Source organism: Salvia splendens, chromosome 9, assembly GCF_004379255.2.
Source record: "Salvia splendens isolate huo1 chromosome 9, SspV2, whole genome shotgun sequence".
Taxonomy (NCBI): Eukaryota; Viridiplantae; Streptophyta; class Magnoliopsida; order Lamiales; family Lamiaceae; genus Salvia; species Salvia splendens.
The window spans coordinates 16236352-16359484 of record NC_056040.1 but is presented as its reverse complement, the minus strand read 5'-3'; the positions used below and the strand labels follow the sequence as shown (position 1 = coordinate 16359484).

Here is a 123133-nt window from a genome sequence, read left to right as displayed (position 1 = left end):
GCTAATAACAACTGGAGAAAATACTTCATTAAAATCCACACCTTGCTCTTGTGTGAATCCTCTTGCAACTAGTCGGGCTTTGAATCTGATATTGTCTCCTTGAGCTGCTGATTCAATTTTCTTTTTGTAAATCCACTTACAGCTCACAACCTTCCTTCCTTCCACCCTTTCAACTAGTATCCAAGTCCCATTTTTGAGGAGAGACTCTATTTCCTCCACCATAGCAAGCATCCACTTGTCTGACTCTTTTGACTGGATTGCCTCTCTGTAAGATGCTGGCTCATTATACTCCACCTCCTCAGCAACATAGAGAGCATAAAACAACATTTCACAATCAGAGAACCGTGCAGGAGCCTTCACATTCCTTCTTCTCACTCTATCTCTTGCAAGTTGATAATTGTCAAGTGATTCAGGATCTGCTATTGGATGATCAGAATCAGTTGTGATACCTTGATCTCCACTAGAGCCTTGATCCTTGCCTGAATTATCAATTTCAGACGATACTCCTATTGGCTCCACCTCAAAATCAGCAGTTATACTCATCTGATCAGCCTCAGTCTTGCCCTTAAGGATTCCCAAAATATTATATCTCTGCTGATTATGATCTTTGCATTCCCCGGCTCTATACACCATAGCCTATATCCTTTCACTCCACTTTGGTAACCAAGCATTATACATCCCTGTGCTCTGGCTTCCAACTTTCCAAGTCTGATATGGGCATAGGCCTTGCAGCCAAAACTCTCAATCTGGAGTAATCACCTAGTGTGCCATGCCACCTGTAGTCAGGAATGTCACCACTTATACTTGAAGCTGGGCACATATTCAACAATTTAACAACTGTGGAAGCAGCTTCAGCCCAGAACTTCCTCTCCAAACCAGCAGACAACAGCATGCACCCTACTCTCTCAACTATAGTCCTATTTGCCCTCTCTGCAACACCATTTTGTTGAGGGTTCATAAGAACTGTTATGTGCCGCTTAATGCCCTTACTCTTGCAATACTCATCAAACTCCCTTGACAAATACTCCAAACCATTATCTGTCCTAAGACACTTCAACACATCCTTCTTTTCTAGCTCAACCTCAAAACACCAATGGGAGAAATTCTTGAAGGCCTCTGACTTTTCCTTGAGTATATAGATCCAGATCTTCCTTGTGAAGTCATCAATTATGGTCATGTAGTATCTCCCACCTCCTATGGAGTTGACTTGGGCAGGCCCCCATAGATCACTATGGGCATAATCTAATGGTTGAGTAGATAGATGCTTCCCCTTTGGAAAGGATAGTTTCTTTGACATTCCAAGCACACATTCTTCACACTGAAATGGTTGCTTATCAAGCTGTGTCTGCACAGCTCCCTATCTCACAAGCTCTCTCATACTGCCCTCAGCAGGATGACCTAGCCGCATGTGCCACAATCTTACATCTGATGTCACTGAGTTTACTTGGGCCATAGAAACCTGTACTTCTGCAAGTAGATAGTACAAGCTGCATCTTCTCTCAGCTTCCATGACCTCCTTTTCCCCTTTTCTAACCACCATTCTGCCCTTAGCAGATGAAAACACACACCCCTTTTCTTTCAAGGAGTCCAAGGGAAATCAAATTCCTCTTCACTTGAGGAATATACCTGACATTAGTGAGAGTTCTAACACAGCCATCATTCATCTTTAATTTCACAGAGCCAATTCCTTCAACTTGGCAAACTTGGTTATTTCCTAAAATTACTGACCCAGTGCTCTCACTCAGATCCTGGAACCACATCAAGTTAGAACTCATGTGAAAACTACAGCCCGAGTCCATAATCCAATCTCCACCAATCCCATTCTCCATCACATTCAGGATCTGATCATCCTCATTCTCCATGCTGTCAGTAGCATTTACCAATTTCTCTCCAGACTGTGCTTGCTTCTTTTTCCAAGCAAAACAATCTTTATTTAGATGTCCAGGTTTCTTGCAACAATGGCAAGACCTACTCTCCTTCTGGATATTCTGGGCAAACTTTGGAGCATCATGATCCTTCTTAAAAGGTTTCTTGAACTTATAATTCTTCACATTCAGGCTTTCTGCAACAGATGAACCAGCCTCGGCTCCCATCCCTTCCTTGTGGAGTTCCTTAGCTCTCACAGCAGTTTGAACCTCCACAAATGTAATCGCCTTATCTCTCCCATACAGTATAGCATCACGCAACTGATCAAAAGATTTAGGAAGAGCATTTAATAACAGAATAGCCTTATCCTCATCTCCTATTGCCACATCAATATTCTCCAGATCATCTATCGATTTAGTAAACTCTTCTAGCTGTTCTAACACCCCCTTACTCTCCAAGAACTTATAAGAGTATAACCTATGCTTCATATACAATCGATTGGCCAACGATTTCGTGAGATAAAGATCCTTTAACCTGGATAAAATGCCCGCAGCAGTCGTCTCCTTTGCCACCTCTCGCAATAGTTTATCGGCAAGGCACAATACAATCGTGCTGTAGGCCTTGGCTTCGATTTCGGCTTGCTTCAGCATCGCCTTCTCATCGAGAACTCCTTTTTCCTTCGGATCTATCTGCTTCGTTTCCAAAGCCGATGCAAGCCCTTGTTGCGTCAACATTGCTCGCATTTTCATTCTCCATAGTCCGAAATCGTTGGTGCCGGTGAATTTCTCAGCTTCAAGACGAGCTGTCATCTTCAAGGATCGCGATTGAAAACCTCGCTCCGATTCTCAGCTTGGAATTTTGGGGAAAACAACTATCGATTCCCACAGACGGCGCCAATTGCAATGATCAATATTGATGAACAAGGATTGTGAGCAACTAATCTCAAGAACACAAAATCGTGGAAGGAATTCTTTTATTCAAAATGAAGAAGAGAAACGAGAGATACAACAGTAGTTAGTTTCAAATCTGAGTTTTGCCTCCTTTTAACTAACATTCAATTACTAACTACTCAAACAAATCTAACGGTTGTCATTAAACTATCTAACTAAACAGCATCCGATGGCTCAGATTGCTCCATTCAGTAGTTCCCTAAAACAACCAAGATTGAGCTCGATTAAGCTCAATACCACAGCTACAATCAATCATCTAACAAAGTTATTTATAAAGAGGTTTAATCGATTCAATTTCAATGATCAGCAATTTTATCCCAATCTCTAAAAATTATCGAATTTATTTCCAAGTTATAATAATCGCATCAATTCTTTCTTAACTTATTCAATTTGCTGATTATAACTATATCTCTGCAACTTGTATAATTTTCTATTATTGAAAATTTAATTCCAACGATGGAATCGTGCCTTAATGTGTCAAAAAAATATATACGGTACTTATTTTTCTCCAGAAAATAAATTGTACAAGAATATATTAATATTTTATATTTTAATTTAGAAATAAATATAAGATAACTATTATTTTATTTATTTTGAAATAACTATACGAAAATAATTTATTGATTTGGTACATATTGAAAAGAATGAAATAGAATTCTTGAATTGAAAAATGTAGAATAGAATTAATATATAGAATTTGGTACATACCCCTTGAGTTCTGATATGGACTTAGACTAAAAAATGAGCAGTCTTATGTGGTAAGTCCTTGTGTTAGAACTTATTTGAATTTCTAGTAGGCCCAATGTATGTTAAGGCCCACAAAATACAAATCCTACAAGTGCCTGCGAAGCGGCCCAACTATCAAGATTGATAAAGTAGAAAATAAGTTCTGGAGTACTTTTTTCGTAACTACCCCAACTTATAAATGGGCTTTTAAATAAAATCGGCTTAATACCCAGCTTTTGACCCAACTATAATCACATACTACTACTGAGGTTTAATTGGGCGGGCCTAATTCTGGAAAACCTAAACAGTAGTAGTAATTAATTATATAATATTTTTATATTTTCTCAATTCTAGTGACTGAATATTTCCAGATGGTTATATCGATAAAAATTTAAGAGTTGACTGACTAAGTATATTAAACTATATTGTTTAAGTAGCCAAACATTTTATTCGCATAATATTATTTGTCTACCACTCCATACATTAATTTTATATTATAATCGTCATTAAATTGCAAGATGTTTTCTAGCAAGATTAATAATTGACCATACTTAGTAGTACTAGTTTTTTCTATTTTCACTTGTTTTTTCCAGAGACAGGTCAACATGTAACAATAAAGTAAGATTCATGACAAGAAACACCACTCCATTACAATGTAAAACAAGATCATATACATATACAGTTATGCCAATACAATTTTGATCCTAGCAAGTAGAAAATCCATGGATCAAAAGCATATCAAGCAACATAACAAGTCTGATCATTTCTTCTGTTTATCCTTCAACTTAGCAGCATTAGCCTCGGCGGCTGCAGCCTTGACAAAAGCTGTAGGTTTCAAGGCGCTTTTCGGGTTGAGAGCTTTCCTTAACTTGAACACAGTCCATGCCGTCCCAATGGCGTGGCCTGCAGCGCCCAGCCCATCATGGGTTGCCTCCGCTGCCTGCTCTCCATATCTGCAATCAAATTCAAACCATCAACACCTCTCCTATTGCAATACAAACCAACACAATTTAGACAGTAAAAAATTACTTTTGTGAGACGAGCTTTGTTGTAACGACTGATGTAGTCGACATCACATTCTTCCCAGAAACCTCCACGGCATCAAAAACCTTATCTGTAATCAACACACAAAAGGGTAAATCTAGACATACTAAAAGGGAGTATATAGTATATACATATCACAAGTAAGTTAACCACAACTTCCATTTCTCTGAAATAACACATTACAAATCACAACTATTGCTATCTCTTCATCTCTATCATAGACATACTCAAAGATATAGATATGAAAAGAAAGAGAATGAACATACTGAATCCATCCAAGGAAGCAAGAATGATCTCTCCAGGAAGAAGGCTGAAGAATTTCTTCCCCACTGCAGAATTCACAACTGAACTAGTAAAGAAACCAGAGACCTTCACAACCCCCGAGAGCAGCCCGGTTGCAACCTTCTCCGACATCTTCGTCATCTGCTTCACCCTGCCACAATTTCAACCATGATCAACTTCATCACCAAGCAATACACACTTGTATCAGAACCACAACTCACAGAAGATGAAAGCTCCCACTACACAATCACACAAACCATCCCCAAAATCCCAAATACTTCAACAATAATCAATACAGACAATTGAATGCAAACCATTATACACAAAATCAATCTTGAAAAAATCCATTTTTTTAATCAAATTCAAAGATTAAAGAATTGAAATGGAAGATAGAAACCACCTCTTTAATCTCCTCAAAGCTTGAGGGCTAATCTCAGAGCTTGAGCCTTTCCCCATTCTCTTAGTCAAGAATTCATTCCCCCATTTGAGCCTATCGACAGTGACATCTCCACACCACAAAATCCCCCTCACCAGCTGCCCCGACCCGGCCGCGATCAGCTTCGCCACGCTCCCGCTGTACTCCTCCACATTCGGCGCCAGCGTCGTCCAATACGCGGCGGCGCTCTTCTCCACCTCCTCCTTCTTCTCCCCCTTCATCTCCTCCGGCGACACCTCCCGCGCCACCGCCCCCCACCACCCCTGCTCCACCACCGCCGCCGCTTTCTCCACCTTAAACGCGCTGAATTTCTCCAGCACCCCGTCCAGCTCCCGCACCTTATCCTCCTGCCCCTTCGCCGCAATCGTCAATCCGTAATTCAACAGATCTTCGCCGCCGCCGCCTTCGCCGTCGTTAGCAGCGGCGGGGACTCTGAGGCTGAAGAAGTAATGCGAATCGTCGAGCTTGACCGCGGCCTCGTCCCGCGCGAGGGGCCACTGGATCTGCTCCCCGACGCGGGCGAGCGCGGCAACGGCGTTGCCGCCCTGAAGGAGCTGCACCACCGAGAAATCGCCAGAAGCGAGCTCGACGCTGCGTTCCTTATCGATTAAGTGGACGATTGAACCGGGGATCGTGACGAGGACTTGCTCGAAGGAGTCGAATTCAGCGGGGGCGGCTTTTTCATCGTCGGTATCTGGGAATAGGTTTTCGGCTAATTCGTTCATCTGGATTGTTGGATACATGGATGAGGAAGAGTTTTTGGGGGTGAATTGAGAGTTAGATTCTGGATTGGTTTGATCAACTTGAGGGTAGAGAGAACTGCGCGACGAAGACATGGTTGGGATATTTGAGAATTATGCTTAATTTTGTGGGCTAATTCTTCGATTGAGTTTTGAGTATATATTTGTGGAAATCTTAGGTATTAAGGGAAGTAATGGGAAGTCGGTGAGGAAGAGGGAGACACGAAATGGAGAAAGACACGCAGTCGCCGCGGCGGTGCACTGTAAAATATAGAAACTGCTAACGGTTTACTAATTTGTTTCTATTGAAAGTGAACTAAATAATGGTATTTGCATTTTTTAACCAAATTCAAGAAAAATAAATATTACTCCACCTAGGGCTAGCAATTTTTGATCGACACGATAATCCGACACGAATCCCCACGAAGTTAACCCGACACGAACACGCACGTTTAGGATTTGGGTCCTTATAAGGCCGACCCAATAAGAACCCGAAAACCCAATAAGAACCCGGAAATTTTGGGTTGGATTGGGTAGTCGGATTTGGGTGGGGTTGGATTATCCAAAAATTATTATTTTGATTATTTTACTAATTAAAATAATATATGAAACTTTAATTTTATCAGTAAAAATATGGTTAATACTATTATTAATTATTTTTCATAATAAAAAAATATTACAACATACTTAAATTTTATTAAAAATAATTATTTTAATTATTTTAACTTTATTATTTAGATTTAATTTTTAAAATATTTTAATTTTATTATTTGGATTTAAAAATTATTTAAATTAATTATTTTAATTTTGTAATATCTTATGTTACCGTGTAATATCAAATTTGAATTATATAATATCATGTTTCGGTCGTTATCGTGTAACGTCAAGCTATATTATAAACTCCATCTGTCCCAGTTTAAGAGTCTTGTTTTGTCATTTCCGTCCGTCCCAATTTAAGAGTCTCATTTAGAATTTACCATATTTGGACATAAAATTTAACCTCGTTGATGAAATTTACACTCAAATCCCACCATTTTCATAAAAATGAAACAAAACAAAATCCTAAACATACAAAAAGTTAAACGAGTCTCACTTTCCACTATCTCACTTCAATTATTATACACTCCAACAACCACTATCTCACTTCAATTATTACACACTCCAACAATTTCTTAAAACTCGTGCCCTAACTAAATTGTCCTCCTAATCTAGGACGGAGGGAGTAGTAATTTACTATCATTAAAAGAGGACCGGTATTTTTTTGAATGACAAGAAATTCGCACAAATCTGACACGAATCTGTTGGATTGGGACCCGATAAGAACACGATGATTTCGGGTTGGATCAATATTGGGTTGACCCGATAGCAACCCAATCCACACGATTTGTCAGCCCTATGAAAAAGTGGTCAAGCTATTTGATGACGACCTCGTAAGTGTTGATCACTCTCAAAATTGTCGCATGTTAAGAGCTTATCTTGCTTGTTGACAATAATGATTTATGTTTTCTTTTTGCAGGATTGTTTTGATAAAAAAACAATATGAATAAGGTTTGGAGGTTGCTGAATCCATCTTAAACGAATCCCTTAGCAATACAGGTACATTAAAGTTATATATGGTATTTCGTATATATTTTTTTCGTAAGAGCTATACTTATGATTGTTTGATGTTGTTTCAGCGACCTTATCAATGAAAGGATTGATGTTTTATTGCATGGACAGCAAGTCTTAGGCATTTCAGCTCATCAAGCAAGGATTAAATGTTGACCTCTTTGATTTTAAATTTAATTTTTCATTTATGCAGGCGAACCCCACGCGTTCTTTTTCCTGGCAGATATATAGTCTTTTATATAATTCCGAAAGAGATTACACGAATGCACATACGTGCATGGTTCTGGCAGTAAAAAATGACGATTCTAACTTCCTCTATCTCCGGCAACTCTCTTTTTTGGTTTTATTTTTGGAGATGTGAACAATGTTTATTCCACTATGTTGAAATTATATTATTTTTGGTTTTATTTTTCAGTTTTGAAATTATATTTTTCGGTATACAGGTATTCGAAATGGTATAAATTTTGGTATATCGCACCGAAGTTCTGTACGATATACCGAAATTTCGATACGGTAACGGTATAGATATTATCCATACCGAAATTTTGGTATATCAAAATTTGATATACCGAAACTTTCGATGCGGTAAAAATATGAAATTCTTTCATATTGATATTTTCGATACAATAACGATACAAAATTTTCGATACAATATACCGTATCGACCCAGCCCTAAGTAACGCATCAAAAGGCTAGATAGAGGAGTCACAATCATGGGTCATCAAAACAATTCAAGAATTGATGTCTCAATTCTCTTAATTGCAAATTATTTCGTTTTAATTTTGTAATATCTTATTTTACCGTGTAATATCAAGTTTTAATTATAATATCATGTTTCGGTCGTTATCGTGTAACGTCAAGCTATATTGTATAGTAACTTACTATCATTAAAAGAGGACCGATATTTTTTTTAATGACACGAAATCCGCACGAATCCGACACGAATCTGTTGGATTGAGACCCGATAAGAACACGATGATTTCGGGTTGGATTGAGTTTGACCTTATTGGGTTGGGTCGATATTGGGTTGACCCGATATCGACCAAATCCACAAGATTTGTCAGCCCTAACTCCACCAATGGTATCTGGATTATATTTAATCCATTAAGGTAGTTTTGCACTATTTTAATCATTATTATAGTCATTGTAAATGACTTCTCTTTCCTTTATCTAATCATTTTTAACTAGTATCACGCATATGCTATGCACAGATTAATATATTTTTAAAATATTAATTTTCAATTTTAAATTAATTAAACAAAATTAGAATCAATATTAACAACGAGCAATATGAGTAACAATTTTAGTTATATGAGAATAAAAAATCTATACAAATCAACACTGAAGCATAATAAATTTGAAACAAATAGCATAATATAATGTTTAAACATTAAATCATGGAGTAGGAAGATAAAAATATATCACAATAAATAATTAAACACAATGGTTAATTACTCATCATTTTTAAAACTTCTTTATACACCACATTAACTTTAAAATTAAAATCAATCTCATCATTATAAACTAAAACCTTCAATTCTTCATAATTCGTCACTCTTCAATAGAACTCATAGGTAAAATAACTCGTTTGTCATCTTTAAAGCCGTCTGTCTCACCTAAAACTATAATAAAATAAGGAACAAAATCAATTTGCAATGCACAAAATCAATAATCAATATGTATTAAAACGATCATCCGTAGAGCAAAGCCTAAGATGAGACCCACGAAAGTACACAATCGAACAATTCACACCACATGCATTCGATGAAAGGACAAAAAATATTTTTATTTGGAATTCTAATCAAACGTTTAAACCAAATTTAAATGACATAGTAAAACCTCCCACTCACTCCACTTAATCACACATGACATAGTAAAACCTCCCACTCACTTCACTTAATCACACGTCTAATGGCCTTTAAATTATATATATTTAATGTAATTTTTTATATTAAATTATAATCTTGTAAATTTCTCCAAAACTCCCCTTTTATATATTATATAGATTTAGGTTGATTAACTAAAAAAGTTAGATAGGTCAAATGAATAAGAAGTTAAATTAGTGTACATTTTTTATTCACTTAATTAAATAAGTTGTTTGAATTATCTAACCGAACTCTATTTAGATTAATTTAGTTTATATTGATAAATGATACTATAAGTTTGGGTTGCGTTAAAGATAGAACCATTCTTAAGTGTAGAACCTAGAACTCTACATATTTTATTCATTGGATGAGAAAAAAATGACGGTCAAGATTAAAAATCATACATATTAGACTATGTTTTCACGACATTTTGGACTCAACATGTGAAAAAACTCACATGTTGATGGAAGAATGAATGAAACGAAGAAGAGTCCATGCATGCTTTATTTTTTCACTTCTCAGCATTCACCCATTAATAATAGTTTTGGTTGTAATGGGAAGTTGCTGTGCAAATCAACACCATTGGATTAAAAGATCTAACGACCTCCGTTTGGCATTTGTTCTACGTTTAAGAATGGTTCTACGTTTAAGAATGGTTCTATCTTGATCACAATCCCTATAAGTTTAGTATGTGGAGTATTTAATTATGCTAAGTAAAATATGTAATTTTATAATTGTATATTAATAAGCTGACTATACAGATCATAATTAATTAGGTAAAAAAAATGGTGAAAAGATATATCAAATAAAATTAAGTCTTTCACATAGACTTCTTATAATATTTATTTTTATGAGATTGTGGAAAGCATTTGTTTAAATACTTTTTTTTCTAGTTTCACTTTGGAGTTTAAAAATATAGAGAAATCGGTATCATGAGCAAAAAATATAGAAATTGTTTGTGTTGTTGTTTATTGGTGCTTGTCTTAATATCATGGAATCCGTTGAATCTATTTTGTTTTTCTAACAAGAAAGTTAGAAGCAAAATATATTAGTACTACTATTTACTGAATGTGGAAGTAAGATACCATGTTAAAATATAATGCGGAAAATATAATACAACTGCAGAAGGTAAAAGATGAGGAAAGCTTTATGGACTACATTGTATTAGACTGGAATTGTTTCTATGTGTTTTGTTGTGTGTTGTTGTGTCTACAATGAAAGCAGCCGAGTCCCTTATATAGGGTGGACTCGGCCCCTATGTATGGTAATACAATTAAGGCCATATTTCCCTCTATTACATTTATGATAATTGCTATCAATTCCCTTGATTCTCTGTGTCAATCTTCCTTAATTCTTGATCTGTCAATCTCCTTGATTGTTTCTTGATTGATTGCCCATGATTGCTTGAACTGCTGATCTTCAACACTCCCCCTCAAGTTGAGTATCGAACTTTTCGATATTCAACTTGCACGATATCCAATTTGATAAATAGTTTATACTCATATTTAGGAGTCCTTCAATTTTCCATTGATAGTTTATGCTCGTATCATAGAGCTTCTTCAATTCATCATTGATAGTTTAGACTCATATCAAGGAGTTCTTCAATTTTGGTTGACAGTTTTAACTGTGTCTTAGGAGCCAATTCCGACAGTTTTTGCTCGTGTCTTAGGAGCCAATCTGACATTTTTTACTCATGTCGAGGAGCCTTCTTCAATTTTTCTGACAGTTTTGACTCTTGTCGAGGAGCTAATTCTGACAGTTTTGACTCTTGTCGAGGAGCTTGTTCTGACAATTTTGACTCTTATAAAGGAGCTAATTCTGACAGTTTTGACTCATGCGATCATCATGCACCGCGCCTTCTTTCACAGCTACTCGCTGTTTTCTTCTCCTGTAGATCAGTCAGCTACTTCTTTCTCCTTTCTCGGTTGCTTCTTCTTCGCCGGGCATAGTCACATCGATGAATTATCCGGTTGGGGCTGACCTCTCCCCCTCAAACGGATAATTCTTTAACTATTTGCTCTTGGGTCATTCCTCTATTGATCCTTTTCGTCACATTCTCAATGCTCCATTGGTGAGACAAACTTCTTCTGCAGCCTTCTCGTCCTCTCACCGGCTGTCGTCTTTGGCCTACTCGGCCAACATAGGTTTGGAGAGGAATTGTTCGGTCGGATTCCATCCTCTCCCCCTCGGCCGGACATTCCTTGAATACAGATTTTATCTCCGGATCTAGGGTTACTGTCACCTCCTGATCTGCGCTCCCCATCACGGGCCAATCAACCCCTTTTGTTCTTTCTCAATTGCATGAGCATATAACATAATCTTTGCAAAATTCTTAAGTTTCGGAATGGGTTTCGGGGCTGCCCTGATATTTTCCGAAAGTTGCTGGGGGCTTTGTGTATGATTACTTTGGCTGGGGTCGTGGGGAAATATAGCAGAAGTTGGGGGCTGTGTACTGGAATTAAAAAATGAATGGGGTATTGGCTGTAATTTAACAAGACTTGAGGGATTTATTGTAAATCCCTCTTTACATTACGCTAAGTAGGAATTCCCCCAATCTTCCAAAATAAACCCTAATTCAAGATGAGAACCAGCGCCGCCTCCCGTTTCTTCATGGCAGCTCGACGCCGTCGCCGGCCATCCGGATTGAAGCTTGCCCTTGACTTCCGCTGGAACGAAGCAGGCTCGACTTCCAGCGCGTTCAGCCGTCGCTCCGCCTGTCCTCTACTGCCGCCGTCGGTGGAGCTGCCACGCCTTCGGCCGGCGCGACTAGCCACCGGTCTGCTGCTCGGCGTCCATGCGCCGCTGCCATCTCCTCACGCGACACCGTGCTCCTGTCCATTCGACGTCGTGGAGACATCATCTATCGCGTTCGCATCGGGCTCGTCGAGACCCGTTGCTTCTACTCAGCGATGGTCGTAACGCTTCCGCGTCGGGGTTACACCTTCCCCGTTTGAATCGGTACCGTCGATCTTGGTCGCTGCGTCGGGCAGCGACGCCATCCCTCGCGGAGGCCGCGGTCGTCGCCGCTCAGTGGCTGCTTCGCCATCCAAGGTAGAAGCTTTCGCCGCCGTGCGTTGACCTCGACGTCAGCGGCCCCGATTAAGACTCCGCTGTTGGATAATTTTGTCGCCTGGTAGCCAAAATACCGTGGCAGGCAATGGCAGCCAGGCTCTAGCCACCGCTTCAAACCTGCCAAATTGCTCATTCACAGCAACGGTAGACTGATCTACTTGAATACAACCAAGTATTTGACCCATTTTTGGATATAGACAACTGATCGAGAGAGAGATCAGAACCAGGTAGCTTAGCCGGGGAAATTTGAACTGGGGTTATACAATTTTTCTTGCGCGTAGTGGAGCACTATTATGTGGAGGTTTAGGGTTGGTTTGGATTGCTGCTCGGATTTGTAGTCGAGGGGCTTGGTTTGTGGGGATGACAATATGATAAATCGAAGCATCAAATTTGGTTTGTGTGAATTTTTTTGTTTGTTTTTGGATAGGTATATTAACAATTGGTTTTCAAACAAACTAACGAATTACGGATCGTTAGCTGCTCTGATACCATGTTAAAATATAATGCGGAAAATATAATACAACTGCAGAAGGTAAAAGATGAGGAAAGCTTTATGGACTACATTGTATTAGACTGGAATTGTTTCTATGTGTTTTGTTGTGTGTTGTTGTGTCTACAATGAAAGCAGCCGAGTCCCTTATATAGGGTGGACTCGGCCCCTATGTATGGTAATACAATTAAGGCCATATTTCCCTCTATTACATTTATGATAATTGCTATCAATTCCCTTGATTCTCTGTGTCAATCTTCCTTAATTCTTGATCTGTCAATCTCCTTGATTGTTGCTTGATTGATTGCCCATGATTGCTTGAACTGCTGATCTTCAACACTCCTAATTAAGGAAGAGTGTGTGTGAAAAAAATAAAATACTAGTAGTAGATACAGTCGAAGTAAACAACGTGGTACGTATTGCATTTGCATATGCAGGAATTAAAATATTTGTAAACATTTGACCAGGTGAATCTCAACTCTCAAGATAGACTTGTTTTTAATAAATAAAAAAATATATAAATTGGGGTGTATAATTATTATGGTATTTTATTTGTGATTTTGTAATTATTAATTATGATTATTTACCGTCTGATTACGGTATGTTATTGGTTTTTAATAATTTTTTCAATTACTATAGTTAATAGTATGTCATTTTGGATTAGTGTATACTATGTTAAGCTTCAGTTTTTAAAAATACTGGTCATCGTATATACTCCTATGTGATAAATTCCATTAAAATGATAAATTTTATAATGATTTACAATTACGAGTGAGACTTGAAAATTATTGCGATACAAAATACGAAAAATGAATCCTTAGTCCTGGCTCCAAGAAATTATTAAATCGGTGGTAATATTAATTAATCAAATGCTCCACCATCGAAGTGAAAATTATATGTTTGGTATGATGTTCAAATGCAGGAAATTGTTACGTGACATTAATCCAAGATAATCCATCCACTTCGGCTCGAAATCTTAATGATAGTAAAGTTTTAAGTAATGTTTGTGCTAAATGAAAATAGCCCAATTATAATATAAAATCATTGGCCCATTATAAAAGTTACTACTCCTTTATAATCGAGTTTGTGACCAAGTGATTGATGTTCAACCCAACTGATAGTATGAGGTATAGTTGTGTTTAGGGGTGGGAAATTATACCGAAATACCGTAATACCGGACTTACCGTACCGGAAAAATACCGAAAATACCGATTTTTTGGTATACCGCAGTTTCCGGTACGGTATGATACCGTACCGCAGTGTTTTGGTACGGTAACGGTATCATTTTTTCTATACCGCGGTATACCGCATCCACGGTATTCCGGTATACCGTGGTATACCGATATATATATATAGAGAGAGAAATATATATATATATATATATATATATATATTAATATTAAATATGTTGTAATATATATATTATATTAAAAAAAATTAATGCATCAATTAATACAATAAAATTAAACATTCAAATGATAATTTATTCAAACAAATTCGAAATTAACTTGAATTATTTTTTTATCAACTCATCCTATTAAATATAATAAACACAATAGCACATAACACCGAAAGAAGATTGGAAATACGATATCAGGAATATGTTTCAACAGAGCACATTTGAATAAATTTGTATTAACTCACACCATTTAGTATATGATTCTTTGTGTAATGTCATATTACAAATACACAAAGTAATTAAAAAAATTTGTTTTATTCTTCGTCCCACTTCATAAAATGTCAATTAAAAATATATGCAGCTGAAAATTAATCAAATCGTTTAATTAGTGTTTAATTCATTGTGTGTTATCTTATTTTATATACTACTTAAATTGAAGGATGAATAAATAGGATATTGATCAGTCATTCTTAATTCTTAAAGAGAAATAAATGTTCAATTTAAATTACTAACTAGTGTCACGCCCGTGCGATGGACGGGTCATTTTAATTTCTTCATATTTATTTCATTATGCGAAATAAAAGTTGTGAAATGATAAACAAAAGAATATTCGACATCTTCTTACTTTGGATTATACTTTTTCAATCACATTAACCCCACATAGCCACAAGAGTGCGTTTAAATGCTACCTTTTCTTAAAAATGTCAATACGATCACATTAAAATTTCAACACATATTTGTGTTGACATTTTAATAAACTGTCTTGACATTTAAATATCAGACTTAAAATTAAAAAGCATTTTAAATCTGTGAAAATATGAATTAACCGTTGAGTTATAACTGCAGGAGCAAGTTTACGTGGCAATAATTTAATATTGCACTGGTGAGACACTTTCTAGTCGAGATTCATTTCATCGCAATATAGCGACCCAAAAATAATCAATAAGTACCTTCATTTTGGATTTTAACCACGATTATGGGATAAAATTCTGAATATATGTAATCAAAATAATCCATAAATATATATTAAAAGATACCTAAAGATCAACATCATCGGCAACAACAAATATAATATGATACTTGATAACATGCCAACCAAAATATAAAATTAAATAGAGTGATGGACGAATTACCGATAGCAAAAAATAATAAACAATCGAGAAACCAATTAGTAAATGAACAAATCAAGAAACAAATTATTGTGATTATGCTCGACTATTAATAAAGGTTATCAAATGCAGGGTCATCTTCAACGATTTTTTGTGGAATTTTGAGAAATGAAGACAACGAGGTTGCAAGAAATAAAGATAATGTTGTTGATCATGACTTCATAAATTGTTTTAGATTTGAATGTTGAAGTTTTATTAATTTGAACGCTATGAACAAGATTTGATTGTGATGAAGTTTTATTGTTTTGGGCTTTTTTAAATAGTTGAACACTTGAATTGTTATTTTAAATATTTTGGACACAATAGGTTTTTTTTCTGTATACCGTTACCGTTACCATACCGTGTTTCGGTATACCGTTAAAAACGGTATACCGAAACACGGTACGGTATACCGTAATAACGGTATGGTAACCGGTATCAAAAAATATCATACCGGAATTTCGGTATACCGAAAATTCGGTACAGTATCGGTATTGAATTTTTTCATACCGTACTTTCCGGTACGGTATACGGTATGGCACGGTCGGTACGGTATACCGTACCGACCCACCCCTAGTTGTGTTACGTTAAGGTTGAAGAATCAGTTGCCTTCTGTTGCGTGCGGTTGAGGAGCGGCCAGCTCATGGAGCGGTTATAACAGCAACGGTTGGAAGTGAGAAGAGAAGTTATGATCTCATTCGCTCGTACTTAATCTGTGGAGAGCACGCATACATTCATTAACTTCATACTCAGAAAACAGAGAGCAAGAAGGCGAGAGAGAAAGAGATTGAGTCTTGTGTAGTTTCACTTGTGTTCATAGCTTTATTCTTAGTCTTGATTGTTGTATTTAGCTAGTTGCATTTCTAGCTTGTGTTTGTAATCTCGATACGTTCGGCATCAATAACATAATCGGCTCACCTTCGTCCGTGGATGTAGACTTACGTCGAACCACGCAAACCGCTTGTTCGTGTGTTTTTGTGTCTATTCTTTCAATCCTCACAAGTTGCATGCCCGAAAACACAAAAACATATTACAATACTAACTCTTTCATAGAATCAATCATAGTACTACATCGTATAGCAATTTATTGCTACATATTTTATGTGAGTATCATTCTTATATGATGCACGTTTTTTTATTTTATAAAATTAGATGAAAGTTTGATTTGTTATTTTATTCATTTATATGAAGTTATATAGAAAATAAATAAATTAAGTTTTAATTTTTATGAATTTTATGAAATTAAAAATATCATTAATATTTGTTAATATATGAAAATTAAATTAAAGATTATAAACGTGCATCAAACAATAACTGTGCTCAAATCAGATATGTAACATATAATTTCTGTAACAAAATATACAAAAATTGTATGTTGCCGTTTTGAGATACTCACAAGTTAGTTCAGAGTCGAACTCGAACTCATGCTTTGTTTGATTTTGAATTGATAGAAGTGCATTCCAAGTAGAAGGGCAACATCTTTAGCATGAACGACATATGTGGTTGGTAAAGTCACACTATAAAGATAGTAACGTGGCATGATTATATTAAATTGTCCCTACTAATCACACAGTAGTTTAGTTTAATTTTATTTGGTAAAATGCTTTTCTGATTCAAACTTAGAATCTAAGTGGCTTTAAGTAGGTAAGATCATGTCTGCTGCATTTTAAAGCATATGGTACCAATATAGTTGAATATCGTCTTATTCTGGCCACAAATTACAATCTACAATATCTAGTATCCATTAATTACATATTGGGTACCACAAGTATTAAAAAGGCTTAGTTTAAGAAGGTCCACTTTCGATTTTATGTATGAAAAAATAAAGTGATGCACTACTAAACTTTAACTAATTAATGGAAGTTAAACTCCAAAAATTTATCCATACAGGCCGGAATCAATATTCTGTAATCATTGGAAAATTTATAGAACTAGAAATTTTGTAATATGACCATATCTATTTGATCTTCAATTATGGCTAAAAAGTTGTAAAAATAGATATATACACTTTTTATGACACAAGTTAAAGTTATGTATTTGGAATATTCTAAAAATAGAAAACTAAGTCCCAATAGGAGTGAGTGGATTAACTAGTTTAACAATACACTAATGTAAGTATTTAATTAAGAACTTCACATAATTAAATCTCGAGGAAGGGAATATAATGCATAAATTCATTGGATGCTGACTTCAAACACTTGTGCTTTTTCAATAATGCTTTGCTAAATGCCCTAGTCATTTAACCCCTCTTTGGCCCCCTATAAAGCAAGTGGTAGTAGCTTCCTTAATTATGATGTTGGATCACAACTCACAGGTTCACAAGGCATCTTAATGTGACATATCATACAGAGGGAATAGAAAACTTAAATATGAAAGATGAGTTGGGCGTAGTACTATTAATTTGTTAATTATTAGTACTATTACTATATTTATAAAAGCAAAGAAAAAAAAATTGATCAGAATTTTGAAGTGCAAAATCCCTAGTCAAGTTGGGAAATTTTGAGTCCAATCAATGTATTTTGATGGAATACAGAACTTCCAAATCGAATTTTGTAATATCAAACCAAAGATCTGCAATCCATCAACTGAATCAGGTCACATTATGTTACTCTTAGGTTAGTAATAATTAATGATTCTTGCCATAGATGCATTAGGCCTATCATAGAGTATTTATCCTAGATAAAGCAATTTCAAGATATCTTTATCCTTTAGTATGTGATACTCAAAGCAACATTAAAATAAAGGAAGTGTAAAATTAAAGAATGGAGAGATCCAAAGCTCTTTATGATATTATTAGATGCTATGCTATGTGCTTAAAGGATTGTGTAGTCCCTTTTGTGGTCGAAATCTTCCCATTCACAACATATACTTAGTTGGTAAGAAATTGTAAAATTATCACATTTCAAAGAAAAGAACAAACCACCAAAATCATTGCAGAGTCATAGATATAATCATCCTTGAATGTAAAAACCATCAAAGAGCAAGAACTACTCTATTCTAGGATAACAAGATGATCCCAAAACAAAACATATCATCTATAAGCACATCATCACACATTCTCAACTCAAACAACTTCTTAAGTTAAAAAAAAAACAAAATTTACAGGCAAATATTAAAACATCACACTAAAACCAACCATCTCCCCTTTTCTTACAAGAGTGAAATCCCACCTTCAAAGATCATGCCTATGATCAATATTTCTTACAAGAGTGAAATCCCAACATTTTGATTTCACAAAGGTTCGATTTGAGTGACAACAATGGGGCTTCTCACCACATGCTTCCCATCCATCCAAGAAAGAGCCCCAAACACAGCACCCGAATCATCTAACACCAAATTCTTGCTATCAATAGTTACAGTAACATAGTAACCTAGCTTCTTCACCGTCTCCGAAAACACAAGCTTCCATGGCTTCACGCTAACCCTAACGCCCTTCGGAGGCTCGATTTTAACTCTATACACCGCGTTCGCCTCCTCCCCAACATTCGTCACCATTCTAAAGAACGTCTTGCTCGAAACACCACTCTCCCCACTCGGGAACAGAGCCGCGATTGAGGGGTAGTTCAGATTCCCGGGCGACGGCTTCCTCATCGGACAATTCACCGGCGTCCGGGTGATCACCTGAATCGTCTTCGGCCCATACTCGATCGCACACAAGAAATTGACGTAATCCTCATTTGTCATATCGTACACCAATCCGGGATCCATAGCACGATCAAGATTCATATGGCCAGCACCAAAGTCGTAGGGCGTGGCGTGTTTATTGCTCGATTCATCGAGCATTGGGTTGCCGGAGTTGTCGGTCAAACTCGCCGTTGTCATCATGGCAGACCGGATGGCGGCCGGACTCCAATCAGGGTGGGCCGATTTCAGCAAGGCCGCTGCACCGCTCACATGAGGGCAAGACATGGAGGTCCCTGAGAGGATGTTGAACTCGGACCTCCGGTTGTCGGAGTCCAGCCCGGTTGGGCCGACGGCGTCGGTCCAGGCCGCCAGAATGTTCACTCCTGGGGCGATCAAATCGGGCTTGAGAATCTCCGGGTTCAGCCCATTCGGCCCACGGGATGAAAACGACGCCACAACCGGAGCTGGCTTGATTCCGATGACCGTGCCGCGGAAGCTGATCGTGGCGGTGGCAGCTGGATTCGAAGCTAAGTAAGTCTTAATCTCGTCGCCCTCGGCGGAGCCCACGGCGCAGGCCGGGATTAAATGGGCGTCGCCGACTAAACCCTCGCCGTTGGACACTCCGTTGGTGAGAATCATACCGACGCCGCCGGCCTTCTTAACGACCAATCCCTTGGCCACGCGAGGGTTGCTGCCGCGGTCGCAGATGACGATTTTCCCCCTAACTTCGATTGGATCGAGTGAATTTTCCATGCAAAGTGAAGCAGAGAGCACTCCTGATTTTCCAGGGTAAATTAATGGATGCATTTTGCCGTTGAGCGGCACACCGGAGTAAAGAGAAACACCAGAGAATTTTCTCCCATCGCTGAGGATAACGTCAGCGGGAAAATCACGATCAATTGTACCGGCGCCGACGGTGGTAAGCCAGGGGGCGAGGTTAGTCACCGACATTCCGTTAGGGCCTTCGTTTCCAGCTGAGGAAGAGACGAAAATGCCCCTTGAAACGGCGCCGTATGCTCCAATTGCGATTGGGTCGAGATAATAAGGGGAGGATATCCCCTCGCCGCCGCCGATTGAGATTGAAATTACATCCACGCCGTCGTTCACAGCGGCGTCGAACGCTGCAAGGATATCGGAATCGAAGCATCCCGCTTCCTTCCAGCACACCTTGTAGACAGCGAGGCGCGCCTTCGGCGCGACTCCTTTCGCTATTCCGGCGGCGTAACCCTCCATACTCGCTTTGAAAGCATATCTCCCCGCCGCGGTGGAGGCGGTGTGCGTTCCATGGCCGTCGGCGTCTCTCGGCGACCTGAATTCGATCGTCTCGTTGATTCCACCGACAAATCCCCCAAATCCGGACGCCGCTTGGTGTCCTTTGTCAAAGAACCTAGCTCCGACGATTTTCCGATTGCAATTCCTCAGATTGAACCTCACACCAGCGTCGCACGTGCCTCTCCACCGCTTCGGCACAGGGCCTAGGTTCAGATCGGAGAAACTCCTCCTCTCCGGCCAAATTCCGGTGTCGAAAACCCCAATTATCACATCCGAGCCGTAATCGGACTCCGACCACAGCCCACGCTGGTTCCGGAGGCCGACGAACTGCGGCGAGCGAGTTGTGTGGAGCTGGCGGCGGCGGTCCTCGAATGCGGAGAGGACGGAGGGGTGCTTGAGGACGGATGAGGCCTGGAAGTGAGTTAGCACGGCGGAGAAGCCGTGGAAAACGGTGTCGTATACGTGGAGAATGGCTGCGGGTTCAGTGAACTCCGATGTGTACCAATGGTAGTGAGTTGGGAAAACGGACGGCTTCGATGAGCTGTCGACTCGGATGATGTAAGTTTTAGCCGTCTGATCGGCGTAGATTTGGGTGAAGAGGAGCAAAGAGAGACAGAGAGTGAGATTTATGGCAGTGGAAGCCATTGATTTTAGAGAGAGAGTGAGACAGTGGGATTTGAACGAGTGAAGACCAATAATGCGGGATGTATAAAAGAGAGGGAGAGAGAGAATAATTGTCTTAAATCGAATTAAGTCTTTTAATTTATCTATGTAATTAGCCGTTAATTCGGATATTTTAGGAGATTAATTAATTATTAATTCTACTTTGTGTGGGGAATGTGACATAATTTTGTTGTGGCCATGACTGATTTAGTCAGCAGATATTGCTGCGGACGAGGCGGCATATTTTTTTCCTTTTTTTCATTTTTGGGGAAAATATAAAAGGCCCGAATTTAGGCTAATAATTATTGAAACGACAGAATACAAAAATGATTAATTCCTTTTTAATTATATTTTGTTCGTATTGTAAATTTGTATCGATACTAGCTCAAAAAATAGCAGTAGGAGTATATTTAATTTTTAAAACAGTGGATTTGTGTAAATTTGTTCAAATATTGATGGAGGTATTGATACTGATATGTTGGTAATACTACTTGTATATACATTATTATTATTGCTAATTTTTTTTAAAGTTAATGATTCTATTTACGATTTTTGTATAATATGTGTCACAAAAATAAGATTATTGGTAGTATCAGCATAAATTTAGGGGTGTCGAGACGGATAGCGGGTATTGGGAAACCCTCAACCCGACCCGCGGATATCGGGTACCCGCTACCCGACGACAATGGAAAATGGGGCGGGATCGGGTAGTTTGTTTTAAATTTTTGCGGGTATGGGTATACCTGCTACCCGCGCGGGTATACCCGTTAAACCCGATAATACCCGTTATTTTTAGGGTTATGGTTTTCAAATATTTTATTTTAGTTAATTAGTTTCAAATCTATATATAATCAGTTTATATTAAACTTTTGAATATTGATTTAATTTTATACATGCTTGATATTTCTATCATATTTGCTTATTTGAAATTTGGATTTGCATTATATTTCATACGTAGTCATATTATATGTAAGAGATGAGAAATCACCATATTTGTTTATAGTTAATTGTTGGAAATTATGCAAATACAACAAAGTAAAAAAAATACGTACAAATCTAAAATCATACTGTAGTAACTAGCAACAATCCCAAAATTCATTCTAGAATTAAAAACATATACATAAAATTATTGTATTAGATGACTAGCATTGATGATAAGCGAAAACCAAAAGCATAATACCATTGAATAATATAGTACACAATTTAAATTATGCCTGAGGGTTTGGGTACCCGCAACTGCGGGTTTGGGATACCCGATGCGGGTATCGGGTTATCCGTATAACTATACCGATCGGGATTGGGTAGTATAATATTGAAGTTTTTGGATACGGGTACCTGCAAAATCAGGTTTGGGTACCCGCGGGTACCCGTTTCGATACCCCTAAGCATAATTTTTGTGTTTTTGGTTATGTAATGAGTACTGTAATTAGAGTTTATGTTGCTCGTATGGCATGATGAGCTGACATAATTAGTATTCTCTCTATTCCATTCAAAATTTTCACTTTTTCTTTTTAATTTATCCCACTCAAAAAATTCACTTTTTATATTTATAAATAAATATTTCTCTCCTCTCTCGTCATTAAAATATTCAATTACTTATTTCTTTCTACTTACTTTATCCTAATAATTCCTCTTAAAATTTTATATCACTCAATAATGTGGACATCTTAAGTGCGATAGATAGAATGACTATATTGATTAACAATTTTAATTTGAATCGCATCAGCATCATTTAATTCGAGTGATTAATGTGTGCAGTTTGTTTTTAAAATAGGAACTTCGAGTTGTATCAATCAATCAATCGGTTATTTTACTGTATACTATAGTCAACTAAATATAGAATAGACTGTAATTTTATTAATGATAGCTAGTAATTTTAATTTTAGAATAGCCTATAATTTTATTAATGATAGATAGTCAATTTTAATTTTAATTTAGCGGAATAGAATGTGCATCTCATAGCAATGTGCTAAAATAGCTAAAATTATTAATGGACTGTAGCGTACAAGTACTTGTACGCAACATAAATACTGTAGAAGTAGATGTAGAATATATAATGCAGATTAAAAAATTCAAAGGGGCTGAAGGCTCTGCACGTGATTAAAGTAGAAAAGAAAGTCTTAATAATAGACATGTAAAGCAAAAAAAGAAATTGTCTTGAAAAAGGATAAAAGCACGCACTAATTTATGCCCCTTAAATTTTTGTAAAGTGGACTCGAGTTAGAGTGATGCATGGTTTGAAATTGGAACCACGGATTAGGTGGTCTGATTACTAGAGGCGGAGCTACATGAGCTCAAGGTGCAAGTGCCCAACTTCAAAAATAAAATTAATTTTAAATTGTTTATACATGTTCTTAAAATTTCATCATATATTTTTGTTCCAATTTTTAGCTCAGCTCCTGCTGATTTCCGTTCCGCAAATTTCAAACCACGGATGAGTGATTTTTAAATATAATTAAAACATTCGAGTATAAGCCGAAGATTAAAAATATAAAAAATGAAAGCTTTGATCAATAGTATCAGGAATTATTTTCATGATCAGTTAAAAATTGGAGTAACGCCATCTACTGCGATGTTACTATACCGTCCCTTAAACTACTATTTGAAGGCTCCACTGTCCTTTTTTACTCCATCTCTTAACTAAGGGACGGAACCTGCAACGCTCCGTCCCTTAACCGTCCCTTAAATTACTATTCATTCAATTTTATTTTTTTTTATTTTTTTTCCAACAAATTCAATTAAAAAAACACACTTCATTAAAATTAAAATAACATTACAACTTAAAATTAAAAAAAATAGAAAAAGACATAATTAAAATCCTAAAAAAATTAAAATGACCTAATTTAAAAAAATAGAAAAAGACATAATTAAAATCCCACATCGAAAGTGGAACATAAAACATTCAATGATGTCTCTATAAAAGAGAAACAACCAAGAATGAGTTTGTCCCACATCGAAAGTGGAACATAAAACATTCAAGGATGTCTCTATAAGAGTGTCCACTATAAGGTGGACACGCCCAATAGCCCCGCCCCAGTTTTTTGTCCATAGCCCCAAAATTCTATTTCCGCCACTATAGTGGACAACTCCAATAGCCCCAAAATTTTATAATCAATTTTCATTTTTAATCAAGTGTAATTTAAATAATCGCAGTGTAAATAACTAGAATACGAGGTAATTAGGCCGAATATTCATTGTATTGCATACTGGTAAAATTATACAACGAATAATGAAAATAAAATACAACTACAAAACTCCGGCACCGTCTACTCGGTGTCGGAGTCGGCTTCCTCGTCTTCCTCTTCTTCTCCTCCTCCTCCTCCTCCTCTTCTCTCGCTGCTGCCGGCCGCGGTATCCCCAGGCGCATTATCAACCAACCCCAGTCGACTCTCAAGCCGATTGATGAGCTGAGACTGTGACGGAACCGCATATCCGCCAAATCCCGACGGCTGAGAAGCATATCCGCCAAAACCCGACGGCTGAGATGGATTGCTGTCATATCCCGATTCCTCAGTGTCGGGTGATTCGTCGTCTCCTCGGTGCATTTTGTAGAGAGTGTTTTTGTAGAAAGTGGGTGTATGGATGTTGTGAAAATGGGAGTGGGGGAGGAGGGAGAGTGGTACTTATAGATATGAAAAACGAAAAAAAAAAAATTTCAAACCATGCGGCTATAGCCGCGGCGGATTTCCGCCACTATAATAGCCGCAGCTATAGCCGCGCCTATACCATGCACGCCGCGTCCTCGCCCCACTCGCGGCGAAGCCTCGTCCGCCGCCCTCCACCCCTTCCGCCGCGTCCACCCTCGCGGCGGACACCCCATCCACTATAAGCGCCGCGCCTTCCGCCCCGCCATCGCCCCGCTCGCGGCGACCGCCGCGTCCACCTTATAGTGGACACTCTAAAAGAGAAACAATCAAGAATGAGTTTGTCTCACATCAAAATTGGAACATAAAACATTCAAGAATGTCTCTACAAAAGAGAAACAACCAAGAATTATTTCATAAATTCGCAAGCCCATTAAATATATATGGGCTATTACGAATTTCTTGTGTTCATTTATTTGTAAAAATTGTTTTTAAATATAAAAATCATTTTTTATAAATAAAAAATATTTTTTTAAAAAAAATGAATTATTGCGTTAGCGTGACGAAACCCACTCGCGGGCCGGTGTCACGCATGGACTGGGAGCTTACCACGTCGCCTCCGCGCGTGGCGAGACGTCGCGTCCCGCATCGCGGAGTGACGGGCTAAGGGACGGTACGGGGACGGGCTGGGGACGGAACGTCCTGCTGGAACGCGGGACAGTGACGGGACGGGTAGTCTAAAAAACTTTCTTTTGTGTGGGACCCGTTTTATTATTATTTTCTTAAAAAGAGAAAAGGTGAAGCATTGCGGATGGCTAGGGGTGGCGCCAGCGGGTCCCACGAGGTCCAATCGGCAGCTCCTTCCCAGCTCAATCCCGAGCTCACCCATCTCGCCCGCATGCAGCATCAGCAGAGCCTTCTAGACACCATAGAAAAGTGGCAGACAACGACTGACCCCTTATACAAGTTGATGCTGAAGGATGTCATCGACGATATAAGGCACGATTTGGGGATACCACCCCTGCCCGGGAGTGAGGCCGGGACTGACCACGGGGACGACAAGAAGTGAGACGGGGGCTGCGTTTGTCGAAGCTTTGGGTTGTATTTTTATTTTTTTTAACTATGTAATTTTTTTAAAAATAATTATGTATGTTTTTACTATTTAAATAAAATCGTTGCATTCCTCGTATTCGTGTCGAAATTTTAATTCTGTAAATTGCATATTTATGAATTTGTGAATTTTTTTAATTGTAGATGTCCGTCGGGATGTCCTTGGGGATGTCCGCTATTGTGCAGTGGGATGTTCTTATGACGTGTCAGTGCAGTGGGGGATCCTTATGACGTGACAGGAGGTGTTTTTGGGAAGTCCGCCGAGAAGTCTGTCGGGACATCTGCACCATTGCGGATGCTCTAAGGTCAAATTGTAAAAAAAAAATACGAAGTTTAATCAAATTCTGGTCAATTTTATAATTTTTAATATAATTACTTTATATTATTATAACTTTCATATTTTTCTTAATTCTTAATTATCTCGTCAATTTAGATTTGAAGAAAAATTATGTACGCTGAAATCTATTTTTCTCACAAATTTGTATATTACTCACCAGAGCTAATGACTTTCATATGAAAATTATAAAATATTCTTATAATGGGTAGGCTAAAGTATTTCTGTTTCTAAATCATAGTGCGTAATTTTTCTCTAAATCTAAAATTAAGAGATCATTAAAAAAAATTACAATATAATTTATTGTTTTTAAAAGTTATGCGATTGACTAGAATTTAACAATATATCATTACTTTGATGACAATTCCTCCTTTTCTAAAAAAAAAAAGCAATGTGCAATTATTTAGACTTAATACTTTTATCCTTTTTATTGATGAGAGAAATTTAAAGTATGGATAAATTAAATTTAATTCAAGAATATATTTATACCCTTTCCCTATTCGGCAACTGATTCAATTATTTTGAACATTTAATAAAGGTGTACTGTTGTCACAAAATTAAGCATTAATTCGATTAGTGTAGAGATAGATATAAATTTAATGTATTAATAATGTTGAAATTGGTCAATTTATTATGATATGCTTGGAATATTATTTCAACATCTGGAGTTATTGCTGGCGTTACCGTGTCATCATTCTGGTAATTCTCGCGTCTAACTTTAACTTTAATGTACTTCCTCCGTCCCATAATAGATATCACATTTGGGGATTGATATGGAATTTTAAGAGATATTATTTTATGTTTTAAGTGAAAGAGAAAATAATATATTTATATTAATATAAGGGGAACTTTTTCTAAAAAATGAAATGTGACATCTTTTGTCAGAAAAAATTAAAAAAGAAAGTATAATATCTATTAGGAGAAGGAGGGAGTATTCGAAAACTATCTACACGAAAGAGACCAAATAATTTCATCAATAAATATCTAAAATATCCATGTTAAACCCCAATAATTCAGAATCTAATTGTACCGTCGCCGACAATTCATAATGGTCACTTTATACTGGCAGAGAAGCTAACTTTTGTAACAAAGAAGGCAATATTAAACCATTTGTAAGGGCATCCGCGATGGGGCGGATGATAGGCCGCCTGATTCCTCAGGTGTGCCATCATCCACTGTGGTTGTGCGGATGATGCCGATGCATCTTCCGCCCCCTATAGATAGTCATCGGACGATACGCGGACGATAAGGCATCGTCCGCGCCATCGTCCGCCCACTGTGGGCGACGCGGACGATGCAACGCGTTTTCATTTTTTTTCCTCGAATTTTTGTCTATTTAAACCTCTTTTCTCATTCTATTTTTCATACGAACATTTCTCCCATCTCTCACTTTCCATACGAATATTTCGATCATCTCTCACAAACAAAAATGAATCACGACGACGACTGGAGTACCTCGGAGGGCGTTAGTCGGACCTTGACTCGAGCCTTATTCGATGTCGTTAATGACGCAATGGCGGATTGCTTAGCCGAAATGCAGCGCGAGGAGTAGGCGGCAGCGGCGGAGCAGATCCCCATGCCTATTCGACGTCGGACATTTGTCCGCCGCGACCACGTCGTAGCTCACGCCGGAGAATGTGTATTTTTTTAAAATTTGTATTGTAATGTATTAATTTTAAACATGAAGGTTTTTTTCAATTTTTATAGTTATTTAAATATTCAAATAAAGAGAATGCTTAGGGCGGCTTATAGGGCGCCCCACTACAGGTGGAATGGTAGGAGGATAAAATGATTATGTGGCGGTGCATAGGGCGCCCCATTGCTAATGCCCTAAAAATATTTCCATGCACTATAATTAATTAATTTTAAAAAATGGTGTGATCAATTGCTAACTCATCCTAATTTGCTAAGGCCATCCACTACACCGTCCTCCCACCGTCCCTTAAACTACTATTTGAGGGCCTCACTGTACTTTATTCCTCCATCTCTTAACTAAGGGACGGAACCTGCAACCCTACGTCTCTTATTCCGTCCCTTAAATTACTATTCATTTAATTTAATTTTTTATTTTTTTCCAACCCAATTCAATTAAAACAAACACACTTTATTAAAAAACACACAATATAAAAAAACACACAACATAATTTAAAATACAAATTTAAAGAAAATAAAAAAAACTACTCCGCCGGCTAATCAACCTCCAGAGGCGGTCGAGGTTGAGGGGGAGTCGGAAGGCCTAGTTGTGCTGCTATATGCACAATTCCGTTCCACCAGGCCGCGAATTGGGCATGCGAGAAGCGGGAAGTGTCCGCCATTGTGGCGGTCATGTACGCCACCATAAGTGTGTCCAAGCCTCCCCGCGTGCCCGATCCCGAAGTCGTTTGGCTTGATTCGCCTCAGCCCTTCCTCGCTCTAGCCGCTTTCGCCGCCTTCGTCCCTTGCGGCCGACGGCGTCCACGGCTGGATCCTCCAGCATCGCCGACCGTACCCGCAACCTCCTGCGATTCAACCTCATGTGGGCTGATGCCCTCAGCGGTGTCACCACCAGACGAGTATTGGCCACTCGTCGTATGCTTCGTGGGCTTCGAGTTTGAGCCCGAGCTGGAACGGAAACCGCAGGCCCACCGTTCCTCGTCCTTCACGGCCTGCCAAACACCAACAAATCTGAATTGTTGACGGGTGTCCTGATAGTAGGCGCGCAAAGCGGACGTCAAAATGTCGGTTGCTGTGGCGCCGCTTAGGCCGAGTAGAGGCCGCATAATTTTTTGACCTGTCGGTCGACTCGGTCAAAGTGAGAGCGGAGCATTTTATATTTGCGCTTGCGGGAGCCTTTCGGCTTTATCTGGTGGTAGACCTCGCAGACCGTTTCCCAGAAACACTTCTGGGGTTGTTGATTCCCCGACGATGGGATCGTATGAGACGGTGATCCAGGCGTTGTACACCGCCAGCGTTTCGTGGTTGTTGTACAGATGCCGGCCTAGATCCTCTTCCTCTTCTTCCTCCTCCTCCTCGTCCTCGCCCGACTGGGGTTGTACACAGCCTCGTCCACCTCCACCGCCTCGGCCTACTCCCGGCATTGGATCAACGGGAAAATCCTCCCGGATCTGGTATAATCCCTGCGAATACCGCGGGCGGAGGGACGGGCATATGCATCAACGTCAAAGTTGGGTGGTTGGTACCCTCCCGGCGTCGCCGAACCCTGGGTCCCCGGCGTCGACGCACTGGAACCGCCCAGTGTTAATCATGGTCTCCCAATCGCCGAAGGCGTTGAGATCCCACCCGCCGTAGTTGCCTTCGCCGGACATCTTGTGATGAGAGGAAATTGAGATGATAGAAGAATAGATGTGTAGTTGTGTGTGAAATGAGGATGAGTGTAGGAGTATTTATAGAGTAAAAAAATTAATTTAAAAAAAATAAAAAAAAAACAAAAACGGTATTATTACCGTTAGAAAAAAAATTTAGTTTTAGTTTTATTTTTTATTTTTATTTTTTTAAAAATTCGAATTTTTTTAAAAAATATTTATTGCGTCAGCACGTGATGACGCCCACTCGCGGGCCGGAGAGTGGGCGTCACGCACGACGCCGGGTCGCGCCACGCCGCATAGGCGCGTGGCGAGACGGCCCGTCGCTTGTCTCGTCGACACGGGACGGGACGGATGCTGCAACGCAGTGCGCGACGGACCAGTCTCTCCAGGACGGGTCGCGGGACGCCGGCGCGCCGCGTAGTGGATGCTCTAACTACAACTAATTAGAGATCATAGGATATTTAGAGATCTAGTAGTCTATAATTTGCCATGTGTAAATTTATTTTTTTATTATTTAAATATAAAAGGATAATTAAAACTCTCAAAATTAGGGTTTTAGATCAAAATATCAATGTAGTGTATTAAACATATCAATACGATGTCTTGAATATGTCAATACAATTTCGAATTGACATTTTATACATATTATGTTGACATATTTTGATAACTATATTGACATTAAACTGCTTCAAAAAATCTACAAATTGAAGATCTCGTTTTATAAAATTTGACATCGGAACATATGCAAGTGAGATCTCGTTAGAATCCTTATAAAATTATCTTTAATTTGATATATGTTGTGTGCAAAAATAATTTAAATTGTGATAGTTATATATATTTAAAATTTTGTGATATTTTTTAAAAGTTAGTTATAACTAATTTGTTGATAATTGACCTTATCCTTATCGACAATTTTTTGTACAATATATTGATATTCGGAGTTGAATGATTTTAGCTTTTGATTTGAAGATCTAATGCATATCATTTAGTTATAGTTAGCAATTTAAAGAATAATTAGCAATATAATCCCTCCCTTTTAAAAAGACATACTAACAGCTGCATAGATTTTTAGGAGTACAATATTTGCATGAAAATCACAAGTGATATTAACTTTTTGAATCGGGTTTTATCGCGGGTTAACTTGACAATTCTTATGCAAATTTTATTGAGAGGCTTTTTTTATCCTTTCACCTAATTAACTTAACATTCATATTGCTAAGTATGCACTGTAAAATTTGGTTAGTTTTACCCATTTATATTTAACTATTTCGCGAATACACATAAAAATGTCTCTAAAATAAATAAATGGTAAAACGAACTCGACTTAGAAGGTGTTGATAATAATTAAATAAGGAAAATGAAAAAAGACAAATTTTTACACTTGGCAGGATTCAAACTCAGGCCAACAAGAACTCAAGATTTCTAGCCCAACTACACAACACTTGAACTACTACTACAATTGAGAATTTCACATGTAATATATATACATAATATGAAAAATTGGTGGTGGTAGAATTTAGAATAAAATGCAATCGAATTAAGTTTCTAACTACATTCTCAATTCATGGTGTTCTCATGAAGCCAAAGCAAAACATAGAATTATAGTTTTATAATCTTTAAATAATGTGCATTAAATCAAAGTTTGCAATTTGTAGGCCTGCGTAAACTATCTATGTGATGCCATGCTGTCTCGATTGATTTATAACTAAAAACTAATGTGAGTATCATTATCATTAAACACATTTATTACGCACAACAATTTGGTTGGTGTTGAGATATTTTTCTAATTAATTGCAGCAATCTTGGACCTTGGCTAATAGGCAAGAATTTTTTTAAAAAGTACTACTATGGAATCGATGAAATTCAATCAAGTCCACTTATCATTTCTAAATTTACTCTAATCTTGGATCTTTTAAATCGTACTTGTACCTGATTTAAGTTGGTAATTCATCTCTCTATCTATATGTAGTTAATTTTATAGTACTATTATATTTTTAAAAAGGTAATTCAATATGACTAGTTCTCTTATCTCCTGTTAAGAATGATACCATTTTAAATTTTTAATGATCGGTTGAATTTGGCACATGACTCACACGACATTCCCAACAAATATACCAACTTCATTATTTAAAAAATTCATTTTCATGAAACAATATCCTAAACTTTTGTTTATAAACTGTTAGATACTTAGATTTATTAGAATTCTCACCCACAGGCCACAACAAACTTGCGAGCTCAAACTAAACTAGCAAGTGTTTCACAGACAACATCATTTTCATTCATTAATTGAAAATTGCTACATTAACATTTCTTACCAACGCGTTAATTTTAATTTCGAAAAAAAATTCAAGGTCGGGTATTTAGATTTTTTTTAAAATATTTTTAAAACGACAATACAAAATTTTATATTATATTTACTAGCAGAGTATATTATTGTATAGAAACAACATTGTTTTATATTGCTTAGTCGAATTTGCCGCATGACACTTTTGCAAAATTATAGTTTTGCTTAAGTGCTTTCATATCCTCTTATAAATTATTTATAAATAATTTGTTTGTTCTGATTTTGCAACTGATCAGGATCTTCGTATTGACATTGACATGACTTGATGATGTTCTACTTACATGCAATTATTGGGCGTGAACTAAAAAGGCGTTCAATTGTAGGTAGTGAAACAGTGTCGTATTAGTTCCATCTCAATTTTCATTTTTTGTTTCTTGTTCTCACTTCCATTTTATTTTTACTCAATATAAAGTCTAATTCAAACAAATGAAATTATTTTATTTAGTATAATATGGCGTTGTTTTGTTGCCTAATGTAACATCGTTTTGATTGACGTCCGACAATGCTATGTAAATATATCATCAAACTATCTATGTAGAAATTTTGATTTATTGTAAAATCAGACCAAATTAATATTTTGATTGCAAAATCAGAAGAATCAATAATTTAATAATTTCCATAAAAAATTGAACTTATATGCAAACCTAAAATTTAATTAAAATTTCGGAGTATACACATAAATTATTTGTTTAAAAGGTGTCTTATTGTTACAAATAAAGGGCCACTCACCTGCAAAATTCATGTGGACGACAATAATGGGCCTACTTTAAGCTCACATTTTGAGATGATATTGGGCCCGTCCATTTTTTATAGTATTTTTTTGTCGGTTATGACATGATAATTAATACCTAACTCACATAGTCATAGTTATTTGTCTTCTTATTAAATATATTCCAAAATTAATTATGACTATGGTCTCTTGTCAATGTACTTCAGTTTTTATTTATTTTTTCCTTTGAGGAAAAGGAGAGATTCAATCAATCGTTTTATGTTTTCGAATGTATTCTCATGAATATAATATTTCGTTGTTAATGATGTTGGTTAATTATTCTCATGAATATAATATTTCGTTGTTAATGATGTTGGTTAATTATTCTCATGATTATAATATTTTGTTGTTAATGATGTTGGTTAATTATTATGCATAATAATCAACATATGTGTGGATAAAATTTAAGATTGAGATAGTAATAAACCATCACGGGAGTTGGATCTCAGCCCAAATTCGTAAACCCCAAATAATTTTGGATCTACCAATGCACTTCGGCCTAACCAATCAATTTTGACTCCTTTTACTCTATTTAATCCAAAATTCGACTCAATATCGATCAATAGGGAGTATTAGCATTGATTTAAGGTAAAACCAAAAAAAAAAAGGTTTCATTGTATGTTGAATCACAAAATTTCATCAAATTGTGATATGCTTCGGACCTTTCGAAATTTAAATGAGAAGTCGTGAAGTTTTAAAAATTCACTAGTGTCCCACAATGATTTCTTCAGAGCTTATGTTGAGTTGAGTTGGCGCACACTTATAAACTTTTGGTATTGTGAATGAATATTGTGACAAATATGTATTAATGTGACACGTGGATGACTAAACGACATCGTTTGAGCATAAGAAACTAAATATTGTGATTTGTCCTTCAAATTAAAAGTGCAAGACAAACAAACAAAATGAATTATTCTCGATGATTTTATAGTGCTCCCTTTAGCACCATATATTCGCCTCTGTTTGTAAATTTGTGCGTGTGTGTGTGAGAGAGAGATATATATATATAATCATAACCAACAAGGAATTAACCTGTGAAATGCTGCAGAAACCTTGACAAAATGGGATTAGATCAAATGGATGTTCATCCAACTTGAACAAAATTAACAACGTTAAATGGTAGAACGACGTCATAGACTAAACGAGTATGATCCTTCATTTAATAAATTAGATAAATATCTCAATGAATGGGTAAATTCAAGTGAATAAAATTCACAAAAAAAAGTTATTAATCAAAGATAGATGGTCTCTAATTTTCATTCAACGTGACAATCAAAACGACGTCCTAAAAAAGGAAATTTGGTAAATAAATTTTCAATTACTTTCAAATCCATTAAATCAATAAGTTTAAATGACAATCAAAACAATTTAGAAAAGTTGTACCAATGCATCCTCCACCATCGCCCTTTCAACTTTAACTTAGTGGCTAACCATAAGGAATTAACTGATTATCGTATTTTCAGAAGAAAATAGCATCTAAATCAAAAGACGCAGAACTTTTTTTCCCTTTTTTTATTGTTAAATAAAGCTGAATACAAGGTAGAATCTCAGATATGCACAACTTGCCATTAAACTGGCAAGTATACCTCCACGCAGAATAAAATTACAGATTGTACAACAGAGAGACAGACTAAATCGACCACTTACACCACGTTCGTGGTTCTAGGAACGAACCCGGCCCTATGACTTCTACTGATTGGGAGGTGAACATACACCTCGTGAACGCCTTGTTTATAAACCTCCCCCCGATCCCTGTCTATGGCGTAGCACACATACACGGTGTCAATAACATTATCCAACACGTGAACAAAGAACCCCAGGACCACCATCAGCAAGATCCACGCCATCAAAGCAATGAAGTATGCATCATCGCCAAGATGCACTGCAGCTTTTAGAAGAACACAAACCTGTGTTTGATCAAACAAACGTGTTATTAGCACTTTTTGGGTAACGATACGAAAAACAAGATTGTGAATCATGGCACCATCACAAGTTGAAGGACTAAACCCAATTCTTTAAACCAAAACACACACATAAATACTTATAAGATGAAATGTTTGTGCATTCTATATATATCAATGAACTATCCATGACACATACATATACAATTTGCAATCAATTTATTTCCAGTAAGATGTATAGCCTACTAAGTTTTGTTGTGTTTAACGGGTAGGTCCAAACCCAAAATGAGACACACAGTAAGACTAAATACTAACTCAATATTCCAGTATAGGCATAATTCGCAGAACAAATTTGCGTATAATTGGCTACAAAGCTAATAGTGACGCAAGTGCAGTTTATGGCTGCCGAAAACAAGTACACAAAAATTGTTTCCAACAGCTTATAGCCGTCAAAAACTTTAAAAAATTTACTGAGACACTTGCAAACACAATGAGCTCAAGAACTGAAACAGACATAATTAAATGTTTCATTCACTCATATAGAAAATATGGATTTGATCCATGTGACTTATGGATTCAATGACACTAGTCGCTATGACAATTGACAGGAGATAGAACTTACCAGTATGGCATAAATTGCTGATAACACGAGGACAATTCCAGAGAGTATTCGAGTGGAAACAGTTTCGACAAACACTGCTGAGAGAAGGTTCCGTTTGAGAAGCTCATAAGTCATCCTCGCAGCACTGCAGTATGCTTCACCAGTTATGGCGGCAAAGTTAATGGTGAACTTGTTCAGAAAATCAACTGCCGACAACAGGGCATTCGCACAGCACCGCAGAATAAGATTGACAATCCCAGATGCATCTTCTTGTCTTGCATTATCAACAATGGAACGAACGATTCGGACAATACAGATGAGCAAACCGGAGAAACATATAGTGCCAAAGGAGGGACCAAACGCATTCCTTCAATTTTGAAGAGAGAAGTCAGAAATGCAAATGAAGTCAAAACAAACACTCATAATTTGGTTATATAGGAAGAAAAATATTTCTACAATCACTTCCCAAAGGCTAGTAATGTCTTAGAAGTTACCACTAAAGCACAATATGCACACACAAAAGTAATTACACGAGTGTTAGAAAAAGTAGATCTATGGGGTTTAATCAAATGGTTGAAAGGTCAAAACGAGAACATCCTTTTATTTACTCTTTCTCTAGAAATGCTACCATCAATTAAAAAGAATAACGCTTTAATTAGAAACTAATACCAAAGTTTGCTTACAAATATTATTAATGAATGAGAAAGTACTTTCTGGGTCAGGTAAAGACTTCACTTTTACTGTGCTGTCTCTCAAATTTCGGAGATTCACACACACAAAAGGTCTCTTTGTTGCTAACTAACCTAGCATATAGTATATTATACTTCATTTTTCTTTAGATCTCTAATTTCAGCATTTCACGCATCAAGTAAAACCCAGCCCCACAGAAACAATAAAGACTTTTTTCAACACCTCAAGCAACACACAGGATCCTATTTCAATGGGAACCTGTGAATGGATCCACCTACACACACATCTTGATTTTACAGCTATATCGGGAGTTACTGCACGTAGTGCATCAAAATGCAAGACAACATTTAGCTCAAGATACTATACCCTTAAACATGTACCAATAGAATTACTAATGCATTCCTAGACTATTGCACTATAGTAAGCTCTCTCTCCCTCCTTGTTTCTCTCTCTTGATAACACGAAATAACCGAAACTAAAACAAGCTCCAAACAGTTAGGAATCTATTGCAAGAACATAGCAGGGCAATAAACTAATCATCGGAATGAAACACAATAAGCATGCATCTGATTAAACTAAACACACTGAACAGAAAGTAAACAGACCCACACATTGAGCAGTAAGTAAAGAACTATACACACTGAGAAGAAAGTAAACACCTCAAAGAGCTTCGTATCCCATGCTTTGGCGGAGAGTCATCCTTGGAGAAATACCACTGTGCAATAGTCCCACTGATCACATACACTTGAGCTTCTACCATAATAGTGGCAGACCACAGCATAGTCAAGATTGCCAACGTGTAATAAGCAGGCACCCAGCTATCCTGCTTCCACACGCAAACATACTCACCATGCTCTTCCAGCGGCACAATTTCACCATTCGAGCTGGAAAACACCAAAAACACAACAATCGGCACATAGCACACGACCAACCCCAAAGTCAGAGCCGGAAGAGCCCCAAACAACCCCAAATTCTTCAACAAAGCAGTAGACGCCACGCCAATAACTTTCACAGTCAGCTCAATTCTATGCCAATTCACCACAAATATCCACACAATCACACCGATTATCAAGAACACAAAAATTAGGACAACAATCCGATAAGCCAAAGGGAAGGCCTCACTGCAGGTGGAGCTCACGGTGCAAGCAACAAACCAGTAAACATTCACGAAAATAGGGACAATCACGAAGAAGGGAAGCGAGGCATAAACTATCTGCTTAGTGTAGTGCTTGAGCAGCAAAAGCACCAAGAACAGAAACGGCACACTCACAATTAGAGTCACTACAAGAGTCCAAACCAAGCTCTCCCACACACTCGAATCAGTAGAATTCACAAAATTCACCAAATCAAACCTGCCTAAATGAGATGAAATATAAACAAAATCAGCTACAAGATTCGAATTTGGGGAAATGGAGCTGTCCCCGACCTCGAAAAGATTCGATTCTGATGAATTTGAAGAAAAGGGCGTAGGGCTACGGACATGGACGGAGACGCAGGAAGAGGTGGCTACGTCGTAGGCAAAATAGGAGATGTCGTGGCGGTGGGGGTTTCGGTTAACGGAGGCGAAGATTCCAAGGGCGAAGGTGGAGAGGAGGAGGAGAGAGAAGAGGATGAGAAAGGGGAGATCTTTGAGGGGGCGAGGGCCGTAATTGTAGGAGATCTGAAGGAATTGGGATCGGTCTTCTTCAGCTTCGGAGATGGAAGCTATGGGTGGTTCAAGAGTGGGATATGGTTTAGAGAGGAGGGGCTGCGTGGCGGCGGAGTCGTGGTGGGGGTCCTCCGGGGTGGTGTCCATGGCGGAGAAGGCGGTGGTGGTGGGATTGGATTGGATTGTTTGACTAATAGCTCACCTCTCGTGACATGGGAATTGGGAATCGGCCTCTCATGGTTCATCTAATTGAAAATAATCTTAATTGGAATTTTACTGCCAAAAAAAAGTAAAATGACAGTAGTAAAAAACTTACCGGGGGTCAAACTAAAATGATTTGTTTGTCGTGGCGAAATTGTTGTGTTTATATTATTTATTAAAAATGTAGTAGTATTTTTTTTTTGACGCTGTTATTCTAGTTCATAATTACGTCATTACGATATGATTGAATAAAATAAATGCTAAACCATATGTTTCGCAATTCGCATGATGAAAATGTGAGATTGAATCCCACTTACTGGTCACAACTCGGAATGGTAGATTTCAAATCTCACCTACAACTAAAAAAGTGAAGGTAATCAATTGATAAAAGAAGAAATAAGGGTTCGTTTGGTTTGTTTGTTAGTGTTCTGATAATGGGTAGTCAGATAAGGTAAACGACGCCTTTTTTCTTTTTTTAAAACATTGAGTATGTGTATTTGGTCTGCCTGTTTATAATAAGGCTGTTTATTATCGGGTGTTTGGACTTCCAGATTACACCTTTGTTTAGTCTCTAAAAGGACATTCGTATCCTCACTTTACCATTTAATTACAAAAATGTCAAAATGAATTATTGTTCTTTTACTCAATGTTAAAAACATCATGACTGCCCAAATAAGCAAATGAAACAATTACTTAGCTACAACTTGATTTTGAAGTTGCATCATAATCCTCAACAATTTGTTAACTTATAATTTATTTGAAGAGTAGTAATCCTCAATTGCTCTATATTCATGAGAGACCCAGATGTATGAATGATGAGTGCCTTAGTGGAGAAAGTAAAAGCATATATTTTCTGGAACAAATCAAAAGGAACAATACATCTGGAAAAAATAAAGGAACAATAAATTAAGAATGACTTAAATTTGTATTTACGCCCGATGAAGTAGAAGGGAAGAACAAATGAAAAAACGTCAACTAGATCCAAAATCTGGAAACCCTAGGCAAGAAACCCAAAATAAGACCGAAACACTCAGACAAATACCAAACGGCGTACGACACTGTAATCGTTGTTGTGATAGGAAGTTACCGTCGACAAATGGGTGCTGGATTTCGACTGTCTCACTGCCGTTGTCAGATGAATGCAGACAGAGTGCAACATTTGTGGAATCGTAGAGAAAGGATTTCCTAAAACTGAAACATGTGGAATGAATGTGAAATTTTGGAATTCTGATATGAGGGGAAATAGGTAATTACCGAAATTATTATTTAATTGCTGGATGGCGAAACATACACAATCGGCATCTCCCATCATGATACACTAAACGCGAATAACAACATTCTTTACTTAGGCTCGAGCCCGTTCAACGGACCTGTCGGAATCGCTAAACGACAGACCAAACGCATGATAGGTAAAGATTAAAACGCCTAACTTGACCTATCAGACAAACCAAACAGACCCTAAGCTTATAAGAGATGTTTTATCACATAGCATCAAAATAAACCGCCCATAGGTAAAGACAAAAATAACTAGGAACAAAAAGATTATTTTATTAATGATACAGCATATACTTGGGATATAGTAAAACGGTTTCTTTTCTCCAGAATATTTCAAGAACTTATGTATTTTGCCACGGCAAACTCAAAAGATGTAGAATAAATATTATCTTTAATTTCATATACTTTGCATCCATGTTGTCAACATAAGTTGCACGGAAACACACATGAGATGTCACTTTCTAATTGAAAACACTAAGAAAACAACTAAATTCGAAAATTTAACAGTAGTACTCCCTCCGTCCCGGACTACTCGCACATTTCCTTTTCGGCACGGAGATTAAGGAATGAGTGTATAGCAAAGTCAACAATTGCGGCTGTAGGTGATAATTTTTACTAAAAATGGAAAGAGTGCAAATAACTTGGGATGCCCAGAAAGGAAATAAGTGCAAGTAGTCCGGGACGGAGGGAGTATTAAATAGTGCGAGGTTTTCATATTTCTATTTCATCAACAAATGATCCATCTTGCCTACATAGCATTCGATGATGCAATAAAATAGTATACGAGATTGAGCAATTAGAGTAGCACGACACAATAGCTCAGTGGTATTCCTCACCTTCGTAAGGTCGAGAGACGAGGGTACGAATCTCAAACTTACCAAATAAATAAATAAATAAAAGAGTAGGAGTATAATTTTGAAGATGGTTGGGCCAAGAATTTGGGCCCAATCCAATTTGGTCCCCCGAATACATAAACCATTGGGCCGACCCATATAAAACCACCACCACACTAGACTAGAGATTCTAAGACACAAGATACACAACCAATCCAACCACTCAAAAAATTCAAGGAGTAGAGTTCTCTCTTTGTAATAAACTAATCATATATCCATAGCTCAGTCGTCGCAGAGCAGATTCCGATGCAAGTGCACCATAATATATATGTATAAAAAGGCAGGTTGAATAATACTAATGAAACCAGTCCAAAAACTTGGGAAAAAATTTCTTATGTTACTGAAATTCTACTTTCCTCGTCCCATTTGCTCTTTGGAATTTCCCCAGAATCCGAAATAATTACCTTCTTCCTCGGCTTCCCACTGTAGGTTCCCGCACTGCCCTCGATGGCATACACCGTGTCCATCCCGTCAATCACTTTCCCAAACACAACGTGCTCTCCATCCAACCTTCATAATCCCAGATAAACGTGAACACTTTCCATACTAAATTTTGCATGGTTGTAACAAACTATCAATGAATGGTTACGATGCCTTACCAGTAAGCCTTGACCGTTGTGATGAAAAACTGCGATCCATTAGAATCAGGCCCTGAATTCACCATGGCCACTATGCCTGCATAAAAACGAGACCAAAAAAATGGATGAGTCAGTTTGCACGACAGTGAAGGCGTATGTTTAAGATGTTAAGCTCTACTAAAGAGGTCGTCTTTAGACCTGCGTGAGAATGCTTCAGCTTGAAATTCTCATCACGGAACGTGCCACCATATATAGATTGATTCCCTTTTCCATCCCCAGAGACGATGTCTCCGCCTTGAATCATGAACCCTGGTATGATACGGTGAAATGGAGTTCCTTTATAGTGCAGAACTTTACCGTTTTTAGCTGTGCCAACCTCCCCTGATTCAAGAAAGAATGATGTTTGTGAAGAAGATTGTAAGAGGGAACCTCATAACCAAAAGTAACGATAATCTTTATTACCTGTACACAGTGCCCTGAAATTCTCTGCACAAAAAAATGAACTTCTCAGGAACAAAAATGGTAGAGTAAAAAAAAAACAGGCGGATAAACATGTTGTACTATTTTCACAAAGTAACAAGATCACTCTATTACCTACAGTCTTCGGCACGACATCACCATATAAGCCAATTGTAATTCTCCCTGTGGATATTGAGGAGTGAAATATGAAATAAAGTCAAAATAAAGCTACACTCATAACAGTTCTGCCCTTCGGAAAATAGAAGGGAGGACAGATGCGCAAATGGAGAGTTTTCTGTGTAATATATCTGAACAATGGAAGGATCCTATACATGCTTCCAAATTTCTTGCAATTAAAAGAATTACAATCTCCACAGTCGACTCCTTACTTTTGACTGATTTTGGAAAGAGCGAATTTTGGACAGAGTAATAAGAAACATACCTATGCGCTGCTTATCTATGTCGACATCCATAAACACTCTATGGGTGATTTCATACAACTCTTCCACCTCTTCTACCCCCTGCAAAGAGAATATGTCGAAGAAGTTAAAACCATTGTCAACAAGGAGCAAGTAATGAAGTGTAAATTCAATAGGGTGAAATTCAAGAATCAAGAGCCAACATTATTTGGTTATTCAAGAATCAAGAACCAACATTATTTGGTTGTCAATAAGGTTCAAAACATGAGGCACAACACATTCTCAGCAGGGCCTCCCTTAAACATCAATCCATATCTTAGAAGTCAAAACAATCAGTTAAAGATGAAATGAGACAAATCATAACATAATAAATATATCAACAGAATCTATCATGAAACCACTCACACTATTATTTTTCAAGACTCTGAGACAATCATCTACATGATACAACAACATGAGGCATGCCCCAACATACAATCTCAACATAATCACCCGAAAACATCAATCCATCTATTAGAAGTCTTAAGCATTTCAGTTAAAGGTGCAACAAGACAATGCATAACATAACAACACAAACTATCATGAAAAGCAAAACTCTTTTTTTTTAATCAAGATTTAGGAACGACCAATCCTCTTCAACTTCTCAAGAAGCAATGATGCAATGCACATTATTTCAACCAAATTATCATCAATCTAGTTACAAATCCTACTTAAAACAATCTAAATGTAACTAGAACATAATAAATCGATCAAAACACTGGTACTATAAATAAAATGTTTCCCCACTTACAGTACATATACAAAAACATTAGCCAAGAAAAGTAATCCCTTTACCATTTACTCAATGCATCAAGAATAAAAATTTACAGCTCTTCCCCAAAATTAATCCATGAATTGACATAAACTAAATTACCCAGACGAGATTAGATCGAAGGAACACACAACAAGCTGAATAAATGATAAATCCCCAAAACAAGCAAGAATCTTGAAAACATCCTAAAACCAACGAGAATTAGGCACTAATTAGTGAGCAAAAACGTCACCTCTTTAGAGAAGGAATAGGCGAGAAATATCAGAAGTAACGCCGCGAAGAAAATCAAAACATTCTTGGGCTGAAACAACGCTGAGATCCCTCGCCCCATCTCTCAATCGATCATATTTCAACAAGATTTTTCACCATCCCTTTAGAAAACGCCTACAAATTTTTTGGGATCTTTTTTCTTGAACTGCACGAACACGACTGTAGAGTGGCCGCTGGAGCGATCGACCGGATAGATTGCAGGAAATTGGAGTAGTAGATACAGTAAATTATTCTTGAGTATTCGCGATGATGATTTTCTTTCACCTAATTTGTTTTTAACTGTCGGTGCACATAACCTAAATACAGAAAAGTCAAAAAAAATCTTGTTTCTTTCTGCTATAGCCTACTGTCATTAAATTAGTTTTGAGAGTATTTTTGTCAGGGCATCAGTAACTCCGTCCCCATTTCCGCCCAAAGTCCCCTCCACGTCATCATTCCTCTACAGTTGCGGCCCACGCCCAACTGCTGTAACCCTGCAGGTTGCGGCCCGAGCCGGAACTAATAAATGACACTATTCACAACTCCAACCTATTTTGAAAGTAAAATAAAAAACGCTGAAAATTTATAACACGGAAAATTTAATTTCATCGAATACTGCAAAATTACAACATATAAATTTTCAAACTGAAAATAAAATACATAAAAACATAACGTCAATGCTGGAAAACGTTGTTGCGAGTCCAAATTTCTTCGATTAGATCGGCTTGGAGGCGAGTGTGTTGTTCCTCTTGGCGCATCGCAGCTGAACGAGCCATGACATTGCGGATGTCGTGAGGAAGGCCCTGCACGGGCGGCTCGGTGACAACGTAGTTACTCCCGGTGCTGGCGAGCGGATCGTCGCTCCACAAAGTGACGTTATCTTGTTCGTCCTCAACGATCATGTTATGCATTATGATACATGCATACATTGTGTCGGCGATGTTTGACCGCTGCCAACCACGGGCCGCTCCCTTCACGATAGCCCACCGCGCTTGGAGGACTCCGAATGCACGCTCGACATCTTTCCGAGCCGCCTCTTGCCTTTGGGCAAACATTGCCCTCCGATCGGTTGTCGGAGCTGTGATAGTCTTCACGAACACTGGCCATCGAGGGTAGATCCCGTCTGCCAGATAGTACCCCATACTATACCGACGGTGGTTGGCCGTGAACTCTACGTTCGGTGCTCGCCCAGCACACAAGTCGTTGAACAATGGAGACTCGTTCAACACATTGAGGTCGTTGTTGGACCCCGCGACACCCAAGTAGGCATGCCAGATCCACAATCTGCAATCGGCAACGGCCTCCAACACAATCGTGGGATGTGTGCCCTTGTGCCCGCTAGTGTATTGTCCTCTCCAAGCCGTTGGACAATTCTTCCACTGCCAGTGCATACAGTCGATGCTTCCAAGCATCCCTGGGAAGCCGTGGGCCCGCTCGTGCATGTCGACCAACTTGCTAACGTCGTCGGTCGTTGGCTTTCTCAAGTACGTATCCTTGAATGCTTCGACGACTGCCCGACAGAATCTAGCGAGGGACTCCCGTCCAGTAGGCTCGCTTACATGGAGATACTCATCGAACATATCTGATGTAGTTCCGTAAGCGAGTTGACGAATGGTAGACGTGCATTTCTGCAACGTCGATATACTTTCCCGGCCCACAGCATCGGTAGTTTGGCAGAAATACGGGTCACGAGCTACAACGGCGTTGACAATGCGTATGAACAAAGGCCTCCGCATCCGGAACCGGCGACAGAACATCTGATCACTCCATCGCGGATCTCTAGAGAAATAATCCGTGAAAAACCGCAAGGCAGCTTGTTCACGGTCTCGGTGAATATACATCTGGGTACGTGGTACCCGGGTTCGTTGTTCGTTCCAAGCTTGAATAGCAGCTTGGAAGCGTTCAACTTCGTTGTTCATTTCTTCTTGGATTGCCGGTACCGCCTTTCCTAACACTCGGGTCAATTGATCTTCGAATATTCTTTGACGAGGAGGCATTTTTTCGAATTCTAGGAAGAGATTTGAAGTTGAATGTGAAGTTGAATGTGTATGAACATGGAGTAGTATTTATAGAAAAAATTTTCGAATTAAAAAAAAAAAAAAAATTGGTTGCGGCCCGGCCCGAGGACCGTGTAACGCTGGGCCGGGACTCGCCAGTTGCGGCTCGTCACCGTGCAACGCCGTCCCGGGCCGTGACGCGGGACGCTCCCCAGGCCGGGAACGCGGCCCCGGGACGGGCCTGAGCCGTGCCGGCCTTCCGTGTAATGCATGGGACGGGCCGAGACTCGCGATTTGCGGCCCGGCCCATGGCGTTACGCATGCTCTCAGGTTGAATAAATTTATAACTAAATTTTTTACCTAAAGTTACATTATACTAGTATCAATAATTCGAAACTAAAGTCTAAATTTATATCCTTATATTTTTCTTAAAAAAACTTTAATGTTATATATTATAAGTGTGGTATATTTTATTTGAAATAATATTTATTTTGTTAAATTTAACGGCCTGTGTTTTGATCTAATTAATCTAATTAATTTAATATTAAATTTTATAAAATATTTTTTTACCTATAATAAAAAAAATTAAATTGAAGCGGAGATGTGTGACATTAGAGCATTAGCAATGGGGCGCCCTAAGGGACGCCCTAAAGCTCGCCCTATGCACCGTCACGTTAGCATTTTATCCTCCTACCCTTCCACCTGCAGTGGGACACCCTAAGAATTTTCTTTATTTGAATATTTAAATAACTACAAAAATTGGAAAAAAAAACCTTCATTTCATTTAAAATTAATACATTACAATACGAATTAATACATTACAATGCATTTCGGCTAAGCAATCCCCCATTGTGTCATTGACGACATCGAATAAGGCTCGCGTCAAGGTCCGACTAACGCCCTCCGAGGTACTCTGAGTGTTTGTGAGAGATTATCGAAATATTCGTATGGAATGTAAGACCATCCACTACGCGTCCCGCGCCGGGCTCGCGTCTCGTCCTGGAGGGACGGGTCCTCCGCGGGACGCGTTGCAGCGACCATCCCGTCCCTAGCCCGCGCCCGTCTCGTCCCGTAGCCCGTCTCGTCGAGACACGGGACGCGCTGTCCCGCCACGCGCCAGCGACACGTGTCTCGTCCCCATGCGTGCGTGACGCCCACTCGCTGGCCCACTGATGACGCAATAATTCGTTTTTTTAAAAAAAATTCGACTTTTAATAAAAAAAAATTCAAACGGTAATATTACCGTTAAATTTTTATTTTCGTTTTTTTAATTTTTTTATATATTTTACTATATAAATAATCCTATTTCATACTCATTTCAAACACAAACACACATTTATTCCTCTCAAATCCTCTCTATCACTCCAATTTCCATCTTCAATCAACTCAAACATATGGATCCTTTTGAGCAAATGCGTCAATTAATGGAACAATCACTCGAAGAAGATCAACGACGAGAGGCGGAGGAAGCCGCGCCACCCCACGACGCTCCCGGAAGTACATCAATCGGAACCGGGAGGAAGCCGCCGCACGGTTAGTACGCGACTACTTATGCGATAACACGATTTGGGGAGATACAAGAACGGTTGGCTATTCGGGCAAGGACACGCGACTCTAGCGCCCACACCCAACTCCAAAAGGATCTAATTGAGCACATTTGGGAAAACTTTGGCGGAGTAGATTAAATTATGTCATTTTAATTATTTTTTTAATTTTAATTATGTCTTCGTTTTTTTTTTAAATTTTAAGTTGTAATGTTGTTTTAATTTTAATAAAGTGTGTTTGTTTAAATTGAATTGGGTTGAAAAAAAATATAAATGAAATTGAATGAATAGTAATTAAGGGGCGGTATAGAGACGGTTAAGGGACGTAGCGTTGCAGGTTCCGTCCCTTAGTTAAGGGATGGATGAAAAAAGGACAGTGGGGCCCTCAAATAGTGCTCAAATAGTAGTTAAGGGACGGTTTAAGAGACGGTATAGAGACAGCGTAGTGGATGGCCTAAGAGATGAGAGAAATGTTCGTATGAAAAATAGAATGGCAAACGAGGTTTAAATAGACAAAAATTCGGAAAAAAAAATGAAAACGTGTTGCATCGTCCGCGCCGTCCACAATGGGCGGACGATGCCCTATCGTCCGCGTATCATCCGCGGACGATCTATAGGGCGCGGATGATGCATCGTGCATCGTCCGCGCACCCACAGTGGGCGAACGATGGCGCGCCCAAGGCATCGGCGGCCTATCGTCCGCCACATTGCGGATGCTCTTAGTAGAAGCGTTATGTATAAAATTTTATAAGAAATCTTGTAAACGACACAAGTACTATGGGCCCACAACATCAGGAAGCCACGAGAAGATGATCGTGGAACTCACAAAAGATTTGACTCTCTAGTTATGTTAATTTTTCGACTTTGTTTAAGATTTTAATTATTTAATTTTTAATGAATTTCACAAAAAAAATATGTGAGACTCGTTAAAGAGAAAAGATGATGGATTGTGGGTGTCATTTCTTAAATACTAATGTATGGTAAAAAAATGGCACTATTGCAGCATACCCACGGCCCATCAATCACAAAAAAGCCCATGTTATGATGTCCCAGCCCATATGTCCATTTCTCTACCGAATTTGCTTTGAACATGATGAAAGACTATGCATGGCCAGAGGCCACGGCCTCACATGAAAAACAGTTAATCATTTGATTTTTATAATATTATTTAGTATTTAGGATCTTGATGATCTTGGAAAGTAGCATTATTTTGTATTTTAGCCTTTAACTAATCAGATTAATACCACAAAAAGTCGTCCCGAAATCCCGAGAAGCTCAACCTTCACTCCAATCTATATAATATACCAATATTATAGTAGTAATCTATAAACGACAATTACAAAATTGCAATTTCCTCTATTTTGTTTTTTTCCCCGAGAAACATTGAATAAGTATTACTATTAAATATTGGGAAATCACACTGGGCAAGTTTGATTTTCTCACATTTTATTTTAATTATTTTTCATTGATTTTAATATAATCACACGTATCTAACGTTAAATATTGCTTGATTTGATTCATAAGAGGCAAACATCTATACATATATTAAAATGTTTTGTGTTTTGATCAACTATCCAATCTTTTTTCAGCAAATAATTAATCGGCGATTTCATGTGTCAATATCATATTTTGAGTATGATTTGCAACTCAAATAATATCTTACTAATACACTCTATAATTGCATTAACTCTATTTAAAAACGTAATAAACACTATGGAAGACTAATGTCCAATGAGTATGTTAAATGAAAACAAAGAAACATATATATCCCCTAAGAAACAAAGAAACACATACACGCATAAAAGATGGAATGTTTGAGCCCACGGACAATATATAGTAGATCAATCTACCATAATCAAAATTAATGACACATTTAGAAGCTAATTATTGATACAATGTGGTAATTTGTGACATTTATTATTACTGTAAACGAATTAGGTAGGATTAGGTTTGTAATTTTGTAAACCAAATGCGACCATGTTCTCATCATTAATTGACAAAAAATCTTTCATTTTAATATCTAAAATATATACAAAAGAAAAATAAAGAGAGTAAGATCTAAGCCAAGCCAAAGAAAGAAGAGAAAAGATAAAATTTCATAATTATCCTAAAACATCATCATGTCTAGGAAGCTGTACAAAATAAAACAAATACTACTAACTAAATTGTCAATTTTATCATATTCTTATTTTCAAAAGATTATAATCACCTAGTCAAGTACTACAATAAATGCACACATTATCCTTCATTATTTGCTCCATAATTTGAAAGTTTAAACGGAGTAGTAGTAAAATAAAATAATTAGCGTCATAAAATTCACACTAGGTAGCCCCACTCAATATTTAAACATAGTATTAACAATTAAATTTTCCAGGCGACTGACAATTGTACATAATTTTTGTAACACCTTATAATATTAAATTCAAAATAAAATTCCTAAATAACGATTCTAGTTTAGATGAAACCCGAAAAGGGAGCATTAAATGTGAGCGTGACATCCAGCGGCACCTGCATCCGCTTTAATATTTTTATATTAACATCGACCGTCAGATCATCAATCAGATCAAAATTAGCCGTCCGATTCATATTAAATGCTCTCACCAGCTTTCTCTCTCTCATCACACACACAACACACAGCGAAGCAACTCCAGCCACCTTCACCTCCTCCTCCTCCTCCTCCTCAAAGAATCAAGCTCACAGCTAAACAAAAGGATAGAGGTAGAGAGGGAGAGGGTGAGTTCAAGAAATGTTTTTCATTGATAAAAATGCAATCTTTTTGCTGCTTCTCTCGTGTCTATGCTGCAAAGTTTCGAGCTTGGGATCAATGTCGTCAGTCGCCATATCCTACGGAGAAAATGGGCCAGTTTTCTGCGGCTTAAAATCTGACGGCTCCCATCTCGCCACGTGCTACGGCTCGAATCCTTCAATAATTCATGCAACGCCGGATCACCTACATTTCCTCGGCCTAACCGCCGGAAACGGCTTCGTCTGCGGGCTTTTAATCGATTCAAATCAGCCCTTTTGCTGGGGAAACACGGCCTTCATTCCAATGGGGGTTTCTCTTCAGACTTCAAGAAATGCAGAGTACATAGAAATCAGCGCAGGAGACCACCATTTGTGCGGATTGAGGAAGCCCTTGTTTGGGAAGATGAGGAACACTTCTTTAGTCGATTGTTGGGGCTATAACATGACAAAAAGTCACGATTTTGATGGGCAGATCCAGTCGATTTCAGCTGGCTCAGAGTTCAATTGTGGCCTTTTTGCTCAGAATAGGAGTGTTTTCTGCTGGGGTGATCAGACTAGTAGCAATGTGATAGGATTGGTTCCAAAAGTTTCTAGGTTTAGGACAATTGCAGCTGGAGGGTTTCATGTTTGTGGGATTTTGGAAGGTGCGCATTCCAGTGTTGAATGTTGGGGTACAAGTTTGGATCTTGAAGTGGGGATTTCTGCATCTTCCTCTGTTATGTATGCAGGGCAGCTCAATGTGGATGCGGCACCGGACGATCCTATGCTGTCTGTGGTTGGGGGGAAGTTTCATGCTTGTGGGATTAGGAGTTATGATAGGAGTGTGGTTTGCTGGGGTTATGAGGTGGATAGGAGCACGCCGCCGCCATTGGGGGTGAAATTATATGAGATAGCTGCAGGGGATTACTTCACTTGTGGGATCATAGCTGAGACATCTCTACTGCCCGTTTGTTGGGGTGCTAACTTCCCTTCTGCTCTGCCTCTGGCTGTCTCTCCCGGGGTCTGCAAGGTGGGGGCGTGTGCTCCTGGCTACCACGAGTTCAACAATGCCAGCGCGCCTTGCAGGTCCCAGGACTCCCACATTTGCGTCCCCTGCAGTGGGGAGTGTGATGGTGAGATGTATGAGGTGATTGGGTGTGGCGGGGAGGTGGATAGGCAATGTGGGTATAATTGTTCGACCTGCAGCTCGAGTGAGTGTGTCAAGAATTGCTCAATGGTGGTTGGTGGTGGTGGTGGTGGTGGTGGGATTAGGAGTGAGAATCTTTGGTCTTTGCAGTTGCCTATTATTGTTGCAGAGATTTGCTTTGCTGTGTTCTTGGTGAGTGTTGTGGCTTTGACCTCTGTTATGTATGTTAGGTATAAGCTGAGGAACTGTAGATGCTCCGTTGACTCCACAAAAGGCAGTGGGAGTGGCAGCTCTTTTAGGAAGGAGAGTGGCAAGATTAGGCCAGATTTGGATGAGTTGAAGATCAGGAGAGCTCAGAAGTTCACCTATGAGGAGCTTGAGAAGGCTACGGAAGGGTTCAAGGACGAATCCCTCGTGGGGAGGGGGAGCTTCTCATGCGTGTTCAAAGGCGTGTTGAAGGATGGCACTGTTGTTGCAGTGAAAAGGGCGATCTTGTCCTCTGATATGAAGAAGAACTCGAAGGAGTTCCACACGGAGCTGGACTTGCTGTCACGTCTAAACCACGCACATTTGCTCAATCTGCTGGGCTATTGTGAGGAGGCTGGTGAAAGGCTTCTTGTGTATGAGTTCATGGCTAATGGCTCTTTGCATCAGCACATTCATAGCAAGAATAAGGAGACGAAGGAGCAGTTGGATTGGGTGAGGCGTGTGACGATTGCTGTCCAAGCAGCTCGAGGGATTGAGTATCTGCACGGCTATGCTTGCCCTCCGGTGATTCATCGCGATATAAAGTCTTCAAACATCCTCATAGACGAGGAGCACAATGCTCGTGTCGCTGATTTCGGCCTTTCCTTGCTCGGGCCTGCAAACAGCAGCTCACCACTTGCTGAGCTGCCTGCGGGGACATTAGGATATCTTGATCCCGAGTATTATAGGCTGCATTACCTCACAACGAAGTCGGATGTGTATAGCTTTGGTGTTTTGCTGTTGGAGATTTTGAGTGGGAGGAAGGCCATTGATATGCAGTATGAGGAAGGAAATGTAGTCGAGTGGGCAGTCCCTTTGATCAAGAACAACGATGTCGAGGCCGTTCTTGATCCATCATTGAAACCTCCATCTGATCTTGAAGCCCTGAAACGGATTGCCAACATTGCTAGTAAATGTGTGAGGATGAGAGGGAAGGAGAGGCCGTCTATGGACAAGGTTACAACGGCTTTGGAGCGTGCACTTGCACAGCTGATGGGCAGCCCATGTAGCGAGCAGCCTATACTGCCGACTGAAGTGGTGTTGGGGAGTAGTAGGATGCATAAGAAGTCGTCTCAGAGGTCGGGGAACCGGTCCACCTCAGAGACGGATGGGGCAGACACGGAGGATCAGAGGATCGAGTTCAGGGCTCCATCTTGGATCACCTTCCCTAGCGTGGCTTCCTCGCAGAGAAGGAAGTCATCCGTCTCCGAGTCTGATCTTGAAGCTGCTAAGAACATTGAGGTGAGGAACACAGGGAATGGGACCACGGTTGGGGATGCGTTGAGGAGTCTGGTGGAGGAGATTGGCCCGGCCTCGCCTCAAGAACACTTGTACTTGCAGCACAACTTCTAGTTCGCGTTGGATCAACGCATGTTTAAAATGGCGTCTCGTTGTCAATCAATGACTAACATGGAATGGAAGTGAGTCTTGTAAATTAGCTCTCTCTCAACTAAGCATGTTATGTTTTCTCCAAAGCTTTTTGAGCTAATGTCAAGACTCTTTACTTACAAATGGTAACCTTTTTATGGTAATGTGTATGTATGCATCAAGATTCATTCAATATCTATTGTGTCCACTTATATTCCCTGATTGCACAATACTAGTAGTAAATATCATTAGATGTATGATTAGTCTTAAGGACTAGCTTGTTTCTAGACATGACTTAGTATCGAACCTTTTACATCGTGCAGCAGATGGCTTGCCACGGTGCAGTTGATCGACTAGCTTCAAAGAATAGTTTACACTAGATGTTAGGCAACATGTGAATGAATAATTGCTTCAATCCCTCATTTAAGTTATATATTGTCTGAGTCCTAGACCATCCAAAAACAGCAACAGACAATTTAAGCAAATTTTCAAGTTACAGATCCCTATAAATTCCAAAATACTTGGCAACATCATGTAGCTAATAAATCAATAATGAATTCTTGCCTTTATACTTTTAAGGTTTGTTCTTGATCACAAGAACACTTATTTATCACCTTGTTCGGCACCTCATTTTCTCCATATTTACCATCTTCGATCTCGTGTAAAGGGTTCACCAGATTTTTAAGTTTGTTCATTCGAAACCACTTTGGGGTGCTGTCAATTAAGGTTGAGAGCATGAAAAGTTTATTATTCGTTTTGTTATCGGGTTTCTTTCTCCTTCTTGGAGCTACTGCTACTGCCAAGACTACTAGTTTCTCGGAGGAAGGCCCTGCCTACGATTATTCTGCAAGTATTGAGGTAAGCTCGAATCCACCACTTCACAATACGAAAAAAATTAAGTTTTATGATCTGATCATCGTTAACATGCTGTATATGCTTGTTTTCTTTCATGTATACCAGTGCAAATCAGCACCAGATAGTCCACTCTACAACGGTGGTGTCATGAAGAATCAGACTCTTGGAACGAGAGGGCGCCGCCACTTCAAAATCGCGATGGATTCCCCTGCTTTCACCTTGAGCAATCTCACCGGTGATACGATCTATGCCTTCTCCAGTTGAGTTCACCCTATCTCACCTTCTATATCCATCAAATTATGATTTTCTAAATCATGGTGTGATCAAACAGGTTGGGTTAAGATTTCTGGTGCATATTCGGCCGCGATAAAGGCGACCCTAACGACCGACAACACCACTTTTGCTTGCGTGGGAACTGTGATCGCGAGGGGCGCATGCTGGTCGTTTCTCAAAGGCGGATTCAGCCTCGACTCACCTTCAAACTACGCGTTCATCTACTTTCAGGCACGACACGTTTCAGGGTATTGTATCATTGGAATTTAGACTATGTAAGCTTTAACCTTCTGTTGATGTACAAATTAGCAGAATTCAGATGATTTCCAAATGAATGTATCAGTTTCCAGTGCTTCTCTTCAGCCATTTACTTATCAGCAGTGGAATGCAAACCAGCAACACATGATAAGCACAGTATTTCTCTACATTCTTAGACCTAAAAAACAACGTCGTTTCGAACTTTCTACATGACAATATCTATATGGAAGCAGGAAAGAAAACGTGCTGCCATACTGCACGTATCGGATGTCGATGGAAAGAGGCTGCAGGGTGCCAGTGTCGCTGTAGAGCAAATTTCTCGAGATTTCCCATTTGGATCCGCCATTGCAGAGACCATCCTTGGGAATTTGCCATATCAGGTGAGTGTGTTTATTAACATCACATTTTCTCGTACTTGTGTAAGATGGTCTGAATGATCAAGATTCGTTAGATTGGTCGATACTCGGCGGTGTTTGCTGGTTTTTGAATCGTGATTTTGAGACAGTCGTACATAAGACTCTTTTCTGGTTGCAGAATTGGTTTGTGGAACGATTCAATGCTGCTGTATTCGAAAACGAGCTGAAATGGGCAGCAACGGAGCCTCGACAAGGAGAGGTGAACTACACGATCCCGAACCAAATGCTTGAATTCGCACGCAGAAACCAGATCACGGTGAGAGGGCACAACATCTTCTGGGAGGACCCGAAATACACGCCTCCGTGGGTTCGAAACCTACCAGTACCCGAGTTGAAAACTGCAGTTAGCTCGCGGATACAGAGCCTTGTCTCCCACTACAAGAACGAATTCGTACACTGGGATGTCAACAACGAGATGCTCCACTGGGACTTCTACGAGCAGAGGCTCGGCCCCAACGCAAGCCTAGACTTCTTCCTGACGGTTCAGGGATCAGACCCCCTTGCTCGCCTCTTCATGAACGACTTCAACGTCCTTGAGACCTGCGATGACACGAAATCGACGGTCGATCATTACGTCTCGAGGCTTCAAGAATTCGGAGCAGCCGGGGTAGTGATGGACGGAATCGGACTCGAAGGGCACTTCTCTGCTCCGAATCCGGCCCTGATCCGCGCTGTTCTCGACAAACTAGCCCTCCTCGATCTCCCTATCTGGCTCACGGAGGTGGACATCAGCAAGATATTCGATCAAGAAATGCAGGTTTGTTGATTTGTAACCATTCAAATTAAGGGGGTTTTTTTTTGGTTCGTGTCGAAAATTGTCAGTCCTATTTGTCATACATAACTTACTTTTCAAGAATTCATTTCAGGCCAAATATTTGGAGGTTGTTTTGAGAGAAGGTTTCTCACACCCTTCTGTCAATGGAATCATGTTGTGGTCTGCATTGCACCCCAAAGGATGCTACCAAATGTGCTTAACAGATAACAATCTGAAGAACCTCCCAGCCGGAGTCGTCGTCGACGCCCTCCTGAAGGAATGGCAGACCAGCGCGATCAAGGGCAAGAGCGACGACCATGGCGCCTTTGGCTTCATCGGCTTCCACGGCCAATACCATGTCGCTGTCAGCTACGGCAACAGAACCGCGCACACGACGCTGTCTCTCAGCCGCGGCGACGAAACTAAACATCAAAACATTCAATTGTAGATTTTATGTTGTAATTATAATAAAGAAATGAAAAAAGTAACATTATTGAAATATTGTTCATTATAAGATCTACTATAGCAGACATAACGTAGAAGCTATGCTTGTGATTGCGGCAAAGGAACCAACTTTGGTCGGACACATTTTCCACACATTCACACTATACTTTTGTGTTTGTGCAAATTATAATTGGCCACACCAAGATATTTAGTATAGCAAATAAAACCCAACACACTTTACTAGGAAACATATGAAATACAAAAACCACTACTACACAACATTAAATATACACAATTCAAGAAGAAAAAGACCAAACCCCAAAGAAATTAGAACTAAATTAAAATAAAAAGCTGGGATTCCACCAAACAAAAGCCAAAACTTCATTCCTAGAGAAATGTGGGAGAGCCCAGTATCCTAGAGAGAGAGAGCTGCAAACCCTAAAAACAAGAAATTGAGATAAAGAAAATGGGTGCCGCAAGAAAGCCTAGGTGAATTCCCTATGGCCAAACCAGCCAGCCAAGATCCATCACCCATCATTTCTTGAGACCCTGACCCGGCCACCGAACCGGTTACTCCGAAACTGGACCCGCCCATGTTCGGGTCTGACCCTGATTGCGACGCGTCTGTAATAGTTGCTCCTGACCCTGTAGTTGTCGCTGTTGGCGTTGGTTCTTTTGATGATTTCTGACTGCAATAATTGTTACAAAAATTAAAATTAAAATTAAAATTAAAATTAAAATTAAAATATCTTCTAGATTATTTTGGTGAAACATTTAATAATCCAACTGCGACAATAGACTAGTTAGGTTAGGTGCCATCACTGCTGAAAGAAGATCCAAGACCGCATTTTTATAGCAGTGAATCATTTTTCACTAGATACACATACTTTCTTCCTAATAATTCACACTAAAATTGTTAGTAACAATGCAACTAAAAAGTGTGATTCAGCTGAAAATCTATTTAACCACACAAACATTCAGTTGTTCTCATTTTTAATTTCTAAATTAGTAAATAGTGAAATCAACAAAAATTAATGGAAATTAAAAGATAAAATGAAAACAAATTCAGAAATTTTATACCTGGGCATGGAAGGGCAAAAGGTGATGGTGTAATCGGCGGCGGAGCAGGTGAAGGTGCTGGTGGGGTCGTCATACGCGTAGCTGTAAGATCTAGGGCACACCGTCTTGAACATCTGCGAGTATACCGACGGCCTGCACGCCGCGGGTGAGTTGAACGCGCCGCTGCAGCAGTACTCCGGGCTGCCGAAGGCCTCGCACGCGCTCGTGCACGCCTCGCCGCCCTTGACCCGGAGCTCCGCCGGGCAGACCCGGTTCAGATCCGTCACGCACCCGGTCGAAGCGCACATCCCCGACCCGCCGCTCGCCTCCACGATCATCGGCAGGTTGTAGCCGTCCACCAGGCTCACGTCGTAGAAGTCCAGGCCGCCGCCGAGGGTGAACTCGGCGAGCGTGGCGGGTGGAGCCGCCCCGGATCCGTTGCATTCGGTTTCGCCTGAGCCGCAGTCGCCGGTTCGGCAGGAACCCGGTCCGGATGAGGGAAATGTGCAGCCGGTTCGACCCCAGAACCGGCCGGACCAGCCGGTCGGGGCGGTGAAGGAGCGGGTTGAGTCTTGTGGGAGCTCGAATCCGGTGCTGTCGAGCCTAGGGCTGCCCGCATTTGCGAGTACACCGGGCCATACGGTGTACTGGCATTTGTTCACGAATGTGAACGTTGCTCCAAACGCAACTGTACAAAACAAGACTCAAGAATTAGTAAATTTTGTGTGAAAGATCATACATTGCTACCAAAACTGAGAAAATGGGAAACCCCATGCATAAAAATTGAATCTTTAGAGAGAGATTCCGAAGTGAAAGTTCACACATTGTAACAGAGACAGAGAAAATAGGGAACCCGAAGGCATTAAATCAGAAGCCATGTAAAAAAAAGTGAATCTTTTGAGTTGAGTAGAGTTTTTACCTGTAGAGAAGATGATGAGAGAAATGAAGCAGCTGAAGACGAAGGCAGAGCAAGAAAAAGGGAGATACATGGAAATATGCTGTGCTTATTATAAAACGATTAGGTGAAATAGATATCGGAGGAATGTAAGAAAGGTTAGAATTTGTGTGATTCCATTGTTTTTATGTGAGATATACTAATAAATAAAGAAGAAATGGGCGAATATATACTTTAGTAGTAGAATTATTATGTTTTCAGAATGAGATTAGAGTGGGGAGTGAAATGAAGAGGCTGCTGCTCCTGCCGGCGGTGGGGCGACGGTTGTGGTGGTGGTGGGGAGTGTCACAGCTCGTATCTGAAAAGGTTGTGAAATGGAACTAGAGTGAGAGGGAGAGTGTGGGGTGTGGTAATAATTATTCTATCTAATTGAAATATTTAAAATTCCGCATAATTTAGTCCGTTGAAGGAATTTTAAATATACTATGTTAATTATACTCCTATTGTTTTTCTTTAAAGCATCTCCAATGATGAAGGATATTCAATAGCCCTCACATAGTCTTCCTACTGTCAAATCATCAGCACTAAAATCCTCCTGCCACATCATCTGGACATGCAACTGGACATCCAATAGTCCTCACATAGCCTTCTCATAGCTTATCCACATCACTAATAACAATTATATAATTTAATTTACAATCGTAGCAACATACAGAATTTAATTTACGAGACAAATACGGGAAAATTGAATAATACTATTAAAAATTTAAAAAGTACAATAATTTTTAAAGAAGCACATTAATTTTTAAAAAAAGTACAAAAATTAAAAAGTACAATTAAAAAATTACATAAAAAATCACTCCTCGCCGCCGTCCTCGCTTCCGTCGTCGCCCAGCCCTTCGTCGTCGCCGCCGCCGCCTCCGTCGCCACCAACGCCGCGGCAACTCCCGCCGGTATCCCTCTGAAACCCCTCCAATTCTTCACGCATGCTCCGGAGCAATACGCGAAGATAAGCCTTCTCCTCGGGGTCTACCGCCGTCCGGAAGTCGGCTAACGTCTTCACCATTTGAGCGCGCGTTTGTTGACGCGCGAAGAATTTGAGCTCCTCGGTAAACCTGCCGAGGGGGGATGCCGACTGGACCTCTTGGGACCTCGGGGTGCCCCCCTCGCATCCCGTTGCGCCGGCCTTTGGCCAACCGGGCGAGGTCGGCGACCGAACGAACGAGGGGTCGGGACCTCCTGGGCCGTCTCGGAGAGGTCGTGGGAACCACCACTGCTGCCGCTATACTCACCGGTATAGTTCAGTTTCTGCTTCTTCGGCCAGCCAGCGTCGACACCTGCCCGGAATTTCACCGACTCATTGAGCACAAGGTAGCAGTTCCAGTAGGTGAACTCAAAGTACTTCCCCTGCGGATCGGGGTAGGCTCTCTCCGCAATCCTCCTGCAGTCTTCCTCTGTTTGGCCACTAGTCTGCATGGGGGGCGTTGGCGTACAAACCCGAAAATCGAGATACGCCAGACCTGATGCGGTCCCAACACTTCCTGCACTCCTCCCCGGTGCGCGGTCTCCCTTCAGGGCAAAATGCCCTGTAGGCTGCGGCTATCTTGGCCCACAAGTTGACGATCCTCTGGTTGTTCGAAACGAGAGGATCATCGCATACACTCATCCACGCCTTGGCCAGCGCAACGTTCTCCGCGTCCGTCCACTTCCTCTGGACCCGGCTATCCTCATCCGGCTGCGACGACTCGCCGACCTTCTTGGCCTTGCCCTTCTTCTTAGGGGCACTCCGACCCCTCCCTACTCCCCGGCTTTGAATGGGAGTTTCCGGAACCTCGTTAATATCAAAACCCAACTCCTCTAAGGAGAAGGTCTCATACTGCGTTTATTGTGCATCCGTTGGGGTCGATGTGTGCGAAGAACCGGTGGAAAAATCAAAAGACGGCCGATAGACGTTTTCCAAATCGGGCGTCCCCTGTGGCGGTTGCATCATCTGTTGCGCCAGTGGCTGCATCCCGGGTGCCCACCCCGGCATCATCTGCATAGGGGGTTGCATCGGCGGTACCCCCTGCCAAGCCGGCACACTTCCCCCGGCGGCCATCGGTGGCATCATCTGCTGCCACGGCCCACGGGTACATATTGTAGTACCCGGTCATCGGAGGCCAACCACCTACCACGGGAGCCGGGGGAGTCTGAGACCCGGTCGTCACTGGAGTACCTTCGTAGTTGTTCTCCATTTCTCGTTGTTGATCTTGTACATAAATTAAGATAGAGAGAGTACTCGTTAAAACAAGCGGTGCGAATGAAAATGACGTCCAAAGCGCGTATATATAGTGTTTCGGAAAATTTTAAAAAAAAATTAAAAATCTGACGCCGGTCTGACGCCGATCCGGGCCTACAATGGCGCCGTGAGGATCGGCGTGGGCATGCCGATTTTGACGCCGATTTCGACGACGCCGCTCGCAATGGTTCGGCGTCAGCATCGGCGTCTGTGAAAAATCGGCGTGCCGGTGCCGACGCCGCCATTGGAGATGCTCTTACGTTGATATTTTCATTTTTTATAAATTTCATTGGATGAACTTGGTTTGGAAGTAGTGGTAAAGTTTGAAGTATAAGAATATCTCTACATTTCTTTCGTAGTCTTCCTGATCAATTTTATAATATTGCTATTATTTAGTACTCATAATTGTTTATTTCAAAAATTATATTTAGAATACGCTTTCCATCCACCAAAATTAATTTTATTCTATTTCTGTTAATATGGCTATCATTTTTTTACTATCTCCTTTCTAGTAGTAGGATTTTTTTTTCTATTTCTCATATTCATTCAACATTAACTAACATAGCACTTAAACAATTTTTTTCTATTTTACACTTTATGAATTTATATTAAAAAATATACTTCCTCTGTCTTAAGGTAGTTGAGGTTTCGAATAAATGATAATAATATATAAAGAGTTGTTAAAGTAGAGAAAGAGTAAAATACGAGTGAGAATTATATAATCCATCTATGCGTTCCACTAAGAGCCATATTTTTCTATTTTTAGTCGATTCCACAATGAGAGTCATATTTCAATTTTACTATAAATAGTAATTAGGTTCATATTTCACCAACTTATTCAACTCACATTTTATTACTTTATTATATACTTATAAGTGAAACTCATATTGTATAGACTTATTCAACCTACTTTTCTTTATATTTTTTCTAAAATCCATATCAAATCAAATAGGATTTATATTTTGAGACAGAAGAAGTAAATAAGACTTTCAATACATTGTTATCTCTTATTTTATTTTTTCTCAACTTTAACTATTTATTAGTATCGCTTTTTTGAAATAAGTGTAAAAAATAAACGACTCAATTGAGATGGAAGGAGTATCTTCTATTCTGAAGACTATTGACAAATTGATAGCATAAAGGAGTAGTACTCCATCCGTCCCATTAAATATGCAACATTTGCTTTTCGGCACGAGATTTTATGTAGTGTTGTTTTGGGAGTTAATGAAGAGAGAAGAAAAAGTAGAGAGAGTATTGTTTCCATTTTTAGAAACGTTTCATTTTTAATGTGACAGACCAAAAAAGAAAACGTTTCATTTCTAATGGGACAAAGGGAGTATTAATTGTCACTAATTTATGTTTCGGCCGATGAGAAGAAAAAAGGCGTAATGTATTTTGGGTTCACAATGTCCGTGGCCTATATGGGCTACGGTCAATGTTGGTTTTTCAGAGCCCAAAATTTTTAAGGCGTGAGTATATGAGATAAACTTTACTCTATTCGTCCTATAAGAATATTCACTTTTGGTTAGACACAAGTTTTAATATATACTTAATAAAATAAAAGAAAAGTAGAAAGAAAAAGTAATTAAAGTATTATTAGCTGAGAATGAGTCTCACTTTGTTAGAGAGAAAAAATATCAAAATTTAAAAAGTGTATATTCTTATGGGACAAACTAAAACGAAAAGAGTGCATATTTTTGTGGAACAGAATGGGTATTAATCAATTCACTCAAAAAATAATTAAATGAAAATAGTGCATCTTTTTGTGGGACAGAATGAGTATTAATCAATTCACTCAAAAAATAATTAAACGAAAAGAGTGCGTATTTTTTTGGGACAGAATGAGTATTAATCAATTCACTCAAAAAATAATTACTGTATTTGCTACGTTTGCTCTGTCGTAGTATATCACTTCTAATACTCGGTATGTAGTACTACTAGTAAGATATTAACGTTTTAGGTGCTTAGCTAAAATATTGAAATTATTTTTATATGAATTCGTTTTATATGGGATTTAAAATTTAGAGTGAACTACATAAAATGTCCCTGACGTTTCCATTTATTTCACTCCAGATCCCTGACTTTTAAAAATATCGCCATAAGTCTCTGGCCTTTAACATAATCACGTATCGTATATTTGTAGCCATTTTTAGGACTATAATACCCTTATACCTTGCAGGGCATTTTAGACAAATTACCAACCCTTGCCAGCCTACTCTGCACTTTTGCAGACATTTAGTAGGCCTATTCTACACTTTTGTCAAATTAGTAGTCTGTTATGTAATAATTGATATTCATTATTAAATATTGTTGGAATTCGTTCTCCTAATTAGAGACCTGTTTGGTGGGATTTAGTAAATGTCGGGACTCCAATGGGAAAAGGACCCGATGAGAAAATATTGCATGGCATTTCTTCAATTTGATTAGAATTTTAAAACAACGCCAAACTTTTGAATTCTTATTTCACATATTTTAACCCCAAAAGTAAATTATTATTTGCCATAAGGAAATTTAGTACAGCTATAAAAACTATAGGATCTCTGTTATATTTTAGATTTTATCAAATTAATAGTAGCTCGATTTCCATTTGATTATTTTTCCAATAATTATACAGCTACCATTTTTAGACAGTGAAGAAAATACATTTAACCATTAAAATATGTGTTAATTCATCACGAGCTATAGGCGGCCTATCCATCAATTGATAATTCAAATTGCAAAGCTTAATTTAATTTCAACTCCACCTAAAAAGAATACTTCTCTTTTTTTCATTAATTAAAATATACTACTTGCTTATTTTTTTCAATTTTACTAATTTTATGTTAAAATTTGTGATGAGTCAGTAAGTGTATCATAATTCAACTGGAAACAGTAAATCAATAATTTTAGGGAGAAAACATCAAACAGAATTTGGCCTCGGAAGTGATGTGGCCAATAGTTTTAGGGAGAATTGGTATGCTGCGGGCAACAGTAAATCATGCTCAGATAATTTATCCACGCGGCCACACCTAAATACTTTGAATATAAAATAATTCCATTAATTTTTCATTATTATTATTATTGTTATCATTCAATTTTACAAAATTACAAATTTACGGTTAATATTTTCAGACAGTTTTATCCCATATTATCTCGTTGATTATAGGTGACTAAGCACTTTATTAATTAAATGGGATAAAGAAAATAAAAAAGGCAAACAATATTAAAAATCACTAGAAATGGATTGTTACGTACCTAGACTATAAATACCATATTAATTAGTATAAATACCATACCCATGTCCTTTTTTAAATATTGAAGAATATATCCAAATTAATTAGTGATATTAAAACTACCCCATACTTCAAAAACTATATTGGAGGATTCTTATATGTATTGACCATAATTAGTATAAATACCATACCCATGTCCTTTTTTAAATATTGAAGAATATATCCAAATTAATTAGTGATATTAAAACTACCCCATACTTCAAAAACTATATTGGAGGATTCTTATATGTATTGACCATATTTTCTAGGAGTATGTTGTTTTAATTATAAACCATATTTATTTTAATTAATTAAAATACAATGTTATAAATAAAAAAGAAGATGGGACACGGCTGCAAAGTGAATTTTTAAATGTATTTGTTAAATCACAAATGGAGTCTTGTATAGGTGGCAGCCGCTGACGCACAGTCATCATACTGACGGCTGACGCACAACTGTCAAATCGCCACTGCAGAATCAATGTGGTATGACCATAATGCCCTTTTAGGGTTGAAGAGTCTTTTAGTCCGAAAAAACCTAATACGTGATTATGTTAAAGGTCAGAGTCTTGTGGCGATATTTTTAAAAGTCAGGGGTTTGGAGTAAAACAAATGAAAACGTCAGGGTCATTTTATGTAGGTCGTTCTAAAATTTATTCTTATTTACGATCAAGTTCATTTTCCTGATGGTCAGTTTTGGCTCGACTTTTTACGTGCGTTGATTGCGGTAAATATTGACTATCGAAACCTTATTAAATCCCTTTTCTATATAAATATTTGCCACTCTCTAATTTTATTGCACTGTACATTTGAGAAAAAATTTCAGTCCATCCACAGTTCCACACCACTATTGCATCGTGAGGTGGTGTGTCTAGGCAATTACTTTTTGACAAATAGTAAAATAAAAGGGTCACCTCCAACTAAACAAACATTTATTAGGAAACATTCATTATATAACTATTATGGAAAATTACACAATCTTAAATATGAAAATTACTATTATACATTATATTGCATATTTATATATGCACGTAATCTTTTAAAATATCTTAATGTACCGAAAAAATATATATATAAAGCAGTTGATAATATTTTTTTATAGATATGATTTTCGTTTTCTTTTTTATTTATGTATACATAATATAGTATATTAAGTATGGGTCCTAGTATATATATATATAGAGAGAGAGAGACTATATATACTATTATTTAATTTTTATTTACAAATTAAGCTGTTGAGTAAAATATATAATCGTCTATATATAAAAAATTAAATTATGGTCATATTCTTTTAATTTATGTAAAATTAAGATTGTGTAATCGTCTATATATAAAAAAATTAATTTATGTGAAAAGGAAATCATACCCATAAAACAATTCTGACAAGTGTGATATGATTATATATATTTTTATTGATAGTTATATTTATATTAGCATGTATAAATATGCCATGCATATAAGAGGCGAAAATACATATTTAGATTATGCAATTTTTCATATTTTTTTTATTGTCGGTACATATAACATATTTTAAAAGATTATGTGCATATATAAATATGGATGGACCATTGAAATTTTTTCTCCATTTCTCCATTTGCAAAAGTACATTTACAAAATGTATAACAACTTCAACCACCAAAAGTACAGATGAATCCACTATGCTTAAAACGTGTATTTTAAATAAAAATATTTATAAAATTGAAGCCTAAAAGAGTTTGGAGTTATATCTTGTTTCGTGAACGCCAAATGTATTATAGCAATACTCCTATTATACAATTTTCATGAACATAGAAAGTACAGTATACAATTTGTTTACTGACGTTTTAGACTTTTATTTGCCAATAATTGTACATTATTATAGAAAAACAAAGTAGAGTATGTTGGAAATACGAATACCTTATAGATATGAACACATGCATATAATTTAAAATTAATCATCATTTGGATGTTTAACTGGTTTTTTAATGGGTCCCATCTTGACCAGAGTTCATGTGAATCGAGTGTTTAGAATAAAGTGGATTTAATTTGACATACTACTATTTATGCAGCTACGGCTCACCTCCCAAGACCACAAATACCCTTCCACAAACTTTACAACTATAAAGTCATTTTGACAAGGTTTTAGGGAATATGTTTATGCCAAAGTGGAATATTTTTTTCTCTTGTCTCTTCCAATAAATTGTTATGTTTAGTGAAGTGATTTTATTAAAAGGTCATGAATCAGAAATTGTATTTCGTGTTGCAAGTGAGAATGCAAAGATTTGATATGATTCATTGATTACATGAAACGTGTTCGAACATTGATTTTTCGAACAGTTATCATAATTTATTTCTTTTATTCTATTTAGTTGAAGCATTTATTTTTTACAGGGATATTAAGAAATGAGTGTTTAGAGATTAAGTGGAGAATGAATAAAGTAGAAATAAGAATAAAGTAAAAGAGAAAGAAATGGAGTAGTAAAGTATGAAAGTGAATAAAGTTTTTTCCCTAAAAACGAAAATAATGCAAATATCATGGGATGGTTCAAAAATGAATATGGCTCAACTATAGCGAAATTGATAAGAGTATATTTTTTCGTATTGCCCAAACTCGACATCCATAGAAATAACAGACAACACAGGTATGCATAGAGAACAAAAAATGTATGCAAAGAGGAGAGGAGTAATAACAAAATAACAAAATCATGGTACTAAAAAAATACTGAAAGTTCGTTATTAATTATATATAAATAAAAAATCCTTATTTGTATATAAATTATCTTCAAAATGTTTAAAAAGGATCTAACTTTTGAGAAATATACACACCTCTGGAATAGAAAAAAAGCCTTTCATTTCCGTCGAATGATCCATATTCCGGATGAATATTGTTGGCTGCTAGGTTTTAAGAGTGTCATCTGGTACAGCCGGAACATGCTAATCATCGCTATATCGATCCAATTTTATCGGATGCGAGGGTACAAAAACTATTCTTCACTCATCACCAATACAGAAAGAGAACGGGATTTGAATCACCAACAATTCTTCTCAATTAGCGACTGCAAGTTTCTCTCGTCAAAAAATTTACTTACACAAACAGAACAACGTCAACGATAAGTCGATAAGGTGGCATAGCACATACCATTTCTAATGCCTGAAGCGTAATTTTAAGAAAATGCAAAATTACTATTCACAAAGATGCTTCATATTCATATGCTTGCATCGTCTCATTGGTGAGGTGATCATGCTTGAATCTAATTCAAGCACCTAGTTCATTACAAATTGATCATTCTTCGTATACTGTGATTGCGTTTCATCCTGATACAGACCGCCCAGTATCAGATATACAACTCATGAGACCAAAAACGTTGATAAAGTACTTATAGAAGGAGCCAAGGAGAGCAATTGAGGGCTCTAACCTGGTAATGACAGCATGCTGCGGCGCCTCCCAACGTACATCGTACTTTTGTTCACTAGAGGCAGCTGTGCTGATTCCTTCCGTGTTGCCAGAAATTTCATGCTGCAAATAACATGATATGCACGAACCTATTAACCCTGTTTTCGTAGGCAATCTTGACACATAATGCATACTAGCAAAATCGAAGTTCAAACGTGATATAGGAGAGAGAGAGAGAGAGAGAGAGAGAGAGAGAGAGAGAGAGAGAGAGAGAGAGAGAGAGAGGCAAAGCAAGCTGCTTCACTGCACATCAAATATACAAACACAATTCAAAACAATGAAGGAGAAAACTTAGCCAATAAGTATATAATACTAATCAATTTTACAAGAATTCTATAACAATCACAAAGCCAATAGCAACATGATCTATTTAGCTTGCAATTAACTAAATCTCTACTTAGCAATTCAGCACCAACAGCTCAGGAAAAGCAGGGGAAAAGTTGCAACAAGAAAGGAGAAGATATCATCAACTTTCCCAAGTAAAACAAGAGAAAATTAAGCAACGGCTGCACAACCAGTACTCCATTCAACTTCATGTTTATCTAGAATACTTAGGCACTCTTTGGTAGAGGAGTTATGATTAGGAGAGCTCAGATAGCAAATGTGATGTGCTATCTTTATTGTGGATAATACAGTAACATGGTATCTTCAGATAGAATACAAAAAAAATTTTCGTACACAAGATGGTAAACCAGCTAGCAATTAAGTTTGACAATGTTAACCTTCATATATAGTTTGACAGATGATTATGTCCTTTTAATCATCATTCCCAAATCTATTTTAAGCCTTGCATACTACTCTGACTTCCTACAACCTTCAATCCAATTTTGTACAGCAAGTTTCTTACCAAAACAAAATTTTCCTCTTCAAAAATCCAGTGTCAACATAAAATAGTAGAGTAGATCACCAATGAATTGCTGAGCTGTATAGCAATACTCTCCAGCAATCACGAAACTCATTCGGGAGGTACCCTAAAATCTAATACAGGCCATATTGATTCCTGTATCAATATTGAGAGGATCCTCCAAGAAAAACTTCAACTTCGATGGCCTCTTCGCAGACGAAAATTTGCACATATGTCCCACCAGCATTTTGCAACATTCTCCCAATATTGCCTCGTAATCGAACCCTTCCAGCGGCTGCCCCTCCACAAACCTCCTCATCTGCCGATGCAGCACCTCGCGGCTCACGCCAAATTTTGGCCACCTTGAAGCAGTCCCCAAGCTTCGATTCAAGAGAATAGGATGAGATTTCGCCGGAAACAACGAGAATGAATATGTCATTTTCTTCTTAGGGATGGGTGGTGCGATCTTGTTCTATACCCAAGGAGGTAGATGAAAGAGGCGAAGAGGGAAATAATGACGATGAGTTTAGATGGGGTGAGAACGTGGAGGGGGACTAGGCTGCATATCTTCAACACGGGAACCAACTGTGAGGAAATCGAATTCCCTTCCAGCCTAGGACTGCAGAGGAGGAATGCGAAAGAAGAGAAAGGAGAGGTTCATTGGAAAATCCATCCTCAATCATAATGGTTTTATGAGGCAGACAATGTATCGTAGCTCCCCCACCCATTACCATATCCAAAAAAATGTCTGTTTTTTCAGCAAGCTTCAGCAGGCTGCTGATTTAACACAAGCCGTCCGTACGTAGTACCATACCTACCAAACATATCTAGTTGCCAAGATAGCTCCACTATCATAGAATTATCACCCCTACCAAATGAGGCTTTAACAGAACTAATCTCAGGCAATTCGGAATCATGAAAATTATTAAAAAAACATGCTTCTATTCTGTTTCTAATACTACTAAGCATCAAATGCAGCAATGCAGTTGAATATTTCAAGGCAAAGACTGTGTCCAAACTCTCAGGCAGCACAAATTTCATTTATGAACATAGCAACAAAATGGATCATTAATCTAATACAAATCCTAAAAACATTAATCCAAGAAACCTTCTTTTTTCCTTAATCATACAAAGCTCTCAACCTAAACGACACCGACATGGAATTTCGTTACCATGAGCTTATACACAAGCTCATCACTCCACCAACTAAGTAGACTAGTTTGTATAATTTCCCCCATTCTATTGCTTCGTTTTTCCTCTAAACCAACTAAGATCACAATATTAGTTTTCCTGACGGAGGAGGATAAGTTCATAAACCAACAAATAAGTCAAGACCACAAAAGTTGACATAACACAAAGGGGGAATAGTTGACAAACCAACAAATTAAGTCACATAACACAAAATTAGGGTTCCGCATGGAGGGGAAAAGTTGACAAACCAACAAACTGAATGAAAGAAATCAAAATTAGGGTTGCGCAGAAAGGGGGCAAATAAAACTAACCTGGTGTAAGGCAGGGGGCAGAAGATGATAGTGTAATCGGCGCCGGTGCAGGTGAAGGTGCTCGTCTTATCGTCGTAGGCGTAGCTGTAGGAGCGCGGGCACGCGCTCTTGAAGAAGAGCGAGTACGCCGACGGCTCGCAAGTCTCCGGCGTATTGTACGCCTCGCTGCAGCAGAACGCCGGATTGCCAAACGCCTCGCACGCGCTTCGGCACGCGACGGTCTCCCTGGCATGCGCCACCGCCAGCCCACGCGGGCACGCGCCGTTGAGGTCGACGAGGCAACCCGTCGAGCTGCACCCGCTGCTCGCGGTTGTACCCCCCTTAGGGATTATAAGCATTGGGATGTTGTACCCGTCCACAAGGCTCACGTCGTAGAAATCCAGCCCTTGATCTCCGTTGAGAGTGAATTCTGCCAGCGTCGCCGGAGGAATCGCGCCGGCGCCACCGCAATCCACCCTCCCCGAGGCGCAATCGGCGGTGGCGCATGAGAATTTGCCCGTGGAATCAGTGGCGCAGTGCGTCCGGGCCCAGACCCGGCCCGACCACGATTGGGGCGCCCGGAGCGTTCTGGATCGCCCGCTCTTGAGAGTAAAGCCGGTCGGGTTGAAAACCGGGCGGTCGGCGCCGGTTAGTATACCCGGCCATATCGTGTGCCGGCACCGGTTGACGAACTTGAACGTCGTCGTTTCGACCTCTGTAAAATTCCGATCAAACGAATTAAACAAATGGAGTATCACAAAAAAAACGAATATTAAATTTAAAAGAAGATGAGAGATTGCCTGAGAAGAAAGAGAGATTGATCAAAAGCAGCGAGAGGAACAGGGTGGAGAAAAGCGGACGGCTCATTTGGAAGATTGAATTGAAGAGAAGTTGCAGGTGATTATGCTATATGTGTTTTGAGTTTGTAATAGTAATAGATTGAGGCTTCACCATTTTAGTTTACACTTGCAAGTTTTTTCTGGAACAAATTTAGTGAGAAAAGTAAAAGGTGGGATTTTTGGAAGGTTATGTTCATGGCTTCTTGCTTTACACTTATCTACTTTTCTTGTTAGATTTATGGATAAATGAAGTATTGAAATTACCTGAAGTGGTGGAAAAAACTTGTTTAATTTGATGTATTTGCGATTTAATAATATTTCAATAACAGAAATCATGGAGTATATTTCTTCCACCAGAAATATGTTCATCATATCACTCTGGAGAGTTAGTTGCAAATAGAAACAATTTTTTTATTGGGCCTATCCACTGGGCTGGGCTAATGTTGTTTTGAGTTGGGCTCAAGTTAGACACTTCCGTGCATCTAATATGGATTAGAGTCATTGCAAAATTGCATGGCACTATGCATATGAATGGAGAATATCATTATTGATTTATTTAAAAAAGTAGGAGTAATAATACTACTACTATTAATTAACGACAATAGGAATACCTAGTAGTACATTTTATTTACAAGAACAATAGTGTAGATAAGAGTTGAGACTTTCCATTTTTCCGAAGACACATAAAAGTATAAAAAACTAGCAGATGCAACACATGTTCAAAATGTGACTAGATTCAGTTTCTATTGACTAATGCAATACTCTTCATTTTGCATCAATGTAGCACAACTCTTACTAAATTAATAGCAACACCTAAAATAATTTCAGCTTCAAGTATGCAAATGCAGAGCAAAATCCCCTCAAAAAACTGTAGTACTCCTATAAAACAAGATGAAGTCCATGTATGTGGTCATAAATTTCCACCTTTCCTCAAAAGTTTTGAAAACACAATATTTACAGAATAAAAGGACATTTAGCCTATAAAAAAGGACAATACAAATAACATTCTACAGCTAATAATCACAAATTGCTTAAGAACTTGTTCATAATTCAACTCGAAGAATAAAATAGGAGTTAAGTAATGGGGGTAATAGAATTGGTATTAACACACCATATTTCTAGGCAAAATAAAATATATCCCTTTTAAAGTTTGTCTATCACTACTTAATACTCTCTCTGTCCCACTCTGTGTCCTATATAGACTTGACACATGTTTTTAAAAATGTAAAAAAAAAAATAAAATCAATTCATCAAAAATAGAACTAGTAGAAATGAAATATGAGACGTTTCAAAATGAAAAAGTGGAAAACGTAATAGGGGTGAGGGCAATACGAAATACAATATATAGATATAATAATTTTTTTGGAATTTTTGTTTTCCCGCTGTCGGTGCCAAAAAGAATGTTTTGTATGGAACCATTTTCTCTTCAAGATGATAAACAAGGTTACATTAGGTACTATATATGTTTACAGCTTTTCTGGATTTGATTTTGCATTCAATACAATGTAAGAATCCTATGTATCTAAAATTCCTCCCATCAAATTCATTTCCACTGAGAACCTAAGCAAACTGAAAATCATTATTCCCTTGGAACAAAGCTAAAATCTTGCAAATTGTCCATTGTCCTATTGTCTTAGAGGCACACATCACATTGACATGAAGCACATAATTTCATATTTGTACAAGCTTTATCTAGCTCAGTTTCGATTTTGAGAGCTATTCGAGAGACTCTGCAATGCTGGTCGGTTTCAGCGAAGACGAGGTATTTTAGTTTCAACCTTTCCGTGGCTTCTTTTTTCATGTTTAGAAATAGATCCGCCATGAAAAAATGGTAGTCATTTTAAAAAGTTTGTGATTTTATTCAACTATTTTTAAAATTTATGAAAAATATCAAAACTCATCCAAAATTTATTATTTTGAAAACTTATATATGTTCTTTAATTTATTTTAGTACACACTATATGATCATATACAAAATACAACTCCAAATAACAAATATCTCCACAAAGATATTTGATTGTATGTTCACCAACGTGGTTTTAGTTTGAATCAATTATCATATTGGACATGTTGATTATTAATTCAAAATCCAATCATCCATGTTAAAACAACTCCCACCCTATGGACCAAGAAGGGAACTCATAAAAATGATTATGCTAGTTGATGAAATGACTTTGAATCAATTATTAAGCATAGATAATGTTGGCACCAAAAGTTGTTCCAATTAATGGCACCATTTATTAAATTGCAATCTCGTCAAATCATTATAACAATACCAATGACCAAAAATTGAATTTTATTGTGAGATGTAGTAACTTTAGTTTTGCATACTACATCCCCAATGTCCGCCGATGATGTAAAGCTTCTGTCTTACCAGCAGATCCACGACAGTGAATTGAGTTTCGTGGAATTCAAATATTGGGAGGTCTATCTTGTAGTGCAGACTTCCGCAAAGTTTAGTTCGTGTGTTGGAGCTGGCTGGCCGAAGCGGACGAAGATCAATGCCTTCGGGGAGTACAGCAGCAGTGTTGGTTCCCACGAACTCCCTGACGCCGAGGCAGAGTTCCCGACCCCTCAATCGTCTTCCCGCCGCCGTCGCCCGGTTGGGCAAAAGACCGCGATGCGGATGGCAAGGGGAAGCGCCAGCGGGTCCGGACCCGAGGTCCAATCGGCAGCTCCTTCCCAGATCGATCCCGAGCTCCCCTCACTCGCCCGCATACAACAACATGATTCACTTTTAATCACCATGGATAAGTGGTATGCAACGACTGACCCCTTATATAAGTTTATGCTGAAGGATGTCATCGACAGTATGCGGCGCGATTTGGGGATGCCACCCCTGCCCGACGGGCCTGGCGGCGAGGACGGCGAGGAGTGAGACGGGGGCTGCATTTGTCGAAGCTTTAGGTTGTTTTTTTTAACTATGTATTTTTTTTAATAATTATGTATATTTTTTGTTTTAAATAGAGTGGTTGCATTTTCTCCGTATTCATGTCGAAATTTTAATTCCGTAAATTGTTTAATTTGGTGAATTTGAGAATTTTTATTATTGTGGATGTCCGTAGGGATGTCCGCCATTGTGCAGTGGGATGTCCTTAAGACGTGGCGTGGCAGTGCAGTGGGATGTCCTTATGACGTGGCAGGAGGTGTTTTTGGGAAGTTCGTCGGGATGTCTGTCAGGACATCCATCCCACTGTGGATGCTCTAAACATTAGATCCAAGCAATCTGCGATACATAGGCAAACAAGTCTGCCATGTGGCAGACTAAGGTTGAATGTGCTCCTAACTCTAAGAGTCCTCATTAGTGGTAGGTTGTTATTTTAATTAGGGTTGTCATTTTAGTATAGTCCATCTACTGCATCCCTAAACACTAGATACTTATATACGTGGGTAATAAGATTTTATATCTAAGTTATATTATCTTTAGTTAATATGTTCTTTAATTTGGGATAGAAAATTGGATTTCATGTTCGAGATATGAAAGCACAGCAAATATTTTGTGTACTAAAAAGAAATATGTGAAAATATTGACCCAACAAAGTCCCTTTTAATCATTTCCATAAACATAAATACATCGCACCCCAATGTGGCAAAGTCGCATATTTCATTTTTGAGTGTTTCTTAACATTAATTTTTGGTTAAATTAGTGTTAATTATTGTCATCATCATCAATAATTATAATATCAAAATCTGTCTCTTATGTAACTTTGCGTGAACGTTAATATTGCACGCTAGATATAATGACCATTTTTTTCCGAATTATTGATATTCTCTTAAGACATACATACTCATATAGTCATATAGTGTGTATTTAGACATATTAACTAAAACAAAAAATAAAATAAAAAAAACACAGCTAACATATTTATGCATATAATCGATGGATGGAAGTTCGCTATTTATAAGGGACAAAAAATGCTAAAACGTTTTAAATATGGTTAAAGTGCACACAAAGTAATTAAATAATAGTACGCATTAATAAAAATAAAATAAAAATATTTTTTTGAAATTCAAAGTGGTTTATAACTTTATATTACCTGAGTCATGATCATAGAGACAGTCAAAAGGGAGACAAATTTTCAGAGAATGTTTCTGGTCCATTGTCACGGTTTATCATTTCTCCAACAAATTTCACAATCACTATGTTTCTGATGCACATAAATAAAACCATAATTACATAACATGTTCATATCTATGAAACAAAATTAAAATGTAAAGGTTTATCTTTGGGAATAAAACGTACCGTATTATATTCAGTTTGATTAATTATTGATTTATTTGGAGTATATGATCTTAAATTTCTTTATCCTTTTGCGAGGGGTGGGTGAATAGTGATTTTCCTTGAAAGGTAAATCCAAAATTTTAGAATGTACCCTTTAATTTCTACACTAATTAAAGTCATAAATTAATTGACAGAATCAAATTTAATAATTTCTGTCACACACACAAAAATGTACTGTACTGTAATATTTAATGTGTCTGGAAGAAAAGACAAAAAAGAAAAGGTAAACATAAGGCTGTATAAATGTATATGGGTTGTATGGTTTTGCCAAAGAAGAAAACAATGAAATTAGAATGGAATCTAAATGATTATTTGTTGAAGTTTTGGTACAAAACTATGACCTTTTTAAAAACAAGAAACACACATGTTTTTTACTTTAATTGCAAAAGCGTAAATAAAGATAAAAACTTTTTCTTTTGTTCATCTTGTCTATCGTATAACTCAATAAACTCTTGAATAATTCCATTAAAATTTTGAAATTATATACTTTTTCTATCTTAGATTTCTAAAAGTTATGTTTTGTAATTGGTCAGATTATGAAAGTAACATACACATGTAAGATTATTTGTATTTTCAAAAACAACTTAGGAATTATAATATATTTAAAAATTAATAATGGAGTATTTTTTTTGCAATACTTATGAGTTATGAGAGCTACATATGAGTAAAAGCTGTAAACAGTTAAAAGTATTATTGAAAAGCATGCCTGTACCATTTCATCTTCTTGAAAATAATGAATAATGAATAATGATTAATAATGATAAAAGTTTATTCTCTATATCATAATTTTTTCCTATATGTTGATAATTGTCAGAACTGTACTCCATTCTTTACAAAAACTGAAGTTGCTAAATTAAAGTAATTGCAAACTCACATGATGAACTAATGTAACTTTTTTTAGTGTTTGGTTCCAAGCATATAGTACTACCTATTCGCATTAATTATACACTACAAATACTACATCACATCTTAGTATGAGTAATTTACATGATAACTCGATACTATATAAAACAAGTGTAATTAAAATCGGAAAATAAAGTTTCTATCGTAGTAACAATCCATCATTTTATCCCTAATAACTTGGAGTAGTATATAATGCAACAAATAATAATGTATGCGTTGCATTGAACTAATGTGAAAATAAGACTATTTTAGGGACTAGCTGTGCAAAGAATCTCGAGCCCTCATAAATTGAGTAGCTTCCCAATTTTACCCCTCTGATTAAGTACAGTAAATATTATTCTTAGCAAAACGACCACGCCCGTTTAGCTGCAATCATTTGGTCTATTTTCTCATTATTCTCCATATTAACCCCTTATTTTTATTGTTTTATTTTATGTTCTAAAAGAAATACAGTAGTACTATCATTATGTAAATACGTATTTTGGAATGCCCCAAATATAAATATTTGTCGAATTCGAATTACTCCACCGCATTGTAGGCTACTGACGATATCTAAAATTATTAATCAGTATAAATATTACTAGCAAAAATAAAAAATATGAAGGAGAAGGGAAGGAAACAAATCGGAGTATTTTTTACTCTTTTTTAAAAGAAAGGAAACAAAACTAATCTCCCACCGTGACATGTATGAAAAGATTAATTAACAATTAATCTCGGAATTAGAGACCCCCTCGTGCGGACAGGACTGTCACGCTTATACAACTAAGTAACATTAAACTAATACTTATGCATCACATAAACTTATATTTAATCAAAACCCTCCCACACTATAAGACAAGACCATCATATTATTACAAATTAAATAAACTTAAAAAAACAATCAAATCCTGTTCTCCAAAAAAAATACACCTTACACAATAGCGCTTTGAACCTCTACAAAAGCGTGCTTTTCTCCCTTCCCAAAGTCGCTCTTCACCATTATTAAAATTCCCCCCACCGTGTATATATATAGACACACAGGCTTCTTCAATTCATGTTGCATTGCAAACTCACATTTCCGTAAGAGAGTTCACACTAAAACACAGAAAGAGAGATGGAGTTTTCCGACAAGACGGCGGAGAGCACGGTGGTCGGAAACTACGTGGAAATGGAGGCCGAGGGGAAGCTCTCAACCATGAAATCAAGAATCTCGAAGCTCTTCTGGCACGGCGGCTCCGCCTACGACGCTTGGTTCAGCTGCGCTTCCAACCAGGTTCCTAATTTTCTTCGATGCTATAAAAAAAAGATTAAAATTTTTTTGTTGAGAAAAATGTTGGGGAACAAATTCGAGCAGTCAAGTAATGGGTGTGAGTTTTGCAGGTGGCTCAAGTGCTGCTGACGTTGCCGTATTCATTCTCGCAGCTGGGGATGACGTCAGGGATTTTGTTCCAGCTGTTTTATGGATTGCTTGGGAGCTGGACTGCATATCTCATTAGCATTCTCTATGTTGAGTATAGGACTAGAAAGGAGAGGGAGAAGGTGGTTTTTAGGAACCATGTTATTCAGGTAATAATAATAATAATACAATTATTTTACTAGGAATTTTTAATTTCATGTTTTGCTAATTTGGGTTACTTTTTTGGGGGGGAAAATAGTGGTTTGAAGTTCTTGATGGGCTTCTTGGGAAGCACTGGAGGAATGTGGGCTTGGCATTTAACTGCACCTTCCTCTTATTTGGATCTGTGATTCAACTCATTGCTTGTGCTAGGTACTGTTTGTTTTGAATTTCTGTTGATTTAAAGTTTACTACTATTATATATAGTTGTATGAGAAATTGGTTTGTTTGAAACTGTTGTGCAGCAATATCTACTACATAAATGACAATTTGGACAAGAGGACATGGACATACATCTTTGGGGCATGTTGTGCAACAACTGTTTTCATCCCATCTTTCCACAACTATAGGATTTGGTCATTTCTTGGCCTAATCATGACCACTTACACAGCTTGGTACCTCACCATTGCATCTCTACTTCATGGCCAGGTACCAACTCACTCGCTTCATTTTACTTATTCGGTTACGACGAGTCACTAATGATAATTTGTTTGCGCCGCGTCGTCTATAATATAGGTCGAGGGCGTTACGCACTCGGGTCCAACCAAGATGGTGTTGTATTTCACTGGAGCCACAAACATTCTATACACATTTGGGGGACATGCTGTGACTGTGTAAGACATTTAAATATAAAAATACTACTACTACTACTACTACTACTATTACAAATGCTGTGTCTGGTGGGGGTTAAAAGGTAGATTTGCAGGGAGTTTTGAGATTCTTTAAGCTTTATACAAATTTAAAAGGGACTGAACATTGACAAATATAGACATCCAGACATGGAATCAAGTGAGCAATCACTTTTATTTTTCATAAAACAATTCTTTAAAGTTCAATGTCATGCCTTTTTCATGCTATATTTAGTCGTTTTCAAACACTGCCATTTCCTTAGGCGTGCTAAGGTGAAAAGAAACGCACAACACTTTTGCCCTTTGGAGAGTGTATCTATAAAGCCTCACTTTTGTTCATATAAAGCCCTTATGATAAAATTGATGCAAGTGAAAAAGGTTGAAATATTTGTATTGACTCAATTGTAAAGTCCTAACATAAATGCACACTCTGTCCTAATGAGCTACGAATGACATTACACAATAAAGGGTACAGATTTCTTTTTAGTAAGAGCAATTAATGAAGAGATAACACCGTCTCTAGGTAGCAAGATGTGGGGGGTTGTGTGCTTTAGTATTCAATGCTGTGAATTTATTGGGTTTTTTTCAGACAAATCATAAATGTTGGATGTTTTTTTGGTGTTGGGACAGAGAAATCATGCACGCAATGTGGAAGCCACAGAAATTCAAGGCCATTTATCTCTTAGCAACACTATATGTGTTGACTCTGACCCTCCCCTCTGCATCAGCTGTGTATTGGGCTTTTGGGGATTTGCTGCTGAATCATTCCAATGCTTTCTCTCTCCTCCCAAGATCTCCATTCAAGGACATGGCAGTAATCTTGATGCTAATCCACCAGGCAAAATCTTGAAACCACACCATTAGTAAGGCCATTCATTGAGGCCATCTGTTAACACTAATGTTGTTTTTTTTGTGCAGTTTATAACATTCGGATTTGCTTGCACCCCGCTGTATTTCGTGTGGGAGAAGGCCATAGGGTTGCACGAGTGCAAGAGCTTGTGCAAGAGGGCGATGGCGCGGCTGCCAGTGGTGATCCCGATCTGGTTCTTGGCCATCATCTTCCCGTTCTTCGGCCCCATCAACTCCACCGTCGGATCGCTCCTCGTTAGCTTTACCGTCTACATTATCCCGGCCCTGGCTCACATTTTCACCTTCAGATCAGCCGCAGCACGAGAGGTAACACCCACATTATCCCACAAATTTGAACTTTAATACTTATCGAGCTCGAGATCAAGAGGTTAATTTGAGCCTACATATTTATTGGCCTAATGCAGAATGCGGTGGAGCAGCCTTCGAAGTACTTTGGGAGATGGGTGGGTGCGTATTTGATCAACATATTTGTGGTAGTGTGGGTTCTAATTGTTGGATTTGGGTTTGGTGGATGGGCTAGTATGACTAATTTCATTAACCAAATCGACACATTTGGGCTTTTCACCAAATGCTACCAATGCCTACCTCAGCCGCCTCCAATGCCACCTCTCAGGGCTAACACTACCCATCACCACGCCCTTTGAGTCAATTCAGTAAATGAACGATGAAACAATTTTGTGCCGTTCTCTGAGAAAAAAAAGTGTGTAATTTTAGTGTGGAGAGCTTTCTTTTGGTTGTACCTTTCAAGAAGAGTCCAGAATGTTCAAGCCAAAACTATGGCATTATTGGTGAATTAATCCACTGCCTAAATCGTCTCTAAATGGTTCCCGCGAAATACAAATTCACTGCTCGACTATATTACTGATTAAAACTTCAAACAGACAAAAATGTTCGAGGTTCATAAAATGTTTTGTTATCGAAGAACTCATCAAATATTCGAAAGATTTCTCTCCCGTTAAATGATATCAGATTAATCATTTTATATCAACGTCGCTATTAAAATACTCACGATGCCAAACAAAATTGAATCGATGTTGCTTTTGTAAATTAGCTAAGTTTTGACATAACATCACTAATTCGGATCAATTTGGGACTTACAAATAGGGAAAAAATATATCATTAACATATTCGAGAGAAATATATCATCAAACTATGGTTTCCATCTCCGGTCCTAATCGATTTTGATTCAAGCAAGTTAAAAAACAGGGGAATATAATGAACTGAAAAATGGCCAATAGAAGAAACATTTAAAATAGAGAAACACTCAATTCATTTGATAGATTGCCAACCAACATGTTCACACATGTACGCATGTATACATTTGTGGACAAAAATAGAGATAAACCAACATCACATTCAAAATATTCAAACCCTAAGGAAACATGAGAAATCTGGGGAACAGACAGTAGAGAAAACCAAAAGTGTCTTGCCCACACCAGAAATCTCATTATGCAGTACTATATGAGAAACCCTAGACCACTAGACCAGATCAGAAAACAAAGATAAACATAAACCAAGCTCGGAAACAGCTACTGACGGAGAAGGAAGCAGATCTAACGGTTAGAGTTAGGGCACTCGCGAGAGAAATGCCCTTCCTCACCGCAGTTGTAGCAGCCGCCGCCACCACGGCCTCCACCGCCACCACCACCGTAACGGCCACCTCCGCCACCACCACCACCTCCGGTCGGGCACTCCCTAGCCATGTGACCGTTCTCGCCGCACTTGAAGCAGCCGCTGCCGCCACCGCCACCTCCTCCGTAGCCACCACCGCCACCTCCGTAGCCACCACCGCCACCTCCGTAGCCGCCGCCGCCACCTCCGTAGCCACGATCCCTGCCTCCTCCTCCGTTGTAGCCGCCTCTTCCGCCTCCGTATCCACCGCCACCACCGCCGCCTCCGCCGCGGGTGCTGCCCTGCACAGATGCGCCATCAGGTCCGGTCACGTTGGCCGCCTTGGCACGGCCGTCGCTGCCGTACTCGACGGTGTATTCGACGGCCTCGCCGTCGCCGAGGCTGCGGAATCCGTCGGATTTGATGGAGGATTGGTGAACGAAGAGATCCTCGGTGCCGTCATCGGGAGTGATGAAGCCGAAGCCCTTCTGATCGTTGAACCACTTGACAGATCCCTTCTTCACTTCGCCGTCAGACATTGTTTCCCAAACCCTAATTTCACACTCTCTCACTTAATAAAACCCCTTTCGCTCTCTATACCTTTGTGTTCGTCGGCTATCAGAGGCGTGGCTATTTATATTTTGTTTCAGCACGCCACGTCATCGGACTTGATTTTGTTATTCAACTGCTTGAAAATTACGAAGTGGGGTCCGTGATTTTTTTCCTTTTTTTCTTTTTTTTTTTAATAATTATCTCTACTGGGGAATCGAAGTGACGGGTGGATTTTGTCGTGGAAATCCAACGGCCAATAATATGACCGTTCGATTCTCGATTTGATTGCCATTCATTTATTTCCCCTCCCTTATTTAGAGAAAAAAATCATTAATTATACGCTCTCGGGATAGATTTTAAGCAAATGGATACAAACGAATCACAGTAGAAAAATATGATTATTAGCTATGGACGAAAAATCACAATGGAAAAATATAATTATTATTAGTAGCTTCTAAAGATTCAAGATATTGAGTTTTTTTTTTGCTGGTAGTATTTTTTATTGAATAATTCAGTTTACCTAAACATGTTAAAATGTGGAGTTCTATTTAGTTATACTCTCGGTGTAGGATAATAATAGAAATATAATGATTATGAGTATAACTAACAAATTTAAAATTTTATTATTCGTATAAAGATTCACATATATACGCTAGTATACGAAACATTTTTATTTGATTTATACCATTATTGTTTACACTTCGTATCTTGTGAAAGCATTTGGTTAGAGTGCAAATATCTTATTTCATTTATATCAAGGTTTTTTTCTAGGACAAGATCCACATAATTTTTTATCCAAAATTTGAATTGATTTGTGTTAATATTATTCTTTGATGTTGCAATGTGAATGTAGTTGCTCCAAATATATCTCCGGAAATGATTAAATTGAATATATCTACATTTTAACTGCTACAACTATTATTAAGGGATTTTAGGATATATCATCATTTCATTTCATATTCAAGTCTGTCGTATTATTCCTTTTTTACGGAGTACAGTACTATACAAAACTAAATATTCAAAATTTCAAAATTACATATAAGAAATGTAAAACAAAATGTAAATGATTCTATGACTGACTAATTGAGGAAGGGTGACACACAAAAAATTAAAAATATTAGTAATTAAATGGATTAAAAAGCAGTAGAAATATATGCGTGTTGAAATGGATATAATTGGGCACTGCACAGCCAGCTTTGTAACCAACTATCTTTTTGCAGTATCTGTTTGTGCAGAGTCTTCACGCGCAAAGTTACTGAAAGTGAAACTGTAAATTCAAAACTAGCCAGCTTCTTTATTTTGAAAAAAACCATGAAACAAGTAGGCATCCATATTGGGGCGCCCTATGCGGCCCCGCCACAACAGCATTTCATTCACCCTTCTGGGATGCCCTATAGGCCGCCATATAATCCGTCCTAATTATTTTATTTATTTTAATATTTAAAACACTATAAAAATTAGAAAAAAAAACTTCATTTCATTAAAATTCAAACATTACACTACGAAATAAAAAAAATTACGAATTCTCAATGGCGGTTACGGTCCCAAACTTTTTTCAATCATGTCGTTCAAGAGATGAGCATAGTCTTGTTGGTTGCGCATTGAGGCCTGTCTAGATAGAACCTCATTGAAGCCCATCGGTAATCCTCGAACGTGGGCCGGGCCGCCGTGCTGGAGCTAGATCCACCTTCATCATCGCCCCAATCGGTGACTGAAGCACCCTCGTGTTCGGCTATCATATTATGCAAGATGATGCACGCATACATGACATCGGCGATGGCGTCCTTGTACCAGAACCGCGCCGAACCCTTCACTATTGCCCACCGCGCTTGGAGCACACCAAATGCCCGCTTCACATCCTTCCGCGCAGCCCTTGTATCCACTGATAAATTGGCATCTCCACGCCATCGGGAAATTCTTCCACTCTCAGTGCGTACAATCGATGCTCCCTAGCATTCTAGGAAAGTCGTGTGTCGTCTCGTGCATCTTCATCAGGGCCTGACAATCCTCAGCAGTCGGCTTTCGCAAATAGGTGTTGCTATAAGCCTCCACAACTCCCCTACAAAAATTCTTCAGGCACTCCCGGCCAGTTGTCTCCCCGACGTGAAGGTACTCGTCGAACATGTCTGTCGTGGTGGCGTAGGCCAACTGCTGGAGTGCAACCGTGCACTTCTGCAACGGCGTAAGTCCGGGTCTGCTGATGCCATCTTCCCGATAGTGGAAGTATTCATCACGTGCCTCCAACGTTTGGACAAGGCTGAGAAAAAGATCTCGCCGCATTCTAAAACGGCGGTGAAAAACCGTCGGGGCCCACCGTGGTTGCTCGTCAAAATAGTCTGCGAACAGACGTTGGTGAGCTACGTCGTGCTCGCGGCGGACAAACGTCCGACGTCTAATCGGACGTGGGATCCGCACCGTCTGGGCCTGCTCCACCGCTTCGCGCTCCATTTCGGCCAAGCATTCCGCCGCAACCTCATGAACGCAATCGAAAAGGCCCGAGTAATGCCCTTCGAGGTACTCCAGTCGTCGTCGGGTCTTATTTTTTTCAGTGAGAAAGATTGGGAGTGAAATATTAGTGTGTGGGGGAAGGTGAGAGGTGGGAGAGAATTATAGGTGTAGGAAATGGAAGAGAAATGGAGGTTTAAATAGATAAAAATTTCAAAAAAAAGGAAAACGAGTTTATTCGTCCGCGGTATTGTCCGCGTGACCCGGAGTGGGGCGGACGATACTGCAGACGATGCGTGTTCCGACGCCATCCTTCCGCGGACGATGCATCGGACATCGTCCGCATGGCTAGAATGGCGGACGATAGCCCGCCCGATGCATCGGGCGGACTATCGTCCGCCCCACTGTGGATGCTCTAATATTGGTCATCACACAATTTTTTATGAATCTCACACAATTTTTTATCACAATTTTTATTTAAAAAATAAAACTACATCAATCTTTACTTAAGAAATGGAGTTTATTTTTTTATTTTTCTATTTAGTAATTATACTTTATTTATTAAATTTAATTAAAAAATCATTAAAAAATCTAAACTAGCATTTTATTAAAAGACAAAAAAATACATAATTTAAACATTTTGAACAATTTTAAAAATCAGACTCCTTTTTTTGAACAATTAGAAAACAGATATATTTTTTTCTGGAAAGTGGGAAAATATTTTTTTATTTTAATCAGTTTTATTAATTAAAAACCGATTTTTAAAATAAAAAAAATTCAAATGCACGTTGCCCAATCACGTCCGGCCACGTCACCTGCTCGCTGGCATGGACGTGCTCGATGCATTGAGCAGCGTCGTGCCAGCGGCGCGAGCGCAGCGACAGACAACGTCTTCCGTGCCGCTGGCACGGACTGACGGACGCAGTCCGTCCACCGTTGCAGATGCTCTTATGCTTGGATTTCAGTTATTACATGTTGTATAATTTCACTTAATGACTAGATGACACTTTGTTCTGATTTGTAGTGGCTACTTTGTTGTCATCTTATAATAAAGTGACTTTTGATTTCAATTGTTCTTATGAAATGCAAAAGTGTTCTTTCTATTTGAAAAATGTTTGTGAAAATAATACTCAACCGCTAAACCATTAGAGCATCCGCAGCGGTGGCGGTTGGCGCCACCGCCGTCCGTGCCAGCGGCAAGGCGAAGGACCGCCACCGCTGCAACCGCGCCGCTGGCACGGCGCTGCTCGATGTATCGAGCACGTCCGTGCCAGCGGACGCACACGTGGCAGTCTCCCATTCGCCAACGGCATAGCCGTTGGTTTCAAACATTTTTTTATTTTTTTTTTAAAAAAATCGGATTTTTATTAAAAAAATCGATAAAAAAAAAAAAAAAAAATTTCACTTCCCCAAAAAATTATATCCGTTTATAACCGTTTTTCCCCACTTTTTAATTTTTTTTATTTTTTTTACCCCAAAAATACACACTTTCATCTATAAATACCCCCAATTTCACTCCAAAAAATTCACACTTTCACTACACAATTCTCATCATCAATCTCTCATATCCATTTTCATCTTCCTCTCACACCCTACAACACCACTATGTCCGGTAACGACGACAACCCAAGCGGCTCTCACGGTTGGAACCCCGAATGGTTCGGTTCGCAACCGTTTCATAGTCCGGAAACGGAATATTCGGCCCCTCCTCTCACCCAAGATTCGGGCGTTCCGAGTGGCTACCGGCCATACCCAATCGACGATCAAGGTGCCTCCGACGGGCGCTACGGGTGGACACCGGAGCCTAGGCCTCGCGCCCCTTCCCAAATGCCGAATCCTCCATCTCGCGCCGGTGTCCGCACACCGTACTCACCGGCGGAGATGGAAAGATTGTTCAAGGCGTACTTGGAAATCTCCGAAGATGCGGTGGTTGGAACGAACCAATCCGGCGATCACTTTTGGTGGCGCGTCTCTAGCCGGTACAATGCACACCGGCCGCCGGGAACGATCGAGCGCAACGAGAGTATGGTGCGCAACTGCATCGGCCGAGCCAACGAAGAAATTGGCAAGTTCAACGGCTATTTCATCCAGGAGTCCCGGAATGCCGGGAGCGGCCGAAGCGAGGTCGACATCATCACCGCCTCGCTGAGCACCTACCAATCCATGAACGGTAAGTCGTTCAAATATCTTAGCGTTTGGCAAGAGACGCGGACGCACCCGAAGTATAAGGGAGGCATAACATCCTCCTCTAGCGTCTCCTCCAAACGCTCACGGTCGGCATCCCTATCCGACGCCGGCGAAGAAGTGGCTAGCCAACTCGCCGAAGCTAACTTGGGTAGCCCCGATGCCCAACCAAGCGGTTCCCGACGCCGACCGCAAGGTAGGAAGAAGGCGGCGGCCGAACGACGTCGCGCCGCGACTCCATCTGCCCCTGCTCCCGAACCCGCACCCTATGTTCCACCTCCACCCCCGAACAACTCGTTGTGGGCCCTTTTGGCCCAACTCAATTTGGCCGATAGGTCAACTATGACCCCCACGCAACTTCAAACGCACGAGTCCATGATATTGGGTCTCCAAAAACAATTGGGGTTGGTGCCGCCGGATGCGTAGTCTTCCTCGGGTTATATTAGCCAATAATTATGTAATTTTTAATTTTTAGGAGTTTAATTATGTAATTTTTAATTTTTAGTATTTTAATTATGTAATTTTTAATTTTTAGGATTTTAATTATGTCTTTTTATTTTATTTGTAATTTGTTATTTTTATTGTGGTTTTTTTAATGAATTTTAGTATTATGAAAATGTTTTTGTGTAATTGAATTTTATATTAATTGTGCTCGTCCTTGCGGAAGAGCACAGTTGTGGGTGTTGTGCTCTTGCCAGAGAGCAGGCATGAATAGTACCGCCCGGGCCCACAACCGTGCCGCTGGCAAGAGCACGGTTGTGGATGCTCTTAGGCCACCCGCAACGCGTCACGCGGGTGGCCCGTATTCCGTCACTAAGGGACGGGACGGCGGCGTGACGTGTTGCAGCGCCCCGTCTCGTCCCCAGCCCGTTCCGCGTTCCGTCCCGCCGTGACGAATGGCGAGACGTCTCGCCACGCGCCGAGGCGACGTGGCGCGCTCCGGCGCCATGCTTGACGCCCACTCGCCGGCCCGCGAGTGGGCATCGTCAGGCTGACGCAATAAATCATTTTTAAAAAATATTAAATTTAAATAAAAAATATTAAAAATGAAAAACGGTAATATTATCGTTATATTTCCGTTTTTTCATTTTATTTATTTATTTTACTCTATAAATACTCATAATTCATCCTCATTTCACACACAACTACACATCTATTTTCATCTAACCTCCCATCACAAAATGTCTGGCGACGGGAACTCTGGCGGTGGCGGCTTCGGCGGGTTCGACATCAATGCGTTCGGCGACTGGGGGCATGTACAATGTCCTCGGTGGTGGTTCCGGTTCGTCGACGCCGGGCGAACCCTAATAAGAAAGAAATTTAGAATGTATTTAAGGTTAATAAATGAAAAAAAAAACAAAAAAAAAGGTAGTAATCCGTTGTATAGGTATATTTTGAGTGGTGTGTAAATTTTGAAGTCAAATAATTATTTTGTGTTTTTTAAATAATAAATAAAATGTCAAAATTTTCATCTAAATGGACTGGGGAGAGGGACAACCATCTCCTATTCTCATTCTTTTGTGACCTTTTGGGGGTGGATCGACAGGCTTACAACACGTCTCTCCCCAATTTCATCCCTCGAAATACGATATTACACTAATTATATAATATTTTATTAATCAAAATTCAATAATATATAGTCAAATTGTTATTATTGCTATTATTTTAATGGGGACTACATAATATTGGCATATCTTGATATTTTAAATTAGTAGTATAATTTAAGCTATAGAACATTGTATTATCATTGGTTTTAAACTTCAACCATTGATTATAGATTTTTACTCAAAGTGTTAATATTAATACATTAGTGATTCCATTTAGTATAATTTTCTAATTAACTATTGATTTAGTTATCGTAATATAATAACTAATATTAGTAGTTGAGTTAAAAACTCAAATTATAGTATTAGATTGTGAGACTATAATATGAAAACCTTTATTTTGATCAATATAATATATTAATAAAATATATTTAAGTATTTGAAGAATAGGATGATTATATAAATACTCCTACAAAATAATACTAGTTTGTGAAATTAACTGATAAATTATTTTGGATTTATTTTATTAATTTATCGTGTTACCGATCATCATTAACGTCTTCTTAGTGGTGCTTGAAATAGGAATTAATTAAAATTGTTATTTGTATGATTATCATAAATAGAAATGATACATCGGTGTATAGAAATGATACTCCCTCCGTCCAGATTAAGAGTCATTTTTGCCATAAAAGTCCGTCCAAGTTTAAGAGTCACATTTAGAATTTTCCATATTTGGTCATACAATTACCCCATTCTTCACCAAAATTACATAAAAATGTCATTATCTACATTAAAATAACCCAAAATAAAAATCAAACATTTAATTAACCCCAACCCCCAACCCACCTAACCTTACCCTCATTTGACTTTCATCTCTCTCTCTCCCTCTCCACCTTCCCGACTGTGTTTCTTCGATCTGGAACGAAACCTAATTGTCGCCTCTGATTAATCGCCTCTCTAAACCCGTCGTTACTCCATCACCGTTGCCTTCTCATGGCCGATGAATGGGTTACAACGCCGGAGTTTTAATCGTTGCCATCTTTCGAGGCACCACCAGAAACCTTAATCGTCCCTGAAACACCACCGGAGGTCCTTGACCGGTGGGAAAGCGAACGAGCGGTCGGTTGGTACCACCGATCGGGAAATCGACGACCGTTTGGTGGCGTTGATGGGTCTGAAACACCTCCACCATCTGAGGTCGTCCAAGAATTTGAATTTCTTCCACTGGCTGGGGTCTTCGACGGATCTGAAACCCAACCACCGTCCCACCCCTTTGCGGACTCTGAAGCTCAACCACCGCCTTCATCAAAGGTGGAGTACACCGAGAATGAGAAAGCAATGTTGTTGATCTTGTTGCCTAGCATGAAAGATTTCCTTTAATCTGTGAGTATTTTTCTGAGGTAAGCTACCCCCCGTATAGGGTTTGGAGGCTGTTTCTATGGAATTGATTGAGGAATATTGCTGCCTTGGCTATGTTGGAGGTTCTGATTTTGTGTGATGATTTGGAGGCTCTGATTTTGTGTGATTGGTCCTCTGTGATGAAATTTTTCTGAGAGATGCATGCTATTATGTGTATACACTGCCTTGGTTGGATTATTATGCTTATAGCCACCCCTTTGATGGTTTGGAGGCTCTGATTTTGTGTGATTGGTCCTCTGTGATGAAATTTTTCTAAGAGATGCATGCTATTATGTGTATACACTGCCTTGGTTGGATTATTATGCTTAGAGCCACCCCTTTGATGGTTTGGAGGCTCTGATTTTGTGTGATTGGTCCTCTGTGATGAATTTTTTCTGAGAGATGCATGCTATTATGTGTATACACTGCCTTGGTTGGATTATTATGCTTAGAGCCACCCCTTTGATGGTTTGGAGGCTCTGATTTTGTGTGATTGGTCATCTGTGATGAAATTTTTCTGAGAGATGCATGCTATTATGTGTATACACTGCCTTAGTTGGATTATTATGCTTAGAGCCACCCCTTTGATGGTTTGTAGGCTCTGATTTTGTGTGATTGGTCCTCTGTGATGAAATTTTTCTGAGAGATGCATGCTTTTATGTGTATACACTGCCTTTGTTGGATTATTATGCTTAGAGCCACACCTTTGATGGTTTGGAGGCTCTGATTTTGTGTGATTGGTCCTCTGTGATGAAATTTTTCTGAGAGATGCATGCTATTATGTGTATACACTGCCTTGGTTGGATTATTATGCTTAGAGCCACCCCTTTGATGGTTTGGAGGCTCTGATTTTGTGTGATTGGTCATCTGTGATGAAATTTTTCTGAGAGATGCATGCTATTATGTGTATACACTGCCTTAGTTGGATTATTATGCTTAGAGCCACCCCTTTGATGGTTTGTAGGCTCTGATTTTGTGTGATTGGTCCTCTGTGATGAAATTTTTCTGAGAGATGCATGCTTTTATGTGTATACACTGCCTTTGTTGGATTATTATGCTTAGAGCCACCCCTTTGATGGTTTGGAGGCTCTGATTTTGTGTGATTGGTCCCTTGTGATGGTTTTTAAACAAAAACCCACACTTACAGCAGTTACACCTGCAATTCATACATACTGCAGCTTATAGGGCTGTAATGCAGCCTATATACCTTAACCCAAAATAAAGGCTACAAACCAAAAAACAAGTTTACATCCTAAACACCAACCTATTTTGATGCTTATACTGTAAACCCCATGACCCAAGTGCCCTATCTACAACCCTAACACATTGCTTAGATGCCCTATGTGATATAAGCCACCCACATCATTCTCAAGGAGTAATAGATACTCCAAGCTTTCCCTTACCAGATTCTCTTCAACCTCAAGTGAGGTAGGAAGCCCCACTGTCCTACTCAACCTATCTTTGTTCAAGTGGGGTATTTTGTAGTTGTTTTCCCCATGGACTTGTAGGATCTTGCTTAAACAGCTTTGCAATGTTAGGAAAACCTTGTTCAGAGTTTGTGGTGTGAGTTCCTCAAAAGAACTCCAAACATTTGCCAACAATTCATCTATATTGATGGCTAGTTTGTCATCTTGTAGTGACTGTATGGCCCTAAAAAAGCCAAGGCCCAGCACATTAGTATCTGGGGAGTTGGCTGGTTGGCTAATTAGATGGAATTTAAAACCATCTATACTTGCAATAGCCTCAAATTGTAAGTCAGAGGATTTCAGGTGGGGTTTGGCATTATCTTGTTGGATGTATATCTCCTTGCTTGCATTGGCTGGTCACTTAGCCTTGATTGTTGGAATAATTTGTGCATGATTTGTGATTGAATGCTTAGATGACTAAGTGATGATATTACTAATGTATGATAGTAATGTGAAACAAATAAATGTATATACCTGAATAAGGAGACATTCTCTCATGGCTTCTTTGTTAACTGATGGGATAGGCTTTGTCTCAAGTGTCCCTCTTGGCCTATTCTTTAACTTCCTTTCGGTTGGAACTTGCTGTGTGAACGGAAATATACCTATTTTACCATCAAAGATGGTCTGCCCATCACTGCCAAACATTGGCCTACTGACAGCACACATGAACATCACTTTAGTGATGAATCTTTTTTACTTACAAGACCTGTAAGGCTCATCCTCATCCGGCAACAGGTAGTATATGTCTGAAGCCTTTGTCATGTAGAACCATTTCTCATCGATATGAACAATGTTGTGCATTGCATGATAGAGAAGCTTACCTTCAGCTATGGTTGGCTGAATATGAGTAAGACTCCATCTCATTCTTGAAATTTTGTTTGCATCAGTGAGTGCAGGCTTATGGCATTTGTATGTGGTCTTATCTTGTTATCATTCGCCCATTTGCCAGCTGTGGACTTGCTAACTTCCATCTTAATAGCAAGTTTTCTTATTGAGGTTCTCTCAAGCATAGACAAGTGTCTAAACTTGTCTTCATCAAGATTTACTTTACCTTTTGTCTTACTATAACCTGATGCTTTGCCTTTCATGACAACAAGTTCTCCTTGTTCAATTTGATGATTGGCTATCATCCATAAGTGGCTGGCTGTCCTTGGATGCACTTTGAATTTTTTGGCTGCATCTTTCAATGAACCATGTGGAAGTACTCCAGCACGGCGTTGCTGTTGAAGGAACTGCATAATAAGGTTCTTCTCTTGGCTGCTCAAACTCAGAGAGCCCTCGGCCCTTGCCCAAACTCTGCCTCTTGAAGAGGCTGTGCCTCTGGAAAGTGATCTGCCTCTGGAAACTGCTCAGCCTCTTGAAACCAATCTTCCTCTTCCTCTTCAAACAGCTCCTGCTCCATCTCTTCCTCCATCTCTTGCTCCATCTCCATTGCCCTATGATGAGAATTTTCTGAGGGTAAATTAGCTATAAATATGTGATAAGGCTAATTTCAAGCATAAATATAGGGGTGAAACTCATTCATTTGCGGGGTCTAAGACAGGTATGTAGAAGGTTTTCGCCAGATCGAGGAATAGAGAAGGACAATTACATGGTCCTAGGAAACTGGTGAATAAGTGAGCAATTTGAAGAAAAATTACAAGACGGAGGAAATCAAGGGGCTGAAGGGTAGAATGGAGATTTCTACGAAGGCTTCTAGAAGATTATGTCCGCACCTATATAAAGAAGAAAGCATGCAATCAGAGGGGACTTTCTCGGTGGAGGCCTGAAGACCAGATTGTTGCTCTAGCTCACTCTTTTCTACATACCTTTGGGGTTTTATCGGGAAATTGTAGGGGTCTGGGTTTTACTTTGCTAGTTCGTAGTTGGGCAACACCGTCCTCGCGGAAGGCGAAGATACACTTTAATCGCTTTCATTTTACTTTACCGTCGCGAATTTCACCGAGCTTCGCCGATTCGAAGCTCGGCACTGTTTGCTGTTGAATTTCCGTAGTTTATGCAATTTCTATTTTCTGTGTTTGAGCTGCTGTTGATTTCGATTATGGAAGTTTATCATTTTGAGTTTGTTGCGATCGCTGAGTTGGATATCTGAATTTCATGTTGGTTGCTGAGTTTGAGTAAAATCGTTGAAATCTAGCATTGATCGGAGCAGATTTGTTGAATCTGAGACTATGGAGTTGAATCAGGTTGTTGTTGCGTTCGGATTGCTTGGATCCGGAGTGGGTTAAGCATCCGACGTTTGGATCTGAAACATAGTGATCGAGATTTATGCCTAGCTTTTGTGTTTTCTTTTCATTCCGTCTAGTATATGTAGATCTGTTTTATTTCTGGCTGTTTGCAAGTTTCCGACGTCCGAATTTCTATATGCTGTTCGAATCTAGATACATGCTCTGTTTTCTTCATGTTCGTGTTTAATTCAACTGATGAGATGCGTGTTGATGTTAGTAAAATCCTTAGTTAGTTAGTTGCAGCTTTCCTTCCGTACTTGATATTTCTGGAAGTTGGTCCCCACTTTTATTCGCTTTCTGTTTAGTTGAATTAAGAAGTTGGTTGCTAAGTCCAGAAAGGTAGTTGGTTATTTCGTAGTAATGAGAATGTTCGATGTCAGCATGATATTTACAGTTTCCTAGGTCTAGTGTTTGATTTTGTGCCTAGGTCTAATAGTAGTCAACCTCAACCTAATTTATGTGGTAGCAACCGCTTTTTAAACCAAGGTCTCTAGATGGTTTCTTACGCGTCCATCTTCGTGGGATCGACCCCTACTTCTCTATACTAATCTATAGTATAACGGGTTGAGGGATCTTTGAAACACGAGCTTGTGTGTCCAACGACCGAGTCTTCTATATTCCCTTGAGTTCCTAGACCTAGTGATCTAGTGGATTCATTGGACTTAGTAACTCGACCTAGAACAATAGAACACACCGTACACACTCTAGCACCAAGTGGCTTTTTCAATATGTTTGCTTTCTTTTTTGGTAGGTGGAATAGAAGTCTTTGATAGTAATGATGGAGTAAATGTATTTACAGATGTAGCTTAGCATTTGATTTTTCCCTCCATGGATTGTACTAATTCCCTCCTAAATTTGGAGTTTGATTTAATGAACAAATTGGTTCCCGCTTTACATTTGTTTGAGAAATGTTGGCCGATGACCTCTTCCCTTTTAAGTTGGCTTAATTTTTTTTGTTAAATGTTGGCAACAAGATTAAAAAATTTAAGGAATAAAGATTAATCAAATTTACATTAAAAATGCTTAATCATATTGAAACATTAAATACCTTAAGTTTATTTAATTTAATGAATTTGTCTTACAAGTCAACAATAAACATCTTTTAAATCCAAAAAGTCAAAATGGACCCACTTTCAACCAACACACTTCATTTATTATACACACTCTACCATCTCACTTCATTTATTACACACTCCATCATCTCACTTCATTTATTACACACTTCAACTTTTTCTTAAAACCCGAGCCATAACAATAAGTGACTCCTAATCCGGGACGGAGGGAGTATATCGGTTTATAGAATTCATTGTCTTCATTGATGAATTAGTAAGCGTTAAATCAATCTAATCAATATAAATTTCTAATTAAAATTTTTTAAAACATGATTATGAACAAATTAATACTACTACTAAGTTGTACTAAATAAAAAATAAATAATTTAAAATTAAAATAATAGAATTGATTATAATGTAATGTAAAATATTTGAAATAAATAAAAATTATGTAATGTGAAAATAAAGATTGTTAGTTAACATTTGTAATAAAATATAACTGTATTTAATATTCCATTATTATTATTATTATTATTATTATTATTATTATTTTTTAATCTTTATGGCGATTATATTATTGCTGTTTAGCACTATTAAAAAAATCTTAAAAAATTTGTGCAATATTGGTCATCACAAACTTTATGGATCTCACGCAACTTTTTATCACATTTTTTATTTAAAGAAAATAACTTTCATCATTCTTTACTTGCAAACCGAAGTCCATTTTTTGTTTGTTTGTTTTTTTTTCCTATCTTTTTATAGTATTATAATTTATTTATTAGTATAATTTAACTAAATATAAAATTATTAAAAACCTAAACTATTTTTTTATTAAAAGGAAAAATACATAATTGAAACAATTCTAACAACTTTAGAGCTTACATTCCTTTTTCGAGAAACAATAAAAGAAAATTCAGAGGAATGTGATTATAGATAAATTTAGAAAGTATTTAAGGATAATAAAAAAAATATGGGTAGAAATTTGTTGTATAACAGGTATATTTTTAGTGGTGTGTAATTTTAAATTCAAATAATTATATTGTGCTTTTAAAAAAATAATAAATAAAACTGTCAAAATTTTCATTTGATGGATTGAGGGACAACCCCCTCCCTCTCCTTCCTTCGTGACCGACTTACTCGACAGACTCGCAACACGTCTCTTCCCATCTTATCCCTCCTAAGTCCTAACACGATGTTACACTAATCATATAAGTAGTATTTTATTAATCAAATTATTATTATTGCTATTGTTTTAATGTGGACCAATTATCTTTTTCCATTCTTTTTGTCTCTCTCTACCTTCGATCATTATCTCAAACCCCAACTTCCATCTTCTTTCATCTCTATCTTTCAAATGATCAAAACACATAACTATATAACTTCCATCTTTGGTTTTTTGGATTCCTCAGACAATTGGTAGAACAGTTTCATCTTTTTTTTTTCATTCTTATCTTTTTTGCTCCCACACATCAATATTTCCTTGTGTTAAATATATGAAAAAATATCGAGCAATTCGTTCCCGCTAGTGCTTTCGAATTAATGTATTGTCCCCAAATATAAAGGACTTACTCCTAGCATATGAAGAAGCACTTCAAAACCCCTATGCACCAATGAACCTGACAGAGTTTAAAGAATTGAGCAAACAATGCTCCTAGAAGTTCTAAGTGATGTTGATGATGAATTTGGCTCTTTGGCATGTCAATCATCTCTCCAAAGTGGTAAATGGTTTTTGGGTGTGTGTTCGTGAATAATGGGCGTTGAGCCTAGGCTTCCTATTTATACCCATAGTCAGTGGCGGATCCAGGAATTTCATATTGGAGGTTCGATAATTATATCGACTTGGAGATTTAAAATTCAATTTCATCTTTTTCTTTTGTTATTTTTATTATTATTATTTTTCAATGAATCATTGTATTTAAAAATGGATTATTTTTAATATTATTACTTTTTAAAAAATCATTATTTAAATAGATTTTTAGTAATGTATATAATAGATAATTTATTTTAGTTTAGAAAGAGTTTTAAATATTAAAATAAAACAAAATACTTTATATTTCTATATAATCTCAAATATGAGTATAATAAGAATCTCTAAATTAAATAATTATATCTATCCATATATGTTTTATTGTGTAAAAGACAAATAAGAGAGCATATAATAAATTATTATATTTAATTATACATTATTTGAAACCATAAAAACTAGAAATGATTATATACAATGTTTAACAAAAGTAAAACATTTAGCAGATTAACACAAAATATAAAATATAAGAAATAATAGGGGGAAAAAACGAGGCAGAGGGAGGCGAAGCATAAACAAAACCTAATAGTTACAAATTAAAACAAATACAGAAGAACAAATTTGCAAAAAATGCACTTGGTGGGAACTGCTGGGTTCTTCTATTTGACACATGAGCATTTTACCACTAGGCTACTTATGATTTTGGGGGTACAGTCGTACCCCCTTGTTCTTAATTGCGCCTGCCACTGCCCATAGTGAAAAATTATCAAAATAAGGCATTAGGATGAAACGCCCGATCGGGCAATCTCATAAATGAGAAATGCCCGACTCGGGCATTTCTTTGCCTCGTGATGTATGTAAAATGCCTGATCGGGCGTTTCTCTACCTCGCGATAACATTACTCGTGATCAACTGTCTCACGGTACTGTTTTGTTGACGAATATATTGAGACTTACCATTTTATAAGGCACTGTGTAGTCTCCCTATAGCCGCTCGACTCTCACATTGTATCACTGCTATTGACACACTTCTTATAACTTGGAGTATCTTCTAATCCACTTGACTTCTTCATGTGCTCTGTTTGTTTTGTTGACTTCCAAGGGACAACACTACCCCCATAGTAAGTACGCATGCACTCATCAAAAACGCCTTTCAAATCCGATATTTAATTTGTTTCACAGTGACTTTCAAGTACTAGAAATTAGAAAACACCACGTATTTGAGGAAAAAATTATTAAAACTCGTGCCGAACTCAATTGGCATTCCTAAAATGGGACGGAGAGAGTCCTATATTTATTAAGTACTCCATAATATTAGAATATAAACTGATAAAATAAGCATGAAAGAGAATGATTATTTTTTCAATATACAAACGTCTTAAAATGGAAAAAAAAGTTATTCAAGTACACTTAAAAATGAAATGAATTTGAAATCATATGGTAGTTAGGGTTGCGGTGGAGGATGGCGGGAAAGAGGAAGAGGAAGAGCGGCGGCGAGCGGCGGGGGATCCACCACCGAAATAGGTACGCCGATAATCCGCCGGATTTCGCGCAGCTGGCGTCTTTATACCCGAGTTTTGAGCCATATGTCTTCTACTCACGCGACGGCTGCCCTAGAATTGATTGGACGGATTTCAATGCTACCCGCGAGTTGACTCGGGTGTTGCTGCTTCACGATCACGGCGTTAATTGGTAAAATTAGTGTATACACGCATATATATCCCCTCTGTAGTTGGAATTGAGTTTTCAGTGCTTGAGATTGCTTTGTTTGTCAATTCAATTACGAGGTACTCTTTATTGTTTAGTTGATTTTGAGATAAGTAGGGCTAAGTAAAATTGCTAATTCTTCAAAATTCAGCTCGGGAATTTCCAGCTAAATGGTTAGCTAAGTATTGCTCATTGTAGTTTTGGCGTTTTACTTGATGCCAAATGTGATACGTTGTTAGAGCTTGATAATGAATTCAGGTCTCTTCATGTTCTAATTGTAATTTTGAGTGCATTTCTGGTTCTTACAAAACTGTTTCAAATGAAAAAGTCAAGTTTACGTGCTTTACCATTATTTCCTCAACACATTTTTCACTTTCCTGATGTTTTGAAAATGCAGCTTTTCTATACATAAGGATTGTATTGGTGAGTTTAATTAGGCATTTTTGATAAGTTTAAAACAATTATGTAGGTGGATTCCTGATGGGCAGCTCTGTCCTACCGTGCCCAACAGATTGAATTACATCCACTGGATAGAAGACCTTCTCGCCTTGGATATCCTTCCTGCCACCAGAGCTGAAGGCGATATCACAACAGGTTTTGATATTGGTACCGGAGCAAATTGTATTTATCCACTTCTTGGTTCATCTGTTCTTGGTTGGAAGTTTGTTGGTTCAGGTGCTCTATCTTTTCTTTTTTAGTGTCCGTTTCTTGTTGTTCTATTTAGTGCCACCTTTCACATGTTAATTCTTGTGTTTTTATCAGATATTACTGATATAGCTATAGAGTGGGCAAATAAAAATGTTGATAGCAATCCTCATTTATCCAACTTGATTGAGATCAGAAGGGCTGGTATGGGGCATGGTGTGGGAAAATCAGAAAATAATCCGATTTTAAGCAGTGAAGGTGGTGTTCAGTTGAGCAATCCAGGGGCTGAAAATGTTGGGTTTCTGGCGTCTTCGGTTCTTGAAACTGAGTGGAATGCAAAGAAGTATTATGATGGGCCACCTGTACTTCTAGGCAGTGTAAAGGATGGTGAGCATTTTGACTTTTGTATGTGCAATCCCCCATTCTTTGAGACGATGGAGGAAGCAGGTTTGAATCCAAAGACTTCTTGTGGAGGCACTCCAGCGGAAATGGTCTGTTCTGGTGGTGAGCATGCTTTTATTAAACGCATCATTGAAGATAGTGTTACATTGAAGGACAGATTTAGGTATAATGATAACGCTTCTGTATTATGTCATTTCCCATCAAATGCTTTAGGGATTTCCTTAACATTTACATTTCTGCTGTGTAGATGGTACTCTTCTATGGTAGGAAGAAAACTGAACCTCAATATTCTGGTATCTGAGCTCTGGAAAGTTGGAGCTACCGTGGTGAAGACAACAGAATTTGTCCAGGGCAGGACATCAAGATGGGGTCTCGCATGGTCCTTTTTGCCAGTTTCAAGAAAGATATCATCTTCTCAGAAAGTCGAAGAGAATAATCTATCTTTCATGCTGGAGGTTGGGATTTTTAATTATGCTACATCATTTTTTTGATTGGTTTTCTGATGGTATTCATTCAATCTATTGATCAATTATTGGTGCAAACTACACCTTATCCAGTGTCTTTTTATATGTGACTGCTTCTGTTAATATGTCTGGTTTCTGTCTCTGTTGTTTCTGCACCTTTGTATTTTTACGTAACACTGGTGGACATGGCATTTCATGCTGCAATGTTTCTGTCTGGTAGGGCCTTCAACGTCAGCATGGTGCCTTTCACGTGTTACAGTATGTGGAATCATATCTTTCCAGTAATGGTGCATCCAGTAAACTAGATGCTGCTGCTTTTAATGTCGATGTATGCCCTTCTTCCCCATAGTGAGTTATACACTATCACGAATACCAGATAACAAATCTATAGTTTATATGTGCAGATTACAATTTCAAGGAATCAAATTAATACAATTCTCAAACCTGAGACATGTGACCTATCCAATTCTTCAAACAATAACCATGGGGAAGTGGATAGCCTGGTGTTTCGCATTACAGTAATTTTATTTTCCAATAGCATTCTGTTACTACTATTATTCTTTGTTTAGTGTGAATCTGTGTAATTCCGTTTCTATTTTTTATGTAGGTCTTTCAGCAACATCCGGGAGCGCTCTTGGTGAGAGGAAAATTGCTCGAAAGATCAACTTCCATTTCAGGTATCTCAGACTCTGTTTCCTTTCATCTTCTTCTTCAATTTGCAAACATATGGATGTTGGTCAAATAAGCAGTACGCACGCTAATATTTTTCTTGTTTTCGTCAACTAAGCTTTTGAATGCCTGAGTGCTAGTCTAAACTACAATTTCAAATAAAATGCAAGACTACCATCTTAAATTTTTTCCATTATAATTTCTTCTTCTCAGCCTTCAAGAGTCTATACTGTGAAATTTATAGATTGAGTTTTGCAGGGTGGTGAAGCCCTTCTGCCTCCATTGCTCAACTACTAATCTAGCCCTTTTCATTTGTTCCTTTGGGTGATGTTGTATAGTTTCTCTTTTTAATGTTTCCCTTTTGTCCAATGCAGCTATGTTTTCTTTAATTTTTCGTCGTCTCAAAGAAGTTCTGACTACTAAGTTCTGTCCTGGAAGAGCATTGGTGAATCAGTCGATCCCTATAACCCAAGCACGAGAGTGAAAACTGGGTGAACCACGATATTCACACAAAGTGACATTTGTCGAAAATGCTCAGATTGGGAGTCTCCTCAACCCACAATTATGCAACTAGTTGTGATGCTGTGAAACAGAAATGGTCAAGACAGTTGAACCTACAGTACTTCATGGATCATGAAATCGGGTGAAACACGACAAAGGAATAAAGATGTGATTTCTGAAATCTGATAAACGTGGTTTGATGTATGAGTATGAATTACTGGTCCTCTCTAAACCAGGCAGAAAAACTCATTTGATTTTCGTTTAGTTTTACTTATACTTGTGTAATGTTACAAATTCACTCATTAAAAATATAGTACCCAAATATTTATTCCAGTCCAACCAAACTACATCGATGTTACATGACAGTTTCATAGGTATAATAATGTGTCCATCAATGATTCTTCACATGCGTTGCTTGTGATTTGTGATGTTCATACATCATTATTTCTTGTGCATTGCAACTGAATTTGTAATTATAATTTGAACAGTGAGAATCTCCAATGCGTATGAGCTGCAACCTTTTAACTTTATACTCTGTTTTGACTTTTGACGATCGATAAGAAATCAACTTTAAATGTTAATTTGTGAAATTTAAATATTGCAACTAAGCCTGTCAATTTTGTAAATAAAAAGTCTCACAAAATTAATTTATTAGTGTCTAAGTTTAATCATGTTTGTATTGGTTTTTTTATTTATTACTAACTTGTTTTAGATTTGTGAGACCTTGTAATTTGTTTATTGTGTTATTAAAAAATTGAGTTTTTTTTAATCTATGTTGTCGGTATAAATTGAATCATGTTTCTTTCAGGTAGATTCCTAATAGATCATGTTTTTGTTAGGTTTTATCACGCCGATTCAATAACAAACGCAACAACAAAGCTTGAATTGTGAGCCTTGCTTGCAATATTAAGAGCATCCGTAACGATGAGCACAAGCTCTCCATTCGTCCTTGCCGCTGGCAAGGACACGCTTATCCGCTGTTGCGTTCTTGCCGTTGGCACGGATGTGCTCTTAGCTAAGAGCACGTCCTTGTCAGCGAGCAGGGCGACGTGGCGTGTTTCTATTGGCCGTTGGCATTTTTTTTTTCTTTTTTTTTTTAAAAAAATCGAAAATAATACCAAAAATTAAAAAAATATATATTTTCAGATTCCCAAAAATATAGCCATTTTATTAAGGTTTTTTGAATTTTTTTTTTAAAATTTAATCCCAAAACCATCTATAAATACACACATTTATCATCCATTTGGACGAAATTCGGTCACTTATGAATTTAATTATGTAATTTTTATTTTTTAGGATTTTAATTACGTACTTTTTAAATTTTAGGATTTTAATTATGTAGTTTTTATTTTTTAGGATTTTGATTATGTAATTTTTATTTTATTTATAATTTGTAATATTATTCCGGATATTTTTAATGCATTTTAATTTTGTGGAAATGTTTTTATTCAAATTGAATAATAGAATGGTGGGGCCCTTGTGCTCGTCCTTGCGGAAGAGCACGACTGTGGGTGTCTTGCCTAAGAGCAGACAGAAAAAGTAGGGCCGGGCACACAACCGTGCTCGTTGGCAAGAGTACGGTTGTGGATGCTCTAAGGACTCAATTTCTTTGTTGAAATATGAGTAGCATGTTAGAGCATCCACAATAGGAATAGCCCAGCAATAGCCCAGCCATAGCCTAACCACAAACTCCTCCTACCACATCATCAGCCCTAAAAATCCTCCTGCCACATCATCAAGACAAGCAAATAGCCCAGCCATAGCCTAGTCACATCACTCAAAATTATATAAAACAAATAATTAACAATCACACAACATACAGAATTAAATTTACGACACAGATACAAGAAAATTTAATAATACTATTAAAATTAAAAAAAGTACATTAATTAAAAAAAGTACAATAAAATAAAAAAAGTACATTAATTAAAAAAAAGTACATTAATTAAAAAAATTCACTCCTCGTCTCTGTCGCCTCCGTCGCCGCCGTTGCCGCCGCCTCCACTCAAATAAGCGATGCGCTCGGCGATCCGGACCCTGCAATGGCGCCGAGCGCTAGGCGATTTTTTTTTCGGAAAACCGCTAAGCGGTTGCAATGGTTCGCCGAGCGCACCGCCTAGCGCCGAGGCTCGGCTAAGCGGTGCGCTAGGCGCCATTGTCGATGCTCTTAGGGTTAGATATTTATGCTACACCAAAATAAAAACACAAACATCACTAAAAAAGTTGACTGAAAAAATTAAATACAACCACCAGGTTTTATTCCAATAACCAACCACCCATTAAGAGCTTAGCATAAAATTAAAAACTCAGTAACAAGATTCACAACTGTACAAACATATACAAACAATTTGAAGAATCCAATAATAATAAGAGAACAAATGAAATAAGCAACAACCCTACCCGACCGTCAGGCCTTGCCCTCAACCTTGGCGGAGGTGAGGCCAACGCATGCATCCACAAAATCATCATCAATAAAATCGGTGGAAAATATCTGCAACCGATCCGCAATTCCCCGCCTAACACACTCTGCAATAAACGTCCTCGCGTAGGGCTGGATCCGACCCGTAACCGCCTTCACGCACAGGATCGGGTTATCCGCCTGCGGCGTCACCGTGTTTTCAACCCGGTAGAAATACTTCCTCCCCACCGTCGCCGGCTGCTCCCCCAAATGCTTCATATTGCTCTCGAATTTCGTCGACGGCTTGTCCGTGTCGGTCCAGTTGTCCTTCAAGTACCCGCTGCTCCACAGCGGATCCCCCGCCGCCGGCGCCGGTGCCTTCTGCGGCTTCCACACGCAGATCACTCGCCGCGGCAGGATCTCCGCGATCGTCTTCTCGAAAACGCGATCGTCGTGGTGGATTAGGTAATCGCCGAGCTGATCCTTGAGGTACTGATCGAAATCTGGCGGATCGGTGTGGCCGAATTCGGTGCGTATTTCCAGGATTATGATCTCCGATTGCGTTTCGGTGAGGAATTTTTTGACGTCGGCGATGACGACGTCGACGGAGTAGGTGAGGAGGATGCCGTGGCAAACGCGGCGGTCCTCCTGGATGCGGACGTCGAGGACGCGCGCGCCGGCGACGAGCTGGTCGTAGATGGAGAGGGTTTGGCACTGGGCGAAGGGGCGGCTGATGAAGGGGATGCCGATTTGGTTGGTGGCGGAGTCGTGCGTGCCTGGCCACACGATCTGGTTGATGCGGAGCTTGTCTGGATTGAGGGCGGACATCCAGTTTTTCCGATCGGAAGGGCGGTAATCACAGCCGGGGTAGTCGCAGCCGCAGGTCTGTTTTAGGTCGGCGAGGACTTTCTTCTCCGTTTTGATGTCCGTGCGGCGCTCGATTTGTTTGGAAACTTGGGCTCCCATGGCTAGGGGAAGGAAGCAGAGGTTTAACAGGGAATTATGTTGGTTAGGTTCGTAAATTGATTACTACTTTCTATCTCTTGATCATGAAATAGTAGTAGCTAAATGGTTAATCATCCTTGATCATGAAGAGACTGTGTGTAGTGCTGTAGGTGGGGATTGATGAAGGTGGGGCCAGCTTGATGGAATGATTGATTGGCGGGGTTTTACTATAATCCGATTTTTCTTATCCTAATTATCCATTTGTATGGCTTTCCACGCCTGCACGTACCCTCTTTCCCTTTCTCTTTCTAGCTTTTTTAAGTTTTATTAACATTGATTTCTTCGTCATTTTATTATGCATATGACAGGTAATCTTAGTTACGGTCGGCAGTTGTAAAATATTAGTATTACATGGAGTATTAATTAGTTCAAGATATGAAACTGCCATTTGTGTTCAACATTGGGAGTACTATATTCGAACTGATAATAGTATCAAATATGAAATATCAGTGATATTCCATGAAAGCAAGCTTAAATCAACCTTCAGTGGTACATGTAAATTTAAGTGATCAATCAACCTTGAGTTTAACTTTAACATAAGAAGGCTGCAAATTTGATCAGAGAAGAAGGCACCAATATGCATGAAACTTCAGTAATATTTCATTTTCTTCACAAATCCTCAGAACAAATGGGAAGAAGACAGAAGGATAGCCATCATCTGTCTGTCTGCATTTTGCACATCTACAGATTAATACGAAATTCAAACTTACATCGAGTTATCAATTCTGCATAACAATCATCTCAGCTCTATAGCTAACACGGGGCCAAAAGGCGCGATGATCTAGCATTTAGCTCAAAGCATAACTCCCAAACTAAGGCATCTCGACTGAGCAAAATAGGGAGCAACATATATTCTTGGCTCCGTTAGCTACAAGTACTCACAGAAGATTCAAGTGTTCTAAGCACAGTGCTGGTTAAAGATCATAATCACAGGTCTAATTTGGTGAAGTGAAACTCATCATTTTTAGACAGTAATATCTCAATTTCACAAAATTGCCATCAAATTCTAAATCACCACAAAATAAACAACAAACCAGAAATGAAAATGAAGAGAAAAACTGTAATCAGATAGAAAATAAACCAAGTGACATAAACTTGGTCAGGTGATTTTCAAGTTCTCTGCCCTGCCTTATTTCAATGGCGGGTGGTGAATCAAATAAAAAATGTAGGAGTTTTTAACTTTCAACACTGTATATTGTGTTCCCATCAGCTAACAGTTCCAACACCGAGGTTGTATCCCTTCCATGTTTGGTATCTAACTGCAATTTTCTATCGACTTCTACCCAACTAACAGCCTGGTCCTTTTGAATACGTCTTGAACTCATAAGGTCTCTCACTTCCTTCGCACAATCCCACCTCCCAAGAGCAGCGTATATAGCTGAAAGCAGAAGATACGCTGCAGGGGAACAAGGGTCTACCTCCACAAGGTGCCTCATCACTACTCTACTTAACTCTACATTCCCATGAATCCTACAAACACCAATCAAGGCGTTCCAAACACAATCCTCGGGTTTGAATGGCATTTTCTTCAGCTGATTCATCATCTCATCAAAACAGCCAGATCGCCCGAGTAGATCAATCAAGCAAGCATAATGCTCTTGATCGGGCACAATCTGATAATCTGCCTTCATCGAGCCAAACAATTCCAGCCCTTCCTGCACGAGCCCCGAGTGGCTACACGCATTCAGGAGGGCAAGAAACGTCACACTATCCGGTCTCAAACCTAACCCAGCCATATCTGTAAAAATCTTTAAAGCTTGCCGACCACATCCATGATGTGCTAATGCAGATATGAATGTGTTCCACAACACAACATGATTCTTGTTTTGTGTATCATCAAAAACTTGTTTTGCATCATGTAAACTTCCACATTTTGAATACATGTCAATTAGAGAGCTCACAACTACCACATTAGGCGTAATACCAGCAGTTATCAAATGTGAGTGAAGCTGCATACCATGGCGAGACAAAATCGTACTTGAACAAGCAAACAAGCAACTGCTATACGTGTACTGATCCGGCTCAATTCTCATCTTGATCATCTCTTTGAATAGATAGAGGGCGTGACGCCCCATTCCATTCTGAGCATACCCTGATATCAATGCTGTCCAAGAAACAGAATTCTTCTCCGGCATTGAATAAAAGATCTCATGAGCTGATTTCATATTACCGTCTTTAGCATAGCCCGAGAGCAAGATGGTCCAAGCAAGAACATCCCTCCATTTCATCTCATCGAACAACCTTCTCCCATCCCTCATCTCACCACATTTCGCATACGCATCCATCACAGAACTTGATAGAATCGCATTTGACAAGAATCCAAGTACAAAAACTTGGCAATGCAGCTGCTTTAACAACCACAAAGCCTTCAACTTCACACAAACCGTCAACACCCCAGCAAAGCTATACTCATTATACCCGCAATCCGACCTTCTCAGCTCCAAATAACACTTGACAGCCACATCAAACCTCTCGCTCTGCACATACGCCATTACCATCGTGTTCCAACTGACAAAATCTCTCTCAGGCATTTTATCAAACACCTTCCGCGCAGCCTTCGCCATCCCCAGCTTCGCGTAACCAGAGAGCATATTATTCCAAGAATACAAATTTCTCACGCGCATTTTGTCGAAAACCTCCCGCGCCCTAGAATGATCGCCGCATTTCGCATACATTTCTATCAAATGATTGGCGAGGAAAGTGTCGGGATGCTTCGATCTTGTCAGCTTCAAATGGAGGTGCACCAATTTCCCCGCCTTGATCAACTTCTCATCGGCGATTCGGCGGAGGAGAGAGGCGATGGTTTTGTAGTTGAGCAAAACGCCTCCTTTAGATAAATAGGGCAAGGCGTCAACTGCTTCACAGAGCTGGCCGCGCGATGCGAGATTGAGGAAATTCTGTACGACGCAGGGATAGTTTCGAAATTTATTGGGGGTCATAGTAATGGCGTCAACATGTGAGCTCCGTCGAGCATCGCCGCCGTGAGATCAGTGGTGGCGCCGTGATCTCACCGGAGGTTAAAATGTAATACTAATACGCCGTCTTTTCTGAATCTGGCCTACGCAATTTGTTGATGGGCTTTTGATTCCGTAAATGGGTTCAAGTCATTGGTAGTATAATGTTTTTTTTCTAATTCATAGTGGGCTTTTAAAAATCATAAATGGGCTGAAATTATTGCTATAATGTGGATTCTGATCTCACAACAGAGAATATTAAGAGCATCCGCAATGGCGGACTTACCGCCGGATGTCGGACCGGCGTGCCGGATGTCTGTCATTAGGTCGGGGAGAGGCGGATGCGGACGTTCGCAGGGGATGTGAGGTATCCACGGCCTTCCGGCGACGTACGTCGTGACGTCCGCCATTGCGGTGCCACGACGAACGTCCCGGCGGACGTCCCGATTTTTGATTTTTTTAAACTATGTATTTTTAAACAATTATGTATGTTTTTTACTATTTAAATAAAATCGTTGCATTTTTCCCGTATTCGTGTCGAAATTTTAATTCCGTAAATTGCATATTTGTGAATTTGTGAATTTTTATTATTGTGGATGTCCGCCGGGATGTCCTTGGGGATGTCCGCTATTGTGCAGTGGGATGTCCTTATGACGTGGCAGTGCAGTGAGATGTCCTTATGATATGTGGCAGGAGGTATTTTTGGAATGTCCGCCGGGATGTCTTTGGGGATGTCCGCTATTGTGCAGTGAGATGTCCTTATGACGTGGCAGTGCAGTGGGATGTCCTTATGACGTGGCAGGAGGTGTTTTTGGGATGTCCGCCGGGACATCCACCCCATTGCGGATGCTCTAATGGAATACATGGAAGCTAAATTGAAAGTTGGTGATATTCGATGAAATGTTTTTCTCCAAGAAGTGTATCATAATTTTTGTGTCGAACTTAATGTAATGCTCCATCTGTTCCACTATAAGTGATGAGTTTCTTTTGAATACGGGATTTTAAAAAATGATATTTATTGAGTTAAGTGAAAAGAATAAAGTATGAGAAAGAAAAAAGCAAGAGAGATAAAGAGAGAATAAAGTGAGAAATAGAGTATATAGAGAAATGAAATAAAATAATGGATATAAAGGTGTTGCTTTTTACCAAAAAAAAGAAACAATCATTTATGGTGAGACAATCCAAGATGAAAAATTGATCACTGAAAGAGTATATTTTTGGTGCACGAAGGGAATACTCTATTTTGAAATATTATTACCCACACACAGTTACTAATTTAGTGCACAATATACTCCATATTATACTTAAAGGCCATAGCTCATTTTTTTCATAGAATTTCATTCCTAAATGAGTTATCGATTATCAAACATGCACTTAACGTATTTTTCGTCGTTGAGATGGAAGGCTAGCGACAGTGACGGCTGCGGCATCAGGGATGTGGGGGAATAACTGATGCGGGAGAATGAGAGACAAAAAATTAACTTTTGTTTCGAAATGAGGAATGAAATAAATTGAAATGAGAATGGAAAGGAAAATATAGTTAGCAGAAATTTGGTCAGAATTGTGGGCATTCCATGTAGGTAAAATTTATGGTGGAAATTTTAGTGTGGGAAATTCACACAATTCAAAAAACTGATGATTTTTAAGATCACTTTGTGGTGAAAAATAGCAAGTTTTTGTGAAAATTTATGATTTTATGCTAATTTTCCTAGTTTTTTAAGTTTGTGGTCAACTATTAGTTTAATTATCTAGTTTGACATATTAACACAATTAATAAATCCATAACATTTATCCATTTAATATAATCATTTTTGTGAATGACACTACATTTTACGTAGAATTATTTTATTGATTGAAGTAGGGCATGCATTTTTAGTAAGAAGATAGAAGATACATAATAGTTGAGATAAATTTAAAAAAAATATATAAAATGGGACGTTGATTAAATTTTACATATTGAACCGCGTTTTGGTCCATGAGCAACGACATTGACCTCATCCAATCCAATAAAGAAAATAGACTACTTTTATTAAAAGGGGCGTTGATTATATTTTTAAATATTGAACCGCGTTTTGGTCCATGAGCAACGACATTGACCTCATCTTACATTATTTTTACCATTTTGAATTATCACTCAACATTTGATCAAGTTAAAATATGAAATTTGTTTTAACGATATATTCCCCCTGTCCCATTAAAAGTAAAATATTTTTATTTTTAGATTGTCCCATTAAAAATAAAATGTTAATTTCTCAAAATAGAAATATTGATATCTCTACCTTTTCATTTCTTACTTTACTCTCTTTTCATTAACTCACAAAACAACACTACATAAAAATCTGTGCCCGATTCCCAAATATGGGACGAAAGAAGTACTTAATATAGATCTCACAATCCACTAACACTACTTCTATTATTTTTTTTCTCTGTTACCATTTTTCATCTATCTCTTACTTTATCAATGGAATATAAAACTTCACGTCATTTATAAGTTTTTGTATTTTTAAGCGTTCAGAAGGGATATACAATATTGTCATTATTGTAAAACATGATAGAAAACTCATATCACAATGGCCAAATGGAATCCATTTATATCCACACAGCTGAAGACAATAATGTACTCCCTTACAAAAAGCAACCACACCACACCACTAAAATCACAACTTGTACTACCACCTCACATTAACCCCATCACACTATAATCACTAATACAATCAAAGGCAAATTAATAAAATAAATTAACTCAAAATTAAAAAACCTCAACATCTTCATCGCTTTTTCCGATCTCCGAATCATAGGTGGCGTACACGGTGTACTCCAACACGGCGTAGTGGGCCGGAAAATCGTTCGAGTAGGTGGATTGGATGGCGTAGCCGCGCGTGAACCGGAACGCGCCGGTCCCACCGACCACGGGCAGCTCCCTCTTGTCGTCCAAGACCTGATTCCGGCCGAGGAGGCTGAGCTGGCTGCCGGCGAACTTCCCCGCCGTGAAGTAGAAGTTGAGGTTCATGGCGATGCCGTAGGTGGAGAGATCGGCGTTGGTGGTGAGGCCCTGCACGCGGCCCACGGGGCGGGAGTCCATCTCCGGCCCCGCGGTGACGAGGTCGTCCAGGACGTGGACACTGCCGAAGTTGTAGGGGGAATCCTTTGTGACGGAGGCGGTGGCCACCTCCGACACCGTCGCATTGACGTGGCCGATGCGGAGGTCTTGCACGTAGAAATGGAGCTTTGCCACCTTTTCTTTGGTGTATATTTTTTCCTTTCCGAAACAATTGGTAAACATAAACATATTTGTAGTTATTAATGCAAATATTTGTATTTGATTTTGTGAAAAATTTGTGTTGATTGGATTTGGGTTGATTGCCTGGGATTATATTGACGGAACAAGTGGGGGAATTTTAATATATTAGCGTGTTGGTTGAAACTAGTTGTTATATAAGTTATGGTTTTGGACTTTTATCTGTTGTTCTTCTAAGTGAATGGCGTTAATTATACCTAGCTAATGCTAGTATATAGTAGTACTATGAAATTATATTAGGGGCAGCGCATTTGGCAACGAAGGGGTAGATCTTACTGCAGTGAGCCCGAGTTCAAATTCCACTGCCGTCGTGTAGTTGCTTCTATCTTTCAGGCACAAGTGTGAGGCCTATCTCTTAACGGGCTACTGTGTACCCTGATTGAACCCCCTCACATGATGTCGGGCCAGAGGTCTACCCCTTAACGGACTACTGTGTACCTTGATTGAACCCCCTCACATGATGTCAGGCTGGAGAGTGGGGACCGCTAAGGCGACAGAATCCCCTTTTTTTTTCTGCAATGAAATTATATTATGTACCTAATGCAATTTACATCTCATTAATTGTAGCAAATCGGATGATCTTTAATCTAGTCATTAGTGGCATACAAGGAGTCGTAAATGACTCGTCTACAGTAAGGTCAACTCCATTTTAGCCACAACTTAAATCACCAATTTTATCATTTTCACATTATTCTTAACTTCTAAATTAAATAAAATTGCAAATATGAGGAACATAACACAGATCGAGAACGCTAAAATAGTTATGATTGACTGATTATACCATTTTAATGCTTTATTTTTACACATTTAAATTCAATATAAAAATACTTCCAAAAGAGGGAATAAATTAAATGTTGGTGATTTGTGTTGTATGTAAATTGAGTTAAGGAGATATGGACCGGGGGTTTTAAACATTGCTATAAAATTGATAATAATATTGAGAACAATTTTACAGGCTGCCGTAAGGCCACCCGCAACGCGTCACGCGGGTGGCCCGTATTCCGTCACGAAGGAACGAGACGGCGGTGCGACGCGTTGCGGCGCCCCGTCTCGTCCCCTGCCCGTTCCGTGTTCCGTCACGGCGTGACGAATGGCGAGACGTCTCACCACGCGCCGAGGCGACGTGGCGTGCCCCGGTGCCATGCGTGACGCCCACTCGCCGCCCGCGAGTGGGCATCGTCACGTTGACGCAATAATTTATTTTTTTAAAAAAATTGGATTAAATAAAATAAATAAATAAAATATTAAAAACGGTAATATTACCGTTTATAGCCGTTTTCTATTTTTATTTTTTTACTCTATAAATACTCCTAATTCATCTTCATTTCACACACAACTACACATCCATTCTTCCCAAATCATCTCCATTTTCTCTCCAATTTTCATCTAACATCTCATCACAAAATGTCTGGCGACGGAAACTCCGGCGGTGGCGGCTCCGGCGGGTGGGATCTCAACGCGTTTATAGCCGTTTTTATTTTATGTTGTAATTTTATTTTATTTTTAATGAAATGTGTTTTTTAATTGAATTTGGTTGGAAATAAAAATAAAAAATGAAATTGAAAGAATAGTAATTTAAGGGACGATTAAAGGACGGTTAAGGGTTGCAGGTTTCGTCCCTTAGTTAAGGGATGAAGTAAAAAACTACAGTGAGACCCGCGAATAATAATTTAAGGGACGATTTAGTGACAAGGTTGTGGATGGTCTAAAGTCCACGATCGCCGTCGTCTTTGGTAGTTACAAAGTTATTGAATGTTGAATTGACAGATACTATTTGAACATTAATAAATTGATAACTACTCCATATGTTACTAACTACCTCCATTACGAATTATTAGTATTTGATATACTCCTATCAAGTAGTTACATTTTTTTCAGATAAAGAGAATAATTAATATTTGATTTATCAAATATGGTCAGAATTGGAAGCAAGATTAAGGTTTGAATACATATGGTCGGACACTAAAAAAAAGATTTTGTTCATGCAAGGAAACCAACTACGTACATATTAATCTTTTTGTGAATGTCATTATTGTGCAAATTGCACATTTTAGATTTTTAATTACACGTTATAATATATATAGTGGATTAGTTTGTTCGTCACATATCTATCACGCATGCATGTTCTCGTATTTAGTCAAAGCTTTAATATAATTGATTTTGTAGTGATACGATCTATCAAAATTAGTAGAGTATAAAAATATGAGAACAACGACTAATGAGGAGCTGTTTTTATACAAAGGAAATTTACTAAGAACTTTTCACTCGTCAAGATTCTTTGGACCATATGGGATTTATTTTAGAATAATGCTATGCAGCCATAATGTGGCCAGCCACATGCATTTTTGTAAATAATTATAAAAGTCAATGCAATAAATTAATAGTAATAGTTAGTGCTAAGATAATTTTACTTAATTACCCTTTTCTCCATTTTTTACTTCAAATTTCAATATCAACTGAGACTCGTACGTAACACAACTTATGTTATGAATATAAATTATTATACTAAATGATCATTATATTTTTGTGTACAATTGAACTATAAAATATTATTTTTCACATATGTCATATTGTAATTTTGCCTTCTTATTTCACCGACCCTTTAATAGAATTTGAATCTGAAAAATATATTGGAGATTCAATTTTAAAAATAGAAATTCAATTGATATAATATTGTAGTTTTAAATTATTTTTGTTTACACTACAATAAATATTCATTGCTTTGAAGGAGTCTATAGTATCACACTTTATACTACTAATATTTATAAATGTAATATCTCGTACATAGTAACCACTTATTTGGTATAGTTTATATATTTTTAATAATATTTTTTTAAACAAAAATTTTTATATTTATTTTGGTTTTTGTGTTTAAGAATTTGATTTCCAAATGTCTTAAAAGTTGTCCAACATAGAGTGAGAGTGCGCACTAGCAAAAAGGTACTTATATAAGGTCCAATTGCTTATGTTTTGGACTATTTATCTCCACCATAAATTTTATATTTTAATTAAGAATAATACTATGTTTTTCTATATATACTTTTAATATTGAAAATATCTACCTAAAAATAATTGTACAGTTTAATGTTTACATCTATTTTATTTATAAGTTATTTAAATGTTAATGTTAAGTATAGTAGTATACTTTAAATATTTATAGAATTTTAATATCGAAGATATTTATATTCTGATTTCAAAAGTAATTTATACATATTAAATAATTAAAATAATAATATATACTAGAAAACAAATAACTGTAAAAAAAGAAAAATCGAAAAGTAAGCAAACATAAAAGAAACGTATTTATATACTGACTTGAAAAGTATCTATACATACTATGCAATTAAAATAATAAATAGAAGTATAAAAAAAATAGAAGAAGAAAGCAAACATAAAAGAAACGAAAAGGATTTACATGTAGTATTCAAAGTTCAATTTTTCCAAGATATTTAATGACTTAATTTGTTATTTGTGCACAAGGGTATATTAGTCTCAGAAATATTGATACTCCTAAGATGAACTAATTTCAAGTAAATTAGCATTTAATGTACTATTTTTTACTTATTTTTTTTAGTTTTATGGCTAGCCACATTATGACCATTTAGCACCACTCTTTATTTTATTAGTTCTCATCTGCCCACTGCCGATTCCTCTAATCAAAGAAAAACTTTAGACATAAGCAATACTAATAAAATTACAAATTAAATATACTACTACTAAATATTGTTAATTTGAATCAAGATCCAGATCGTGTATGATCTATTGATCTTGACCCATGAGCTAGTTTGATAGAATTAGCTTCAATTCTTTGTTTTTTTCTTTTTCATGGTTGAATTGAGATGAGAAACAATGAATCTATGAAGCCATAATGTATAAAAATAAATGGATTAATGTATAATTTTGGATTCGACTCAATCTGATTTTGGCTGAGTTTCCTTTTCATGTACATCATCGAATCCCATCCTATTCTACCGGAGCTTGTTTTTCATTTTTCCATCTCACCTCATTATCTGGTCACCATCAACGATTGACCGTTGCAATACCTAAATCGCGTTTATTTCACATTTCTTTTCTCCCATCCGATTTTCTATCAGGGGATATTCCCCCTAGCCTTAACAAAATTCTTGATTTGTCGAATATAAACCTTGAGTTGCACATCAAACCTAGCAAACAAGTTGAGTATGATAATTTGAGTCGAATGTAAATACTCCTACATTAAATTAATTGGTTCGTTGAAATGTCACGGTACGAGCATACAAATGATGTCTCCCTAATAAATAATTTCAATCAATAGCTAGTTATATTTTCATGATTTCTTAATTTGATTTTGTTAATTTGTATTAGAGTTTATAATTATATATACTCTAATTATGAATTAATTAGATCTTGATTCTGTGGTTACAGAACCCAACCACAACTTATGATGCAGTACAACGTAAACCCACTAAATGAGAATTACAGCTTTGGGAAAAAACGAGAAATAAACCAAATCAAGCATGCATTTTGTGACGCCCCAGAATTTCCTTCCTTTTTTCGAGATAAATCGGATTTATTAGCTTAATTAATTTTCATTTAGAAGGCATGTGGACGTAGAATTTCGCTGTAATTTCCGACTTTGGATTAAATTAAGTATTCTTGTTGGGAGAAACAAAGTGCAAAGTAATTATTTCAAGAATAAAAGTAAATGAGATACCTTTATTAAAGAAATGTGGTTACACTTTGAGGAAAATCAAGAAGTATTATTGCAAGGAAATAAGGATGTTATAGTACATGCTTTTAGCTACCAACACTACTACAAGGTACAAGGATTAGGCATGACTTTTAGCTACTTCTTTGGGGAAGTAGATAGTGAGGATGGCATGAGCAAAGATACTACTCCCCTCACTTCTCTCTTTTTCGGATTTGGCTCCCCACAAAACTCTAAATTTACCAGCCAATGCCTCTTCTTGGACAGCCACAAACCTCCGAAATGGGGCTAGTAGGGCAGTCTCCCTTACTAGATCACCATGCCTACCAAACCTATCAAAGTGATACCAAAATGGAATGAGGTCAAAGTGCAATAAATCATGGAAGAATGATGTAAGATAAAAGATGACAAGGATCTTGGAGAGAGCAACAGAGGCTGCTCCATAAGGGCATTAGCAATGGGGCGCCCTATAGGACGCCCTATAGGGCGTCCTATACACCGCCACATCATCATTTTATCCTCCTACCCTTCCACCTGTAGTGGGGCGCCCTATAGGCCGCCCTAAGCATTTTCTTTGTTTGAATTAGTAAAACACTACAAAAATTGGAAAAAAAACTCATTTCAATCACACAACATAATCATCTTAATAACTCGAAGAAGCAAATTCTCATTTCACCGAATTCCACTTTTTAATCATAAATTATCACACCATATTCAATCATAAGTGATGTGAATTTTTATTTTTGTCATATCATTCTCATACGAATAAAACAACTTAGTTTTCAAGATATCTCAACTAGCGTTTGTAGTCCAACGGTTAGGATAATTGCCTTCCAAGCAATAGACCCGGGTTCAACTCCCGGCAAACGCATTTTTAATTTAATTATGATAAAAAACGCGTTGCATCGTCCGCGCTATCGTCCGCCTCGCCCACAGTGGCGGACGATGGCGCGACCGAGGCATCGGGCTGCCTATCGTCCGCCCATTGCGGATGCCCTAAGGACGATGTAGAGCTGCCAAGGATCTTACAAAATGGAAATAGAACCATTCTAGACAAAGTCTCATGACCTCAACACAAGCACAAATAGAGAAACTGTTTTGTTCCTCCACAAGAGCTAAGGAAGTAGGGAATTTGCCAAGGGAGCAGTCCCAGAGCTTACACCATTTTGGAGTGAACAACTATATCACAAAGCTCAAAAGAGAGCCAACCCTGCAGCCCCAAAATAGAAGCACAATCTCCAAAATTTCAGGCACAAAATGCCAAATAGTTGAGCTATATAAGAGACCACAGCCTTCGTTCCCTTCCCCACATTTCGGACACCCAAGTTTCACATTACATCATAGGAAGAGAGCAGCAAGGGGGAGGAGCGAGGAAAGGAGACGCAGCGGCAATGCGGGGGAACAACCGCATAGACCAAGGATTCACCAAGTGAGGTAAACCCCTCAACCCCCATTACTCCTTGCATCATGTAGATCAACCACAACACTTAGCCAAGAACTTAGAGCTCAATAGATTCCCAGGCTAAGAACTTAGAGCTCAATAGATTCCCACAACAATAGCATGTACGAGTATCACTTAGATAGAGCCTCAACACCGACCTTAGCAATCAACGAATAATCAATTACCATAGCTACTGCCCAAATACCAGGTATAAACATGTCAAGTAACTCCTACCAAGAGCTAATTCTAGTAGAACAACAAAACAAATCCGAATAGTTAAAAGGGAAAGGGGAAAAAGGACTTAGCTTTAGGCCTTCCGGCGACGAGCGTTTGACGACAGAGAACTTGTCGGAGAGAGCCAGAGAGAGCGCATGCAGCAGCCCTGCTGCCGGAGGGAGAGCTCGGCAGAAGGCTCGACGCAGAGAGCTGAGGCAAGGCGCTGGCAGCAGCGACGGAGAGCCGGCGACGCAGAGGAACTGCTGCTCGCGGCGCGAAGTGGATGTCGGCGCGAGAGCCAGCACGACGGCGATTTTGCCGAAGGAAAGAGGCACAACCCCCATCTTCTAAATTAAGGATTCTGGAAATTTTGGGGGTTTGATGTCGAGTTAAGTGATGACAAGAGAAAAGGGTTTTCGGGGAAGAAGGAGTGATCTCCGGCGAGGCCGGAGATGGCGATTCGCTGGAGAGGACGAGAGGGAAATGAGCGCCGCCGTTCCTTCTCCGAATTGGGTTTCTAAAATTTGAGGAGGAGAATTGGAGGAAGGAGAATCCCGGTGGAGGAAAGGGGAGTATACTTGGGCTAATTTTAATTAATTGGTTTGGGCTCCTACTTAATTGTTTATTTGGACCAGAAGTGAGTAAATAAAATAGAGTTGGGCCATGTTGAGTTAAAAGAAGAGGGGTCCGATGGAAGTCTCTTTTAATTAAGGAATTGGATTTAAAAATTTGGGCCAGATGGCTATTCTGTTTAATTTGGGCCGAGAACTGTTATTTGTTGGATTGGAATTAATTTAAAGGTTTGAGTTGGAGCTCAATTAATTAATTCTCGAATAATTTACTAAGTTTCCAAAGATGAAAAATATTGAAGTTGGAGAAGCAAGGGCCGACCGGCGTCGCCCCGCGACGCCATGGGCGGCCTTAGGGCATCAGCAGTGGGGCGCCCTAAGGCGCGCCCTATGGCGCGCCACATTATCATTTTATTGTTTTGTTTAATTAATTTAAATGTTTTCAAATAACAAGTAACGAGTAAATAAAAAACGTCTAAATAACAAATGGCGACGCATTAATAAAAAAAAGTTACACCATTCAACTTACAAAAAAAAACAACTAAGTCGGTGCAATTCCCAACTTCCGACGCAGCTCATCGATTAACACCCGGAGATATTCGGCTTCGTCGGGGTCGGTACACTTCTTGAGGGCCTTGTGCGTCTGCAATAACGTCCTCGCCATCGACGCTGTTGCCAACGACTCAAACGCGGTGGCCGTCTGGGTCGGGAGCGTTTCCGGGAACGGAGATGGGTTTGCAGCGGTCGAGGATGAGGTCGCGGCCGCCTTTCCCTTAGCCTTCACAGCCTTGACGCCGGGAGGACACCGGTATGCCGGAACTCCCTTCATCTACGTACGTCCGGTTGAGGTCAACCGGGTGATTGCCGCTGGCGCTGCTCGTGTAATCACCAGCTTCGGTGGTCTTAATCCTCTTCGGTGTACCAGTGTGCAGAATTCCACATTGGAACTTCTGCTTGTCCCTCAAGAGCGCCCAGATGGCCTCGTGCTTGAAGTCGCCGTACATCGACCGGTACGACAACATCGCTTTAGCGCGTACGTCGCTCAAGCTCTCGCCGCTCCCCTGTGCCCGCGTGAACTTCTCGAACTCCGCCGCGTACAAGTTCACTTGCTTCTTCACTTGATCCCAGTGCTTGCGGAGTTGCTCACGTTTGCGCTTGTACACGGTCTGCGGCTTGGCCTCATTGTAGAGGCCGGCGATGCGCTCCCAGTACGCGACCTGCCTCTGGTTGTTCGCGAAAATCGGGTCTTCCGATATATCTACCCAACACCGGGCCAAAATGAGGGTTTCGTCGTCGGTGTAGTTCGTACGGCCGGGGGCGTACTCATCGCAATTTCCGGGAGGCGGCAACTTCTGCGCCCGCTGCCAGTTCCGCTTCTTTATGGCTTGGGCGGAAGCGGTCGCGGCGGGTTCGGGATTGGCCGCTGCGGCGTCACGGCGGGAGGGAGCGCTGGTCGGTTTGGAGACGGCTCCATGTTAGACAACCCGTACGATTCCGTACTGAAATCGGGATCGTACTGGGTATCGGCGTCGAACGAACGATATTCACCGGGTTCTGTACCCGGCCAACGCGCCTCTCCGCTAAACATAGGACTATTGGGACTTGAATCCATTTCGTAGTAATTATGTAAATGTAATAAGTTTCGAAAGTGAAATAATGAAATAAATTACAAATGAACTCTATTTATAAAAAAATGAAACAGCGTGCCATCGTCCGCGTCGATCGTTCGCGTAGCCCACAGTGGGCCTGACGATGGCGCGGACGATGGTCTATCGTACGCGGCCATCGTCCGCGTAGGCCGCAATGGGGCGGACGATGGCGCGGACGATGGGCATCGTCCGCGCTATACTCTGCGCCCTTAGTATAGGGCGCGATGATCGTCCGCGGCCTATGTCACGCACCCGCAATGGGGCGGACGATGGCGGGCGCGGACGATGCGCGCCATCGGGCGTGCCATCGTCCGCCCCATTGCGGATGGCCTTAAGAAGAATCCAAAGAAAGGAAATAGAAGGGATCTTCCAAGAATCCATATTTTATTAAATAAGAGCACAAGTAATTGTGTTAGAGAAAATAGAATTTTTCGGAATTAGTAAAGAGAATAATTAAACTCTGCAGAGCAGTGAAGCCCGAGGTAGGATTAAGAAAAATCCAATAAGCCGAGACTAAGATATATGTGCTATCCTTTAGGATGCATGCATTCTTTTCTCAGGAAAAATAGTTTAAGTACTAATTAGCGTGCTACGCTATTTATTTTCAAAGGATAAATTATTCAAGGGCAAGTGAGGCCAGACGAGAATTGTTATTAGGAGATAAGCATATCAGGTGGACTTTCTTTTAATATCCAGCACATTAGTGTGGATATAAATAAAAAACTTGGCGAAATTATGAAGTATCATCTTTTCTCAAAATGAAACTGTGATTATTTTTTCAAGTTGTTGTCATGCCATAAAATGTTTGTTTTTGAAGCCTAACTGTTGGAGCTATATGCTGAGGGTTTTGGCGATGCCAAAGCTATGTAACGAATTCGGTTCCCAATAGGACCGCAAATCCTATTCGAAATACTGTGCACAAGGGCCGTGAGCCATCCAAGAGGGTTGGCCGGCTATGGTGTCCGTGAAGGTGGCCACCTTCACGGTACACGATTCTCATATATGGCAAGAGTTATGGAGAACTTAGACTGATCAGTCGGACTTTTAAGATCACAAAAGAATTTAGTAAGCCCGGGCCTTTTAAGAAAACCCCCGTGTGTTACTGTTGATAGATGACAACTATATAATGTATGTTTTGTTTTTCGACACGTGTCCACTGAGTACTCCTGTACTCAGCCCTGCATGTATTTCTAAATGTGCAGGTTGAACGTCAAGAGGAAGGAGTATTGATCGGAGTCGATGTTATTAATTAATCAAGTGTATCTTTCGACGATTCGTGTCTTCATACACGAAGTCGTTTAGTAAGGACTGATTCTGCTGTACTTTTGTTAAGTGAGAATTTCAAAGTCTCACGATCGAACTCTGATTTAGTTGATGGGATGATTATTCTATTTCTGATATCATGTAATTGAATACTTGGCTTCTATTTTATGGTATCAATCGATTTGGCCTTTTCGGCAAGTTCCTTGAGTTTTACCCCTTTTCTTTCCCTGTTTTCTTTAATCCCTCTTATTAGTTGCGGATTACCCGCTTTCGCTATCCTTAGCAAAATGCGATCGTGACAAAATTAAAGGTTACTAGTATACTTGAGTATAATTTAATTCTTTTAAATTTGAGCAATCTCGACATCGATTCATCGTCAACAACAACAATATTGATACAAGGATATATTCGGATATATCCACGATTATCCTATTAGTTATTTAGTATTATCATATCTTTTGCGTAGTTTATTGATTCACCAAATCTTTTACTTATGATATTATTATATTTGATTTATTATATTTTGGTAGGATATTATTGTATCCCCACATATTATAAATATGTGTGGACCGTTGAGACTTCATATTATTCAATCAACATATTAGAATTTCCCTATTTTTGTTCTTTATTTTTCTGGACGTTATTGTTGGTTGCTCTTGCTCGACGGGAAAACTCCCGCAAACGGACCCCCTTTATCCGGCGAATCCTCGCCAGTTTTGTGTTAAGCATCAAATATTGTCATCGACGTTATATTTGCAAGCTTCCCCTCATGGCAAGAATCTTGCAAAGTGGTGTCATACTGAAGCCCACCCGATCCCTTGCATAAATATAATTTAATTTTTATTCTTTAATTTGAATTTTATATACTTTAATCAGTTGAATTTATACTTATTCTTGAGGATTTTTATACCTTATTAGGATTTATAATTTCTTTTCGAATTTGATACCATCATTTTTGTTAGACAGGAATTAATTATTATCGTTGATAAATTCAAAAGTAGGTACATATTTTTTAGAATTCCTAACTTTTGCATTTGGATATGAGTATGATTTACTGTATCATAATAAAATAAAAAGATAGGGTCAAATTTTAAAATTGGACCGAATCGGATTAGATCGATTCGACTGGGTTAGTCTAGTCGGTTAGATGTAAAGCAATATGTTAACAGATTTATAACCTTCAAAATTTAGTTGTAATAAAATAATTTCTTCGCCACGAAATTGGATTTCAGATTGGGCCGTCGGCCATTATAAGAAATTAAGGTATTAATGGGCTTTTGCAATTAATTGGGCTTTTTTAAAAGTAGGTATTAATGATAACTACTTAAAAAAAATCAAATAGGATCGTACTGCAAAAAAATAAAAAAATACAACACATGTAAATTGTAATGGCAATTTTAATATTCCTAAATTTATTAAACCAGATATTCATAATTGATAAACACGGAGAGAAATTTAGATTGATTCAAACTTGTATTTATACCGTGCTCTTCTTTTGTGAACAAAAATGTTATCAAACAACTTGCCTCCAATTTAGACGGTGAAAGAGGTTAATATTTATATAAAGGAAGAACTAAATTAGAAGTAAAAAAGAGAATCTAAAATTTCATTGGCATAATTATTAGCAAGCTAGGTCGACCAAAGATGGATGATGACATGACAAATTGGAATACATTATTAAAGTGTTCATCAACATGTAGTTTGTAAGTATGTATCCATAATACTTGACAGCCTCATTCCATAATTTGTTTATAAACATGCATAAACTATATATAGTTCCTCATGACCTGTTTCTCATGATTTATTCCACTCAACAACTTGCTCTGATTTTCTTCATCAATGTACTACTACATCTACATGTATCTTTCGTCAATATTAATTGATTGCGACAGAGCCGTACGTATGTGTGGAATTAGGAGTGGTGTGCATCATTCGCACATCCCACCTTTTTTGAATACTTTTGAATCTCATGCATGTGTATCTTTCTAAGAATACAGGAACTAGCATTAGTATGCATATATACTGTAGGCCATTGTACGAATCGTTTGGTAAACTTTTTAATTAATTGCCTACGTAAGTTGCATTAATTAAAATATTTACGACTTGGTGATATTATTACATATTGTCCAGAAAAATTATGCTTTTGTTTATAATTATGTGATCGCATCTGGATCTAGTACTATATTTTTTGCCTTAAATGATGAAACACATTTGGGATCATGCACTTTCGATTTTTGTATTTTAGTGGTTTTGGTTAGTGGATTACTATATCGTAAGAATTAAATGTTCATATTCTTAAATTATATATACCAAGTTGATAAACACATCACGTTGATACACTTTAATTATAGTGTAAAAATTGTCTTTATGCATCGAGTTTTTGGGTCTGGCCCTAACGGGTTGCGGGTTAATCTGGTGCAGGCTAACTGGGTTTTAATTTTATCGGGCTAGAAATTTTCAGACCTAACTCTTTAAATTTGGCGGGTCATTCGTGCCAGCCCACGAGTTGCGGGCTACATTGACATCCCTAGAAATAGGTAAGATATTTAGGAGTAGGACCAGTGTCAATTTTCATATCACTATAGAACATTTAATTTACGAAAAGTTGGTGTGTTTTTTTTTCTTTATATAGAACATTTAATTTATAAAAAGTTGGTGTGTTTTTTTTTTCTTTATAAAGATGCTAATTCAATTATGTAGTTTTGGAGTGTAGCCCTATTTCTAGGCAGACGAGAGCCACCCACCGCTGTGGCATGTGTAAAATGTAGGAGTAGTAATTCATTTGTCTCAATACTAGGATTTAAAAAAAAATTGACTCTATCCTCCAACTTTCGATAACTTGTCGTATTCAATTTCCCATCCGATTTAAACGTTCTCATTCATTTTCAGCGTGGCTGCGCACATTTTTTTATAAATAAAAATGCTTTAGGTCCCCCCCGCAAAGAAGGCCACCCAGAAACTGATATATGGGTTTCGCCTTTTTTTTTTCTTTTTCTGACCACTTCCAAGTGCTTTCCTTTTCGAGAGCTTATTTTGGAGAGAAATGAAAATCATGGCACTAACCCTTATAGTCCACACGTAGGGGTGAGAAAAAAATCGAATATCCAAACCGAACCAAATCAAAAATTTGAAATTATGTTCGATTTATAAATAAAAATTATTAGTAATTCAATACAATATCATCCTAATTTTTAAATTCATGATAAAACTAAAATTTGGAATATTTTAGTAATTGATTTTTTTTCCAAACAATACACACTACGCACGCTGAACGGACGCAACCACATACTACATTCACACATTATACATATACATACTCATACACACTGCATGTAGTGTGTGTATTGTTCATGGTGTAGTGTATGTATATATAATGAATTAAGTATGTATGTATGTATGTATGTGTGCGTGTGCGCGTGTGCGTGCGGGCGTGGTATAGGTATTTAGTTAGTGTGTCATGTGTGTATGCGTAATGTGTATTTAGTTATTGTGTGTAACGTGTGTATTGTGTGTCTACAACAAAAAAAAATGAAATCAATTAGTAAGAAATAACAATTCCATTACTTTTGTATTCTTTACGTTTACCGAGCACAATAATAGAATGAAATTGTTATTCCATTTCAATCTTCATTCTATATCTCTATTCCATTTCCTTATTTCTTTCCATGGTAACTTAGCTAACTATGACTCGAGAGATTTAATCCCATCAAACAATTTAATGTTGATTTCCTGAAATTTATGAACAACGGTTACGATTATTAAATTTGAGTTTTGTGCGTTACTAATATTTGCTTTCTACAACATTGTTTTACTTCCAGTAAACGAGCTAGGACTAATCAATACTAATAATTATAGGGATAATAACCATTGAGACTATGAAGCAAATTATAGTTAGTTTTATAATTTTTAAAATTGATGTTAAATTATAAAATTTCAATTTTTTTCATTTATTCCATTTTTATATAAATTGATGTCTTTTGGTGATGTTAAAATCGACATTGTTTCTATGAAATATGAAAAGAAATAAGAATATAAAAGAAAAAGAAAATAAAAGAAAAATGTATTTATTTTTGTGAAACACGTCGTTTTGAACATCATCAAAATATAGTAGCATTTTTACATGAATATGACAATTGAAAAACTAAAATTTCTTGTATTTAATATTTTGATTTTAAAAGTTATGAGATACTGTATATCAGAATTTGACAAGACTTGATGATTTAAATTACTTTTAACACTTATTTATAAATAAAAGCATAATCATTCCTTATATACTTCGTAAAAATATACTAGGACAAAAAATTTCACTTTTAAAGCACATGTAATTGATTAAACAAAATAATTAAATATCGAATACTTAATTATTGTAGATAATAAATTACTGGGCCACTTGTGAAATGATTCTTTTATCTAGAAAACTATATCATGTCATATAGTCGCATGGGGAGACAGGCTAATAGAGACGATAAATATTACTAGCAATTAATTTCCAAATTGTATTTTGTTAAGATCAAGTGAACATAAATTAATGACACTACGACAAAGATACTTTAAATTAAAATATTGATGATACAGCAACAAAGATATTTTAAATGGAATCTTTTGAATTGAATGTTTAGTTATAACTTTTACTTTTTCTAAAAGATTGATTACCTCTTTAGTTTGTATTGCTACTTTTAAAATTATATAGTAAGGTGTACAATTTAACTAAATCTTTCATAACTAAATTTCATATTCATGTTGTTAAACACCACAGTTATAGCAACCCTTCAAAGTGTTCACTTCTTATCTGAATCTTTCTTTATCAAAATAGATGTGTACATTGCTGATCATAACGAATCAGAATATACCGAACCAAAGATTCTACATGTATGGCAAATGAATTTGTACTTCCTTCGCAATGAAATTACGAATCTATATTTATTGACGCAATGAATTTGTATATATTGCACAATGAATTTATACATTGCAATCTAGATTTGTATATAAAAAAGATCTGTATATGACCAAACAAAAAAACAGTAAATTTACCAAGCTCAATTTTTATACCTAACTTTTAATAAATGAAGAATTTTTGTAAATTTTTTGATGTAAACATCTGCCATCAGAATTTCGTTAAAATTCATGATGTATACACAGATTCATGAGAGCGGTAAATTTTCCCTTTCCGATTATATCATTATGCCCGAATCAAATATAGATTCCCTGTCCCTTTGAATCTCGATAATTTAGATGCTACAGAATCGATCTTAGTTAAACACTTAGGGTTAAATTGACCCACACACACATATACTCCATATAAACACACATATACAGATATAGTCCATATAATAATGATAAAACTTTGGCTATAATAGTTAGGCGATGTTACCGACACCATGATATACCATATCATATTGCCTAAGATCAGTTGCTCAATGCAGAGAATCTTAATGAAGACAAAGCTTAAGATTTTGAATATGTCTTCTTATAATAGGATGAGTGCAAGCTCTGTTTTCCTATGTATAATAAGGCTTTGTGTTACAGTTAATTAATAACATCAATCTTTATCTAACACAATGCAGTCCTCAAAGTTTTTCAATGTTTTAGCATTTCGATTCAATTATAGGACAAAATGTACTTGAGGTAAATCTCTTTCATTTAATCATTCTAATTTTATATTCATACAAGTTCAATTGCTCCTTATTTATAATAAAAAAAACTAGGACTATACTTTATATAAACATACAATACAATTTGAATAGAAGTGCATATAACAGGACCACATGGTTATACAATTTGAATAGAAGTGCATATAACAGGACCACATGGTTGTCTGTTGTTCTTGTTAGTTGAACTTCTATATGTGGCATGTGTTTTTTCTGCTCTCCAAGCTTTCTACGTTGGTCCTTATCTGTTTTGTGAGGAGTACGTGTGGGGGTATTTGTGGCAGCCCTGCTTTTCTTAGTTTTCTTCTGGTGTAGTGTCTTCGGTTGTTTATATTCTTGGACTCTTAGCTCGCCATCATTTTTTTTTATTATTTTATTTTTTTAAGAGGATCGACGATGGTTCCCCATCTACCCTCCGAAGTGACTCGGACTCCCGGCCTAACGATCGGAGGTGAAGCGTCTTACCACCGAGCTGCGCTTCGTTGTCGGGATGGGAAGGAATGAGTCAGCCAACCTTTCCCCAAGCACGGGCCTAGACCAGTTAACTGTATCAACCCAATCAAGGGTACCAAGTTAACCTATCTCGCCCAGCGCTTGGGTCCCAAGCACAAGTCCAGACCAGTTAACTGTATCAACCCAATCAAGGGTACCAAGT

At 38.3% G+C, this 123133-nt stretch overlaps 15 protein-coding genes and 1 non-coding gene across 17 annotated transcripts; 5 read left to right on the top strand and 11 right to left on the bottom strand.

Annotated features, from left to right (window-relative positions):
• Positions 1-4170: 4170 nt before the first annotated feature.
• LOC121748477 (protein EARLY-RESPONSIVE TO DEHYDRATION 7, chloroplastic-like) lies at positions 4171-6286 on the bottom strand. Its single transcript, XM_042142862.1, has 4 exons — positions 5269-6286; positions 4853-5019; positions 4572-4656; positions 4171-4495 (listed from the first exon to the last, which is right to left on the bottom strand). The coding sequence occupies exons 1-4, from the start codon at positions 6138-6140 to the stop codon at positions 4303-4305; spliced, it is 1317 nt and encodes a 438-aa protein (XP_041998796.1). The 5' UTR covers positions 6141-6286; the 3' UTR covers positions 4171-4302.
• Positions 6287-18637: 12351 nt separating this feature from the next.
• LOC121748319 (subtilisin-like protease SBT1.6) lies at positions 18638-21234 on the bottom strand. The gene has a single exon (XM_042142599.1). It carries the CDS (start codon positions 21165-21167, stop codon positions 18858-18860), a length of 2310 nt encoding a protein of 769 aa, XP_041998533.1. The 5' UTR covers positions 21168-21234; the 3' UTR covers positions 18638-18857.
• Positions 21235-34108: 12874 nt separating this feature from the next.
• On the bottom strand, positions 34109-37723 carry LOC121747658 (CTL-like protein DDB_G0288717). Its single transcript, XM_042141734.1, has 3 exons — positions 36483-37723; positions 35155-35500; positions 34109-34538 (listed from the first exon to the last, which is right to left on the bottom strand). The coding sequence occupies exons 1-3, from the start codon at positions 37616-37618 to the stop codon at positions 34275-34277; spliced, it is 1746 nt and encodes a 581-aa protein (XP_041997668.1). The 5' UTR covers positions 37619-37723; the 3' UTR covers positions 34109-34274.
• Positions 37724-39807: 2084 nt separating this feature from the next.
• LOC121747661 (peptidyl-prolyl cis-trans isomerase CYP21-1-like) lies at positions 39808-42677 on the bottom strand. Its single transcript, XM_042141737.1, has 7 exons — positions 42340-42677; positions 41320-41398; positions 41013-41060; positions 40881-40904; positions 40617-40799; positions 40440-40515; positions 39808-40350 (listed from the first exon to the last, which is right to left on the bottom strand). The coding sequence occupies exons 1-7, from the start codon at positions 42436-42438 to the stop codon at positions 40173-40175; spliced, it is 687 nt and encodes a 228-aa protein (XP_041997671.1). The 5' UTR covers positions 42439-42677; the 3' UTR covers positions 39808-40172.
• Positions 42653-43888, bottom strand: LOC121749217 (the record flags this gene model as incomplete). The annotated part of the gene is made up of 2 exons (XM_042143806.1): positions 42653-42673; positions 43436-43888. Coding segments are annotated over 2 exons (474 nt in total), but the record flags the coding sequence as incomplete, so codon positions are not given.
• Positions 43889-48508: 4620 nt separating this feature from the next.
• Positions 48509-51546, top strand: LOC121747657 (serine/threonine-protein kinase-like protein ACR4). Its single transcript, XM_042141732.1, has one exon. It carries the CDS (start codon positions 48644-48646, stop codon positions 51365-51367), a length of 2724 nt encoding a protein of 907 aa, XP_041997666.1. The 5' UTR covers positions 48509-48643; the 3' UTR covers positions 51368-51546.
• A 187-nt stretch (positions 51547-51733) lies between these two features.
• Positions 51734-54437, top strand: LOC121747659 (endo-1,4-beta-xylanase 5-like). Its single transcript, XM_042141735.1, has 7 exons — positions 51734-52240; positions 52343-52496; positions 52569-52741; positions 52823-52924; positions 53002-53148; positions 53303-53941; positions 54051-54437. Exons 1-7 carry the CDS (start codon positions 52118-52120, stop codon positions 54384-54386), a joined length of 1674 nt encoding a protein of 557 aa, XP_041997669.1. The 5' UTR covers positions 51734-52117; the 3' UTR covers positions 54387-54437.
• Positions 54438-54589: 152 nt separating this feature from the next.
• On the bottom strand, positions 54590-56775 carry LOC121747660 (thaumatin-like protein 1). The gene is made up of 3 exons (XM_042141736.1): positions 56361-56775; positions 55463-56129; positions 54590-55071 (listed from the first exon to the last, which is right to left on the bottom strand). Exons 1-3 carry the CDS (start codon positions 56428-56430, stop codon positions 54798-54800), a joined length of 1011 nt encoding a protein of 336 aa, XP_041997670.1. The 5' UTR covers positions 56431-56775; the 3' UTR covers positions 54590-54797.
• Positions 56776-64528: 7753 nt separating this feature from the next.
• On the bottom strand, positions 64529-68739 carry LOC121747039 (thaumatin-like protein 1b). Of its 2 annotated transcripts, XR_006039110.1 has the most exons (5): positions 68423-68739; positions 67644-68337; positions 65260-65360; positions 64983-65158; positions 64529-64899 (listed from the first exon to the last, which is right to left on the bottom strand). XR_006039110.1 is itself a non-coding variant. In XM_042141021.1 (4 exons), the coding sequence occupies exons 1-4, from the start codon at positions 68487-68489 to the stop codon at positions 65154-65156; spliced, it is 867 nt and encodes a 288-aa protein (XP_041996955.1). In that variant the 5' UTR covers positions 68490-68739; the 3' UTR covers positions 64529-65153. The 2 variants fall into 2 exon arrangements, 1 of the variants encoding a protein (XP_041996955.1); XM_042141021.1 differs by having other exon boundaries at positions 64529-65158.
• Positions 68740-74667: 5928 nt separating this feature from the next.
• Positions 74668-77536, top strand: LOC121749825 (auxin transporter-like protein 5). The gene is made up of 8 exons (XM_042144478.1): positions 74668-74898; positions 75006-75191; positions 75281-75393; positions 75486-75669; positions 75757-75854; positions 76500-76707; positions 76788-77045; positions 77144-77536. The coding sequence occupies exons 1-8, from the start codon at positions 74740-74742 to the stop codon at positions 77381-77383; spliced, it is 1446 nt and encodes a 481-aa protein (XP_042000412.1). The 5' UTR covers positions 74668-74739; the 3' UTR covers positions 77384-77536.
• Positions 77537-77985: 449 nt separating this feature from the next.
• Positions 77986-78961, bottom strand: LOC121749006 (glycine-rich protein 2-like). Its single transcript, XM_042143614.1, has one exon. The coding sequence runs from the start codon at positions 78887-78889 to the stop codon at positions 78293-78295; it is 597 nt and encodes a 198-aa protein (XP_041999548.1). The 5' UTR covers positions 78890-78961; the 3' UTR covers positions 77986-78292.
• A 15398-nt stretch (positions 78962-94359) lies between these two features.
• On the top strand, positions 94360-97689 carry LOC121749702 (U6 small nuclear RNA (adenine-(43)-N(6))-methyltransferase-like). The gene is made up of 8 exons (XM_042144295.1): positions 94360-94654; positions 95139-95344; positions 95432-95879; positions 95964-96171; positions 96401-96508; positions 96585-96698; positions 96788-96857; positions 97224-97689. Exons 1-8 carry the CDS (start codon positions 94425-94427, stop codon positions 97331-97333), a joined length of 1494 nt encoding a protein of 497 aa, XP_042000229.1. The 5' UTR covers positions 94360-94424; the 3' UTR covers positions 97334-97689.
• Positions 97690-99292: 1603 nt separating this feature from the next.
• LOC121748577 lies at positions 99293-101112 on the bottom strand. The gene is made up of 2 exons (XM_042143028.1): positions 99751-101112; positions 99293-99536 (listed from the first exon to the last, which is right to left on the bottom strand). Exon 1 carries the CDS (start codon positions 100712-100714, stop codon positions 99758-99760), a length of 957 nt encoding a protein of 318 aa, XP_041998962.1. The 5' UTR covers positions 100715-101112; the 3' UTR covers positions 99293-99536; positions 99751-99757.
• Positions 101113-101793: 681 nt separating this feature from the next.
• LOC121746465 (pentatricopeptide repeat-containing protein At2g21090-like) lies at positions 101794-103819 on the bottom strand. Its single transcript, XM_042140304.1, has one exon. The coding sequence runs from the start codon at positions 103690-103692 to the stop codon at positions 101929-101931; it is 1764 nt and encodes a 587-aa protein (XP_041996238.1). The 5' UTR covers positions 103693-103819; the 3' UTR covers positions 101794-101928.
• Positions 103820-106270: 2451 nt separating this feature from the next.
• Positions 106271-107129, bottom strand: LOC121747227 (dirigent protein 21-like). The gene has a single exon (XM_042141230.1). The coding sequence runs from the start codon at positions 106994-106996 to the stop codon at positions 106457-106459; it is 540 nt and encodes a 179-aa protein (XP_041997164.1). The 5' UTR covers positions 106997-107129; the 3' UTR covers positions 106271-106456.
• A 5362-nt stretch (positions 107130-112491) lies between these two features.
• TRNAG-UCC lies at positions 112492-112563 on the top strand. Its single transcript has one exon. It is a non-coding gene; the product is annotated as a tRNA-Gly (tRNA).
• Positions 112564-123133: the final 10570 nt, after the last annotated feature.

Excerpts from the sequence above, each read along its gene's own strand:
- LOC121748477 (XM_042142862.1), bottom strand. The coding sequence starts at position 6,140 with ATGTCTTCGTCGCGCAGTTCTCTCTACCCTCAAGTTGATCAAACCAAT. Across the intron at positions 5,020-5,268 it reads GCTTTGAGGAGATTAAAGAG|GGTGAAGCAGATGACGAAGA; the intron begins GTGGTTTCTATC and ends AAATTGTGGCAG. Across the intron at positions 4,657-4,852 it reads TGCTTCCTTGGATGGATTCA|ATAAGGTTTTTGATGCCGTG; the intron begins GTATGTTCATTC and ends TGTTGATTACAG.
- LOC121748319 (XM_042142599.1), bottom strand. The coding sequence starts at position 21,167 with ATGGCTTCCACTGCCATAAATCTCACTCTCTGTCTCTCTTTGCTCCTC.
- LOC121747658 (XM_042141734.1), bottom strand. The coding sequence starts at position 37,618 with ATGGACACCACCCCGGAGGACCCCCACCACGACTCCGCCGCCACGCAG. Across the intron at positions 35,501-36,482 it reads GGGATACGAAGCTCTTTGAG|GAATGCGTTTGGTCCCTCCT; the intron begins GTGTTTACTTTC and ends TCAAAATTGAAG. Across the intron at positions 34,539-35,154 it reads CAGCAATTTATGCCATACTG|GTTTGTGTTCTTCTAAAAGC; the intron begins GTAAGTTCTATC and ends GATCAAACACAG.
- LOC121747661 (XM_042141737.1), bottom strand. The coding sequence starts at position 42,438 with ATGGGGCGAGGGATCTCAGCGTTGTTTCAGCCCAAGAATGTTTTGATT. Across the intron at positions 40,516-40,616 it reads GCTGAAGCATTCTCACGCAG|GCATAGTGGCCATGGTGAAT; the intron begins GTCTAAAGACGA and ends GTTTTTATGCAG. Across the intron at positions 40,351-40,439 it reads ACAACGGTCAAGGCTTACTG|GTTGGATGGAGAGCACGTTG; the intron begins GTAAGGCATCGT and ends GGGATTATGAAG.
- LOC121747657 (XM_042141732.1), top strand. The coding sequence starts at position 48,644 with ATGTTTTTCATTGATAAAAATGCAATCTTTTTGCTGCTTCTCTCGTGT.
- LOC121747659 (XM_042141735.1), top strand. The coding sequence starts at position 52,118 with ATGAAAAGTTTATTATTCGTTTTGTTATCGGGTTTCTTTCTCCTTCTT. Across the intron at positions 52,497-52,568 it reads TACGATCTATGCCTTCTCCA|GTTGGGTTAAGATTTCTGGT; the intron begins GTTGAGTTCACC and ends GTGATCAAACAG. Across the intron at positions 52,925-53,001 it reads AGCAACACATGATAAGCACA|GAAAGAAAACGTGCTGCCAT; the intron begins GTATTTCTCTAC and ends ATATGGAAGCAG.
- LOC121747660 (XM_042141736.1), bottom strand. The coding sequence starts at position 56,430 with ATGTATCTCCCTTTTTCTTGCTCTGCCTTCGTCTTCAGCTGCTTCATT. Across the intron at positions 56,130-56,360 it reads TCTCATCATCTTCTCTACAG|TTGCGTTTGGAGCAACGTTC; the intron begins GTAAAAACTCTA and ends TGTTTTGTACAG. Across the intron at positions 55,072-55,462 it reads TTTTGCCCTTCCATGCCCAG|TCAGAAATCATCAAAAGAAC; the intron begins GTATAAAATTTC and ends CAATTATTGCAG.
- LOC121747039 (XM_042141021.1), bottom strand. The coding sequence starts at position 68,489 with ATGAGCCGTCCGCTTTTCTCCACCCTGTTCCTCTCGCTGCTTTTGATC. Across the intron at positions 68,338-68,422 it reads CAATCTCTCTTTCTTCTCAG|AGGTCGAAACGACGACGTTC; the intron begins GCAATCTCTCAT and ends GGAATTTTACAG. Across the intron at positions 65,361-67,643 it reads TGCCCCCTGCCTTACACCAG|CATGAAATTTCTGGCAACAC; the intron begins GTTAGTTTTATT and ends TGTTATTTGCAG.
- LOC121749825 (XM_042144478.1), top strand. The coding sequence starts at position 74,740 with ATGGAGTTTTCCGACAAGACGGCGGAGAGCACGGTGGTCGGAAACTAC. Across the intron at positions 74,899-75,005 it reads TCAGCTGCGCTTCCAACCAG|GTGGCTCAAGTGCTGCTGAC; the intron begins GTTCCTAATTTT and ends TGAGTTTTGCAG. Across the intron at positions 75,192-75,280 it reads TTAGGAACCATGTTATTCAG|TGGTTTGAAGTTCTTGATGG; the intron begins GTAATAATAATA and ends GGGGGAAAATAG.
- LOC121749006 (XM_042143614.1), bottom strand. The coding sequence starts at position 78,889 with ATGTCTGACGGCGAAGTGAAGAAGGGATCTGTCAAGTGGTTCAACGAT.
- LOC121749702 (XM_042144295.1), top strand. The coding sequence starts at position 94,425 with ATGGCGGGAAAGAGGAAGAGGAAGAGCGGCGGCGAGCGGCGGGGGATC. Across the intron at positions 94,655-95,138 it reads CACGATCACGGCGTTAATTG|GTGGATTCCTGATGGGCAGC; the intron begins GTAAAATTAGTG and ends ACAATTATGTAG. Across the intron at positions 96,172-96,400 it reads ATCTATCTTTCATGCTGGAG|GGCCTTCAACGTCAGCATGG; the intron begins GTTGGGATTTTT and ends TCTGTCTGGTAG.
- LOC121748577 (XM_042143028.1), bottom strand. The coding sequence starts at position 100,714 with ATGGGAGCCCAAGTTTCCAAACAAATCGAGCGCCGCACGGACATCAAA.
- LOC121746465 (XM_042140304.1), bottom strand. The coding sequence starts at position 103,692 with ATGACCCCCAATAAATTTCGAAACTATCCCTGCGTCGTACAGAATTTC.
- LOC121747227 (XM_042141230.1), bottom strand. The coding sequence starts at position 106,996 with ATGTTTATGTTTACCAATTGTTTCGGAAAGGAAAAAATATACACCAAA.